The sequence below is a fragment of the Phodopus roborovskii genome, unplaced genomic scaffold, assembly GCF_943737965.1.
Source record: "Phodopus roborovskii unplaced genomic scaffold, PHOROB, whole genome shotgun sequence".
Lineage (NCBI taxonomy): Eukaryota > Metazoa > Chordata > Mammalia > Rodentia > Cricetidae > Phodopus > Phodopus roborovskii.
The window spans coordinates 26,891,545-27,001,905 of NW_026126416.1; the positions used below are offsets into that span (position 1 = coordinate 26,891,545).

Here is a 110,361-nt window from a genome sequence, read left to right on the forward strand (position 1 = left end):
CAAGGCCAGCCTGGTCTATAGAACAAGTGTGTGTGTGTGTGTGTGTGTGTGTGTGTGTGTGTGTGTGTGTGTTGTCTCTTACACAGCAGGTTCACACACACACATACACAAAGCAAGAACATGAGTGTATGTCCTCTCAGTGTGTCATACCTTGATAAAAACTATTTAACAAAGCAACCCTTAGCCATTTCAGAACGTAACAGAGTGTTTCTGTGTGTGTGAACATGAAAAGATAAAATGGCTGGGTGGGTCTGCTTACTCAGGCCTGTCGAAGGAGGGTAGTGATTTAGGATATAAGAGAAATCCTTAAGTAGATTTGCTTACTGCTTCATGATTGGAGTATATGGAAAAGATTGAGTGACGCCTACTCTATTTTGGCTGTGACTACATATGGCCTGCGTGAGTCCTCCGTGCTTGTGTGTTGGAAGCTTGGTTTTTGCAGCGTTGAGAGGTGGTGTGGATGATTTGGGAGGCGGGAGCTAATGAGAACACGAGTCACACAGCGGATTGATGTCTGACTCACAGGACTCTAGTTCTTGAGAGACCATTGTTATCAAAGCGAGTGAGCCACACTGCTGACTCTTTTCTTTACTTGTTAAATTGTCACAATACCCTCCTTTCTGCTGTTAGGGGTCAGGTGAGTCCCCTTTGATGTGGAGTTTTCCTACAGCCTTCTGATGGCTGATAGACTTAAACCTCAAGGACGAAATAGCAGCAGGGACTGAGCGGCTGATAGCTGGTAAAGCGTCTACTGCAGAAGAAACAACTACAAAACCCCAGCAGAGTAAACTGTCCCGGGAGCAGGGAAGGAACAAGCGGCCTGCAAAGGCAGCTGTAGTCCAAAACAAAAAGAAAAGCCTTTACAGGTTTCCTCCCTCCACAGAGAAAGACTTGACTATGAACATTTAGTAACTTTTCATGGGCTCAGGGTTCTCCTCTACCAGTCTGACAGCTCTTCCCTGAGTGAGCCTAGTTTTTCCACTTTGCTTGCATAGATACATTCACCCCACCAGGGACCACTAAGCGTAACAGCCCCCCTATAAAGTTGGACCTAAGAGTGCAAAGTGTGGCAGACCTACTACAGCAGACAGGGGAAGAGGAGCAGGAAGACTTCTGAATCCATCTCCTGACTCTGCCTGCCTCATGAGCCCGGATACTCTTGCTGTCTTCAGGGAAGATGCCACTGGCTCATGCATGCACTGACAAGGAGGATACCTTCAAAACTCCCTGGAGAAAGACTCGCACAGTACCTGCACCTGGGGCTTCACGGGGTTTTACAATTCCTGCCTCAGCCTCTGAGACTGCAGCGGGTACCTGCAGCTGGGAATTCATTCCCGCAGTTAACCTGAGTTCTCTTCAGGAGAAGCAAGTGCTCTTAACTGCTGAAGCATCTCTCCAGCCCCCTGTCACCTCTTATGCCACCTCTCCAGCCCGTAAGCTCTTACCTTAATTTCCAGCATGCTGGCTTCTTCTATGTGATTTGAACTTGCCAGCTCTAGTAATTGCATAACCCAATTAAAAAAAAAATCTCTTCCCCTCCCAAATAGAAGTTTGTATATATTATGCCTTTTATATTTACTATATATTATATATAATTTGATATGTATTTTGTGTATAAATGAAATTTATATTTAACATACCAAGAGTTGAATGTTATATATTTATGTGGTTGTACCGCTGAGTAATCAAATCCAGGTCCTTGTGCATGACAGGGAAGGAATCTACCATTGAACTACATGTATCTCTGACAGAGGTTTTCTCTCTCTCTCTCTCTCTCTCACACACACACACACACACACACACACACACACACACACACACACCCTCTCTTTTGGTCTGCTTCTCATTTAATGCCTGTCAGGCATGCACCTGACATGTCCAGTTTCCTTAGCCTATCCACAAAGATCTCCATGATCTGGCTGTCTCTTGACAACTTTTCCTGTCACTCTTCACAGCAAGCTTGTCACTCTATTGTATTTCTGTACCTTTGCATTGTCTGCCATCTAGAAAATCTTTTTGTCCTTAAGACTTCAGCTTGAGCTTTACTTCCACACTTTGAAGGAGGCAGACACAGCTAGCAGCTTCTTATGCATTCCTATCATAACCTGAACATAGATGCTTCCTTATATACCGATCAAAAGTATGGACTCCCCCCATTTCTTATCCTTGTTGTCGTCTCTATGTCCCCAGAGTATTGGGCACTTAATTGTTTATTCACTACAGTGTAAATCAATCTACTTCCCCCTCCTGTCCCGCAGCTCTGTGTAGTCCCATTTCTGCCAGTGCATTCTGAGTGTTTGAATGGAATTGGGGGACACAGTGTCCGCAAGAATGGAAGGAGGAATCACATTGGAAAGTTCTGCTGAAAACAAATCAATTTGCCCAACTACAGCCTCCCGGGCCACTCTACAGAGGAGAGGTTTGGCTTAAGAAGTGCTCAGCAAATGTTATTTCCCAACAGTGCTAATTATCTCACAGTGATCCAGCAATGTTTTGTAACTCTTGGGATTGTGAAATCATTCTGTGCTGCAGTCCAAGAAACAACAGATGGAAAGATTTTTAGATCCTGAGATGTTTAAGTAGGGTGTGGTGGCACATGCCTTCCATACATAAGCTTGGAAGCAGAAGCAGGTAGATCTCTGTGCATTTGAAACCAGCCTGGTTTACATAATGCGTTTCATGCCATCCAGGGTTATTACGTAGGGAGACCCTATCTCAAAAAAAAAATCTTGAGTTGTCTTTAAGAAATTTGTGATTTCAGCTGGGTGTTGGTGGTGCACGCCTTTGATCCTAGCACTCAGGAGGCAGAGGCAGGTGGATCTCTGTGAGTTCAAGACCAGCCTAGTCAACAGAGCAAGTTCCAAAGCAATACAGAGAAACCTTGCCTTGAAAAACCAAAAAGAAAAGAAAGGAAGGAAGGAAGAAAGGAAGGAAGAAAAGAAAGAAGAAAGAAAGGAAAGGAAACTTGTGATTCCAATGTTGAGCTTGGGGGTAATGAAGGAACTAAGACTGTCCCCTTTTAATTGTGTGTCATTTCTGCAGATCCTACCTTTTAATCTTGTTTTCATATCATCCCCCTGTTACTCATAGCCCCCAATGAGGGCACCAATTCCTACTTTCTAGATTGTGATATTTCCTCTTCAAAGACCTTTATAAATTAATACTGTCTATCAGAATAATTTCTGTGTTTCCTCCTATTACCAGATGACCTGACCAATACCAGAAGGCTATTTTTTTTTCCATTTGATTCATTTATTCTTTAATCACTCTCAATAATTTCTGTAGATTTTTCCAAGGTGATTATTTGAGATGATTCCTTATTATTTTGTTTTTTTTATGCATATAGAGTATTTTTTATTTAATTTTATATAACAAAGTCCAATTAAATGAAAACAAACATTTATACACAATATTTGGGAATTTGGGCGTCGTTCTTTCCAAACTACTTCCTGCTGGTAAGGGGCGCTGTCTTGGGGGATTCGAAGAAGATTCAGATATCCTAGCTGTAGTCTGTAGGGCTGTTTTGTCCAGCTGTTTGGAATGTAGGATCAGCTTGTACTCTGTTTCAGGCGGTCTGGTGTGATCAAACCACATTAGTCTGGAAGGAATCCACATCTTTTCATTTTCTGTGGAAACAAAAATAGAAATACTTTTCCCCAGTAACTTGTTCTTCAACTTAGATTTTGGAGTCAAAGCGTTTTTTTTTTTTTTTTTTTTTTTTAATTATTATTATTTTACATGTCGATCCCAGTTCCCTCTCCCTCCCTCCCTCCCTCCCCCCAAGCCCTCCCTCCCTCCTTCCCTCCCTTTTGCCCTCTCTACCCTCTCCCATGCACTCTAAACACCCTCCCCTCCCAACCCCCCACCACAATACAATATGTAGGGGAATGCCATCCAGTTGGGGTCATGTAGATCTGACAGGTCCTGTGAAGTAGGGACTAGGGCCAGAAGGCTATTTTTGCTGACAATTTATGAATGGCCTTCCAAGAATCTTCATAAACTTCGGCAGTGAACCTGGGCCAGCCAGATGACTTCGCTGGGGTTGGTTCCTGGGAACCACATGGTAGAAGTAGAGAAATGACTTCTACAGATTATTTTCTGACCTCCACATATATGCTGTGTCATGCATGTGCTTCCCCGTGGCCTAAAATAAAAAATGCAAAATGAAAACCATTGTCTTTCATCAGACTCTTCTGTTACCAGTTTGCCTCTGTTGCTGGGACACAGACATGATGGGGATGATCAGTTGAAGTCCCACATGGACTGAACATGTCTTCACAGTTTTACATATACTGCCAATGACCTCATACACTTGGTGCCTCTTGCATTGTCTGGTTTTTCTAAAACTTTTAAAACATTTCTTTATTTGCTTTGTTTTACGTATATGAGTGCTTTGCCTCACATATGTAAATGCACCGTGTGTGATGCACCTGCAGAGGTCAGGAGGAAGTGCTGGACTCTGGAAGTAGAGCCACCATGTGGATACTTGGAATCAAACCCTGGGTCCTCTGTAAGAGCAATGAGTGCTCTTAACCTCTGAGACCTCTGAGCCATCTCTTCATCCCTTGTTTTGCCTGATTGAAAGGCTTGTCAGGAGACAGCTTTCCTGTGGCAATGATGTCCGAGGTGAAGAGGTTAAACCTTTGACCAATTATGAGAAAACACAGCCTCAAACTAACATCAGAATTTGGTGCATACAGTCCTAGAATCCTTTTAACTTCACTTTTTCTTTTTTCTGTTTCTTCTGTCTTACAAATATCTTTTGAGTTTGTATCGCAGATGAAAGGGTGAGGCAGCAGAGTCTAATTTTTTTTTTTTGAGACAGGGTTTTTCTGTCTAGCTTTGGAGCCTGTCCTGGAATTCACTTTGTAGACCAGGCTGGCTTCAAACTCACAGTGATCTGCCTGTCTCTGCCTCCTGATTGCTTTGATCAAAGGAGTGCACCACCACTGCCTGCCAGCAGAGTGTAATATTGAAGAGCACAAATGCAGGGTTTTTTTTTTTTTACCCTATGTACATTGTGTGTGTGTGTGTGTGTGTGTGTGTGTGTGTGTGTGTGTGTGTGCGTGCGTGCATGCATGGGTCCAAGGTTGATTGGGAATCTTCTTCAATCACTCTCCATCTTACTTTTTGAGATATGGTATTGGTATTTCATCTAACCCATAGTTTAGGGTTTTGAATAAGATAGCTAGCAAGTGAATTCAAGGGGTCCTCTGGTGATTGGAGCTGAATGTATGTCTGTATACTTTCTAACGGATTTTCGGTGGGATTGCCTCAGATCCTTATGCTTATGCTGCAAACATTTACCAACTGTCCCATCTCTGCAGACATGGTTGGGTATTTGGAGCCTGGTTTGATGGTTAAGGGCCATGTGACCTAACCAAATGTTGTTGTGCCTCAGTTTTGTCAAGTAGAGATGATAAGACTATTTCATAGGGTGGTGTAAGGGTTAAAATACTTAGCATATAAGACATTATTGGCATATAATTGATCCTTTAAAGTATTAGCTAGAGTTTGCTGCTTAGTTTTTGATGTCCAATGGGAATACAGTGGATTGTGGGAAGAAAGAACTTTCTAGATAAAGGAATATTTTATTTGAAGTTCCCAAGGCAAGAAAAAAGGACATTAAGAGAGGCAGATAGAAACTGACAAATAGGTAGGACCAAGTTATTCTGGGCCTTATAGATCATAAACTGTATAGGGTTTTTATTTTAATCATGAACACTAGGAAAATAATTAGAAGAGTTTTAAACAAAAACCTAATTCTCTTTTCTAAAGATAACCTCTGTTGCTATGGGAGAGAACAGCTTGCAGGTAGACAAAGAAAGTCTGGTTGAGCCAGTGAACCAGTAGGTATAATTGACAGGGGGTAATTTACAGTCTTGGATCAGGTTGTCAAAAGAAGAAAGTGAAATATTCAAGGCCAAAGGCTTTGAGAGCTTGTGGGGAGGGAGTGTATGAAATATAAGTGGAGGGAAAAGTGCCTGGTGGCATTAGTCCTACGCTAGCCTTGGGTTACTGATGGGACCATTCATTAGGAAGAATACCAGAAGAGGAAGATGTGAGTGAGAAGAGGAGAGGACTCAGTGCTGGGCTGTTTAGATGTGGGCTGTGGAGGCAGCTCTCAATAGATCTCAGTATGGAGGAAGCTGGATACCCAAACCTGGAGTTTAAGGTAAAATCTGTCTGTCTGTTCTTCAGTGCACAGAGTGAAGATGGAAAGGGAAGTCCCCCTCCAGTTAAACAAGGCAAACTTAGCAGGCGGTGGAAAAGGAATCAATACATGTCTACATTCCCCATCTTCCTCTTAGATTTTAGAGGTAAGCAATGGCTCCTTCAGGCCATTCCTGTACTATTTTGAGTTAAGAATACATAGTGTACAGTCAGCTGGGGATAAAGAGTCAGCTGTGATGACCAAGGGATCAGCACCATTGAAGTGACCCTTGCTTTATTGGGACAAATGATGCTTGTTAGCTAAGGCTGAAAAATCAGCTGTGGTTAAGAGACCAGCACCACTGAAGCGTTCCCTCCGGATCAGCACAAAGAAGCTGTGGCCCAGAGGACCACCAAAGCTGCATCTCAAGATGGAAATCAAACTTGGAAATGCATGAGAGCCTTCCACATGGTACCAGTTTGAAAGGTAAGAAGGGCTCATAGAGAGTGGATGAGGCTTGGAGCTCTGTGACAGGGTTTGAGTCCCTGAAAAGAGTACAGGAGAGGACATTGGCAAGGGTGCATCCTCGGTCGCAGTGGAGACCCTAGCAATGCCAGGACTGTGGGATGACAATCAAGAACAAGGTGTGTGGTAGTGCCAGCCTGAGCTTATAAAATGAGCTGTGTGTGTCCTTCAAACCTCAGACTCACAGAGGTGGGGCTGCTCAAACCCTTTGGCTCCCAGAAGATCGTGGTTAAATCCAGATGCTGACCACTGAGCTACTTACACTGGTGGGGTTTGGTTTTTGCTTTGCTTTGATTGTGACTGTGCCAGTAAGCAGTGTTCCTCCATGTTCTCTGCTTCTGTTTCTGCCTGGAATTCTTGCCCTAACTTCCTTACAACTGTAGTTGTAAGATAAAATTAACCTTTTCCTCCCCAAGCTGCTTTCGGTCATGTTCTTAGTCACAGGAAACAAAGTAGGATATAAGCTTCAAGAGTAGAACCAGTGGCTTCTGGAATAGAACCATTGGTGTGTATAAGAATGGATTTCAGAGTAATTGGCTATCAGAGAAAGCATAGTCACACAATGGCAGTCTGCTGGCCAGAGAACCTGTCAGAACAAGTAGCTCCTCAGTCCAAGAAACTAGATGCCTCAAAACAACAGGGATGGATTATGAAGTCCCAGATCAAGCCTGAAGCTCTGGCAAGTATGAGCCTGCATTCAAAGGTTAAAGAATGTGACATCTAACTAACCTCCATGAGCAATGACAGTAACAATGAACTTGCCTAAGTGGCATCAAGCATGACTACAGCTGTCATTCTCTCCTATCCATCCTATGCAGGTCTCAGCCTGCCAGGCATGCTGTTCACTTTGAGGATGACTTTCTTACTCACTTCACAGACCCACATGCCAAACATTTATGGAAGAAGTATCCTCAGGGGTACAGCTAGAAATATACTTCCACCAGTCTCTCAACTCAGCTGACAATCAAGTTCAGGCATCACATTTGGTGTGGAGCATCTTTTTGCATGTTTATTTGCTGGTTGTGTGTCTTCCTTAGAGGGTGCCCTAACTTACTTCCTATTGCTATGCTAACACACTGACCAAAACCAGCTGGGGAGGATAGGCTTACATGTCCCAATCACAGTCTGTCACAGAGGGAAGACGGGGCAGAAACTCAAGCAAGGGCCATCGGCTGGATCTCCACGACTTGCTCAGTTTGTTTCTTATAAGACCCATCACCACCTGCCCAGGGCTGGCACTGCCCACAGTGAACTGGGCTCCTCCACATCAATCATTAATCAAGAAAATGCCCCACAGACTAGCCTAGAGACCAACCAGATAGAGGCATTTCCACAACTGAGGCTCCTTCTTTTCAGATGACTTTAGTTTGTGTCAAGTTGACAAAACTCTAATTAGCACAATAAGGTATCTGTTAAGGCCTTTGGTTAATTATCTTTAATTTATTCTATTTTCAGTACTGAGGGTTGAAGCCAGGGCCTTGTGCATGCAAGGCCAGTCCTATTCTACTAAGCTATATCCCTAGTCTTCTTATGTTTTATCAGAGACACTGACATTGCTGAGCTCATTCTGTAGCTCTGGCAGGCAGGCAGGCCTTGAACTTGTGACCTTCCTGCCTGGGCTTCCTGAGTAGCTGGGACTATAGGGCTGTGTCAACCAGGCCTAGCTAACTTTTAACATCAGATTTTGAAAATTGCAAAGTACTTTATATGTTTTGGATAATGTCCTGTAATACATATTCCTATAACAAATATTTTCTCCTAGTCTGTGACTGGTTCCCTTCTATTGTATACTCAGTTTTTAAGAGTACAAGAGTCTTAAGTTGAAAAGTTCAAGCACCTTTGCTTTGAGTCATTTGAAGTGAGTTTCTTTTTTCTTTTTCTTTTTTTTCTTTTTTTCTTTTTTTTCTTTTTTGTTTCAAGACAGAGGAAGAGATGTGGAGGCAGAAGTACTTCCTGGGAACTGAATGCACTTAATTATGGGAGTGGTTGTTTAAGTTTTCACAAGGTCCCAAGTGTCAGAAGCACTTTTGTGTTAAGAATGTCCCTCACGAGGCATGTTGATGCCTCAGCACTTGAGAGGGTGAGGCAGAAAAACTGTGAGTTCAAGGCCATCCTAGGCTACATAGTGAGACACTTTTATCTACCTCCAGTATTTTAAGGTCAAGGAGGCACATGCTATATGGCCTAAGCTGCCTGGAACTCACTATGTAGCTCAAGCAGGCTTCAAACTCAGTTTTCCTAGTGTTAGGATTATATGCTGAGTGATCACATGTTTGAAAGGGGTATGAGTGTGTGTGTGTGTGTGTGTGCATGCATGTATGTTCCTATGTATGTATGGGAGTATGCATGCTATAACCCAGGACCCTCTACAGAATAATATCCTTGTGAAACCTTCTTTCCTAGCCATTATGACAATACTATAGAAGGCCAAAGGAAATGTGAAAATTAGCTGGTTAATCATACATATTGGGATTTTTCACTCTAGTCAGAAAAGAGTAAAACACAATCTTGTGATTCTTATTTTTTCTTTGCCCTAATTAAAACAAAATAATTTACTTGAGGTGGCAGGAATTGCAAGAGTTTGTTCTTGGGTTGTACTGGGAAATGTATACTGGAATTGTACTGGGAAATCCACACCTGAATTGTACTAGGAAATGCATACTTGAAAAAGGAAAATGATCCATTTTCTTCCTATTCAGGCTCCTTTGGGAAGCGGAGTCCCAGGAATGCCTATAAATAATAACCAAGCCTAAAGGGAGAATCATCAAAACTTTATATAGGATCTATGAATGAGAGGGTGGCAGAGATGACTCAGTAGAAAAGAGCACTGGCTGCTCTTGCAGAGGATCCAGGTTCAATTCCCAGCACCCATATGCCAGCTGATGACTGCACACACATAGTGCACATGCATACATACATATACTCAGGAACACACATATACAAATAAATGAATAAATGTTTTTATTTAAAAAATAGGAACAGGTGGAAAAGTGTTGTTTGGAATGTCACTTCTCTACGAATCCCACTTTCAGGGAAAAGGAATGCCCATCAAACTGTACATTCTTGGAGACAATAATGTATTATTTTTAGAATCAAGAATTTATAATACCTAGATATACTGATTGCTTCTATTCCCAACAGCTGGATTCCTGAGATGAAAAGACCACAAGCTCAAGGCCAGCCTGGGCTAATTAATAAAATATTGTCTCAAAACAGATCAGACAAAGAACAACAAAATGAATCTTTGATATGAAGCAAATTTTTCCGTTTTAAAAGTTAGCTTATCGGGGCTTTCCCTATATATCACTGAAATGTCTGTATTAAAGTTGATGTTTTTTTGGGGGGTGTTGGATTATTTTTGTTTCTTGGTGTAACTATTCCTTCCAAATGGTGAGTGATTTATGAGTAAAGAGTTTATGCCTACCCTCCCCAAAACACATAATTCTTTTTAAAAAAAAATACTTGCTTGCGTATGTATCATGCAGTACCTGTGGGGGCCAGAAGGGAGCATTGGAGGCTTTGGAGCTGGAGCTACTGAGGATTGTAAATGGTCATATGGGTACTGGGAAGTGAACCCAGGTCCTCTGGAAGAGCAGCCAGTGCTCTTAACCACTAAGCCACCTCTCCAGCTCACTAACATACATAATTCTTGATCTTCACCCTTCTCCGTTCCATCATTATTTTCTCTTAAGTTTCATGAAATATCCACACAGCCTCCAGGAGACCAGGAAAGGGTCTCTTTATGTAACCTAGGCCAGTCGCTAACTCTTTCTTCCTGGCTAAACTCTCCAGTGCTGGGATTGTAGAGATAAGACAGATTGCCTAACCAAGCTTCTTTTACTTAATAACTTGTAGAAATTCTTATTCTGGGCATGAGCCTTTTAAAATTTATATATTAACCATCCCTCTTTCATCCCGTGGCTTGCTTCTTAATGTTCTTATTGGTGTTTATTGTAGTTTAAACGGGAAACATCCCCTCAAGGCTCTGGCATTTGAACACTTGGCCCTCAGATCATGGCTCTATCTGGGGAGGTTATGGAACTTAAGGAAGTGAAAGCTTCCTGGAGGAAGTATGCCGGTGAATGAGGGCTTTACAGCTGGGGCCGATTTCTTGTTCTCTCTGCTTCCTGTGTGGGTGAAATAAATGCACTCCCAGCTTCTTGACTGCCAGGCCTGTCTCCTGCTCCTGCTGTTATGGCTCCCTCATCGTGATGGAGGCTAATCCCTCCAGAACTGTGAGCCACAAACCAAAACCAAAACGAAACACCACTTTTCTTCCCCAAGTTGCCTCTTCGGGGCATTTTATCATAGCAACAGAAGTGTAACTAATACAGTGTCTCTAGGTGAATTGAAAAAAAATATGAACACAAATTTATTTAATACTTTCAATTGTCACATATCTTTTTTCCCCCTTTATGTTGTGTGTGTGTGTGTGTCTTCTATTTAAGAAATCTTTGCCTATTTCAAGTCATGAAGAACTACATTCACACTTATTTCTCTAAAGACTTTGGTGATATACTTATGACTTTTTAATTGCCTGAGTTAGAAGTTGTAAAAGTCAATTTCTATCCAGATTAGAAGTTTATATTTATTTATTTGGAGACAGGATCTTTCTGTGTGGTCTGGGCTGTCCTGTAGCTTGCTCTGTAGACCAGGCTGGCTTTGACCTCACCAAGATCTACCTGCCTCTGCCTCCCTTCCCTGACTTAGTTTTTTAAGAAGGGGGATACTGTAGTCTGTGACATAAGTCTCAAAGAAACCAACAAGTGGCTTTCCACATCAGGAACCCCAGGGCAAATGATCACACAACTCTACTGCAGTGAAGTGGTACCCACTAGAAAGGGCATGAAGCAAGCTGTCCCGAAACCAACGTTTGGTTCAATAACTAAGAGACCATAAAAAAAAATAGTCAAATTCAGGGCTCAGGATGTAGTGCCTGCCCAGCACTCACATAGACCTGGGTTCATCCTCAGCACTGCATAAAACAGGTGTGCTTCACATCTGTGATCCTAGCTCTTGGGAGGTTCATAGTGAGGTGGGGAGCAGGCTAGAATGCATGTGACTGTAATTAAACAGCTTGCAGGAAAACACTGAGTCAATATCAACTAGAATGCGGGATTCTTTATCTCCTGTCACAGGAACACATAGTCTTTCTGAGGCTAATCTCTTGTGGTTTAGATGTGCAATGTTGCCTATAGGCCCATGGGTTTGAACTGATCCTCAGCTGATGACAGTGGTTTACTACCCTGTGGAACCTTTAGGAGGTGGGGGGGACTTGCTGGAGGAAGTGGGTCACTTGGGGAGGGCAGGCTGTGGGGTATTATAGTTGTCCCCACTTCCTGTCTACTCTGCTTCCTGACTGAGATCTTGATGTGACCATCCACCCCAGGCTACTGCATCTATCATCATAATGAATCCAGGCTATAAGTGGAAACAAATCTTGGCTCTCTCAATTTGCTTCTTGTTGGGCACTTGTTCACATCAGCAGTGGAAGTCCCTAGTAACACTCCTACCTCAATACCTCTGATCCTATGAGCTCTCACTGTTGTTTATCTCCTCCCCTTCTCACACAGTTCTTGAATGTATTCTACAGCTTGCTTTCCCACCTATGAGCAAATCTCCCCAATTCATTTTTCGGTGGAAGGCCTCAGCCACTATCCTCAAACATGCACTCCTCCTTCGCTGCCAAAGTCCATAGAGTTTGATCACATCTGGTGCCTTTGCTCTGTCATTTCTACTTAACTAACTGGCCTGTTGTTAGTTGTACATTTGCTCTTAGAAAACTGGCTAAAAAGCCAACACATATCTTGTCTCCTGTCTCTACCAGTGTGTAAAAACTATGCTTTTAATGCTCCCCAGAACCAGCATGTCCAAGCTGTTTTCCCCCATTCCTCCCAAGCCTTTTCTCTCATTCCTTATTTCTGTTGAGATACTCAGGTTGTCAATAATGATGTGCTCATGCCTACAACACCTGTTCATTGTGGTCTTTCTCTTTTTTATTCTTTTCCTCTTTTATTCTTTTTTCCCAGTGGTGGTGGTGGTCCTGGGGGTGGAATCCAGGGCTAGGCAAGTGCTCTGTTAATCATTACTTCCAAAACACACTAAACATACCATAACCCAATTGTTACCAGTAATAAACAAACATACTTCCTGAACTCTCTTTCCTATTAAATTTTTAGTCTCAAAAACAAGTATAAAATAACTTAAATCCTTGCAACTCTAGCTGAGTTATCTACAATCTATCGAGTGAGTGCAGGTAACTCAGGCTAGCTCCCAAACCACTGTGACGCAGAGAATGACCTGAATTCTTTGATTCTTCTGCCCTCACCTCCCAAATGCTGGGATTACTGCCGTGCACCAACATGCCCAGTTTCTATTCTTACTTGTTAGTGTATCCATCCATTTTATATCAAAAACAAAACATCTGAAGTTGAGTAGTTTATAAAGAAAATATTTTTATTTATTTTACAGTTTTGGAGCCTGAAAGCCCCAAACCAGGAACTCTATGTTTGATCTCCAGTGGGCACCTTCTTGTGCTTCAACATGGCAGAGCAAGGGCAAGGCAAACAGCTGCACACAGGAAGGAGCACACGTGAGGGCAGCCTCAATCTAGAATTACCTTCTCTCTCGGGAGCTACTCTGGGTCCTGGAAGAACTACATTATTTCCTTCTGAGGGCAGTGCTCCTTACCTCACCACCTTCTAATGGGCCCTACCCCTTCAGAGAACCTCTCAGTATTGCCACACAGGGTTCCAAGGTCCAGCATGGAACTCTGGGAAGACACACTCAAATCATACCAGAGGGAAACCATTGAAAAGTACAGATAGGGGCTGGAGAGATGGCTCAGTGATAAGACCACTGGCTGTTCTTCCAGCCCCGGTTCAATTCCCAGCACCCACATGGCAGCTCATAACTGTCTGTAACTCCATCCAGTTCCAGAGGATCTGACACCTTTGATTAAAAAAAAAAGAAAAGAAAAGCTAGAGATAAAACCTTGTGTAGGCTAACAAAAAGGCCCTTCCACAGGCTCCCTAAATCATTGGTACACTAGACTTGGCTTTTCATTGGGCCAAACTGCCATACCTCAAGAGCACAATGTTCCAAAACTAGAGTGCTAGAGACAAGCCCAAGAAAATCCCTAAAGTATTTGCTTTGCTACTGTCTTTAGAAACTGGTAATTTAGGTTTCTGTTAATAAGTACTGCTGCTTGGGAAAGCTGTTCACTTACTTCTTCATTGGTTTGTAAATTCTTTGTAGAAAAGGAGGATGCTAGTTATTCAGTAGCATGGGTGGAGCTGTAACAGAACCAAGACTGAAAAGCAGTCTGCACAAATCTCAGGCACAAGTTCTTTCCACTTCATCTTTAACACACTCACGTTTCTGCACAAACAGCTGGAGAACATCTTGTGCATCATGGGGAGCTTAACCCTCCAGGACCAAGCATCAAATTCACATCAAATATGTCTTGAGGAGATCCTTGGGAAACTTCAGGAAAAGAAAATCCTTGATTTATAGTAAGAGCCCTGGAGACTCACAGCAGAGAAGAAAGTGAGGCAGGCCTCAGCCTAGAATGGCAGGCACACCGATGTAGCCAGCCAGTATGCCTGGCTACCAGAGGACAGTTTCTAAACCCTAGAGCAAGTCCCTTCCTCTTTTTCCCTGCTTGCTGAGTAATCAGTAGGGAATGACCTTACATGTTATCTAGGTCTTACTGTTCCCTTTATTGCTATACTTGTCCTTTTCTCAACAAAAACTGGGAGTCATCTCTGCATTTTATACTGTTTATCTTAAAGCTTATCACGTACATGATCTTGTCACGATTCTGGCAGAAGGTTTTGCACCATTTTACTTAGGGTTTCTAGTGATATGATGGAACACCAAGTTGGGGAGGAGGAAGAGGTTTATTTCACTCACACTTCAATATAATAAACAGCTCCTCATTGAAAGCAGTCATGGCAGGAACTCCAGGAACCAAGAAAGCAGCCATGGCAGGCACCTGGGAGCAGGAGCTGATGCAAAGGCCAAGGAGGATGCTGCTTACGGTCTCTCTGTGTCTTGACCAATCAGCTTTCTTGTAAAACCCAAGACTACCAGCCAGGGGTAACACCACCCACAGTGGGCTAGGCCTCTTCCCATCAATCATTAATTAAGAAAATTACCTACAGGCTTGCCTACAGCTGGATTTTATGGAGGCTTTTTTTCCTGATAACTGGCTTTTGTCAAGTTCACATAAAACTAGCCAGCACCCCCAACCTCAATTAAAAATGTCAAAGAAATACTCTTACAGACTTAATCTAACATATGTTTTAGCTGATTCCAATGCAGCTGATACCCAAGATTAACCATCACGGTGACTTCATGATTAAAGTGCTTACTATTTTGAAAATCCTAGGAGTGGTGGTTTGAATGAGGATAGTCCCCCATAGTGCCAGTTGATGGCACTATTTGGGTAGGTTTAGGAGGTGTGGCCTTGCTGGAGGAAGTATATCATTGGGATTGTCTTACATTTCAAGCTAAGTGACATTCCCAGTTCGAGCTCTCTGCTTCCTGCTTGTGGTTTAAGCTCTAGATTGGCTGCTCCAGCCATCATGCTTACCTACTGCTATGCTTCCCCACTGTGATATGGACCTTTATTCCTCTGGAACCTCAGCCTAAATAAACATTTCTTTAAGTTGCCTTCCTCACAAGAAAGTAACTAATACAGTGAGCCTTGGAGAGATTTACTTGCTGTGTTTTATAAATGAAACAATAAAGTGTAGATAATAGCACATTGTTTATAACATAGTTTACTAAAAAGTTTAAGCTGATTGTTGGGACTACTCAAAAAGATTTACTTTAAAATACCAGTGCTGAGAACATAGTTGGGGTACTGCCACCCGCCAAGAAAACCCCTCCCACAAAACAAAACAAACATAGATCTTGCCTCAAATAAGAAAATTTATTCAGGAACCACAAATCCATGTTTCAAAACGGTATTAGTTTCATTAAGTTTTTATAGGAATAGAACAAAGACAGCCATAAATCAAAGCCCCACATCTTTTTTCCTAGACAGGTCTCATGGTATGTTCTGACTGGATCATAACTTATAGAGATCCGTCTCTTCTGTCTCCCAAATGCTGAGATTAAAGGCTTGAGTCAGTATTCATGTTTTTCCAAAGCAATCTTAAACTGGGCATGGTGGTGCACGCCTTTAATCCCAGCACATATCAGGCAGAGACAGGAAGACCTATGTGAGTTTGAGGTCAGTTCGGGCTACATTAGTGAGACCTTGAGTGAAATACACATAGTATAGTAGTCTTTTTTTTTTTTTTTTTTTTTTTTTTTTTGGTTTTTCAAGACAGGGTTTTCTGTGTTGCCCTGAATGTTCTGGAACTCACTCTGTAGACCAGGCTGGGATCCACCTGACTCTACCTCCTAAGTGCAGTGATCAAAGGTGTGTACCACCATGCCCAGCTTACACACAGCCTTTTTTTTTCCCCCCCTTACTTATGTATACAGTGTTTTGCCTGCATGTATGTCTCCAAGCCAGAAGAGGGCACCAGATCTCATAGATGGTTGTAAACCACTACATGGTTGCTGGAGATTAAGCTCAGGACCTCTGGAAGAGCAGCCAGTGCTCTTAACCTCTCTGAACCATCTCTTCAGCCCCCACAGTAGTCTTTAAGACCTTTTATTTTGTGTATGTTTTCCTAAGTGCATGTATGTGTACCCACAGAAGTCACATCTCTAAGGAAATGGATTTACAGATAGTTATGACCTATCCAATATGGACTGAGAACCAAACCCAGGTCCACTATAAGAGAAGCAAGTGGTAATAACTGCTGAACCATCTCTCTTGGTACTTTTAAAATACACTGGCAAAAACATCTGCTTGTTGGACATTGATGATGAATGTCTTGAATCTTAGCATTCAGGAGGCAGAGGTTGGAGGCCAGCCTGGTCTACAGAGTGAGTTTCAGGACAGCCAGAACTACCCAGAAAAACCCTGACTGGAAAAATGAAACAAATCAAACCATCTGCTTGACAGATTACAGGAGATCAGTAGAGTCTGCTACAGGTCTCAGACGTTACCTGTACACTCCCAGCTTCTGTAGCAGTAGAAGCCAAGGATCTTTTGTACAAACTCAAAAGGATTTATATTAGGTTACACATAGAGGTAGGTTGTTTAGGGAGCTAAGATAGCAAGGAAATTTGCACAGGGCCTTTTTATTTCTATTTTCCACAGTTGAAGTTTTAATCAATCCATTTTATAGAATGTTTAACACAGGTGTGGCTCTTTTTCTGGGGACTTCAGTTAACACTGAACAAGATCTCCAATGGAGATAAGTAATCAGATATTGCTTTTGCTGACCCAGTATTCATTCTGTAGGACTGGAACACTGAGCAATTTACATTTTTAAGTATTAGTATTTTATTGGGCCTTGTGGCACACACTTTTAATCCCAGCACTTTGGAGGTAAGAGGCAGGTAAATCTCTGTGAATTTGAGACCAGCTTTCTTTTCTTTCTTTCTTTTTTTGGAGACATGGTTTCTGTGTAGTTTTGGAACCTGTCCTGGAACTTGCTCTGCAGACCAGGCTGAACTCACAGAGACCAGCTTGCCTCTGCTTCCCGAGTACTGGGCTCAGAGGTATGCACCACCAATGCCCGGTGAGGCCAGCTTTCTATGAGTTCAAGTACCACACAAGAAACCCTGTCTTGAAGCTCCCTAACTCCTACCCCAAGTTTTATAAGTATTATTTCTATATGACTTCAGCTGGTATGGTAATTCCTTTTGAGTGGTATACACAAAGTAACTGAAAACCTTCTGGAAGGAATTCACCACTCTAGAAGACATTAGGAAATTTTGGGATTCTTGGGAGGAACTAAAAATATTACTATGGGGAATTTGGAAGAAGTCAACTCCAATCTTCACGTGTCAGTTTGAAGGTTTGGAAACTTCCATGTAGTTAGTAACTGCTGATGTGGTCAAGTAGCAGAAGAGCTGGCAGTGGAGTCTGGGGATTGGATTTCTACTAATAGATCAGCAAAGAAAGTGGTTTCTTTATTGCCTCTTCCCCCCCTCCCCACCATAGGCTCATAGAGTTGCACTATTAGGAGGTGTGGCTTTGTTGCAGTAGGTATGGCCTTGTCAAAGGAAGTGTGTCACTAGAGTGGGCTTTGAGGTTTCCTTTGCTCAAGCTCTACACAGTGTGGCACATAGTTTACTTCCTGTTGTATGGGACAAGATGTAGGATGCTCAGCTTCTTCTCCAGAACCATGTGTGCCTGCACACCACCATGTTGCACTATGAAGATAATGGACTAAACCTCTGAGAATGTAAGCCCACCCCAATTGAATGTTTTTCCTTTATAAGAGTTGCCATGGCCACGGTGTCTTTTCACAGCAACAGAAACCCTAAGACACACACAATCATGAAGGTGGTTTTCCCAGGGCAAGATTTATCCATGGCAATCTGGATGTGTTGACCCCCCACGATCTCCCCCAGTGTGGGAAATTCAACTGCATATGCTGTGACAGTGAGGACTGCATTATACTGTCCCTTACAAAAAATAAGACTTTAGAAATTACACTTAAGTATTCTTTTTTTTTTTGGGGGGGGGGACATGAACATGCTACGGTACACATGTGGCAGCTTGAGGACAACTCACAGGAATCCATTCTTTTCTACCATGTGAGACATGGGGGTCAAACTCAGGTCATTCGGCTTTTTGGCAAGTGCCTTAACCAGCTGAACCATCTCACCATCTGTTTAGCAGTTTCATCCATCAAATGGGGCAACTCATTCAGACACAGGTTGTTTACAGGGATTTGAAACAATAAGATGTAAGCAGAGGCAAAACATTCCTCCCTGCAGGGAAGTTTATTAATCACAGGAAGGAAACAACTCATAGCTTCAGGAAATCCCTGAAACCAGTAAGATTCACTAGGCTCCTCCCTCCCCAACTGTGTGGATAAGCCAAATTACCTAGAACAACCTGTGGGCTGAGACCATCTGAGACACTACTCAGTTATGAAGTAGCAACACAAATAAATGTATGGTTGAGGGTTCCTAAGACCATTGGGAATATGTATATCCTGATGGTTGCAATCCACAGGTTGAAACCTCTGGCCTAGAAGGATCTCAGAGAAGGTACATTGCTTAGAAGCAGCAGAGATTTGCCAATCTGCCTGGAAGACATTTTGTAAACAACTACCTGGAAAGGACACTCTCCAAGCTATTGAACTGCCTATAGGCTCTGCGGCTCAGGTTTCCAGTTTTTGTGAACTGTCTTCCATGCTGGGGTGGGATTTTGGTAATATAGCTGTCTTTGAGTCATTTCTGCTCCTGTAAATGACCCTAATAAAGTTCTGTTGTTCACCAACTTGGACTTTGGTGGTGCCCTTACTTGGTTTGACTTGTTCCCCATGTGGTGAGTAGACATTTGTTCATGTCTCTCCCTAGGAATAGAGTCCCACAACATCCCAGAAAGTAGTTTCTTAAACGGATTCTGTTTCTGGTGAAGATGCTACAAATACCATCAAAATGATGACAAAGGATCTAGAATATTAAACTTGTTGCCATTGCTTTTCTTGGTCATTGTGATCAAATACATGACAAGAGGCAACTTAATGGAGGTGAGGTTTATTTTGGCTACACCTTAGCAGGGAAGGCAAGACAGTGGGAGCCACTCTTGGCTACAGCAGGAATGTGAGGCTACTGGCTCATTTCTAAGCAGATCAGGAAGCAGACAGGACAGGAAACTACCCTAGGCTATAAATATGAAATCTTGCTCCACCTACTTAACCGGCACTTCCTCTAGCTGAACTCTGCCTTCAAAACGTTCCACAGCATCTCAAAACAGCATACTAGCCAGGGACCAACTGTTCAAACATTTGAACTTGTGGGAGCATTTTACGTCTAAATTTTAATACTTACTAAAGCACAGCAAGGTTCTACTGCTAGCAAAATGACAGCAGAGAGCATCCCATGCTACTGGGATGGGGAGGTGGTGGCTCAGTGCTTGCTGTGAAACTATGAGGACCTGGGTTTGGATACCCACATATAAAGCTAAGTCCAACCCAGAATTCCAGATTATGACTTCCTGACCCATTTTGCCTACTCACCTGCCTATCAGCCACTCCAACCACTGTGCTGACCAGGTACTAGAGTTTGACACAGATCTCATGGGCACCCCCAGCAGATCCACTCCACCATTCTGCCTGCCCAGCAGCCACCCCACCCACCATGATGCCCCAGTACTGCATGGAAGATAACCTGGAACTCTAGATGTAGACCCCCAGAGCCAGTTTGTTACCATACCTACATCAAGATACCTCAGGACCATGTGACATGCTGTGTGCCTGACTCAAGATAAGGACTCCAGTGTGGTCTCCACTTAACCTACCTCCAATGGAGGAAGTTGTGGCATCCTGTGCTCCATACCCACAGAGCACTGCCCACTCCAAATGTGACCCCATCTCCTGCCACCCAAGATTCACCTGCAAAGCCAGCAAGCCCTCTAGAGACTAGATGAGCAGCAGCAAGAACCTTATAAGCCTACAGGCAGATCTCTGAATTTGAGGCCAGCCTGGTGTATGGATCAAATTCCAGGACAGCCAGGGCTACAGTTAAACTGTCTCAAAAACAAACAAACAAAATGAAAACCCCCAAAAGACCAAATCTATGAATAATAGTTATGGAAGAAGGAGAAATGCAGGTCAAAGATATAGGACCCAGTCACATAATGGAAACACAATGTACAGAACATAGGATACCATAAGTAACAACAGAGACCAAGTACATATAAAGACAGGCATACCAGATCTGCCGGACTTCAACTGAAGCTTTTAAAGCCAAAGGATTTAGTTCTACAAATTCTAAGTGACCACAGATGCCAGCCAAGACTACTACACAAGCAAAATTTTCAGTTATAATCAAAGGAAAAAGAAAAAGCTTTATGATAAAAACAGATTTAAGGAATTCCCGTCTACTAAGCCAGCTGTACAGGATACTGAAAGAACTACATCAGTCTGAGGAGACAAACATACAGGAGGAGGCACATACATAATCCCAGAACAGTAAATCAACACAAGCTTAAGAAAACAATACAGCCACACAAAATAACAGGAATTAATAAAACACCATTCAACAAGTCTTAGTATTAATAGTTTTAATCCTCCAATAAAAAGATAGATTAATAGACTGTATTAGAAAACAGGATCCAGATGGGCATTGGTGGTGGATGCCTTTGATCCCAGCACTTGGGAGGCAGAGGCAGGCAGATCTCTGTGAGTTCAAGGCCAGTCTGCTCTACTGTTCCGGGACAGGCTCCAAAGCTACAGAGAAACTGTCTCAGGGAGAATAAAAACAAAAACAACAACAACAACAATAACAACAAAAAAACCCAAACAGGATCGATTGTTTTGCTGCCACCCAGAAACACACCTCCTTAGAGTAAAAGGACAGAAAAGGCATTCCCAATGAACAAACAGACCCAAGAAGCAAGTCTAATTTTGAGAGGCAACACAATTTCATTCTCTCTATTGTACTGTGTCTTTGTGCCAGGGAGTTCAATAGATGCTTGTTCAGGATTAGAGGCCTGTTTAGAATCCCACCTCTAACACTTCCGTTCTTGGTGCTTTGAGGCAAATTATTCAGCACAATTCATCATTGAAAAAGATAGGTATTGTTAGCCTTAATAATACCTGTTTCACATAATTATTTGAATGAGACATTGTATTAATAGGATATACATTTAATAAACAGCCAGTATGGACCTGGAGAGACTGCTCAGCATGTAAGAGCACTGGCTGTTCTTCCAGTGGACCCAGGTTCAAGTTCCAGTGCCCACACAGTAGTTCACAACCATCTGTAACTCCAGTTCCGGGAGATCTGATACCCTCTTCTGTTCTCCACAGGCACCAGGCATGCACAGAAACAAACACGCAGGCAAAACACACACACACACACACACACACTAAACTTTAAAAAAATGGCAGCTATATTTATTTTTGTGTAGTTTTCTGGGTCCCTATGGAAGGACATGGGGTATTCTTTTACTAATAACAGTTCTCAATATAAAGTACAAAAGAATAAAATAAGATTTAGTGTCTTCTGAAAACCTGATCCTTCTCTCTTCATGACTTATAAAATGATCTGAGAGGCTGGGATGCAATGTGGTTAACAGTCCCAGTCTGGCATGCACTAGGTCCTGGAATTGATCCCCAGCACCCCCATATGTGGGGCATGCCTGTTATCTGCTTGGGAGGTGGGAACTAGAAGATCAGGAATTGAAGGCCATTCTTGGCTACAGGATACCCTTCCTTAAACAAACAAACAAACAAACAAACAAATGCTGGGCAGTGGTGGCACACGCCTTTAATTCCATCACTTGGGAGGAAGAGGCAGGCAGATCTCTGTGAGTCTCGGGCTAGCCTGGTCTACAAAGTGAGTTCCAGGAAAGCCAGGACTGTTACACAGAAAAACCCTGACTCAAAACACAAAAACCAAACCAAACCAAATACCCAAATAAATAAAAAGAGATATGTTTATAAAACAAAAATTAGTAGAAAAGGGGAATTAAAAAAAAAACATGCAATAGGCAGGCATGGTTGTACACACCTTTAATCCCAGCACTTAGGAGGAAGAGGCAGGTGGATCTCTTTAAGTTTGTGACCAATCTGGTCTACAGAGCAAGTTCCAGGACAGCCAAAGTAACAGCCTCAAAACAAACAAACAAAAAACCAAACAAAAAATGCAACAATATAGCTGTGGATGGTACATTTATAGATATTAATCTGTGATCCATGCTTCTAAATTCTTTCTTAAATGTCTTGGCAGGTAACAAAGAGAAAGGTCTGCAGATTACAGACTGGCACTAACTAATGGATTAAATTTTTGGTGGCATTGTTCTAGAATAACTAAAGGTAAAACTGAATCTCATAAAATTAAAACAATGAAATGAAACATCAGTCTTAGTCAGAAGTCACAAGATACCCACTTAGTGGCCTGTCTAGCATTAAACATGGCAGCTTAAAAATCACACATAGTGCCAGTGTTTCCTGGGCCAACTTCACAATTCTTTAGTTTAGCATTCCAAGCTTTTGGCCTAGTCTTAACCTTTTTTTTTTTGTTTTGTTTTGTTTTTTGGTAGTGCTATGGATATTCAGGGCTTTGCTACTGATAGCCTGACACTCTATTCCTAAGCTATATTCTCAACCTTCAGAACAATTTTTTCTTCTTTTTTTTTTTTTTTTTTTTTTTTTTTTTTTGAGACTGGGCCTATCTACATAGCTGTGGCTGTCCTGGAATTCACTATGTAGACTAGACTGGCCTTGAACTTAAAGAGATCCGCCTGCCTATCAAGTGCTAGGTTTATCCAACTGAAATCTGCTTCATCTAGCAATTTATTTTTAAAACTTTAATTTTGGCTTACAGTTAAAATAAGCATGGCTTAATGTCTGGAACCAAGTGGATAGGTAAGTCAACCTTTCAACAGTAAATTTTATGAAATCAGGTACTGAGATATGCTTTAAACATAATCCATACACTAGATTTTAAATAATAGTGAGAATGTAAAACATTACACTATATTTTATATCACATATACTATTGGCATATATTTAGATAAGACATTAATTTCACATTTTAATGTAACTACTACAAAAATTACATGTAGCTTATATTCTACCAGATGGTGGTAGCTTAGGCAATCAACTCAAAGCTTGGATACCACTATTGATTCTTCTTTTCCTTACTCCACACTTAGTGAACAATACAGAACATGTCTAATAACAACTGTTTTGGGGATCCATAGGCTTTCTCCATCTCTACTGCTATGCCCATGCTCCTCCATTCCTGAAGTCTTTCAATGTCTTCGCCTTACCAAAGCTGCAGACTTTTATTTCTTACCGTCCCTTCTTTGCTCCCCTCAAAGTCAGCCACCCTGACCTCCTTGTGGTTCCCTCTGACTTCACAAACTGCACTGGCATCTTCCCAGTCAGAGCCCAGCTCAGACAAAACCTCAGGTGAGACCACCTCTGACCAAGGGTCAACACTTTGCTTTCGCACTTGGAGACCTACTTTATCTAGTTACCCTTTTGTTGTCTTTGTGAAACTATTATGGGACATTATCTCTCTTCTTTGTTTTAGTCTTTCTTCGCTTCACCAGAAATAGGAGCAGAAGCCATGTTTGTTGTTGCCACTTCTATCTTTTCTAGCATACAACAGTATCTGGCAAAATGGGTGATTCAACAACTGCTGAATACAATGTAATTGCTGATTAGATGGGCTCACTGCTTTACACGGCCAACAGATGCTTCACCAAGCCCTAGCACTAGCACGTACTGCTCTTTCCGTGAACACATTACCATCCTTCAGGGATTCCTGACACATCTGACAGTCACCTTTGACCTCTCTTTCAGACATTCTCTCATCCAGTCAAGCCAATTCTCCAAATTCTCAATAAGCAGTTATAATTTTCTTCATTTCTATTTGTGACCACCTCAACCCAAGTCATTATGGCCTTCCACATTTCAGTATTTCTCATACCTTGGACCCCTTTTTCCCCTTTGGCCGAATACTTAAGTTACCAGTCAAAAACATCAATTCATTCACATGAATTTGTGGCTGTCACTAAACCTCTACAGGTACATCTCTGGGAATGCGGACAATGATGGCTTTTTTACTCATCTCCCCACTGCTTGCCTCTTTAACCTTTGCATTATCATTCCTTTGGCTGGAGGACCTTCACCAATTCTCTTACTAAAGCGATTGCTGTGGAGCCATGATTCCTCCTTTCCCAGGTTAGTGTGTGTGTGTGGCGGGTGGAGGTGTCTCCCTCTGAAATCACACCAAGTTCAGCAGCTTTTCTGCCATCACAATTACTGATTATGCATACTTGTTTATATATATGCAGCAATCATTAAATATTTACTCAAAAATTTAAGAGAAGGTGTAACAATTTAAAAACCATAATTGCGGACAAACTGGTATACATCTTTAATCCCAGCAACAAAGAGGCTGAGAGGCAGGTGGATCTGTTTGAACTGGCATGGTCTACATTTGAGTTCCAGGACAGCCAGAGCTTCACATAGTGAGACTGTCTCAAACAACAAACAAAAACCAAACCCACTAAGTCCCCCTGCCCCACACTATTTACTTTGCTATGTTTTAGTTAAGTCACACTGAGTTACAAACTTTCACCCTATTAGTGAAAAGGGCAAGTGGAGACACAATGGTTACATATTTGAGGACACAAACACACACGAATAAAATGGATCACATTTTAGCCTTTTTTGCGTTTAGGGTAAACTGCCGGAGGTGTCTCAGATATTCCCATTCCTAGATACCGGATGCCAAAAGTTCTGTGGGTAGTGAGTGCACTTCCCTGTTAAACATACCAAAGTGTAACATTGGAAATCTCGTGTAAGTTAAAATTTATAGGCTTTTTCTTCACAAATTGCCATTTCCCAATAAACTCTTGTTACATTAAAAATGAAACTCAACGCCCAGCTTAGTAAGGCAGGCCTCTGATCTGAGCAATCCAGGAAGCAGAGGCAGGAGGATCTCTTGTGAGTTCGAGGCCATCCTGGCCTACAAATTGAGTTCCAGGACAGCCAGGGCTACACTGAGAAACCCTGTCTCTGGGGGGAAAAAATCTTGACACCGCAGACACAGAGTGTCACTACTACAACATTAAAAAAAAAAAGGCCCAGAAACACCCTCATCACACACGCCGTTTACGCCAGGTGACGAGGACACATCTTTTGTTCCTGCACTGACACCTCATCCGGCGATTCCGGGTCCACCTTCCAGGACCACTTTAAGGTAAATCCTAGGTTCCTAGCTGCCCTTCCGCCTGCGGGAATCTGCTAGAACACAGCACGAGCAAGTGTAAGCTCCAAGCGTCCCGCGATCCCTGCCTTTCTCGTGTCATGCCGGGGAGAAGAAAGGACGCTTAGCACACACACCCCAGTTCTACACATCCCGCCCCACCGCAGGGCGCGAACACCCGGCCGCGCACATGGCCACCGCAGCGCTCACCCCGCTGCCGCGCAGGCGCCGGGAGAGCCGGGACTTGCGGTCGCCCAGTGGATCATTCCGCCGCAGCCTTTGTGTGGCCGAACGCTAGAAATGGCTTATTTCCTTTCTCTCTGTCTAAAGTCAAAACCAGACCCTTTCGTCCCTTTCTCCCGCCGGGCCGGGGCCGGGGGAGGGTGGCGGCACGCCTGCTCCCGGGGGCAGTGGGGCGGAAACCGGCGCGGGCTGGCGAGGCCGCCGCAGGCATGCTGGGAGCTCGCCCGCCGTGTCCCTCCGCGCCGACGGGGACTTTTCGGTGGGGATTTTGGGCGCCGACCAGACGCGGCATTTTCGGAAAATAGCGCCCTGTGCAGAGAAGCGCTCTGTGTGTGGCGGGGCCGCGTCAGCCCTGCCGGCTCCGAGGCGCCGCGGTCCCCGCACCTCCTCCCGCTGCTCCCCCGCCGCCGCTCCCGAAGCTTTTCCAGGTCAGTGCGGGTCTGTGTAGGGCCCTGTTACCACCGGATGTGGAAGTTGATCTCTTCGCTGGTAAAAAATAATTCCACTTCCCCCGGAACCCAGATCATCCCCGCGATTTCCTGTTTATTGCATTAAGGCGCCGGGTTTCCGGGGCTCCCGGCCCCGCTCGTTTGGCGGGGGTCGGCGGGGTCGGCCTGGGTGTCCGCGCCGCCGCCGCCGCGCTTTGTCCGCCCGGCGCTTGGCCTCTGGGAGGGGCGGCAGACATGGAGGCGGCCGCCGCCCCCTCCTCGGCCGGGCGCCGCGGCCTCCCGCGCTCCCCACGGGCCGGGGCTGCGGTGGGGTCGCCATGGCCGTGGGGGTCCGGGCCCACGGGGAGGGCGGCTGGAGAGGCGGCGCGGCGCCCTCCCGCTCCTTTGTCTTAGCGGCCTGGACGCGGAGCCGGGCCGGGCCGGGCCAGGCCGACGACAAGCAGGAAGGCCGGGCCGCGCCGCGCCGCCGCGCTGGGGCCCACGGGGCCGGGGGCGCTCGGGTCTCGGCGGGAGCCGCCGGCCCGGGACAGGGTAGACGAGCGAGCCCTGATGGACGGAGCCTGCCAGTCTCAGTGGTCGAGACATTTGCCCCAGAGACTTCGCCGCCGGAACCCACGCGGGCGCGGGTGCGGGTGCGGGAAGAAGCCGCGAGTTTCGTCGGGCCAGCTCTTGTCCGGGCACAGATCGGGGTTGAGTGTGCTCTTGTGAACCTCTCCCACCGTGGTGAAGCCGCCCGTCTCGTTTGAAGTGTGCATCTCCAAAATAAAAGCAAAGGGATGGCACGGGCCTAATTGCTGTGTTTCCCTTGAAGCTTTTGCTTTCAGCCGGTTTGGACTGTGTCTAGCAGACATGTCTGTTTTAAGCAGGGGCGAGACCACAGAACTTCCGAAAGGGAGCTTCATAACGTGGAAATAATTTTAAGTTTTTTTCTCCAGACACTGTCTGGAAAATGCTGTCTATTCAGGCAAGTTACTTTCTGAAGTGTAAATTTTTATCTGGACAAAAACGTTGGTGTGCTTTTCCTTGTGAAGAAATAGTTACAATCCCAGAAGTTAAAACACACCAAATTTACTATGCGGAAGATAGTTTATCTCAAAGATTAACCCAGGTTAGTTTAAATCTGACAAGATTTTGACTCGGGCCTTCAGACGCTATGACTTTGAATTTTAAAGAAACTGATAGATATTATCCCTGTATCCATTTTCCTTATTTTGTGAAGTCAAAAGTTTTATATGTTAATTCGTGATTTAGGCAAGAGTCACATTGTTTTGCATTTTTTCGAATCTTTTTAGTTTCTAAACAGAAAAGAGATTCTTGAAATCTATTTTTGCATGCTGTTTTGTGATAATCACACCAAACAACCACTGGAAAAAACTGCTTTTTTTCTTTTTAAAAAATATGACATCCTATCCAGTTTTCACCATGTAAGTAAAATCAGGATATTGTACAAGACACACTTTTAAAAAAAATGTATGTATGAGAATAATGATCCCTGTGTTTTGGGAGAGAGGGCTCTAACTTTAACAGATGGAAGGTCACATACCTAAGCATTACAAATACCATTTACCGATAGTCTTCAAGTCTCAGGAACGTTTGGAAATAGTCAAAGTGAAAAGACATTTTAAAGTTCCAATTTGTGCTTAATGATGTACACAGATAATAAATCGGATTTACCAGCACAGTAGATATGCTTGTAAAGACCTGTGTAAATGTCTTTCTCAAGAGGACCTTTTAAGGCACCAGAGAACTTCAGACTTTAGTTGAAAGTGAGACCTTTGCTGAAGCAAAGCATAAGTAATATGCACATGTAAACCCTTAGCTTCTCTTCTGAGTCAGTCTGGGTTTCCTAGGTGTGGGTAATAATGTGTAAAATTTCAAGTTTGGGCCTCTTGGTGTTGGAAGGAAGCGGAGTTTGCAGTGGTTTCTTGTGACCTCTAGTCTGAATTTGTTGGTTGGCTTTTCTCTGCTGTTCCATCAACAGGAAGCATCTGGCCATTCTTCATGTAATTGTCAGAAAGTGCCAGGTACATTTTTAATGTGTACTATTCATATTAAAAAAAAAAAGAAAAGATTGGCTGGGTGTTGGTGGTGCATGCATTTAATCCTAGCACTCAGAAGGCAGAGGCAGGTGGGTCTCTGTGAGTTTGAGGCCAGCCTAGCCCTACAAAGCTAGTTCCAGGACTGTGAGGACTCTTAAACAGAGAAATCCTGTCTCAAGGGGTGGGGTGAGGGGGTGGGTATCCTAGATAATTTTACTTGATTTTGATTCGCCCCCCCCCCCCCCGTCATTTTAAAAAACTTGATCCTTCTCTCTTCATGACTTATAAAATGATCTGAGAGGCTGGGTTAACTGTCCCAGTCTGGCATGCACTAGGTTTTGGGATTGATCTCCAGCACCTCCATATGTGGTGGCCATGCCTGTTATCTGCTTGGGAGGTGGGAACTAGAAGATCAGGAATTGAAGTGTCTCTTCACAGGTAATAGGTAAGGCAAACATTACAAACTGAAAATAATGTCACATGAAATTTTAAGCAGAAATGAAATTCATTTTTGAGGGAGTTAGAGCTTCTTTCAAGTTGCTTAGGGTCAGTAAGTGCACTAATGAAGTACAATATTAGTTCACTTGGAGATACTAAAGACTCAGCATGTTCTTGGACACCTAGGAACTTGTTTATAGATCAACAAATAGGATAATTTGACATCTGTATACAATGTGTAGCATTTCTGTCTCCTAAACTTTTGTGTGTGTGTATGGGTGAGACCCTTTCAATTCCTCTGCCTTGAAGTTAGGTAGCTTTTCCATGACCCCATGGCTTTATAGCTAATAATTATTTCTGTTGCACTAATGTCTCAACTTTGGGTCAATGATAATTAGGATTTTACTTTCTTGAAGATGTTTGTTCCTTTATCCTGGTAAAAGATACATTTAGTGTCAGGAGAAATTAGAATTAGGGCCTATTTGTTTCTTCAGAACATTAGCACTGTAGTGTTGTCTAGAAAGGTTAGTGCATCTTTATTTGGGCTGCTTATGTTTATGACATTGGAGTAAAGACTTAGGCTGGAAGTAATTTCTCCAAAGATAATCTTGATTTACCTTGATGTAGTAAAAATGTGAGTACCAGTTGAAACATTGTTGATAACAAGAGCTGTTCCTGACTTCCAATGTGCCTTAATTGTCTTCTTTGTACAGTAGGGATCATTCTGGTACCTGTCATGGTGGTCGGGATCATTAAATGAATTAGTACATATATAAAGTGCAGTATCTTTTTGTAGAAGACTCTTGAGTGTCTACTAGAGTTAAGTGTTTCAATCTCATTACACTAGAGAGGTAGGCTACTGCTAATCTGGTAGTATAGTAATGATTCTTTAAAAAAAAAAAAAAAAAAGTAACGGGGGGAGAGGAGAGGTTGTACCATGATACTGCTTTCTATCATAGCTATCTTCCATTTGGTAGATGTAGAGAAGTCGGTTTTTTAAGGCCATAAAATTTCAATATTGGGCACTGGACTTAACGCTAGTCTCTTTCATGATGGAAAAACTACTTGCTGGGTTTGGTGACATACTCTTAATCCAAAGCACTGAGGAGACAGATCTCTTGAGTTCAAGAACAGCCTGGTCTACAAAGTGAGTTCTAGGACAGCCAGGGCTACACAGAGGAATGTTATCTCAGTGCCTCCCTACCCAAAACAATCTATTGGGTGTTAGCTGCCTTGCTGTCTCCGTAGTGTCAGTAGCATTTATACCCAAATAGGAAACATTGGTGTATAAATGATTTAAAAGTTTTCCTTTATATTCAAAATGGTTTATGTGAAATCTTTGCCCTTTCTTTACCCATGTAGCTTTTTTTTTTTTTTTTTTTAAATTATTGGCTAGCTCTGTCTTAATTATTAACCCATTTTTGTTGATCTATGTATTTTTTTTTTTACTGGGGAGCCGGCGGCATACTGTTTTTTCCATACTCTCCGTCTTCACTCCTCCTTTCTACTTCCTATTTTTTCCTTGTCTCCTAGTCCCTCCTATCTTCCTTTCCTATTGGCCAACAGTGCTTTATTATTAACCAGTATGAGAAACATATACAGAATGACTTCTCCCATCAGTAGCTGATTATTCTCTCTTCTTTTATCCTGTCCATTCATAGGGACCCCCACTTTCTTTCCCGTAATAGTGTGGTCCACATGTGTCCTGGAATTCATGGTGAACTCTTCAAGACCATGGTTTGGGGAGATTAGATGATGAATGTAAAGCCCTTATGCATGAGATAAGTGCCCTTAGAAAGAAACTATAGATAGCTGGTTTGCCCTTTCTAAGAGTGGTGTGTGCTTTAAATCCTTTTGCACCCAGGAGGCAGAGGCAGGTGGATCTGTTAGTCTGAGGCCAGCTGGGGCTACACAGAGACACCCTGTCTAGAAAAACAAAAAAAAAGAGTGCTGTTTATACTTGACCTAGACCTCTGTGATCTTTGCCCTCTAGGACTTTGAGAGATACATTTCTCTTATTTGCAGGCCACCCAGTTGAGAGCAGTTTGTTTGTGTAGCTCAGTCTGAGACAATTTTGTCCCGTGCATTTTTTTTTTTTTTTTTTCTTTTTGGAGACAGGGTTTCCTGTGTAGTCATGTTGTCCTGGAACTCTGTTTACCAGGCTAGCCTCAAACTCGAGATCCACCTGCCTCTGCCTCCCAAATGCTGAGATTAAAGGTGTGCACCACCACCACCCAGCTTTGTCCAATGCATTTTGTCATTAGTCACTTTAATACTTACTGTGCTCCCTTTATCAGACCTTCTCACTACTGATTGCTTCAGTTCGACCATACAAGCACTTGTGAAGCCTAATAGTTAGGATTTCTTGGCCACTTTAAATTGATGGTGGACAGTTTCAATAGTCTCATGCTATTTGGGAATACTTTTGTTAATCTTGTGTTAGTTTTTATTATTATTATTATTTCTTTATTTCTCTAACTCGATACAGTTTACTTCTTACTGGAAAAATACAGTATAAGCTTGTACATTGTTTACTATCACTGGTGAATTTCAGTTCTGCCATTTTGTAGACCAAATGAAAGAGAAATTCTTGTCTTTTCAGGAATCTAGCTGCCATATTTAACTTTTTTTTTTTTTTTTCTGGTTACTCCATTATCTGTAAAGGTTTGTTCCCCTTTCAAATGTACAGTCATAAACGAGAGAAGAAAATAAACTTAAGAATTTCTTCCAGTGTCTGCCTCATTCCTTTATTTCATTACTGTTAGGAGTCCAGGTATAGTTTTTGTCCTAGGTTCTTTTATTACTTCCCTAACTTACTGTAATACTGGGTATCATATTCAGACCGCTTAAGAGAACTTCTCTTTGTCAGTGTAATGGACTTTATCTTGACTATATGGAGCTAATTGTTTGACATTGTTTAGGAAAGTTTTAGATTTGTATTATGTGAATGAATGTTTTGTCTGCATGTGTGCATATGCATCACTGGTTCCTGAAGAGATCAGAAGAGGGCATCAGATCCTGGAACAGGAGTTATGGATGATGTGTCTTTTACAGGAGCAAGTGCTCTTGACTGCTAAGCCACTATTTCAGCCTCCTGTTGCTTGATTTCATAAAGACTTAAGTTTACTTCTATTCTTAACTCCTATTGATTATTGTCTGTTTTGTGATTCTGTTACCAGTGTCATTCCTGCCAATGATAAGATTCATCTGCTCCCCCACTTTTTTCCCCCTAAGATGGCTGTTTTATATGTTGCTGGAGCCTAAGAGTGTAATGGCTCATGGATCAGTGGAAAGCTAAAAAGTTTCCATCACCTGTAGATTTATTACTTGCGAGCCTCCTATCAATTCCAGTTTTTCTTGTCTTTCTCCTGTCTTGAAGTTGTGATACATGCTTTCCTTTATTATATCCAACAACCACTAGTTTTGTTTTTTGTTTTGTTTTTTTGGATTCTCCCTTGAATCCATCCTGTGTATAGCTGGCAGAATAAATTTCCCGACACTTCCAAATCCCATGCTTCTAATCTAAAAGCCTAGGGTTGGGGCTGGAGAGATGGCTCAGCAATTAAGAATACCAGCTGCTTTTCCAGAGGTCTTGAGTTCAGTTCCCAGCAACCACATGGTGGCCTACAGTCATCTCTAGTGGAATCTGGTACCCTCTTCTAATATATATTAGATATTCTAATATGTATATTAGAATATCTTATATATATATATATTCCTTAAAAGCCAGCTCAAGGACAGAACTTTGCTTTGCCCTTTGTACTCCACTGGGCTGTTGACCTTTGCATTCACCACTGTGCCAAGCAGCATGAATTGAACCTGTGCTGAAATGTTTGAGCAGATCTTCCCTTTGAATAGTGCCCAATAGTACTCTGCTGAATGAGGTCAACTTTCTGATGCTCAGACTTTCATACTATATACTGCTTCTTTGTCCTTAATAATGATTTTCCCCTTCCCTTTTAAAACTTAGATGCTTGTCCCATGCCAGGCTCTCTTCAGCTCTCATAGTAATTAGTAAAACAAAACTAGCAGCTGCCGTTTGAATGAAGGATGTAGTAGTAGTTTTTAGTGTTGGGTGGTAATGAGTAAAATAAAAAGAAATAAAACTTGGCAAAGGGAGAGATAGTGTGGTATGGCTTACAGTCAGAGAACCCAATACCTGGGTTGTCAGTGAGGGAACATGTTCTGGATTGTGCAAACTCAAGGAGCATGTTTGGCTTGTTAGACGATTCACTGAGATCCATCTTTGAATTTATAACAACTACAAAGTAGTTTTCAACTTTTAAACATTTTTTTTTTTTTTTTGCTGAGCCTCAAATGTGCCATTGAGCTACATTTCCATTCCCTAAATATAGTAGCCCACAGTAGGAAGTATATAACACACAGTGGTCATGCATACTTGTTACTGTGTTTTTGTGCAAATGTGTACATGTAATACAGGTATACCCAATATTTAAAAGGATAGTGGTTCTAACTCATAGAATGATGTGTCATGGATCATTATCTTGAAAATCATTGGAATCTGGTATGTACCTGTTTGTCTTAGTTATGGTTTCTATTGCTGTGAAGAAATACCATGACCACAGCAATTCTTGTAATGGAACACGTTTAATGGGGGCTGGCTTACAGAGGTTTAGTCCATTATTGTCATTGTGGGAAGCATGGCAGCATGCTGGAGAGGTAGCTGATAGCTCTACATCTGGATCTACAGGCAGCAGGAAGAAACAGTGAACCACTGGGCCTAGCTTGAGCTTCTGAAACCTCAAAGTCCCCAGTGACACATTTCCTCCAAAAGGCCACACCAACAAGGTGGCATGTTCTGATCCTTTCAAATAATGCCCCCCCCCCCCATGAGCCTATGAAGACCACTTTCTTTTAAACTACCACAGTCTGAACTGCAATTTTTTTTTTGTCTGAATACATATATTCTTTTCATTGCTAGCAGCACATTTTTAAGATAACAAAACTGCACATACTTAAGGAGTACAAAGAGGTGATGATTAGATCACTACATTGACATGTTGCTGCACATGACAATCTCATTACTTTTCATGGTGAAATATTACATTTATAGACTGAGTGCATGCCAATTTGATTTTTAGGATGTACATTTGGTAGTTAGATTGATTTATCACATGATGATTCTCTTTTTAGTTTTTGAAGAATCTCCCAATATTGCTATTAATTTACATAGCAGAGAGTATTTCTCTTTATCTCTTTAGTCTTGGTAGAACGTGTGTGTGTGTGTGTGTGTGTGTGTGTGTGTGTATGTGTGTACACGTATGTATTGAGAATAGCTTTTCTAGGTTGAAATGGTCTTTCCTTATGGATCTGGTCTTTGTTTTATTTTGAGATAAGGTCTCATTGTTTATCTCTGACTAGTCTGGAACTTGCTTCTTGGAATAGCCTGGCCTTGAACTTAGAGATCCACCTGCCTCTGTCTTCTGAGTACTGAAATTAAAGGTGTGTACCACCATGCCGAGCCTTCATTGTGGTTTTGATTAGCAATTTCTTTAAAGGTTAGTGGTACTGAATGGTTTTTCTTTCTGTATAATTTTTGGTCTCCCTTTCTTCCTTTCTTCCTTTCTTTCTTCCTTCCTTCCTTCCTTCCTTCCTTCCTTCCTTCCTTCCTTCAGCAAAGTCATGCTAAATTTTATTTTATAACATAGATGTGTACATTGGCAAGGTGGGTTCGACTGTGTGAATGCTTTTCTAAACGGTGCTTTACTTAGTCTTGTACCAATGCCTGACCTTTTCTGCTAGCATAGCCATAAAATATTACTACATTTTAATTTATAATCTCTAGTTAACTTTTTGATTTAAAAGTTCAATTAGAAATATACAAGTAGCCTTGGGGGGGGGGCATCTGTTAGGATGAAAATTTTTCTTCCTGTCTTGAAAATCCAGAAGAAAAAGAAGTGGTAAAATAAGGTTGTGGTGGTGGCACATGCCTTTTTTTACTCCAGGTACTCATAGGCAATGAAACCCTGTCTCAAAAGAAAAAAAAAATTGGTAAAATATATAATGATTTTAAAGTAGGAAGGGATTTGTTCTAGCTCTTATATTAATGGCAGAGTTAAGGCTGGATTCAAATATAGGGTATTTCAAATTATTAAAACTCTAAATTATAGGAAATCTAAAGTCATTTTTAGGTTAGTTGCAGTTTTGCTTCTAATAGAAAAATGTCAGTTTTCTTTCTTGATTTTTTTTTTCCCCCTCTTAAGAATCATTATGCCTGTCTATCATTATAATTTGTTATTAAACTCTTAATAAATTTTTAGGTACATGATAGTGATTAAGTTTAATTTTTAGTTTCTAAATTTTCAAAGCATTTTAAAAACCATGCAAAAAGGAATAAAAGATTTTATTCTCTTTCTCTCTCTCTCTCTTTCTCTCTCTCTCTCTCTCTCTCTCTCTGTGCGTGTGTGACCGAGTGTATGTATTTGCACCACGTGCCTGTAGGTGTTAGTGGATTCCAGAAGAGGGCATCATATCCCCTAGAACCAGAGTTAACATGTGGTTTGTGAGCTGTGCAGTGTGAGTGCTATGAACTGAACCTAGGAACTCTGCAATGCAGCAAGTGCTTGTAACTCCATCCCAATCCCATTGTATATCCTTTTTTGGTTGTTATTTTTTTTAAAAAAGATTTTTATTTTGAAATTTGTGTGTGAGTATGAGATGTTTAAGATATTGGATCCCTTGGAGCTGGTGTAAAAAGCACTTGTAGCCCAGAATGGGTGCCAGCAACCACATTTGGGTCCATTGGAAGAGCAATAAGTACTCTTAACTGCAGAGTTATCTCTAGCCCCCACACTTCTGTTTCTGACAAATGTCTGTTAGCATCATCTGCCAATTTTTCTATGAGATAATGAATACAGTCTTCCATGTAAAGGCATTGTGGCTAAGATTGTGACTTCAGTATTTTTGTGTGAATTTTGTAGTATTTTTCCTTTGATTGTATATAGAGATCCACCTTCTGCCTCCTAAGTGCTGGGATTATAATGCTAGTGCCTCCTGCACTTGGCTCGAAAACATTTCTATTTTATGTGTTTTCCTACAGTACGTGCACCTTGTGTATGCCTGGTGCTGGAGGGCTGCAGAAGAGGGCATCAGGTTCCTTGGCATTGGCATTACAGATGGTTGTAAGCTGCCAAGTTAATGCTTAGTACTGAGCCAGGGACCTGTGCAAGAACAAGTGCTCTTAACCTCTGAACTATCCAGCCCCTAAGGAAATGATCTTCAGTATTTAAAACTGAAGTTTACAGATATTTATAGTTTCATAAAGGTCTTTATGTAGAAAAATTTGGGTGTACCTGTATATGAAACAAAGAAGTATAACTTAATAGAGAGACTCACAGCATGATGGAAGCCTGCCTAAAACAAGGTGTTTGCCTATAAAATTTGAGCTTTAAATTTTCTTTAAAGGAGTTAGATTTCAGGTTTTTTTTGTTGTTGTTGTTGTTGCTGTTTTTTTGCCCCTTTTGTTCTGTGGAGTGAGCCTATGGTCTCATACTTGTTAGGTGAGCAGTCTGCTCTTTAGTTAACTCCTCAGCCCTCAGATTTTGATTTTGATGCACTTGTATATTGCCTTTGTTGAAGTTTTATTTGGCCATAGTGTAGAACAGCTCCTCCTTAACAGTGATAATTGGTGCATGCCTTTAATCCCAGCACCCAGGAGGATCTATGTGAATCTGAGGCCAGCTTGGTCTACAGAGCCAGTTCTAGGACAGCCAAGGCTACACAAACCTTGTCTCAAAATGCACACACACACACGTACACATACACAGAAGGGCAAAATAATAGTGCCAATCTTAACAATTGTAGCCTCTCTTCCAGTACATGCTTTGGTTGTATAACATTAAACTCTGTAATACAAAAAAAAAAAAAAAAAAAAAAAAAAAAACCAGAGCCATATATTGGGGTTCAAATTTCAAGCTGAATACCAGAAAAGCAAAACAGATGGCCACTAGTTTATTACCTCTACTTCAGGCTGAAAGGGCTGATCCTGTCTCCACAAGCTCTCACCAAGCCTCAGACTATAACCTCTCCTCACTGTGGCTGGAAAATGAAGGCCTCCTACCATATACTGAAGACCCTGCTTCTATATTTTATAGCCCTCTGGTTACTCTTTTAGACTGATTCAATCTCATGTATCCCTGCATGGCCTTGAACTCAAGAGAGATGCATTTGCCTCTTAATCCTAGGTCCAAGGATTAAAGGTGTGTCCCACCACCTCCTAGCTTCTAGCTGCTAGGATAAAAAGTGTGTGCCGGGCTTCTAGGCTGTGGCTGACTTTTCTTTCTGAATCCTCAGGCAAGCTTTAGCAAATCATTAATATCTCACTATACTTCTCCTTTTCTTTTCAAAATACACAGTCTGTATTCTGTTTCACTTGTTCCTTTTCGCTGTAGACCTGCATCACTGTTAACATCATCCATGGCACAGACTCAGCTGTAAATGGAGGCAGAGCTTCTTTCTCTTTTGTCCCGACCGCCCAGTCCCAAATCAACACACAAAAGCTCATGTTAACTACAGAATGTTTGGCCTATAGTTCAGGCTTATTAGTAACTAGCACTTACAACTTAAATTAGTCCACTTTTATTAATCTACAATTTGCCAGGTGACTTCATGGCTTTACCTGTTCCCTAGCACATTTGTTCCTCTGATGACTGGTTTGCACCTGTCCCTGACTCTGCCCTTCTCTCTGTATTTTTAGTTTGGCTTTCCTGCCTAGCCTTATTCTGCCTTGCTAAAGGTCAAAGCAGCTTCTTTATTAACTAATATGGGCAAAACATATTCACAGCGTACAGAAGGATTATCCCACAGCATAACATTTTCTAGTCTTGATGTAGACCTACATCACTGTTGTCAATATCCATGGCACAGACTCCATCCACATTTTGCACTCTTGATGTTTTCTCTGCCAAAAATTAGTTCATTTCTTTTTGTTTTTAGATTTTTTTTTTATGTATACAGTGTTCTGCCTGTATGTATGCCTGCAAACCAGAACAAGGCACTAGATCTCATTACAGATAGTTGTGAACCATCATGTGGTTGCTAGGAATTGAACTCAGGACTTCTGGAAGAGCAGCCAGTGCTCTTAATCACTGAGCCTTCTCTCCAGCCCAGTTCATTACTTTTTAACTTAGCCTCAGACAGCATCTTAGGACATGAGAAAAAAAAAAAAAAAAAAAAAAAAACAGCCATTTTTTTTTTTCTTTTGCCGTAAATATCTCACAAATGTCCTCTGGCAAAGTTGTTGATACTGTTTTCCTTCGAAACCTCTTGAATTGGGCCTGCACAGCCTGCACTGCTCTCAGAACTACTGTCTTCCAGGCTTTTGTGAGAATGGCCCTTTAAACTTTGATTACAACATTCAACTGCTTTCCTAGTCCAAAGTTCCAAAGTCTTCCACATTCCTCGTGTTCCATCTCACCTCATCTGCCCCCCCCCCCTTCCCCGGAACGTACACGCAAGCATATCCAAACATCCTTATTTACTGTCAGTATCATTTTTATCACATACTTCTCAGCCCCTCCTTCCTCTTTGCATTGGGCTCACCTAAGTAATCATCTATAAAAATCTTTATTGTAAATCAACACAAGTTCTGTGTGTAGACTTTGGGGACTATTATTCAGCCTATATTCTGTAATATATGTATATATACAGTATGACTGGAAACTTAACTATTTTTGCTTTTTTCTGAGAAATGGCCTTGTTTAATATTTTATTTTACTTAGCCTTCTTATAGCCATCATCATGCTTCCCAGATTCATTAGAAGTTTCAGTCCCTTCTTAGGAGGCTTACTGGCCTATGTTGGAGGCCTCCTTCCTGGAACCCCTGTCTTATTGCTCCATCCTAGATTGGCTTTCCGTGTCTGGCACAGCTGTTTCCTTGAGGTCATCAACACTTTAAATCCTTTTCCATTGCGTTTATTTTGGGTTCTTTTTCCCCAAGCCATCTATTCTTTCTGGGTTACTCTGCTGTGGTTAGAAAACATATTCTAATGATTTTTATGAAAAAGGAAAGCATTGGCTTTGCTTTTTTATTTATTTATTTATTTTGGGACAAGGTCTTTCTGTGTAGTTCTGAATGACTTCAAGTGTCTAAGACTTTGAACTCCTAGTGATTCCCCACCCCTACCCTGGTTCCTCAGCTTACTACTGTGCCTACCTCAAAATGGCTAACTGGGGTTGGGGTTGGGGGGACAAGAACGAGATTGCACCCAGGACCTCTATCCCTGAGATCTAGCTCCCGCTCTCACTTTATTTTTAAGATAAATGTGTATTGTATACTAGATGTGGTTGCACATATCTGTATTCCCAGCATTGAGAAGGCTAAAGGAGAAGGGTCTGGATATGAGGCCAGCCTTGGCTACATGGAAAGCTTTCTCAAAAGAGAAAAGGGAGTATGGTGATCATTTTTCCCTTCCAGAAAAAGAATTACACAGGGAGGAGAGACCACATCCAAATCCTTAGGTGACACACTGCCTTCTACTTCAGAAGCTTCACTGTGTTCTCTTAAGATAGAAGACAAAAAATTAAAAATCTAGAAGTTCAGTTCAAAATGAGTGTACTTGACAAATCTTTTTATTTTTGCTTTCTTTGTATGATGGAGACAACAGTGAGATGTGACAAGTTTCTATGGATTGTGTTATTAGTGCAATTCCTTTTTATTTGTTTTTATGTTATGTGTAAGAGTGTGTCTGCCTGTGTCTGCACCAAGTGTGTACATTGAGGCCAGCAGAAGACGCTAGGTCCCTCGGAATTGGAGTTACAGGTTGTTATGGCTTCTTTGTGGGTACTGGGTACTGAACCCAAGACCTCTGCAATAGCAACAAGTGCTTTTAACTGTTGAGCCAGCTCTTCAGCTCCTGAGTTTCTTTCTCATGAGAGTGTTGGCAATTTCATACTGATTGCTAAGAATATTTCATTCATAGAGCTATATACATAGTAATCTTGTATCTTTTTACCATTTAGAAAAGCTTTTCAACATCTAACTTTTTATATTAAAGGTTTTTAAGCTTTTCTGTAACATAGTTTTGATGTAAAGATTTTTAATAAATGTTTTTAATTGCATGAGCAATTATATGTTCATTGTACAAAACAATAATTCAGAAATTGTATAATTTCTATTGTCCTGCCTTATTGTTTTTAGTTCTTTTTTTTGTGCAGTTTTTACACAGTTCAGTATGTTGTATATAAAGTTTAGGATCATGATTCTTAAAGCCATTACATACTATTTGTAAATATTTTTAAGTAAAAGTATTAAAGTTATTTATGTATGCTTGTGTAAGCTGTTCTTGCAACCACTAGATGGCATTCAGCATGTATAATTCTTAAGAGTCAAAGTAGCTCTCAATCAGATGTTGAAGTTTCTAGGTGGATCTGAAATGTTTTAATTTAAGTAAAACAATGATTTATGTTAGACTGTCATAAGCATTTCATAAACAAATAAATTGAAGTTGGAACATGCTGTCATGGGTATTTCTATATTTTCAAGGAGAAAGGGAGTGTAAACTAAGTGTAACATGCCATAAACAGTAGATTCTGGGTATATTAGCAGTCATCAAAATTTATTGAAATTTTCTTTTGGTTGGAGATAATCAAATGATGAGCCATATATTTTAATTGATAATGCTTAATTTTCTTTTTAATATTAAGATTTTTTTCTGAGGATTTAACATATACTTAGTCTGAATGAACTGAAGACTTCCCAGCATGTGTGTGTGTGAGTGGTATACAGATGTGTATGTGTATTTACATGTACTTGGGGTGTGTGTGTGTGTGTATGCGTGTGTGCGCACATGCACAAGTGCATTCGTGTATGTGCAGGCCACAGGTTGAAACTGAGTGTCTTCAGTTGTTCTCTGTCTCTCACTGAATTCAGGGCACTCTGAGTTTGACTGGCTTTATCTGCAAAGTGCTAGGTGCTGGGCCACCACATCTGCCTGGTGGTCATGTGGTTCTGGGAATCTGAACTCTAGCTCCCATGCTTCACAACAGCCCTCACCCCCCCCCCCCAGCCTCTTGATCATTTTCATTTCCTGGATGCAACTGAGTTTCTTTACAAGTCAGAATTATTACATTGTGTTTTCAGGTTAGCATAAAAAAACGTTTAGTACATTTTGGTATTTTTCATTTTTTAAAAGTTTTATCTTTTTAATTGGAAAATGAGATCATCTTTGATTTTGGTGTTGATTGATCGCATGTATTTTGTTCCCATTAAATCCATTTCTGCCTTTAAAAATAATAATTCCTATTGTTAAGTTGAAATGAAAATTATAGTTTTGGAGCTAGAGAGATGGCTCAGTGGTTAAGAATATATACAAGTCCAGCAAAGGACCCAGAACATGTGGCAAGAATACTTCTAGTATTCTTCTTGCCAGGACCATGAAGTGCTAGAGCCTTCCCCGCCTTTAATCTCAAATGCTTCCCCTACATATACAAAGGGCCTCTAGGGGACAGTGTTGCTACTTTTGAGACTACTGATTTCTTAGTCTAGTGACATGAATCTTTTACATTGTGTATTGTTTTTTAAAAAAACCATAGTAGTTTCAGTACCCAGGATCATAAATATGAGAGGATCTAAATAACTGAAACATGGAGCAGTTATGGGAGGATATTTATTCAGATGTTCAACTGTAGTGTAGTTCATCAAGTCTGTTCTTCTGTATCCTTCATTTCCTTCCACTCCTGTTTAGTAAGGCAGGCATATCACACTTTCTTCAGTGTGATAGTACTTAGTGAACAGTTGCACAATGTATTTCCTTTATAACTTTTGTTTTTAAATTAGGTAGGCAGAATAGTAACTATAGAAACTGTAAAATGGGAAATTTCCCCATAATCATCTATTGGTTTACTTGCTAATATTTTAGGATTAATATATACATATATGTACATATATACTATATATTATATATAGTACTAAACATATCAACAAGTGGTCCAATAATATGATACATGATTATCCCAAGTAGGCTGTAGCCCAGCTGGCCATGAATTTATGATCCTTTTATATACTTCAGTCTCACAGTTGCTGCGATGATATCCATGTGTAACCACATCTTATTATATTTTGTTCTTTATGCACATGTTTTGATATTCAAACTATGTCTATTGGCTTAGCACCTCATAAGTATGTGTTTTATATATATATATAGCTTCGAACTAGTTAAACAATTACATCCTATAGTTCATTTCTCTAATTGAACTACTTTTCTGCCTTTAGATTGTTTCAAATATAACTTACATTATTTTCCCTTTAGAATAGGTTCATAGAGCTAGTAATTTAATAAGTGGGTTTTGACATTCTTTAATTTTTAAAATAAATTTGCTAAATTAAATTAAAGCTGTTGACATACATGATAGAGCAAGCAGTATGTAGAAGTGTAAGTTTCAATCACCCTTGACTACAGTAGGAATTACTTTAAAATTTTACATCTGTCAGTGATAATCAGCAGTGCTTTCTTTTTGCAGAACACATGGTCATCATGTTTTTTTACTACTTTGTTGGATTCTTGTTTATGCTTCCTCCCCCATCTTTATTTTCAGTCAGGCTGTGTGTGTGTGTGTGTGTGTGTGTGTGTGTGTGTGTGTGTGTGTGTAAGAGTGACTGAGAGAGAGAGAGAGAGAGAGAGAGAGAAAGAGAGAGAGAGAGAGAGAGAAAGAGGGCCTTTATTAGCAAATAAAATAGAAGGTATCTGTTGTACAACATGGGTAGTAATTATCTGTAACTGATAACTGGAGGTTCCTTTTTTTTGAGGACTGGTGTTTGTGGTTCTGTAACCAGCCCATCAGCCCCTGGGTCCAGTCCTGGGTCAGGGCATGTGGATGAGGGAAAGGCTTATAGATGATAAAAGAAAGAGACATAGGATGGTGTCAGGAGGGTATATTCAGTCCATACTGAATGCACTGTTTATTCATACTCCAACTTAAGTAATCAACCAAAGGTGGGGACAATGGCAGAAGACTTCTATTATCATGTATAAAGGGCAAATAGCAATTACTTTCCTTAGTCCTAAAGACACTCCATAGCTGCACATATCACCTAGCCTTCAGGGTGAGTGTAAAACTGTCTGGGCCCAAGTCTACTGTTATTTTGATAGAAGCCATTCACCATCCAAGGCACTGGCATCCTGTAGCTGTTAAGCTAATGTCTTAGAGACTAGGAGTGATTTGAGCTCTCTGAACTCATGGCAAGATGGAATGGATTCCCAATATATGGGTCCAGACAATCCCCCCTTCTTAGATTCATAAAATAATACCTATGCTTCTGCAACAGAACAGACGACTGTGTCTGTCTTAGGTTGCCTTCTTCAACCTACCAGTGCTTACCTGTCCTCGGATCACACATCCCATCATGTCTTAGGTTGCCTGGGGGCATGAAGATCTTATCCTACTCCTTCATCAGCCTCTGTAACAAAGAATGTTGGGGTGGTGTATCTTATATTCTAATATAAATTATTTATAAATGCAATTTCTTTTATTAAAAAGATTCTGCTCTTTTTTGTCTGTGTACAATTTGCAAAAAAAAAAACTATTCTGAAAGTGGAATATATGCAGGCTACACATTTCAGATATGCTAAATGCTTTACAAGTTACTTTCAAACACCATGTGCCAATGGGGCCTTTACATTGTCATCTTTTTAAAATAAGAATATTTTGATTCCAGCCTTCCATTCATTGCTTTATACTAATAAAGCATTTAAAGTTTTTTGGGTTTTGTTTTGTTTTGTTTTTTTCTGAGACAGGGTTTCTCTGTGTAGCTCTGGCTGTCCTGGAACTTGCTCTGTAGATCAGGCTGGCCTTGAACTCAGAAATCCATCTGCCTCTGCCTCCTGAGTGCTAGGATTGAAAGTGTGTGCCACCACTGCTGGCTCTAAAGTATTTTTAAAAATGAATTGAAATTAAGGAGGACTATACTTAGTAGAAAAGAAGAGAATTCCATTACTCTGAGGTTTCAGAATCTCTCCACCCCAGAACCAACATCTTGGCAAAGGCCAGGCTGGACCTTGGATAGAGTTTGAGTCTGCAGGTGACATCCCTGAGGATCTTAGCTTCAGTGGACAATGATTGTTCCAGCGGCATAATTCACTGAACTACTTGCCAGCTTCTACCCTGGCTTGTTGAATCAGACTTCTTAAATAATTAAAAGGTTAGCTTTTGATAGTCATTTTTGGTGCTAAGTGTACATCTTCTGCCCTTGATTTTATTTTGTTTTTGCTTGTGTGTTTTTGCTTGTTGAGACAAGGTCTTGCTATGTAGTACCAGTATGAACATATTATAAACGTATTAGTAAATATCTTCAAACTCAACGTTCTCCTGCCTCCCCTTCATTGAGTGCAGGGACATAGACAGGGATATGTCACCAAGACTGGCTTTTATTTTGAATATGTAGAAGTTTCACATTTTTGTAATAAAACTTAAGTTACTTATGCATAGAAGAGATAGTATGTGATCAAAGTCAAGAAATCAGTATTTGAAAAGGAGTTACTGATAACTTTGTATTTGATAAAGGACCTACTATTCAGAATGTATACAAATCAAGATATAAAAAACAGACAGACTAATTTCAGAATGAGAAAACTCTAGGCTGGCACATTGTAGGTACATTCCAGATGTTTCTCTTATCTGGAACTGTGTATGCCTAGTGGATTCACCTGGCTGTATAAACACTGTAAAGTGTTTACATTGTAAACAGCATTTTAAAATGTTTATTTGAAAGATAAGTTTCATTTTAGAGACAGATTATAGTGAAGTTTAGCACATCTACAGTATACATACTGTGTTCAGTAGTTCAAATTTTCTATACTTCTATAGGAAAGTGATTAACTTTTCCTTCCTTTTTTAAAGATTATGTTGTCTTTAATAGGAATTACTACCTTTGAGTGTGATGATGGTGTTTACTGTTAAGCTTCGGCATGGTCTCTAGGAAAGACCTTTATCAGAGGTCCAAAGTTCATTGTGTGTACCAGGATTGAAGACCTTGGGTTACTGAGAAAAAATGGGAGGTGGGAAAGGGAAAGAAAACTAGAAGTTCAAAGGTAAAGGAAAGGTTGCAAATGCCACATGATAACAAGCAAGAACATAGGAAGAAAACCCATAAAAACTCTATAGCTGCATAAGTTAGTTTTCTTATTCTAAACCACAGGGCCTATTAGAAATACTTTTATTGTTGCACATAGAATAACACTTAAGAAATCTCATCTGTGCACACCACAGATGTGTACATGGCTATCTGCGGTTATTCCTGTGTTTGGCATAGATGATCTCATATTACAGAATCTACTAAAACATCAGATAATTTCACATAGTTCTTTCCAGAAGTTAGGTTTTCTTGTAGTGATCTCTGTTGTAGCTCCTAACATGTCTTCCAAATATATAGCAATTTTTTTAATCCCTTCCTGGAAAAAATGACCTTTCTGAGCCCTGCCATTTTTTCACCTGCTCTTCTTGAGTGACAGCTTTTCACACAAGTCACTCCTAACCTATGGGTCATTTCTCCTTTATGACGTTTTACTTTGTGAGTGTATTCTTTTTTAGACAAAATTAAATCCCAGCTGCATCTTTTATTAAATCTCAAAAGATTCCTCCAGAGAACTACAGTTTTCCCTGTTCTCTTTCCATAGCATATTCTACAATATCATAGGCTAAGCTCTGGATTGGAAACAGTCTCACTCCTCAGAATGAGCATCCTTGGAATATGATCTCTGACCAGTTCAAGTCTATGTTCACCAATGGATTCCTGTTTTGGTCTTTCTGACACATACATCTGTCAGCTTCCTCCATATTCCTTCTTCCTCCCTTGACTGGGACATTAGTCTTTAGTGCATGATAAGTCTTTTGGTAGATTCTTTTTTGTTGTTGATGGCTTTGTTTTTGTTTTGTTCTTTTTTTTTTTTTTTTTTTTTTTTTTTTTTTTGAGACAGGGCTTCACCATGCAGCCTTGGCTGTCCTGGCACTTGCTCTGTAGACCAGGCTGGCCTTGAACTCACAGAGATCTGCCTGCCTCCGCCTCCTGAGTGCTGGGATTAAAGGCAAGCAGCACTACTGTCTGACTTCTTTGTAGAGTATTAGTGAGACATATGTCCAGCTCATTAGACCATTCAACCCCCTTTTTAGTACTTGCATCAAGTGTGAACTGTGCTCCGTTCTGGAAGACTTAGGTGTATACTATTTGCACCAGTTTAGAAGACATTTGTTTTAGCACACTCAGTGTTTTGGAAAAGGTTGGGTAGATTAGCTTACATCAGTAACAGGACAATATTTGTACTTTACTTTAATAAAAATAGATGCCACTTTTAATTCTTAGGCTCACTGTACCTGCTGCTTTGCATCGTCTATCATTTACTGGCCATATATGAAGAATTTAAACCAGTTTTACTCAGGTAAAAACTGTGAGAAAAGAAGTATATTTCAAGAATCAAAATATAAACTGCTTCGTGTGATCATTAGTTTTAGATTAACCGTAGCACTTTTGAAGGGATACCTGAAAATGGACTTAGGAATGAGGGGGAAGTAATTTCACAGTGTATAATGGAGATTCTGATGTCCCTTCATGTGTTTCATTTAGATGTCCCTGGTAGATTTGGGGAAGAAGCTTTTAGAAGCGGCACGAGCAGGTCAAGATGATGAAGTTCGTATTTTGATGGCAAATGGAGCTCCTTTTACTACAGACTGGGTAAAGAGTGATTTTTATGTTGTGGAGTTGCTTTATTTCTTCCTCCTCTTCTGCTCTCCTCCCTTCTTCCCAGATAAAAATTTAGCCAGTATTTATGCTTATAGTGATAAAATATACACATACTCACTTTTGGGGTGGTATTTGTTCAAATTTTATAATTAAAGCTATCTTTCAAAAAGATTTATTTGTATAATTTTTAATTTGTTTATGTAAGCACAGATGGCCGTGAAGTGAGAGGTGTTGGGTCCCCTGGAGCTGAGTAGTTACAAGCAGTTGTTAGTTACCAGACATGTGTGCTACAAACTGAACTTGGGACCTCTGCAAGAGGGATACAGAAGTACATGCTCTTAATGGCTGAGCCTCTTCTCCAGCCCCTGATTGTCTTTTAAATGAGTGTATTGCTCATATTATTTTCTTAATGATAGACAGTCTTATCCAATCAGTATCTGTGAGTAAAGGTGTTTGTTTTAAAGACTTTGGACTATACTAGTTTTGTGACTACATATATAGTTGCTTGGATTCAATTCAAGATATTATAACTAATAGGGAAAGAATTGATAATTCACAGAGTAATGAGAAGGGGAGTTATAACTGCTCCTGGAAAAAAAAAAAGTTTGACTTTTATCTGCTGCTTGTCAAATTGTAAAAAATGTGACCAGGGGGGCAGAGGCATGCAAATCTGCATAGTGAATTTCAAGGATAGGAAAAGCTTCCTATCTATAAAAAAAGGAAGGAAGGAAAGATATGACCAAATAGGAAGAAAGGAAAGGAAGTAGTTTCTTGCAGTATATAGGGCATTGTGGAGAAGGCACATACCTGTTCATTTCTGAGGGAAAGGCAAAAGGGAAGGTCTTAGGAGCATAGAGAAGCATAGAAGGTTAGGAATCTGCACTAACTCTGTTGCTGACAACAACAGAAAATTCTGAGTTTTAATTTTTTGTCTTATTCCTTGTTCTTTGTAAAAATTTTCACGTAAAATAAATTCTTTTGTTTTAGAGTTTCATACAAATATCAACTCTTGCATACCTTTCATTTAACTTCAAAAGCCACCAAATTGTATCTTGTCCCCCATGAACTACTAACTTTCTTTGTATTATTTTAAAGCAAATCCCAGAAATTGATCTATAAGTAGTTCAGCATTTGTCTGTATCAGTTAAGGCTCTTTCACTAAACATTTTCAAGGAAATCTTGAGTACTTTGCTAAGAACAAAGAGTGAATCCAAAAACTTTGAATGTAAGCTGGAACCCAGAGAATTCATTCTTTGAGAACCAGTTCCTGAATTGATATTACTCTGTTGGTTTCTCCATCTCACCAGCATGGGATACTGAAGACAAAGGTCTGGAAGGGCTAACTGGGGGGGACAATTCCAAGAACTGCATTTGCAGCATTCAGGCTATCTGAGAATACCCCATCTCTCCCTGCCTTCTCCCCACTCTTGTGTGGTACACTGCAAATAAGTGACCCAGTGTTAGCTGGCATTGAAGGAGAGTGGGCATAGTTTATTGAAGAGAATTTTGAATCATAAGCCATGTCTTGTGGTGATATTTTATTTGTAATCTAACAAGTAAAGCTTGCCTGAAGATCAGAGGGCAGAGCTAGCCATACTAGTTAGCCCTAGACACCAGGCAGTGGTGGTGCACACCTTTAATCCAGGCATTTAGGAGACAGGAAGGCGAGATTGATTCAGTCTAAAAGAGAAACAGAGCTAGGCGGTAGTGGCTCATACCTTTAATCCTAGCCCTAAGGATGTGGAGGAGACAGGACTGATAAGGCTAGGTGGAGAGACTAATATAAGGTGGAAGGAGACAGAAGCTTCTGGTATTTTAAGTCTGAGGTTTCATAGAGACAGCATTCAGTATGAGGATTCTCAGGGACAGAATCGCCCCTTTGGTCTGAGGATTCAGTAGAGGTAAGAGGTCTCTCTTGTGGCTGGCACCTTTATTTCTCTGATCTTTCAGCATTTACCTCAATATCAGACTCTGGGTTTTTATTATTAAGACCAATTAGAATTCGAGATATAATGTCTTGAACATTTGAAGCCTGAATTCCCAAAAACCTGTGTATCTGAGAAACTATAGGCTGAGCAATGTATGTAAAGCTCCTTTGCACCACCAGGCTAGGGTCCTTTCACTTATGTCCCTGGCAGAAGCAATTGCACATCTTCTAGAAAAAAAAAACTACTTTTTAAAATCCTAGCTTTATATCTACTAAGGAAGTTGCGAGGAAAGTGACCAGTCAAGTGTTAGCACTCAGACACAAAGCAGTTTGAATGTCTTACTGAGAGGACCCAATAGCAGGAGCAGCCCTGTGGGGGCTGTCAATGAAGAGTTCAGTTAACAATGTAGAGACAACTGCAGACAACTTAGAACTGAAGGTAGGAAACCCAAGGTGCGATGTAAATGCACGGTAGAAAATGGGATATCATGAGTTGTGAGAGATAACCATGACTTACAAAATGAGTGTGGGTGAACGCTATCCACAGTAACAAATTTATAGCGACTCAACTTGTTGAAAATGTATGCTTTTGAGGCTGGAGAACTGTCTCTGGTTAAAAACACTCATTGCCCCTGAGGAGAACCTGGGGTCATTGCTCATCACTTCCATAGCTGCACATGACAGCCTGAAACTCCAGTTCCGGAGGATTCTTCTGAACTCCACAGCCATTGCATTCCTATGGTGTACAGACATACACGCAGACACTCATACACACAGGATAAACAATTTCTTTTTAAAGAAAATGCATACTAGATATGTCATCATGATGCTGTAGTATATCAAGGCAGAAGGATTATAAACAAGGATTAGTGTCCAAAGGATGTATATAAGTCCCTGTGGGTCAGAGACAGACAGACTGACAGAGAGACAGACAGACATATGCTCAGTAGTTCTTCACCAAGATAAAGTTAGAATGTCCAGTAAACATGAAACGATGTGCAAATTTGCCAGTAAATGAAAAGTAAAGCCAGAAGCTATTTGACACATCTACTAGGTTAGCAAAGTAATGTCTGGAGTGCTAGCCTTGGTGAGGAAATGGTACAACGGTGAATTGATGTAGCCATTTTGGAGGACAATTTGACAGTGCTTAGTAAATTTTAATATGTATATGCCATTTGTATCAGTCGAGCTTCTAGGATGTAGATTAAAATCTTTTTTTTTTTAATAGACTTAATTCACTTTATTTTTCTTGTATAAAATCCCTTATGTGGTGGCCACTGCTGGAGCCTGGGTCCTCTGAACAGAGACTCTGGTATGGGCTTTCACAAGATGGTCAGTGAATTCCTGACAAGGAGACTTGGTGAACACAGTCTCCTTCCAGAGGTCAGGGGTCAGGTAGCTGTAGGTCTTAGAGATGGCATCAAAGGTGGCCTTGGCAAAGTTGCCCAGGGTGGCAGTGCAGCCCCTGGCTGATGTGTAGTAGTCATCAATACCGGCCATCATCTGTAGCTTCTTAGGTACAGGAGCAGAGACGATGCCAGTGCCTCTGGGGGCAGGGATGAGATGCACCAATACAGAGCCACAGCGGCCTGTCACTTTGCATGGAACAGTGTGGGGCTTGCCAATCTTGTTCCCCCAGTAGTAGCCTCTCCACACAGGGACAATGGAAAGCTTGGTCAAGATGATGGCCCCTCGGATAGCAGTGGCTACCTCCTTGGAGCACTTAACACCAAGACCAACATGACCGTTGTAGTCCCCAATAGCGACAAAAGCCTTGAACCCGGTCCACTGGCCAGCCCTTGTCTTTAGAATCTCATCCTTTAGAGATGCCCCCAGGAAAAAGTCAATTCCTTAATGGGCAGAGAGAAAAGGTAGATCTCCTCCAGGGATTTGATCTTCATGTCCTTAAACAGGCGGCCCAGCTTGGTGACAGGGACCCACTCCTTGTCTTCGGCTTTACCTCCACGAGCCCCATGGCCTCGACTGCGGCCCCTGAGACCGCTGCTGAAGCCTCCGCAGAAGCCGCAGCGGCCTCCTAATCCTGGGCCCCTGGGGCCCTCCCGCTGCACCGGTGTCATCCGCCTTTTGGTGTTTTCCCGAAGTAGAAGCGTAGATTAAAATCTTATTAGTTTGCTTGAGATACTAGAAGCCTCTCTGTAGCAGAATTGTTTATAATAAAGCTGGAAACAAAATAGCGTTCATCATTTGATTAGTTGGATTAGTTCCAGCATTTTCATGGAGTAGAATATTGTAGAGAAAGTTAGTGTACTTCATTTATGCCCATTTACATGAATGCATCTTGTAAACATAATATTGGCAATAAACAAATCAGAAGTGTACGTGGTAGGATTCTAATAAAGTTCAAAACAGGAAAAACCAAAATACCATTTAAGGATTTGTAATTGATAGAAATTAAAGCATTGTTTGTTAAGAGAGTCTGAGTAGGGGCTTGGGAGATGGCTTAGTGGGTAAAATGCTTGCCATGCAAGCATGAGATCTTGGTTGGGCTCTCCAGAACTCACACTGCACACACACATGAATACCATTTACCTGAGGGGTTTGTGATCAGGGAACAGCATGTAGGAGGATTTTAAATTACTAGAAAGGTTTTCCTTCCAGATTCTGGTGTTGAGTTTATAGACATTTAACTATTCTTGAAACTACATGTAAGTTATATTTTTTTCTTTCGTGTGAACCAAAAAGGAAAAGTCTCAAGGATATACAGAGTAGACCTCAGTACCTCACTGAGTAATTCTGTTAAAGGCTTTCATTAAATACAGGATTTGAGGGCATAAAAAAAGGCCAGTTACATGAAAATACAGCAAAGCATCGGCAATCTCACCTTTGATTTTGAGGGTCTGTTAAAACTTCTATAAAATAAATTGTTTTGTTGTTGTTGTAATCTATAACCTCAGTTCTAGGGGTTATGTCTGTCATATGCCATGCATGCATTTAGGGAAAACATTCATACACATAAGGTAAAATTAATAAATCTAATACAAACTTAAAAAAATAAGCAGTTGCTCTCTACCAGTGGTAGCCTAACAAATTTTATGTTCTAGTGACATATCTCTTTTAACATCATTGACTGGCAGTCAGTTAGTTGGCTTTTCTGTGCATGTGTAATGTAATGTATAATGCATGTATATTGTAGCTTAAACTTCACCTACTTAGAGACATGCCTCTGATACAAGGCTTTTCTTCATCTCAGGTCATAATTACCTCTCATTTTTAACAAAATTAATTAAAGTTGTTTTTCTGTTAGTAACAAAGAGCTAGGCATGGTATAATCCCATTATTTAGGATGGGATGTCAAGTTTGAGGCCTTGTCTAAAAATAGAGAAAGGGAGAGGAGGAGCAAGAAGAAGCGAATTTTAATTAAAGGAGCCATTGACTTTTCCACACTAATACATGTATGGGACCTCTTGCAGGGTTCTATGAAGATAAGCCTGAGTTGAGTAATTTCTTTTGATGCTTGTATTACTACATCCACAATGAAATATGAGTCACTGCTTAAAAATATATTTTTATAGTAAAAGTATGTTAAAAGCAACTGAAAGCTTGAATCCCCCCCCCCCCCCCCCCCCCCCGTGCATGTGTATGCATGTGTTTCTGTGTTATAGCTGGGAACTTCTCCACTTCATCTGGCCGCACAGTATGGGCATTACTCTACCACAGAGGTACTCCTCCGAGCCGGTGTAAGTAGGGATGCCAGGACCAAAGTGGACCGGACACCACTGCATATGGCAGCTTCTGAAGGCCATGCCAGCATAGTAGAGGTTTTGCTTAAGGTATGTCTTTCTCTTTGAACTTAGATTTTGAATCCAAATCTATACAAACTTGATAAGATGAGAAAGGGGAAGAGTTTTATTAAGTGCTTACTTTTTGTTTTATCTTTGGTAGGGCATTTATTAGAGATGTATATAAGTCTGTCAAATGAATATTGCCTTACGTTTTCTTTGGGGGGGAAAACCTTCCTATAGGTATATTCTCAGTTAATTGTCAATCTTTGAAAGTCAGTCCTTTGGGTAAAGAACTTCCTTCATGCTTCAGAGTCCTATGCAGGGAAGATTAGTCTTGAATGGTTAGCAAGCAGATTAACAATTAAATTATCTTCAGTTATCTCAATATCAAAGGGTCACACAGAAGATCCTGAGGCAGAGTGACAGCCTTCATTCTTGACCTTTTTTGTCCTAGCCTGCAAATGAACCCATCTGAAAGAAATGTATGGAAGTCTAGAGTACAAATTACATGTAATCCTAGGTATTTTTAAAGTCACATTAAAAAGTAAAAACTCATTTTAATATTTAATTAACTTGGTGCATTTAAAACATCATTTTAACATGACAGCAGAATAGAGATCATTGCTGAGATGTTTCATAGTCTATTTGTTACTGAACTCCAGTGCTTATTTATACAGAACACACCTGTACCCTGTCTAGCGAAGTATGCTTAATAGCCAGCCACACCTTGCCTGGCTTATCAGATGTTGCCTTAGACAGCTTCCTTCTGATTTCTTAGGTCATGCTTGTTTTGAAAGCAAAGGGTATATTTAATTATGAGGGATGAGAGGATCACCCACAATTAACAAGTTCTGTAGAAAAACTCAGTGCTGCCCTTCACCTGTAAGGCTCTCCATCCCTTTGTGCCCCTAACTGAGTAACTGAATACATAATTGTCTTATTTCAAGAAATTGGAACTAGAGTAGCTGGGAAAACCAGCATGGTGGAAAAATGATTGAATCACAGATAATTGATGAGTACTAACAAATATTTATCTCCCCCCACCCCCAATTAATGGTGCCTTTTCTTGATTAGAAGCATTGTGGCTGCTGGTATTTTCATATCAGGGATTCTTTATATTTCCTATCTTGAAGTATTACTGATTTTGAAATATTTTTTAGCATGGTGCTGACGTCAATGCAAAGGATATGTTAAAGATGACAGCTCTGCATTGGGCAACAGAACATAACCATCAAGAGGTGGTGGAGCTTTTAATCAAATATGGTGCTGATGTACACACGCAGAGTAAATTCTGTAAAACTGCATTTGATATTTCAATAGACAATGGAAATGAAGATTTAGCAGAGATATTACAGGTAACTTGGCTTTGAGTTTAAGAAAACATGAAAGGCAGCTTGCAGACGGATGCTCTTTGTCTTGTAGCTTCTCCTGTTGGATTCAGTTCTTTTGAATGGCTTTGTTCTCTCCACTTCCGCTCTGTTCATTATTGTCCGTATTCTGGAAGGTTAGATGAGGCGCTAACCTTCTATGCTTTCAGTTTCTAAATTCCCTTTCTAGTCATTTATATTATTTTGCTGCACTTTTGAATATCATTTTATCAAAACAATTGTAAATTACTTCATTAAGATTTGATAACTAATATCCCTTGGATGAGTGATACAGTCTTTTTTTTTTTAAATCTCATTTTGTTTGTTTAAAAAATTAAAATTTATTGTGTGTGCATGATGTGTGGGGCGGGTATGTGGGGTTAGAGAATAGATATGGAGCCACTTCCATTTTCACGTGGGTTCTGGGGACTGAACAAAGGTTTTCAAGCTTTTAAGGCAAGCCCCTTTAAGCCACTGAACAATCCTGACCCCCCTTTTTATTTTAAATCTACTTTGTCTAACATTAATATATTCACACTTTCTAAAATCTAAGTTGGGATCTAGCAAGATGGTATGTTTCTCTATCGGGGTTTTCACTTGTTTGGGCTTAGATGCCCCGGAATGAGAATGTAAAGGTTCACTTTAGTTTATGGACTGAGCTGATTGACATTTTGGTTTTGATTCCTGTGAAGATGACCCTTTTCCCTTTCATCTCCTTTCTAATGGTGCAGCCTTTGGGAATTTCCCCAGGCAACCCTCTCCTCCTGAACCTGTCTCTTCCCTCAGCATCTCAAATATGGCTGAAGCTTTCAGTGGCAAAAACAGTAGATACAAGGTAGATACATCTGACTGAAAGTGACAGAACTTTGCCAAGGTTTTGTGATATAGTCTATTCTGGTTTCCTTCTCTCTCTTTTTCACCCCTCGTAAAAACAAACCAATATTTGTAAATGTAGTTATGTTGGCTTTTCTAGTGATCGGGGTCACTTCTTGTCTTCTTGTTCTGTTCTCAGTAGAACTCTCTAGATTACCTGACTTCATTGAATTTCTACAACTTACTTATAAAATATGCTGTATGCCTGGAGATAATGTTTCATATCTAGGAATACAATTTTAGGGTTGAGATTTAAAGACTGAGAACAATTAAGTGGGAAGGCTATCCTTTAATATATCATGTTATATATTGCCTAATGTGGTAGAAATAAGTTCAATAATTCTACAGAACAATGGACTTCCTTTAACTGCATACTTGCTCTGAGTTCTGTAAGAACCTTTTGTCCTCCAGTGAGGTTTGCTGTCACTCAACAGAAGGCCTTAGGATACAAGTTCATACCTATACCTGGAAATGCACTCTCGGTGCATCATTAACACGTCTTCCCGTTGTATTGTGTGGCTCTTCTGAGAGACTGTTTCTTCATTTGTGTATGTATATACTACATTGGGAACCTGTTCCATATGTGCTACCTGTAATTCTGAAAATATTGTGATAATTTGTTCCCTAGATTGCTATGCAGAACCAAATTAATACCAACCCGGAGAGTCCTGACACTGTGACAATACACACTGCCACACCACAGTTCATCATTGGACCTGGAGGGGTGGTGAACCTAACAGGTCTGGTATCTTCAGAAAATTCATCCAAGGCAACAGGTATTGAAATGCATGTGGGGCAGCTGTTAGGATGCTAAACATTGATAGGTATCCTTCAGTTTAAGGAAGGACTGTTGGAGAATGAGGGTAAGAATAATATTCACTCTCCTGGTCTCCTTGTTATTAAAAAAAACCAAAACAAAACAAAATTAAAAAAAAAAAAACAAAAAACCATTTTTTTCTGACATAAATGAATCTAAAGAAAGGCAGTCTTACACATGCATGACAATACTACCTTTCCAAAACCGATGCTACCCAGTGTCAGTTAAGACTTGGGGAAGAAGTAGAAGATTAACAGGATGCCCTGGGTGAAGCATCCTAAAATTTCAATTGTTTTTTTTTTTTTTTCCTTCTCCTAGATGAAACGGGAGTATCTGCTGTTCAGTTTGGGAACTCCTCTACATCAGTATTAGCTACATTAGCTGCTTTAGCTGAAGCGTCTGCCCCGTTGTCCAATTCTTCAGAAACTCCAGGTTAGAGAACAAGTCAGATCTATACACTGAGCATTTCAAGTTCAGCTCGACCTTTCCATAGTTCACTTTGTCACGGTTTCCTCTGTGCTTAGTACTGTTTGAACCCTGTTCAGAAACCTCTCTGTGGTTTATTAGAATATTTTGTTTTCTTCAAGAGTCTTTACTTAAAATTTGTGTTTACCTTTGCAGTTTGTTCAGAATTGGTTAGCTGCATTTCTTTCTACTTGTTTATTTCTTATTAGTTTTGATTTTTATTTTTATGTCAGTCACCAGTGTGACTCAATATCCTGATCCCATCTTTGTTAAAAATAAATAAGGGAAGGTGCATGTCTGAGTGCTTGCAGAGGCCAGGAAGGTAACAGAGGACTAAGTGGGATACAGGTGTACTCAGCTAATGGGAAGCAGAATGGGGCATTCACTGCTTGGCTCTCTGGAAATGTAGCCTTGCGTCCCATCTCGCCAGATCTTGTGTTTACGTGGGAACCTGGAGTGGTGGGGAGTTTTTGTTTTTTAAAGAATATTAAACCAGGCATGGTTTGTACTCCTATAATTCTAGCACCCCAGGCTAAGGCAGGGGAAATCACAAGTTGTGTTTCAGCCTGGGCTGCACAGTAAGATACTGTCTCAAAGGAACAAAAGACAAAAAGTAAGAGAATAAATGCATAAAAAAATACTAATTTTAGTAAAAAAACAAATGTGTGGATCACATAAAAAAAAAAAAAACATGTGCTTGCCCAATTTGGCTCTTGTTTTTTGTTGTTGTTATTTGTTTGTTTGTGGGGTTTATAAAAAATCATTTGTGACTTTTGTTTAAGTAGAGTAGATAAATGTGAATTTGTATTTTTATAAATTCAGCTTTGTCAGTCTTACATAAAAATATTAGAAAAATCTTAATGACTGAAACAGTGTATAAAAACACTGTTAAAAGAGTTAGCTGTGCCCTATGTGCTGGACATGGTGGCACCTAGCTTTAATCCCAGCACTTAGAAGGCAGAGGCAGATGAATCTCTCTGAGTTTCAGCCAGGCAATCTAGGACTACATAGTGAGATCCTGGCTCAAAGGGGGTGGAGTGGGGTGGGCTGATTTAGCTGTGTTAAATGATGACATGAAGTATTGACAGATAGTTGGTTCCAGCATGATTTGATTTTATACTCTCCTCAAATTGCCTTTTACAATTGTTATTGTGTAAGTAAGTTATTTTTCTTTAATTTGGAAATTTTAGGAAAGTCTTGAAGTAGTCAGGTACCGTAGTGCCTGCCAATAATCGAGCCTCTCAAGAGCTGAGACAGAATGGCTACTTCAAAGCCAGCCTGGATGATTCTGTGCCTCATTTAAAAAAAAAAAAAAAAAAAGAGAGAGAGACATGCACCTTAAGAAATGCTTTTTGTAACTGTAATTTAAATGATCATATTTGCTTTGCTTGTAAGAGTAAAGAATAACCTTTAATTCATTTTCTCCAGATTTTAATTAATAATAATAGATTACTGTTTGCATATTCTGTGGGTGAGATGCTGTGATGTTTTTACTTAGGGTGTCATTGAGTCTTTACCAGAAAGATTTAAAGTAGACATAAATGAATTTTCACGAAAGAGAAAAATCTTACCCTTTCCCCCTTTTCTTTGGCTAGTTAGTAGTGATGAGCATATATGTGTTCTCTTGCTTCCTGGCCGGTCTTTTCTGAATTACTTCTGGCCATTAGCACCTGCAGACATCACCATTTTGACATGCTGCATTTTTAGCTTGTACTTAGGTTTGCAGAAGTCATCAAAGACAGCTGGTTTCAGAGCTCTCTTAGTGGGAGAACATGTGTTCATTGTGCTTGAGGCACTGGGTTTTCATCACCAGTGAAAAGAAGGGGAGGAAAAAAACTAGAAAACTTTATTTCACTAGTGATTTAAATTTAGGTACGTTGTTTCAGTGCTCTAATCATAATGAAGAATTTGGGAGAGTTGAGGGAGGGGAGACATTAAGAGTGTGGTTGAAGCAAAAGTTCAGGTGGTTGTGTCACTGAGACGCATACCAATTATTGAAATGCAGTTATGATTCAGTTGGCACATGCTCAGTTTTCTGAGGTAGAGGGTTAACGTGAAAATAGTTTGAGTAAGAACGCTTGCTGTGCAAACATGAGGACCTGAGCTTGAAGCCTCAGCACCAGATGAAAGCCAGGTATGGCTGCATGCATCCATAATCCCAGCAGTGGGGGAGCAGAGATATGTAGATCCCAAGAGTTGGCACGCCAGCTAAACCAGCCAAAAGGGTGAACTTCTGTTCAATGGGACATCCTGTTTTACACCAATAAGGTGGGTAGCTATAGAGGAAGTCATCTGACAACCTGCCTTGGACTCTTCCTTGGCTTGCCTACACATACACACTCACCACACACATCCCTCCCCCGATAACTTTTCATAAAGATTTTATTTTTGAGCTCTAGCCTGTAGCCCTGCAACTTTTCTTTGCTTAGTTGTATTTTTTCCCATGGCCCAATTGCATAATACTTTGATTAAACGTAAATCTATGATTTCCTTCCTTTTTGTATTTAAAATTTGTAATTGCTAGATGTATTTCAAAGATATAAAATGCCTAGTGATGATTGAAAATTCTCTTTCTCAAAGTGAATTTTGTACCAGGAAACTTTTATACATTATGTTTTTAGATTGTTCCAAAATAGGGTAATGAAATTTACTTAGTCTTAGGAGATAAGTTACTGGGTCATGTGAGTCTCTTTGGTTTTACTTTTTTTCTTTGTTCTTAATTTCAGGTTACGTTATAGAATTCTACCTTCAAAATGTTACATTTTTCTGTAATGTAATTTCTGTCTCATGTAAATATTTCTACATAAAAGTGTTCAGTCTTGGTAGTTTTCAAGGAATGTTTTCTTATAGACCTTATTTCAACCTATGGCATGGTAATTCAACCTCAAAGGCATAGTCATTGTTTGGCTCTCCTCATTATAGCCCGACTTTTATATTAGATCAATGAATATTTATGATATTAAAGTTACTTTTTATTAAACCAATTTGTACACACATGCACACACTTTATATTTACAACCTTCTAAAGTTTTAAGTTTTTTTCCTTACATGTTCAAACATTTGGCTATTAGATTGTTCTCTAGGTTTGGGATGTGTACTTTGTCTTCTATAACTGTTTTCCTTTTAATTTTTTCATAAGTACTCTACCATAACACAACTTAAAAGAACTTTTTAGATGAAAGGAACTATTATTTTAATGACAGTCATTGCTAACAGTACAAAGATAAAAGTTCTTGAGTTGAGCTTTGGTTGTGTATGATCTCAGAAGTTTCTTACATTTGCTGAAGCTTTTAAATAGTACTACTTGTAGTTAGTATTCAACTGGTGAGCCTTTCTTTTTCATATGGATATTTAAAAAAATCAAAGCAATAGTTAGTGCATTGAAAACTTTAATAGTTACTCTATTGACTATATTGCCGTTGTGTGCTCTCTATTTTGTTTTGTGACTGTTTTCCTGAAATTGTCTTACATGCTTGGTAACAAAGCATAATTATTGCTTAGGGCAAACAAAATAATGAGAACACTCAAAGCAAAAGTTCATTTGTATTTTGAGATACTCTGGGCTTGTTCTGTGACCCTTTGGCCAAATAACACTGTTAGCAGCTTAAAGCCAGACCTTTTGTCAGATATGCTGTGAAAACAAGCTGTTGATAGGTACATCTCTCGCTTCATGCAAGTAATCTTTGATGTGATACTTTGGGAACATTTCAATATCCTGATCACCAAAGCATTTCACCAGTGTGATTGGCATTGACTAGTTAGTGACACTTGCTTGAGTGTCTAAGTCTTCTAAGATTTCTAAGTCTTTTTTCTGTGTTTGTTAGTTGTCATTTCTTCTGTCAAAAACTTTCCCTTTTTCACTCCAGTGAAATCACTGTTCAGTTCACAAGAGGAAGGCAGATAGATAGATAGTACCTGTGTTTTTCATTGCTTACAAATGTTTTTGTTACTTTCATCCATGCTTTACACATAGTTTTTAGAGACTTTATGGTGTTCCCATTATATAATGATCACAGTTTATTTATTGCCAATGAGTATTTGGTTATTTCTAGTTTTACCTTATAGTTATCTCTCTAAAGCTGTTAGGAATGCCAATGAGCATGTGGGAAGGGATTTTTGGCAAAAACTTGTTTGTTTTTTAACTTAGGCAAGGCCAAAGACAGTTTTTAACTGTCAGAGATCTCTGTGCACCTCTTAGATATTATTGAGAGCATGTTTGTGGGCTTGGTCATACAAAAGTTGAATTACACATTGCCATCTAGTGCCAACTCTGTTTCTTCAAGTGACCTTGCTCACTTTGTCCAAAAGGGACTCCTGTTTGTTCTACATATCCCTTGATATATAAATGTGTCTAGAGTTTCATCATAAAGGTCTCATTTGAATTGTGTAATTTTATTAAGTAGCTATAACTTTTGTTAATACTGTCAGTGATCTTATATTGTACTTCGGGTAAAGAAGATACAGAGAAGTGAAAAGATTATTAAAATATAGTCATAAAAAGTGGTTGGAACTCAATTATAAGTTGTGGGGCTTATAGTCATGTGCACATAGATGTTTATATCGCCATTGGTGATAACATTTAGAAAAACCATGTAAAACTTGTCCTATCTGAAAGACACTGACAAAGAAAAGAATTTATGTTCATATTCAATGATTTTTACTTTCTTTTCTCCCCCTAGTAGTGGCCACAGAGGAGGTGGTTACTGCAGAATCTGTGGATGGTGCAATTCAGCAAGTAGTTAGCTCAGGAGGTCAGCAAGTCATCACGATAGTTACAGATGGAATCCAGCTGGGAAACTTGCATTCCATTCCAACCAGTGGAATGGGCCAGCCCATCATTGTGACCATGCCTGATGGACAGCAAGGTTAGTACTAGATGTCTGTGTGAAGTCTGTTTGCATTTAGTATTCAGGATACTGTGTTTACAAAACAATTTTATGCACTGAATTTTACTCTCATAACCTTTTACAATGGTTATAATTGCCTGATTTTTTTTTAGGCTGGTATCAAAATTATCTTACTTTGAGCACTTGAGTAGGTAGAATTAACCTCAAAATATTATTTGAAAATGAACTTTAAATATTGCCACAAACAATACACAGATAATCCATAAGCAGCATTAGACAAGTTTTTAGACCATTTTATGCAATTCAGATATCACAAGAACTTAAAAAAAATATACCATTTAAGAAAAGCCTACTAAAAGAACAAATTGAGGGTGTGGCCCAGATTACTAGTAGGTGTAGAGCTTGAGAAGTGTGGGCAGCTGGGAAGCAGAGCTCTGGAAGTGTGGAGACAGAAACGCAAGAAGATGTTCCTGTTATAAAGACGGCAGTGGTCTTGTGTATAAGACCAGAGGCCTTTACTACACCCATGTCCAAGCCACAAAATGTTGTTGCGTAGAACTGAAGAGAATTGTGTTCTGTGTGCACTTGTGAGCCATATTCTCTTTCCAGTGATACTTATGGTTAACCATATTCCTAGAAACAGCCAAAAGATGGAACTGTTATTTTAAAAAATGTTTGGGTGCACAAATGAATATCTTTGCCCAAGATGCTCACATAGTGAAACAGCCAAGATATAGTTGGTCAGTAAACTTGCTTTTGATTTAAGTGAATTTCAAAAAACAAAACAAAAAAACAGGAAAGAAGTGTTGATCGTATTCCTAATTTGAGTTTGGAAAAGAGACCACATTAAAAATGAGCCTGAGAAATGAGACAGGTAGGCATTTGTATTCTTGGAATACACAGATCTGCTGATAACAAGGGTGACTGTGGGGCTCTATTCTCTTGGTATAGCAGTACGGTGTACAGCTATGGAAACCATGACCTGGTGTGTCTTCTATTCACCAGCACAGAAGCCCAGGAAGAATGCTTCAAAGCCAGAGGCATTTCTTGGAGAACACCAAAGCATTAAGTACATGCTTCATGAAAGAGTTAGTATGAACATCAAAAGAGCTTGGTACAAATTGTCTCATTATACACATGAAATGAATATCAGAGGAGGTTACAGGAGGGCAGATGAGACTCAAGCATCCTGTTCCTATGTGTGTGCATGCTGTTCCTGGATGGACGGACACACACACACACACACACACACACACACACACACAGAGAGAGAGAGAGAGAGAGAGAGAGAGAGAGAGAGAGAGAGAGAGAGAGAGAGAGAGCTCCTAAAGGGGATTCCTGCCTTGCTGGTTCTAGGACAACTTCCCAGAGAGGTCTTCTACCTTCTTCTCATTCTAGGCTAGGGCAGGCTGAGAATCTGCCATTGCATGTGAATCCTAGGGATGTTCTGAAGACATACAGTATTGGCATCTTATGAATTTCCTTGGGGCCAGTAATGGACTGATGGGGAGAATCCTTGAAGGTTTGAATTGGGTGCTGTGGTCCCACTTAATAAGGTCATGAGGAAGTCTAAAATCAGAAGAGTGACAGCACACTTTCACTGCCCATCCCCTCAGTCTCAAGGCGATGTGTCAGTACAGGCTGTTAACAGAAGGGTAAGAAGAGACATGTGGGCACCAGCTGTTTGATATGGTGGATGAACAGACACCACCTTGAAGTGTTCAGGAACCAGGGGCAATCTCATTTTAAGTGTGGCAAACTTATCACTTGCCACTTTGGCTTCTGTGGGAAGTTCTCCACCAAATTAGATGACTTGGCAATGATAGGGGAAAAAAGTCAAGTTATATTTCCTGTTAATAGCAAGAAGACTTCAAAGCTGTGGAACCACTTTTCTGTTTGCCTGCAAAGTCTGCTAGCATGGTGTGGCTCGCATTGTGGTCAGACTGTCTGTGTGGACAAGAGGGTCATATGCTTGGGCACAGCTACTTCCTGAGATTTCCTTAGTTCCTCAGCCACACACTGAAGACCAGCATCTTAGAGAACATGCTGCACTTTGGAGTACATGTCATCGGGAGTTTCTTCCCTTGGGGACCCCACTCAAGATTTTTATAGCCTTTACCCGATTGTAAAAACCAAACAAAGCAACTCACAGCCTTATAGTGGAACCCATTGCCCTTGCCTTTCAGTTCATACCCCTTGTAGGCAGTGTTAGCTATAATAGGTTCCCTGAAGTCTTGATTCCTTCTTCTGGCATGGCTATTCCAGGTATGAGCTATGTATGGCAGTGTGGAACCAATAATTATAAAAGGAACTGACCTTTGGTACCTGGCCCACTGGATTACCTTTATATCCATGGTCTAACTTCATTGCATGCACTGTCAGAGTTAAGTACTTTTAGACGTTTTGTAGATTGACTCTAACAGTGACAGTATTCAGAGGAAATTAGACTGTTGGAAAGCCTAGGAGACCTCCATTAGTGTCCCAGTGCTTTAAAACCCATGGCTATTTGTTACTCGGTGGCATGTGTGCAGCAATCTGCTGATGAGTGTCCATGTCTCTGACTTAGCTTCTCTGTAGAGTAGACTGCAGAAGCTGGGCACTGACACTGCCTGCCTCTCTTGATCAAATTCCGGCTAAGGCGGTTTTAAAGGAGAATGGATTAATGTTCTTGTTGTTTGTGTGGGTTTTTCTTGTGAGGCAGAGTCTTATATGGCTGAGTCTGCTCTCAAACTTAGTATGTAGCTGAGGTTGGCCTTGAATTCTTGAACCTCCAGTATCCATGTATCTGAGTGCAGTTTTATACTAGGACTCCAACACCCAGCTGCACACTTCCCCCGCCCCCATAGAAATGATTGAGCCAATGTGGCAATTTTAGAGATACCCAAAGACATCATCATGAAAAAACAGTAGCCAGATTTCTTTTGCTTTCATTTATAAAAAATGATGTTCATTTTTTCACTTCAATTAAGTATTCTGGGTAGGATAGATCTTTCATTTATCTATAGAAAAGTTACTGCTTTGGTAAAGTATGCTCAGTCTAAGTTTCTAGGGACTATGCGTTGGTATGTTTATAAATTTATAGTAAGCATTAACCTTAAAATATGTGTCTTTAATATTATTTTGGCCTTTCAGCTGTATGGATGAGTATATTATGTATAAGATTGCCATCAGTAGCCACTTCAGTGAGTGGGCTTCAGTGAGAATGTGAAGGTGACCGATAGGGACCTCTTCATACAAGAGCAGTGTTTGAAAATGACTGAGATGCTTGCTGCAGGCAAGTAGCACTAGCAGTATCAAAACTGTATCTCTTAGCTGTCTGGGCTGACATGACGTGTACATCTTTTTCATTTTAGTATTGACCGTACCAGCAACAGACATTGCTGAAGAAACTGTCATCAGTGAAGAGCCACCAGCTAAGAGGCAATGTATGGAAATAATTGAGAACCGGGTGGAATCTGCAGAAATTGAAGTAAGGAGCCTTTTACCCGGTGTGTTTTGCTGCAGTCATCCAAAATGAATAGTTTCTATCATTATCATTATTATTATTTGTCGTTTATATTTATTACTGGCCATGTTTTGATAAAGAGAGAAAGTGAATAGTGTCATCATTTTGTTTTAAGTTTTTGGCCTCATGCATATGGCAAACCCTCAATAAATAAATATTGAATGAATGATTGAGCAAAGAATTTGTAACAAAGTTTTGTTATGCTGGTAACGCTTGGATTGTCTTTGGTTCTTGTTAAATGTATGCCTACCATTTTTCAAGTCACTAAAGGAAAATATTCCTTTAGACTGAAAATTCTTTCCTTTCAAAAATGTTTCTCCCTGATTGGCCTGGAAATTCCCTTACTGAAAGTTAATGTTTGCTAAACAGATTATGTTTGTTAAGTATGAAAGATAACTGATTATTTTACTAATACATCCTTTGAGGAAATTGAGTTAATTTAGAATACTGATAACATCTAGCCTTTTTTCCTCTCCCAAACTCATTTGTTGGTGTGACATCATAATTTCTTAAGTTTTTCATATGTGACTGTAAATAAAATTCCATCTACCAAATTTATAATGTCTCACACAAAACATGATTCTTACATAACTTTGAAGAGCAAATACAATTTGAATTGGAAACGGCTCAAGTTCTTGACCTATATCAGCTTTGAGTCTTGGAATTTATTTTCTCCTGAATTAGAATGTTGATGAATATTACTTCATTTTAGGGTTTTTAATGAGAATGGGTAAAAATGGGTAAAGTCAGCACCTTCTTTACCTTCATGCATCTGATGTGTATAAAGCTGATGACTGTGTTTAGCTGTTCTTGTCAAAGGCTCTGGTTATCACAGAGAAGGGGTTTGTTTCTTTTGGTAAATGAATGGCAACACAATCTTATTAAAGACAGCTAGAGTATATTCTCATGTATTTAAATAGCAGACAGGTACATTGTGGGCATAATCACAAGTATTGAAGTGAACAGAGTGTAGTTATGAATAAAGCCTGTCTTAAAAGCACACACACAGACATAACACACAAAAGAGTCTGGCTAATGGTTTAACCAGGATGTCTAGTAAAATTTTAAGTTTTAACTATTGAGTATGGTGTTTTATTTCTCAAAATTTAAAGTGACACCTATAGGATAGTTCTGATTTACAAACTAAAAACTTACTTCACTAAGCAGTATCTTATTCCTTTTCTCACTTTTGTGTTTTTGTGGTATTAGTGTGCATGCATGTGGAGGCCAGAGGTTGATTTTGGGTGTCTCAGTCACTCTCTTCCTTGCTTTTATATTTTATTTTATGTGCATGAATATTTTGCTTGTATGTATGTATGTATGTATGTGTACCATATATGTTCCTGGTGTCTGCAGAGACTAGGATCATTGGATACTCTGAAACTAGAGCTGAACGTGGTTGTGAGCCTTCATGTGGGTGCTGGGAACAGAACCCAAGTCTTCTGCAAGAGCAGCAAATGTTCTTAACCTATGACTCATCTCCCCAGCCTTCCACCTTGTGTTTTTGAGACAGGGTTCCTCACTGAGCCTGGAGCTCACCAGTTCAGCTAGACTGGGATATGGGTTGAGGGGAGCAGCAAGCCTCATGGGTCCTCCTTTCTCGGCCTCCTTGACACTTGTGATTATAAGTGTGTACCAAGCCCAGCTTTTTCCATGGGTCCTTGAGATCCAAACTTAGGTTCTCATGGTTGCACAGCAAACACATTACTGACTGAGCATTTCCTCACTCCTAAGGTTCTCTTTACTATCCTTTTCTGATTGTTAGGTGGTCTCTTTGGAGCATAGAAAGTTGAAAAAAAATTAATAATTTGTTTCCATTATATACTAAAACATGTCAATTATTTGAATGTCATTAAATGTAAGTATAACAATTTATGTATTTGGTTTTTTGAGACAGGATTTCTCTGTGTAGCCCTAGCTATCCTGGAACTCACTCTATACACCAGGTTAGCCTTGATCTCACAGATACACCTGCCTCTGCTTCTCATTAAAGGTGTGCACCACCACCACCAGCTAACAGTTTGTTAAACAATAGTGGTTTTAGCCTATCCCTTTATTCATTAATGACTAGTGGTCCTGTTTCCTTCCAAGTCCAGCCTGGATCCTTTTCTAGTCTTCCAGAGATAAGAGGATGTAGTTCCAGGTAAACAAGAGAGTAGGACTTAAGGTACACTAATAAGTGGAACCAAGAAATAAGCTTTAGGGAGATTGGGTTTAATTTGATATAAAGAACAGTGGATTTTTGTTTGTTTTGTTTTCAATAGGACTTTCTGGTATTGGAAATCTTTCTTTCCATCACAGGAAATGCTTAAGCCAAGGCCATGTAACCCCTTAGAGTTGTATAGACTTTGATGCATAGAATAAGATGTGGGTAGAGGCTGTGATACCCTGACAGCATTAAGAATTTATGTCATTCAAGCATATTAATAATGCTTAGATTAAAAAAAAAGATAAACTTTCATGTTTAATTCATGCACAATTTTCACAGGGCTTTTTCTGTATTGTGCTCACAGCTGACAGAGTGACTGTCTATAAGAATTTTCTTTTCTTTTAGGGGGTTGGTTATCAAGACAGGGTTTTTCTGTAGCTTTGTAGATCAAGTTGGCCTCAAACTCACAGAGATCTGCCTGCCTTTGCCTCCCAAGTACAGGGTTTAAAGGCGTGCACCACCACCACCGCCTGGTTAAGAACTACGTTTATAAAAATTAGGTCATTTATCTCATTTGGACAGTTGATTTTTATGTGCAAGCAAATAGCTCAGATAAATACCTGGCCTAGCTTTTCTCCATAAAAACATTGGGATTTGAGGCTGAAGGGACAGCTCAGCAGTGAAGAGCACTGGCTGCTCTTGCAGAGGTCCTGAGTTCAATTCCCAACCCCTGTAAACAGTTCACAACTGTTCCAGGGGTTCTGACACCTAGTCTTCATAGGCACCTGTGCTCTCAAGTACATATACCCCCCCACATATATACAAAAATATAAATAATTAAAAAATAAATTCTAATACCTCCAAGGGAGATATCATAATCATGAAGCTGTTTTTCCCAAGGCAAGGCTCATCCATTATGTTGTGGCTGTGATTTCTCAAACTTGGCATAATTTGTGGTAGTGGGGGAGTGCATTTATATGCTCAAACTACCTGCAACTCCAGATCCAGGGGACCTAAGAGCTTCTGGCCATACAGGTACTTGCACTCACATGCATACGGCCCTACACAGATACATAAATACCACATAATTAAAAATAAAACTGTGTTGTGTGTTGGGCTGACCAGATGTCTCAGCAAGTAATGATTGCCATGCAAGCCTGTTGAATGAGTTCGATCCTTGAAACCGATGTAAAGGTAAAAGGAGAAAATCAGCTCTACAAAGTAGTCCTTTGACCTCCACACATTGACACATGCCCACATACACATTGTACACACTCGATAATAAATAGTAATAATAATAAGTTAAAATTTAAAAATACACCTAATAGTTAGGGATACAGGCTTAGACTTAACTGTAGGTTTGAATTTTCTGATATTTTGAATGTGTGACCTTGGCCCTCTTGCCATTTCAAATCATAGCCTCTGCATCAAGAAGACAGAAAGTGAATAGCATCAGCAAGTGATTGAATATTAAGTGAAAGCAAAGCCTGGTGTGGTGATGATGCCTTCAATCCCCTCTTGTGAGTTTGAGGCTAGCCTGGTCTACATAGTAAATTCTAGGCCAACCAGAGCTACATAGTGAGACTCTGTCTCAAAGAAAAGAAAAAGATGAATTGGGGACAAATACAGGATAAGTATAATGGTGAACATATAGTAAATGCTCAATAAGTAACATTTATTAACAAGATTATGCTAAAATGTGTGTTGAGGTAGAAGATAAACTATTATAATTGTGTCTTTCAGTTTATAATAGCTAGAACAAATACATAAATTTGAGTATTAGAAATTTATTATAAACATGGTCAAATTATCCCACACCATTGCTTTTAAGGCAGAATTAGAGAATCACCTTGGAAAATAAAGAGAGCTGAAATCTCCTATTACCTTATGGTTGTTACCTAATATACTAATTCAGGGTTATGGTGTATCTTGTTAGTGTTAGTCTTGATTATTGCTAGGGTTTAGTTTTCTTAGAGGTCTGTGATGTTAGACTTCTTTTCCTGCAGTACTGGGATTTGAACCCAGAGCTTCCTGCATGCTGTGCAGCTACAACCCATCCCTGAAACAGTACCTTAGGATCACATATCAACTGATTAAGTTATTGTTTCATGAAAATATCAGAATTGGAGTCTGGAGAGATGGCTCAGCAGTTAAGAGCTCTGGCTCTATTTTCAGAGGATCCAAGTTCAATTCCCTGCACTAATATGGCTGCTCTCAATAATCTGTAACTCCAGTTCTAGGAGATCTGATGCCCTCTTCTGGCCTCCTTAGGCACTGCGCTTACAGTGCACAGGCACACATTCAGGCAAAACACCTGTACCATTTACATAGAATAACACAGTAATATATCAAAACTGGGCCAACAAGAGGCTCAACAGGTAGAGGTACTCACTGTGCAAGCCTGGCACCTTGGGTTTGATCCCAAGTCTGTGTAAGGGTAGACGGAAAAAAACTGACCCCAGATAGTTTCCTCTGATCACATATGTGCCATAACACATGAGCACACACAAGCTCACAATAAATTTTAAAAGTATAAAAATCAGTGTGGCTTTAAAATATTAGATCTATAGGAGTAACATTTATATTTAAATGAAAATGTCAGCTGTTATCCTGTTGTACTACTATTGTGTGAAACACTACTGTGTAAAGAAACTGTCTTTTATGAAATATGTTTAGTAACTATGACATCAGAAACAAAGATCTCTGGTAAAATAAATAACATTTCCCATTTCTCAGACTATTATTTGCTTTAAAAACTGAGATGGCAAACAAGTTCTCACTCCATATTTCTGCATTTCTGAGAAGTCAAAGGCACAACCCTAGAAGTCTGTGTTTTATTCATGTATTCAGCACATTCAACAAGTACTAAGGGTCTTTGACTTTACATTTTACAGATTTAGACAAAAACAATGCAGCCAAAGTGAGTCTCTTATTTGGCCTAGTAGTTGAAAGGTAGTTATTACTATATTTGTATTAAAATGTATTTTACTTACTGCTCAGTGGTTGAATACTAGGCTGAATACACCTAGAATGTGTGAGGTCCTGGGTTTGATCCCCAGCTCTGTGTTTTGTGTGTGTGTGTGTGTGTGTGTGTGTGTGTGTGTCTGTCTGTCTGTCTGTCTGTCTGTCTGTCTGTGATTGAACTGAGACAGGAAGATAGGATTAAGCCATTTCACTTTTACACTGTTTGTGTGTAAAGAGTGTAAAAAGCACACTCCTTTGCTTTTGTCTTTTGCAGTGGTAGTAAATTTGCAAATGCCAGGTGTTAATAAATAGCTAATACTAGATGATCCCTTACAATCAGTTTGTTCTAATACTTGGTATGTAATTAGAAATTTTATATATATTCAAAACATTGATTGTTAAAAGACCTTATTTCTTAATCCATGGAAACTTTAAAAACATTTTATTTTTATTTATTTATTTATTTATTTATTTATTTATTTATTTATTTGTATGTGTGTAGCCATAGTGCTGGTCCCTGGTGAGCTCAGAGGCATCAGATCTTCCTGGAGCTGGGGGGAAATTATGGAATGTTCTTGAGTTTGTATGTTGTCCTTGTATGAGGGCCATGCTAATCTCTTTATTATTCCAATTTTAGTGTGTTGCCAAAGCAAGCTAAGCCTGCTCCTCCCAGAAGTAGGTCTTGATCCTAGGGAAACACAACCAAGCCCCTACCCTTTACCTCTGTCCCTGATCATTGGCAAGCTCAAAAGTCCTACATAGGTCACAGCCAGGTCCAGTGTTGATTGCTTCCCTGAGACTTGATTCTTAAGTGTTTCCAACTTTCATCTTTTGGGTATCATCTTTTCTAGCATTATGGTCTAAGAGAAGGGAAGCAGCACTGTAATGTATTAGGGTAGGGCTGGGTATTGCCGAAACTGGAAATAAAGGGCATTCCTTTAACGAACTTCTCAGTCACTCCCATATCTGTTGGACCCATAGGAATCTGAAAAATATTAAATCTAACTCATTCTTAGTACAGGACAGTGGGTGGGATCATAGGGCGAGAATGGATGGGGGGAGGGAAGGAGGAGCTGCTTGATCCTCCTGGTAGGAGCAGCTGAGCAGTAAAGCAGAGGCAGTGTCTATGTAGGAGGCAGTGGCTATGTAGGAGACCCTACAACTGTCCTCAAGGAGCTCCCTCACCTTCTGCTCCCTCTGGGCATGTGTGCTGCTTGGTATAAACCTGGCCTTTTCTCATAGTTCTGGCCCCTCCCTCACTAGCAGATCATAGCACTTTGTGATGAGGTTACTTCATTCCTAAGACAGGAAACTTCATTCCTAAGACAGGCCTGTGTGTGTTGGGTTTTCTTCATGTGCTTACAGGTTTACATAAAGGTTCTTTGAAATGTTGGTCTCTTTTTCCTTGATAGTAGAGGTGCAGTGAAGAGAAGAAATAAGTATACTTATTTTCATTAGACTGGATTTGTATATACTGGCTCTTAATAACTGAGCCTGTTTAACAGTAGAAGGTTATTAGAGAGAGTAGCCTTTTATGGGCTGACCACTGTATGACTTTCCAAGTCTAGACCAGCACCCATTGTGATGGAATTGAGCTATTTTGTTTGGTAGTATAGAGGAGCGTGGGTTGTTTTGGAATTAGTAACATTTGAAACCCATAAACCCAGTTCTTATGGTGTTCTTGGGAAGGCTACATCATTTCTGAGCATTACTGTTCTCATTCATACCCTGACACATGAGAAAGCAAGTCATAGAATTGCCTTTGCTCAGCAGTGTGGTAGGTGCCCAACTGTGTGATTATCTGAGTAGAGATGAGGGATGTGCTTATACAGTTTCCTTTTAAGTTGTCTAGTACTTTCTTCAGTACACACAGAAGTACAGGTGCACATTTTTATGTTCATCCCATTCTTATAAACTAGAAATGATGTTCTTGAAATTAGAGAATAATCTCCATTTCATAATATAGAGAACAAAACTGGGGGTTTACTTGTGAATTGGTTGAAAAGGTAAAACAAAGTCTTGGAGGTACCAGTAGGCAGCTGCTATGGCCACTACACGGTGCCTTGTCTACCTGTCTTGTCTTTTTTTGTTTTTGAAGGATACATGATAATGTTAATGTATTTGTGCAAAAATTGAAAATGACTTTCTTTTCTAAATTAGGAGAGAGAAGCTCTTCAGAAACAGCTGGATGAGGCAAACCGTGAGGCACAGAAATACCGACAACAGTTACTCAAGAAGGAGCAGGAGGCAGAAGCCTACAGGCAGAAACTGGAGGCCATGACACGCCTCCAGACCAACAAAGAAGCTGTCTAGCCACCGAGAACAGGAGTTTGACTTTACCTTTTGTCCAGAATGAATGCAGTCTTGAACTGTACACAATAAGGACACAGCCATGGAATACCGAATAATAGAAAATACTACAGATTGATAATGGGACTTAAGCCATGAGCTCTGAATTCTTGTAATATAAAAAAAAAAACTTTAGAACTTGTGATATGTATTTAAAACTGAATTCTGTAAATAGTTTTTTGGTTGTTTCTTTTTTTACAGTTACAAATGAGTTGATAAAAGATTGTTGAGATCCAAAAAAAAAAAAAAAAAAAAAAAAAAGAAAGAAAGAAAGAAAAAAAAAAACCACAGTAAAGCACTGTTACAGGCAACTCTTCTTGATTTGGGTACAGACTTCATTTCTCAGAAACAGAAGTGTTAAGGGTGGTTGTTGTCGGTTAGACCAAATGTGTAATAATTATGGTGGACTGATACTGGAAATAACTCTGCAAAGAGATTTCTCCCAGGAACTTTTGTACAGCTTTTAAGTTGTCTCAGGTTCTCTGAAAACATTTTTTAGGAAGCAGAAATTTTATATTTGTTCAATTTCAGCTACACGCAAGTAGATTTACATGTATATGAAGCAAATATTTTTAAAATTTTGTTTGTACATATTCTGCATGTTTCATGATTTTAAAACACATCACTTGCTTAGATATGTTTCCCACAAAGACGATGAAAGTTACCGAGAAATATAAAAGGCACCACTGTTGTGTTGGTCACCGAAAGTTAGTAAGCTAGCAATGGTTTTACTGGCAACCATGACAATGTTCTTGGAAGGAGCAGCTTGCAAGAGAACTTGAATCTGGAAAAAATCTATGCTGTTTGGAAAATCCCATTGTGGGGACGTGAGACTGTACTCTGTGCCTTCCATCATGATTCCCACATACGCACTTTGAGGCGCTGGATTTTAAGATAATGTTTTTGGCAAACTCAGTGCTTTGGGTTTCTAAAATATTTCATGGACTTACCCCCCCCCCCCAAGAAATTATTCTTATGAAAAATTGCTTTTGTATGTAGAACAGAAACTTTTTGTACTCAGTGATGCTATAGATACGTTTAATGTCACTTTCGCTGTTCCCTGTGAAAGCTCCAGGCCTTGTTGCAACTCAGTCTCATCACACTGTGTTGTCCGTTCCACCGTGTGTGGACATTTGACAGAGTATTCCATTCTTTTTTGTAAAGTGTAACTTCAAGCTCTTTATTTTTTGTTTTGTTTTTATTGCTTTATGAAAATGTTTAACCCCAAAACTACTCTAGATTATCTGTATAAAGAACCAATTACCTTCAAGACTGTACTCTGGCCTCCTTTTCTATTTTACAATTAAATAACTTTCCACATATGCTCAGTGCAGACTTGTGTTTTGACTGTATATTCTTCACACATTAAAATGTGGGCGATAGAGCTCCGTGGAGGAGCAGACCCTTGTTGGTGCTTTCGGACTGACTCAAATCCCAACACACATATAATCTGAGCTACCTTCTGCCACATAAAAACAAGTAGATGCTTCATGCCGTAAAAACCCCCAGAGTGACTCCTTGGGAATGTGATGGTTCTCTCATCCCAGTTATCCTTACAGAAGGTAATGTAATACAAGGCTCTGGAGCCTCAGCCTGATGTTGTTGCTTTTCTGGAGAGCACAGCTTGAAGCCCCTTGACAAATATGAAAAGACTGTAAGGAAGAGAGTTCCTTTCACTGTTTCACTAAATTTGACATTAAGTTTATTCACTTTGAAATGTAGCCTCACTTCCAGTCTAGTCTCCAAGTCATGAATTCTGGTGACCTTCCCACCTCAGCCTCCTTAGTTCTGGGGGCCTAAGCACATGCCACTACACTCGTGTTGGTGTAGTTTTCCAGTCCTGACTGCTCTCAAACACTGGCAGCCTCTTCCCAAATAATCAGGGACTTAATATAAATTATAAGTGCTTGGCCCATAGCTCAGGCTTCAGCTGGCTGGCTAGCATCTCATCCTCAATTTGTTTGCCCCACTTATATTTCTTGCCTGGCCATCAGCCAATCAGTGTTTCATTAAACCAATTCAAGTGACAGATCTTTACAGGGTACAAAGAATTATTCCACATGCTCGGCTATGACAAGCAGAGAGGGAGAGAGAGAGAGAGAGAGAGAGAGAGAGAGAGAGAGAGAGAGAGAGAGAGAGAGAGAGAGAGAGAGAGATCTGTGTTGACCTAGCCAGTCTTGAAGTTTTAAATTCAGGTGATCTTCTACCAGGTACCTGAGATGACAGGGGTAACCCTCCATCATCTTTACGTAAATGTTAAATGATCTAACACTAGATCTTAGGTCCAGGGCCTGTAGCTCAGGGGTGGAATGCTTACCTAATATACCCGAGGCCCCTAACTCAGTCTCCAGCATGACAAGCAAAATGCAAAATGCTGAGTTTAAGAAACTGAAAGCCACATTTCATCATCATGAAGCTGCTTGCTCTTTAGTCATAGGGCACTGGAGAATGTGTGGTTTGGTTTGTGTAGTAATTAATGTTAGGCAGAAATCTGCTGCACATTTAATTCTTTGGCAGGCAGGATTGGGACAGAGGGGCTGCTGTATTCAGGGAGTGGCCAGTGCAATTTTGGTCCCAGATTAGATTTGCTCTGAAAAGCCTCATCTGATCCACCGTGCTGAGAAAGCAATACTGAGATGAGAGTCTGTAATGGAAAAGAGGTGCCTCCATACCCCTCTTTTTTCTTCTACTTTTAACAGTTTTCAGGTAGGCTGGGAAAGCCTCAGTGTTGTTCTGACAAAACATGAAATAAAAAAGTTTAAAAAATCTACAGTTGTTTCCAGTTCACAATGATGATGTTGCAATTAACTGTTGTCTGGTTGTCATGCACTGGCTCTTCCCACTTGTGTAAACAAGCCCCTGGGAGCAGCCTTTCTTTGCAGGAGTCTATGCAGGAATGAAGCCATTGAGTAGGGTCTAATGTGTTGTCTTTCATTTTCACCTTTTGCTGTACACCCAGAATGGGGTTTGTGGGGTTTTTTTTTTTCCTTTTTATTCTCTAGATAGTGACCTCAAAGGACTTCTCTAGCATGTATGTGTGTGTGTGTGTGTATAGAGGTGTGTGTGTAGGTGTGTGTGTGTGTGTGTGTAGGTGTGTGTGTGTGTAGGTGTGTGTGTGTATGTATAGAGGTGTGTGTGTAGGGGTGTGTGTATGTATAGAGTGTGTGTAGGTGTGTGTATATGTGTGTAGGGTGTGTGTATGTAGGTGTGTAGGGGTGTGTGTATGTAGGGGTGTGTGTGTGGTGTGTGTGTGTAAGAGGGAGGCCAAGTGACCATGCAGCCTGAGCCTTCCACATGTATCACCATGCTTGGCTTCACAGCGTGTCTGGTGGCTGGACCTTTAGGGTTAGTCTGTGCTTTCAGAAAGCCTCGTTTGAGGGATGTCACCTGCAGGGACTGTGCTTCTCAGCTGATTTTCATGTGTTGCTTTCTATTAACATCTTACATTTGCCGAAGACCTATGGTGCTGGTTGTCTGGCCTTTGGCTTCATTTATATCAGTCTCTCACTATATAATGGCAGGTGCGTCAAGCTCTTTTCTTACTCTCTGCTGGCTTGCTCTGTGTGTGTGCGCACGCATGTTCATGCAGGCATGTTTGCACATGTGTGGAGACCAGAGGGCATTAAACCTCTCTTCCTGTGTGTGTGGACACAAACCTACATGTTCATGCTCATGCATGGCACTGTATGTGTGCTGAAGCTGATTCCCTTCCACCATGTGGAATCTAACTAGACCATCAGGTTTGGTAGCAAGTGCCCTAACTCTGAGCTATCTTGAAGGGCCACACTTGGCTTTTTCCTTTTAAATGATTTTAAGTTTATTTTTATTTTATTGTGCTTGGGTGTTTTGCCTCTTTGTATGTAAGTTCATGCAGTGCCCACAGAGGTCAGCAAGGGACATTGGATCACCTGGGAACTGGAACTACAGGCCATTGTGAGTCACTATGTGGGAGCTGGGAACTGAACCCAGGTCCTCTGGAAAAGTAGCAGATGTTCATAACCGCTGAGCCATCTCTCCAGCCCACACACTTGGTTTTGTAAATGTGTGTTCTGGATCACACTCAGGTTGCTCTGTTTCTTGATGGTGGTAGGAGGTGAGAGAGCTTTTTCTTTTTTTTAATTTTATTTAATTTTTTTATTATTTTATTTAATTTTATATAACAAAGTCCAATTAAATGAAAACAAACATTTATACACAATATTTGGGAATTTGGGCATTGTTCTTTCCAAACTACTTCTTGCTGGTAAGGGGCACTGTCATGGGGGATTCGAAGAAGATTCAGATATCCTGGCTGTAGTCTGTAGGGCTGTTTTGTCCAGCTGTTTTGAATGTAGGATCACCTTGTACTATGTTTCAGGCGGTCTGGCGTGATCAAACCACATTAGTCTGGAAGGAATCCACATCTTTTCATTTTCTGTGGAAACAAAAATAGAAATCCTTTTCCCCAGTAACTTGTCCTTCAACTTAAATTTTGGAGTCAAAGCATTTTTTTTTTTAATTTATTATTTTACATGTCGATCCCAGTTCCCTCTCCCTCCCTCTCCCCTCCCTCCCCCATTCCTCCCTCCCTCCTTCCCTCCCTTTTACCCTCTCTGCCCTCTCACATGCACTCTAAACACCCTCCCCTCCCATCCCCCCACCCCAATTCCATGTGTAGGGGAATGCCATCCAGTAGGGGTCATGTAGATCTGACAGGTCCTGTGAAGTAGGGACTAGGGCTTCTCTCCTGTCTCTAGATTAAGGCAGTTATCCCTCCATGGGGGATGTGCTCGCAAAGTCCTTTTGTGCACCAGGGATACATCCTGGCTCCACTGTCTGAGGTCTCTTAGACTGCTCAGTCCTTCTGGCTGAGACCCATATTCAGGGGGGCCTGAGTCAGTCCCATGCTGGCTTCCCAGCTATCAGTCTAGTGGCCATTAGCTCCTCCTTGTTCAGGTAAGCTGTCTCTATGTGTTTCTGCCTCATGGTCTTGTCCGTGAGAGAACAAAGTTCCTGGGAAGGGACTGCAGAGGAAATGCGGGAACAAATTCCACTCTGCAATGAAAAGATCTACATGCAAACATTTGTTTAAAAGCTGGGCTTCAAGGGAAGGCTATGCCTGGATATGTTCACTATCATCACTTATGGTGATATTTGTTGATGACCGGAAGTAATCCTTGGTTATAACAGATACTGATGCAGAGACAGAAAGAGATACGGGTGCTTTTCTGAGGAGACTTTTCTCTCTCTGTGTTATTCACAGTTTGAATTATGTTGTGATTTTTAATACCTGGAAGACCTTAACACTTGACTCAAAATAAAAATACAACAAGAAGGAAAACATTTTCAGATAAAACCACAAAGCAGTTCTAGGAGCCCTTGTGTCATATGGACAGACTCCCAAAGCGTTAGTATTTGGGCTTCTCTAGCAAATAGGAAAAAAAAAAATTTTTTTATTCACCTGGTTCCTACTGAATAAATAACCCCTTTGTCTTGTCAAATCGACTCAGGAATGGATTCACTAACAGACTTGTCAGCTCATTAAGTAATATTTACTGTACTGGGATGTCATTATAGATAACTAATCTGGTGTTTTAAGCCATGCGTGCTATTTGGTTTTTCCCATGTTAAATGGGAACACCTGATGCACACAGATTTACTTTGACGTAAGCACTCCTGGTTCATTCTCACACTGCTCTCTAGACTACCATGAAAAGCACGGTATTATCACTAGAGGTGTGCTAGATCCAAATTAAAACTTGAATACCAATATTTTGTGACTTCTTAAAAAAATTTCTCATAGGCACAGATAATAGAAGTGGTCTTGTGTCTTCTCATGTGATACTTTAAATGTCTTTGAAAATACTTCACTAAATGAAGCTGATAACAAAATATGGAATGTAATGTAGATACAGTTCCTAGGGACTTTCATTTTTTGTAGATAAATATCACTTTGGAAAACAAACAAAACCCCTTTTGCTTTCCTGGAAAAAAGAGAGAGAGTGATATATATATATATATATATATATATATATATATATATATATATATATAGAGAGAGAGAGAGAGAGAGAGAGAGTTTTGTTGTGTTGACTTCTGGAGGGAGACAGGAACAAACATCTATAGGACAGCACCAGCAGACCAAAGAGATGGTCCCACCAAAGACTTACTTAGTGAACCAATGAGTTTATTGGAGTTACTAACAGGTGTGTGGGTGACAAAAAGATTACTCCATCTCCAAAAAACCCACCCAGCATGAAGGATGACTTTCCAAAGCTGCATGCATAGAGCTGTGGGAACAACTTGAAGGCAGCTGCCCCTGCCTTCCTGAACCCAATGCCCCCTAGATCATGATTGTCTGTTCTTCTATAACCCTGTGTGATGGGGTGGGGCTTGAGATTCTTGTAACTTAATGAGAGCTTCCTAGGCCTGTGGTTGCCTTAGTTGTCTTGGCTCAGTGGGTGGGGCATGTTTCAAACAGGAGGAGATAGTCACACAATAACCTGCTTTTCAAAGGTGCTCTCTACCATATTTTGTTATTTGCTCACTTGGTTTTTTTTTTTTTTCAGGTGTTTGTCCATTTTTTTTTTTTTTTTTTTTGTATATATGGATCCCAGTTCCCTCTCCCTCTCTTCCTCCTTTTCTCTCTCCCCCTCCTCACATGCACCCGGACCACCCTCCCTTACCATCCCCCCCATATGCAGGGTAATGCCATCCAGGGGGAGTCATCTAAATCTGTCAAGTCATTTGAAGTAGGGACTAGGACTTCTCTCCTGTCTCTAGGTTAAGGGAGTACCCCTCCATGGGGGTTGTGTTCGAAAGGTCCTTTTGTGCATCAGGGATATATCCTGGTTCCACTGTCTGAGGTCCCTTAGGCTGCTCAGCCCTTCTGGCTGAGACCCATATTCAGGGGGGCCTGAGTCAGTCCCATGCTGGCTTCAGCTATCAGTCTGGGGGCCGTTAGCTCCTCCTTGTTCAGGTAAGCTGTCTCTATGTGTTTTTGCAACCTGGTCTTGTCCTCTGTCTCTGCATCTGGATTCTAGTTTGACTCAGTGTTTAGTTGTGGGTGTTTGCTTCTGTTTCCAACAGGTACTAAATGAGGGCTCCATGATGGTGGATAAGTTAATTGTAGATCTCATTATCAGGGGAGGGCATTTATGGTAGCCTTTCCACTGTTGCTCAAATTGTTAGTTGGCGGCAGTCTTGTAGGTCTCTGGACGTTTCTTTAGGTTCAGTTTTCTCTTCAAACCTATAATGGCTCCCTCTTTTATGCTCTCTCTCTCTTTCCCTCCCTCCCTCCCTCCCTCCCTCCCTCCCTCCCTCCCTCCCTCCCTCCCTCCCTCCCTCCCCCCCTCTCTCTCTCTCTCTCTCTCTCTCTCTCTCTCTCTCTCTCTCTCTCTCTGTTTTACTGTCTTCTATCCCTACCTGGACTCAATCTTCCTAGTCCCACGTGCTTTCCTCTCTTCCCCTTCTCTTTCTCCTAGTTCCCTCTCCCCTCACTGCCCTCCCAGTTCCTCTGTGCTCTGAGGAACTTGTCCCTTCCCCCTTCTGTGGGGGACCTTATATGAATCTCTTAGAATACACCTTGTATCCTAGTTCCTCTGGTGGTATGAATTATAGGCCAGTGATCCTTTGCTCTAGGTCTAAAATCCATATATGAGCAAGTACATACCATATTTCTCTTTTTGTGACTGGGTTACCTCATTCAGGATGGTTTCTTCAAGTTCCATCCTCTTGCCTGCGAAATTTCAAGATTCCATTGTTTTTTTCCACAGCATAGTATTCCACTGTGTAGATGTGCCACATCTTGTTTATCCATTCTTCAATTAAGGGGCATCTAGGTTGCTTCCAGATTCTTGCTATTACAAATAATGCTGCTATGAATATAGTTGAGTACATATCTTTGTTGCATGGATGTGGATCATTTCTGTATATGCCTAAGAGGAGGATTGCTGGGTCCTGTGGTAAACTAATTCCCATTTTCCTGAGGAACCGCCATACTGATCTCCAAAATGGCTGTACGAGTTTGCATTCCCACCAGCAGTAGAGGAGTGTTCCCCTTTCTCCACATCCTTTCCAGCATAAGTTGTCATTGGTGTTTCTAATTTTAGCCATTCTGGCAGGAGTAAGATAGTATCTCAAAGCTGTTTTGATTTGCATTTCCCTGATAGCTAAGGATGTTGAGCACTTTCTTAAGTGTCTTTCAGCCTTTTTGATTTCCTCTTGAGAATTCTCTCTTCAGTTCTGTATCCCATTTTTTAATAGGTTTATTTAGTTGACTAGTTTCTTGAGTTCTTTGTATATTTTGGAGACCTGCCCTCTGTCAGATGTAGGATTGGTGAAGATCTTTTCCCAGTCTGTGGGCTACCGTTTGGTCTTGTCAACTGTGTCCTTTGCCTTACAGAAGCTCCTAAGTTTGAGGAGGTCCCATTTATTAATTGTCGATGTCAGTGTCTGTGCTACTGGAGTTATGTTCTGGAAGCGGTCTCCTATACCAGTTTGTTCAAGGGTACCTCCTACTTTCTCTTCTAAGAGGCTCAGTGTGGCTGGATCCATTTGGACTTGAGTTTTGTGAGTGGCGATAGACATGGGTCTTCTACACACCATCATCCAATTGTGGCAGCACCATTTGTTGAAGATGTTTTCCTCCCCCCCCCCATTGTATACTTTTAGCTGTTTTCTCAAAAATCAGGTGTTCGTAGGTGTGTGGGTTAATATCAGGATTTTCGATTTGATTCCATTGTGCCAATATCAGGCTGTTTTCAGGACTATAGCTCTGTAGTAGAGCTTAAAGTCAGGGATGGTGATGCCTCCTGAAGTTCTTTTATTGTACAGGGTTGTTTTGGCTATCCTGGGTCTTTTGTTTTTCCATATAAAGTTGATTGTTATCCTTTCAAAGTCTGTGAAGAAATGTGGTGGGATTTTAATGGGGATTGCATTGAATCTGTAGATTGCTTTTGACAAGATTGCCATTTTTACTATGTTAATCCTACCTAACCAAGAGCATGGGAGATCTTTCCATTTTCTGGTATCTTCTTTAATTTCTTTCCTTAGAGTCACAAAGTTCTTATTATATAGGTATTTTACTTGTTTGGTAAGCGTTACACCAAGATACTTTATGTTGCTTGTGGCTATTGTAAAGGGGATGTTTCTCTGATTTCTTCCTCAGCGCCTTTGTCATCTGAAAAAAGTAGGGCTACTGATTTTTTTGAGTTTATCTTGTATCCTGCTAGTTTGCTGAAGGTGTTTATCAGCTGTAGGAGTTCCCTGGTAGAGTTTTTTGGGTCACTTATGTAAACTATCATATCATCTGCAAATAGAGACAGTTTGACTTCTTCCTTTCCAATTTGGATCCCCTTGATCTCCTTTTGTTGTCTTATAGAGTTAGCTAGAACTTCTAGTACGATATTGAAGAGATATGGACAGAGAGGGCAGCCTTGTCTTGTTCTTGATTTTAGAGGAATCGCCTTAAGCTTCTCTCCATTCAGTTTGATGTTGGCTGTTGGATTACTGTATATTGCTCTTATTATGTTTAGGTATGTTCCTGTTATCCCTGATCTCTCCAAGACCTTTATCATGAAATGGTGTTGAATTTTGTTGAAGGCTTTTTCAACATCTAGGGGATGATCATATGGTTTTTCTTTTTCTGTTTGTTTATATGGTGGATCATGTTGATACATTTTCATATATTCAACCATCCCTGCAACCCAGGGATGAAGCCTACTTGGTCATGGTGGATGATTTCTCTGATGTATTCTTGGATTCGGTTTGCCAGTAGTTTATTGAATATTTTTGCATCGATGTTCATCAGGGATATTGGTCTATAGTTTTCTTTCTTAGTTGTGTCTTTGTGCGGCTTGAGTACCAAGGTGTGATTTTTATCTGAATAGTTTTGATCTCTTACCGAGCGGTTAATATATGATCTATTTTATCCCTTTAAAACAAGCACTATTATGTAACATAGCCCCATTCTTACCATTGTTTATGTGGATTACCATTTTGAATGTTGTGGATTATTTAAATACCCTGACTGCTCTGTGAGAATGATTTTCTTATACACTTTAGCACACCAGTTAAAGCATTGTTTTTCTATTGCTATTTTTTTAGGTTTGCTCTAGCCTTCCTATTTCAACCATAACACCAAAGAATTAAATGTAAACTACAAATCTCCATAGGAAAATGCTTTCTTTTTTGCATTTTTTATTAATTTAATTTTTACATTCAAATCCCAGTTCCCCCTCCCTCCTCTCCTCCTCCTCCCATTCTTCCCTTCTCCCATCTGCTCCATGGAGAGGATAAGTCTTCCCCTAGAAAGTCTATTAAGTCTGTCCCATCATCTCCTTGAGGCAGTACCAAGGCACCTTTCCACCCCCCACACCCCTGTGTCTAGGCTGAGCAAGGTATCTCTCCATATAGAATGAGCTCCACTAAGTCAGTTTGTGCATTAGTGTTAGGTCTTGGACCCACTGCCAGTGACCTCATATATTGTCCCAGTCACACCACTGTCACCTACATTAAGGGAGTCTAGTTGGGTCTTATGCAGGTTCCCCACTTGTCAGACCTGAGTCAGTGATCTCTTACTAGCTTGACTCAGCTGATTCTGTGGGTTTCCCCATCATGGTCTTGACTCCTTTGTTCATATTATTGCTCCTCCCTCACTTCCGATCATGCTCCCGGACCTTGGCCCAATGGTTAGTTGTAGATTTCTGCACTTGCTTCCATCTGTTTCTGGAAGAGGGTTGACATTTCTCTGGGGTTGTAGATTGTAGGTTGGTTATCTTTCGCTTTATGTCTGGTGTCCACTTATGAGTGAGTACATACTGTATTTGTCTTTCTGGTTTTGGGTTATCTCACTTAGGATGTTTTTTCTAGTTCTGTCCATTTGCCTGTGAATTTTAGGATGCCATTATTTCTTACCACTGAGTAGTACTCCATTTTGTAAGAAAATACTCTCTTTTAAGAAAGCCACACTCGAGTGAAACTATAGTCTCATTAAAAAGAAAAAAAAAATCCTTAGTCTTCCTGTGAACTGCCTTTATTTCCAAACATTTTTACCCAGTGTTTCAGTGTTAGAGTAATAGGAGGCAGTTGATTCCTAGCCAGGAGTGGACTCTGCTTCTAGGTGGAGATAAACCACATGCCATGAGTCCAGCTCAGAAAACCATAGCTTTTACTTTTTCTCCTTTTCTGCCTTTTTCTTTTGCTTTCTTTCCTTTTGCTTTTTGAGGCAGGGTTTCTTTATGTAGCCCTGGCTGTCCTGGAACTCACTATGTAGACCAGGCTGTCCTCTAACTCACAGATAATCTTTCTGCTTCTGCCTCCTGAGTCTTGGGATGAAAGGCATGTGCTACCACTGCCAGCCTTCTGGCTTCTCTGATGGTGGCCAGAGTCTAAGTATGCTTCTGTCGTACTTTGGGCTTTCTCTCTCTAAAGCTCCTCAATGTTAGGTTACAAAGCAGACCCCTAAGATGGCGGCACAGCTGCCAACACCCTGGAACCATTTCTTAAAATGGGGTAGGTGGCCACAAAGAAATTAACAAACATCACACGGACACGGTATGCACTATGTTTATTACCTTTCTAGGAATAAACTTAACATCAATTTCCTGTTTTGCTTTGTTGAAAACTTCAAACCACACAGAAGAAACTAAACCAAAGGTCTTACCCAAATCTGATGAATCTTAGATTTTCCCTGTCTGTTTCCATTCCTTTAAGAAGTGGATTCTACTGATGTGGCTGTTATCTCTTTGTCCTCTCCCTATTCCCATTTCCTCCCAGTCTCCTAAGAGGCAACCACTGTCAACCATTAGCCTGAGGTTGAGGTGTTTCAGTCTCTCAGGTATGTACTGATTTATTTATGCTGTGGTGTGTTGCTCGGCAAGTACCTTACCATGAGCTATGCTATATTCTCTGTTTACAACTTTGCATTATTGGTTTTCAGAAATAAAGAGTAATTTTGTATGGTTCTTAACTTTGTTAATTCGATCATTTGGTCTGCTCCAACTTCAGACACAGGTTGCCAGTAAGGAGTTTGCTACTTCTATGTGTGACCTACATTTTATGAGCATGTTTTCCCACCGGCATGGTCCCACAGCTGCACCATCCCCAAATAACACATATAGACACTGTATTAGATATAAAGCCAGTTACTAGTTACTGTTGGCCAGTTACTAGTGCTTCTTATTGGCTAGCTCTGTCTTAAATATTAACCCACTTCTATTAATATAAGTATTTCCACGTGGTCTTGGAGTTTGCTCTCTCGGTCCTATATGTTGAATCTTCTACTGCCTATCCCCAAATCTTCCTTGTCTCCTAGTCCTGCCTATCTTGCTTTCCTAATGGCCAACAGTGTTTTATTCATTAACCAATAACAGAAACATATTTACAGAATGACATCTTCCATCACCTACATACTATAGACAGGATTCCCATGTCCTTCTTGGGTTTCACTAATTTGCTGGAATGGTCCATAGAACTCTAGCAAACATACTTCCCATTGGTCATGAGGGTATGACGCAGGGTACAGTCAACAGCTGAATGAAGAGTGACAATCGGGTGTGGAACTGCCTTCCCTGGGTGTTATTCCCATGTGCTCAGTGACTCCAAATTCTTCAAATCTCTTGTTTCAAGAGGTACTCTTTATTTGTTTGTTTTTTGAGACAGGGTTTCTCTCTATTGCTTTGGAGCCTGTCCTGGAACTTGTTCTGTTGACTAGGCTGGCCTTGAACTCACAGAGATCTGCCTGCCCCTGCCTCCCAAGTGCTGGGATTAAATGCCTGGCTTTTTTTTTTTTAAAGGGGAAGTGGGAACTGGGGATCAAACTCAGGGTCTTGTGCATGCTAGATAAATGATCTGCCACTTGGGGTGCAACTCAGTGGCACCCCTAGTTTAAGCTCCAGCTCTTTCTGCTCTTCTCTCTGAAAACCCTGTGAATTCTGTTGTTATAGCTACAGATGATGTTTTAGACAGAGACTCACTGTTTTGCTCAAGTTGGGCTTAAACTCTTGGGTTCAAACATCTTTAGGCCAGAGCCTCTGAGGAACAAAAGGTCCTCAATATGAGGAACAAAAAATTCCTGGTATTTGGGAAGCTCCAAGGATTTTTGATGCTTTGTGTCAGTTTTGGGGTTCAGCACAAACACACCACCCAGAAAGTGATTTCAGGAGAAGAGAATTTGCTGACCCTAATAGGCTTCCTTTGTGCTATTCTGAGAAGCCAGGGGCATAGGAGTATATTTTAAAAGATGCCCTGTCATAGAAGACATTCAGGAAGAAACCTCTGTCAGGAAAATGCTTGCCTCAGGAAGAGGAGAGCTCCAGATAACCGTCATCACCAGAAAGGTTTTCATCTGACACAGGACTTCCCTTAGTCCTAAAGACACTCCATAGCTGCACGTGTACACACTTCACCCTCAGGCACTCCATAGGCACTCCATAGCTGCATGTATCACCTAGCCTTCAGGGTGAGTGTAAAACTGTCTGGGCCCAAGTCTACTGTTATTTTGATAGAAACCATTCACCATCGAAGGCCTGGCATCCTGTAGCTGTTAAGCTAATGTCTTAGAGACATTAGGAGCGATTTGAGCTCTCTGAACTCATGACAAGATGGAATGGATTCCCAATATACGGGTCCAGACAATTCCCCCTTCTTAAATTCATAAAATAATACCTGTGCCTCTGCAACAGGACAGATGATTGTACCTGTCTGAGGTCGCCTCCTTTAATCTGCCAGTATTTATGTTCTCAGACCACACTTTCCATCATGTGTAACCTGTCTTAGGTTGCCTAGAGGCATAAAGATCTTACCTGTCATCAACCTCTATAACAAATTATGTAAGGGGAGTGGTGCACAGCTCAATGCCATGTACCTCTGAGCCAACTCAACTATCTGAGCTGAAGCTGGAGCTGTCTGTATTACATATTCTTCACCATCAATAACATAAGCTGTTCTCCCATTAGAAGAAACACCAGTTAAAACCAAAATAGCATTTTTTTTTTTACAGGATTAGTTCTTACAATTTTAGGGAATATAAAAAGATGCATTGGTGCAACTTGCAATAGTCTATGAGCTGGAAACTGATTACCAATTGTTCCCCAAAACTGAGCAAAAGCAATTGCCCAGGAATCACTGTTTTGAAATAACCAGTCAACTTGCTGTTTGGTATAAGCAACATGTATTATGCTTGGTTCCCTGCCAAAATATGTCCTAAACTCCATATGGCATTTCTGTACCATATAAGCTACTGCTTCAAAATAAGGTTAACACTTTGGCTGGGGAAACAGGAAAGTGCAACCATAACAATGGTCCTCCTTGCTATAAGACAGAAGTTGGACTATGCTGTGTGGGAAGCACATAATCCTCTCATGGTTTTGAATATTAAATATATCATATCTGCTGATGCTAGATTGCACTCTCCGATTGTAAGAGAACTTGTCTACCCTCTTTAGTTAGCTGTCTAGCTGTCTTTTCAGAATATTGCTTAAAGGTTTCAAATCCTTTTTAAAAAGGACATAATTATTGAATATTTCCCAATAACGTCTGAACATCATTTAACAATCACAAGCTATGTTTTTTAATTTCTAATTTTTGAGGCTTAATTTCTTAGGATATAACATATGTCCCAAATACTGGGAAAAGGCGGTTGTCTGCACTTTCTCAGGGGCAATGCTAATCCTGCTCTGGTAAGGTTCTGCTGCAGCTGTCCATATGATGCAAGCAAAACCTCTTTACTCTTATGAGCAAGCAAAATATCATCCATATAATGAACAATATAGACCTGTGAAAGTTCATCCCTAATAACTTGTATAGCTTGAGCCACAAACTTCTGGCACAACATTGCTCTATTAGCTATGTCCCGCTAACCCGCTCTGGGGGCCAGCCGAGGGAGACGCAGATCACCAACCCTTCCAGTTAGGACACTGACATGATTGATGTCCTTTTTGACTATATCCCAAGCAATTCAAGTAGGTCCTTTTGTTAGGATCCACACATTCACAATCACACTTCACACACGTGTGTGGCCATACCATACATACAGAACATACGGATACATACATACATACATACATACATACATACATCTTTCAGCCTCCTTTTCCCTAGGCAATTTGTTGAAATAAAACATCCTTAATTGAAATCTCTTGTAATACAGCAACTATAGCTAACCCTTGAAATATGCACATCCAAAATCTGAACAAATCCAAATCTATCTATGCTATCTTTTTTCATATAAGGTCTTCAAACAGTTTCTGACAGGCTGTATTAATTTTTCCACACACCTGACTGGTCATCACCCATGGTAGAAGCTCTCAAGGCTGTCTGCTTCTAGGCTAGGCCTGGATTTATCTTGCCTTTGGCTCATCTGTGACTACAGCTGCTTGAAAAGTCAACAACCACTCTGAGCTCTTGGCACCCACAGGTCTTGCTGACCTTGTGAGTATGCGGGGCTGCACCTTCTCTTCCCCAACCCCAGGTGTAGCTCTGAGATAGCTGTGGCAGCAGTGACTTCTGCAAGGGGGAAGGATCCTTACCCTCAAGGTTAACTCACTCACTTCTTTATCTAATCTGGTTAACAGTTCTCTGTTTCACATTTACAGTTATATGCACTTTTACTCGGAGGTTAACTCACTCACTTCTTTATCATCTGACTAATACTTTTCTGCTTCATATCTACAATCAAGGAGTGGGAAAAGAGAGGCTGAAATTAAGCCTGCAGGAAGGGACTTTATGGGGCGGGGCTAAGGTAGGGGAATGGAGAGCTCTTTAAATAAGAGGTGTGCAGGCTGCCAGGGAGTGCACAGCACAGAGGAGTAGGAAATAAGCCACTCTGAGAGCTGCCTTCCACAGTCTCCTCAGTCTGTCTGCTGGGAGGAGCAAGCCAAGGGAGATAGATGATGGAGCCCCATGAATACCGAGCTAGAGGTGAGTGAGGGGTGCCCTGTGGGTCTTCCCTGGTGGTGAGGCCGCAGAACTGCTGCTGGGGACAGGGGGATGTTGGATTTGCCTTGGGAGGGCTGGCTGCAGCACTGCTTCTCCTGAATGGGATGAGGACCAGAGTTTCAAGTGGTTCCCTCACTCTGTCTCTCATGTACCCACTTTCACATACGCTGCCTGTGTCTTACATTTCGTTTCCTTTCAACCTCTCCATAAAACAGACTATTTGCGCTTGTGATCCACTCAAGTATCTTATGAAAGAGAAAAAAAAGCCCCAAATATTTAATAGCACAAACTCTCCTAATGTTCATTTCTCTGTATGAAGTAGTTTATTCTTCTTTTTGTGTTCACTCCCTAAGTATTCTCCAAGTGCCCACCTGTGTACAGGCTTTCTTGAAAAAGCAAAACCAGACAGTTACCCTGTTTTCAGGCCCGGCTGTCCGCAGAGGGGAAGTGGGTAATTGCTTAAAGTGAATTTTTAGGATGATACCTTCAGCAAATCCACTTGTGCCTATGATGACTTTGGTCCTGTTTCTTCCATTTAGTGCACATCAACTTAAAGTTTCTCTAAAAAGTCTATGTGATGAAAGAGAATTTTGAGTATCTATAATTTTGTAATATTCTCTTCTCCACTACTGGGGCAGATTGCCTAAAATTTCTTGACTGTAAGGCGATAGATATCCTGTTTTAAATCTAACCATTCCTCTCTTCTCCCCTAGCCACAAGTGGCTATCTACCTCTGCAGGCAGTGCATTAGTCTCACACTGCCTTTCAACAGTGCACTTAACTGACAGTGAGCGAGCCAGGCGCCTTACCCTGCTGTGGAGCACACATTCCTTTGGGGCTATCCACGGATGATGACAGCTCTATGTCTGCTTCCCAAGGCTGCAGAGGGCTGAAGGAGTCAAGGCCCCCGACTCCTCAGTTTTGTCTAGGCCAGGTTCTGTGTGTGGGAACTTCACATGAGCTGACATAGGGAGACTAGTCAGGCTCCTTTTTGTCTCTGCTCCTTTTCTCCTTTGTGGGAAGGAGAGGAGGGGAGCTTAGGGAGGGTTTCTGGTTGTTCACAGTAGAAGCACAGCACAAGGTGGGGGGGAAGCGAGTATGTGAGAGCATGCCTCAGAAGACTGAGGCCCCTTAAGAAATGAAGGAAGAAAGAGTAACTTCCCTTAAATCTAGTCTTCAATCATTCAGGGCATTTATTTGATCATGAAAGGCATGCTAAGAGCCCCGAGGAACAGCGTCAGGGAGCTGTGGGCCACACATCTCTGGGGGCTAGGTTGGCCCCTGGTGTGCTCTCGGTATGTTTCATGTACCTCAGAAACTGTATATGACGTGTGTGTGTGTGTGTGTGTGAATGTATAACCAGATTGGGGTTCTAAAACCTACCAAGTCTCTGTGTGATTCTTTAAGGTAATGAATCAAAGCTTTCTGTTTCTGGGAAGAAAACAATGGGAGAGTAGACCCTACCAGCAAAGACGGGAAAAGAAAAGAAATGTTTCACTTTGGTACTAAAGTTTTATGCTTTGCAGATTTCCCTCCTTGTTCATCTGTTTTCTCACAGTTCCTTGTCCTGTTGGGGATCAGGTCTATCTAGCTCAAGAACCTCTCCTTTCATCAAATCTTTTGACTGGGGCAAGAGGGACAGGCATGAATAGGCCAAGGAAATGTGACCTGGTCCCTCTGCTTCCATCCAGGGAAAGAGATGGTGGATTATATCTGCCAGTACCTGAGCACTGTGCGGGAGAGGCAGGTGACTCCAGATGTGCAGCCTGGGTACCTGCGAGCCCAGCTACCTGTGAGTGCTCCAGAGGAACCCGAGAGCTGGGACAGCATCTTTGGGGACATTGAGCGGATCATCATGCCTGGGGTGAGATATAGTAACTACTTGCAGGGATGGTTCCAGACCTCAGGGTACACAGGGATGAATGGTATCCTAAGAAATCCTCACTTGAGTCAGTGTGGCAGGACAACACATCCCTCATGTACTTGTCACCCAACATCACAGCCCATCTTCTAAGAATGCCTGGAAGTATGTTTCTCATGTCAGTGCTGGCCTATAGTGATGGTGTGTGCGTGCGTGCGTGTGTGCGTGCGTGCGCGCGCGCGCGCGCGCGTGTGTGTGTGTGTGTGTGTGTGTGTGTAGGGGGGAGAAGTGTGGCTAGCTAATGAGATGGATGGGGACATGAAGACTGGTTTGAAGAAAAGGGACAAGGGTGGAGCAAGGAAGGGAAGTAGAGGCCAGGGATGGTGCCTGTATCCCAGTAGACAGGGCCAAGGACGCGCCTATGCAAGTTTCTGAAATCTTACCAAATGGGTGGAATGCACCGAGAATACCAGACCCCAGGGAACAGCCAGCCTAGCAGGCAGGTGGGAAGGCAGCTGCGAGCCCCATCAGCTGCTCCTTCCTTTGTGTCATCCTCACCGGGGAGGTCTGGCGCTTGACGTGCTTCTTAGGGACGGGAAAGAGCTGTCTGGAATTACTAATATGCCCCATGATGGAGGAGGGAGCAGCCTTCAGTGATGGTGGCTTGGGCAGGTACCAGATGGCATCTGGCTGATGCATGAGACGAGCTGGAACTCACTGCCTAGTCACCAGGAATGAGTACTTCTGCTGAGGTGCCCCTGCTAATATTATCCCAGGTCCCTTCCCTGTCCTACACTGGTGATACACTAGCCTGTGATGAGTTGTTTCATTTAATCCTCCTAATGACCCATTTGACAGACAAGGGAACTGGGGTTCAGGGAAGTTTAGTATTTTGCTTCAGGTCCTGTGCTGCAGATCCAGGATTTCAGCGTGAGTCATCTAACCCTTTGTTTTCTCCCCATACTCTATGGCAAATGACAGGGTCCCTCAAATTTGGCCTGGCCCCTGCAACACTCATTCCACAAACCTACTCTACCCAGAGTCTCTGTGCTTGGAGCATTCAGTGCTGATCCGTGTGTGTCTAAAAGCTCCTCCCATTGTTGACTTGAGGTTTGCTCCCATCGGTCTCCCAAAAGCTTTGGAGAAAAGTCTGTTCTGAGGGGGTCTTTGGAAAATGTCAGTGTGAGTGCAGCTTTCCCGAAAGGCCTAGTCCCACGATAAGATTATCTCACCCGTTTCTTTCTGTGATGCTGTCACCCCAGGGACTAACTGTCACTAGGAGTGAGACTGTTAGCTGATGAGTGGAGGCAAACAGTTTCCGGGGGGTGTGGCCAAGGAGGCTTATTTCTGGAGGTCTGTCTGCTTTGATAAGGGCTTTTCTGGCTTATCTCATCTGATTACTTTATAAGAACCTGATAACTGCATCTTGATAGCGTCAGGGGGTGAACTCTTCCCTATTTCCAAGTCTCGTCTCTAAGCACAGTTAGAACAAGCGGTGCTAGCCGGCTAAGAGCCGGTCGGAAGCACCTGGCCCTTTGCATTCTTATTGAAAACTGTATGGTTGTTCCTTCCTGTCTTTTCCTAGACACTGAGAGGAAAAGGTTTCATTTTGTTTTCATTCTAATCTTGACAAGAAAGTGAGAGTGAAAGAGAAAGCAAGCAAGCATTCAGTGCTGATCTGTGTGTGTCTTAGTGGGGAAAGGACCTTGCTGACAAGCCTGAGCACCTTCAATCTCTGGGACCCACATGGTGGAAAAAAAGAACTAACTCCCTCAGACCTCCATAGTCACACACACACACACACACACACACACACACACACACACACACAGAGACACACACACAGAGAGACACACACACACAGAGACATACACACACACAAATACACACTACACACGCACACACACACCACCCACACAGATACACACCACACATGCACATACACACAACACAGATACACATGCACACATACACACCACACTCACACACTCACAGATACACACCACACATGCACACACACACACACACACACACACACACACACAGAGAGACATACACAGACAGATAAAGAGAGAAAAACATACAAACACAATTTAAAAATTAAAAAGGAAGAATTAAAGCGACTGACAGAAACCCAGTGAGGGAAGGCAGGGTGCCACTCTGCTTGTGTGTTTGGGTGGATTCTGCAGCAGGCAGCCTTCTGCCAGCTCCATTTCACATTAATAAATCAGGGATGAGGCTTGAACCTCATGGGGATGATGTGAGAATTACATACAATAAATAAGATAAAGCATGGAAGGTGGAGGATATTGGAACTGCCTACTAGTCTCCCGCTTGTGGAGAATTGAAGGGAAAGATTTGCTGACTGAGAGTCAAGTTAGGGTTCATGGTGTGTCTGTTACCTAGTGGTTAGTTCCTTGTAAATGGTATCACCTTAAAACTGACTAGTTTCTTGTTCATGTTCATCTAAATGTCCTGGGATTTATTTTATGATGGGGAGGTACAGGAGAGGCTCCTGGTTTTATTAGGGTCCAAGGTGTATAGGTATTTTGAGACCACCTTTAAGAAAAATTAAAACTAGATCTCAAAGTTGACTGAGGAAAACATGGGGCTTTGGAGCTTAGGTTCCCAGACCTCACAGTGCATCAGCAAGGAGCTGGATGGGGGCAAGATGGATCCCATGCCCCTGGACTTCACTCTAACTCTCCCGTGTCCATGGTGTGTATCAGTGTGCGCACTACAAAGGGTGCAAGAATTTGTTCACACGGTAGTTTTCTAAGAATCAGTGGGTTTTGGAGGACTCTGTCTTCATGAGAAGGCAGGGGAGACAGCCCCACTCAGAGACAAACGTGGGTGGGAGCAGGAGAGAAGTGTGCATAGTCACTGAGTGTGAGCAACCGAGTGTGTGGTCCCCTATAGGCTGGGCCCTCCCCAGCTGTTCAGCTCCTGCTATCTCTGACTGTGGGCACACGGTTAGCCTAGAGTTTACCTCCCATACTCCTGGGCTAGCTTCTCTTCTCTGGCTTACCTCTCCTGTATCCACCCCCACAGGGAAGCCAAGGGCTGCTTAGAACAAATCTGACTAACTCCCAGCAACAATAGAAGTTTTGGCAAGAACTGAGAGGAAATAGCTGTCAGCTCTTCCGTTGTACGGTTTCTGCTTGCTTTTATTTTCGTGGGGCAGGCAGTGCGTGTGAGTCCCACATCCATGTCACCCTAACAGTCTTCAGTTCCTTTCTGAGAAAGTCCTCGAATGCTGAGCTAGCTCAGTCCAGATATGTGGAGAGAGAGAGAACAGCGATGAACACTGATTCTTATGGACTGTGTTACTTATCTCTCTGAAAAGCATCTCCCCATTTTTAGATTTGTTTCTTCTTACCAGAGAGCTTCTCCAGAGGAAGAGTGAGCTTTCTGTACATGTCATTTGGTGCCAGCTGTGAACATGGTGTGTGTGTGTTCTCTGTCTCTAGGTAGTACACTGGCAGAGCCCCCACATGCACGCCTACTATCCGGCGCTTACCTCTTGGCCATCCCTGCTAGGAGATATGCTGGCTGATGCTATTAACTGCTTAGGATTCACATGGGTGAGTAGAAATGGCTGTAACTGCTGCTATTTGGGGATACAGCTGGGAGTACCATCTCGGGACAGATGCATTCTGCTCTTTATCTCTGAAAGGGGTGAGTGTATCTAAGGAAATATTAATAATGGGGTATTAGTTGAAAATAAAGCATTAGATATTACAATGATTGCATTATTTAAATTTAGCCTTTATATAAATTATCTCATCTAATCCTATAGAATCACGAGTACTGGCCCCATTTTGTAGTTGAGGAAATTGAGGTTTTAGTAAGTTATCTTGCTAAATTCACAGAGCTTATTCAGACTCAGATGAGATTTGAACTGAGATCTGGTTACTTCTACAGTTTGTGACCTTAACAGGGCACTTGGATTCCTGTTGGGTCACAATTTCCCCTGTGCTCTTAGTTAGAGATATGCTGTGGGACCGCCCTTTAGTTCTATTCAGCTCTGAGAGGTGCCAGAACAGAAGCCTTCTGGACCATCCTTATCTCTTACGCTTGAACTTTTGTAGCATACCGGAAGTTGGGGAGAGCCCAACTAGGGCTGTTATCTTGGGAGAGAACACAGTAAGTTTCTAAGTAAAAACTTTCCCTTGGGTTTTAGAATATCAGCAGGGTGTTTTAGAGACTTGGAGAGCCAGATTTAAGCCAGTCATTCCCCCTCATTGAGGGCAGCATGGATCCAAAACTTCCATTCCTTCCCTTTTTGACAAAGGAGGATAGGATGGGTAGAGGGATGTGTGTATACCACATATCCTGGCCTTGACCCTTCCTCAGTTCCCATAGATACTGAGGCTGAGACTCTGGCTGGCATTTCTGGGGCTGGTGGGGGCACATTGGTGCCCTGGGTCAGTGAACATGAAACTCCTTTCCTTCTTCCAGGCTTCCAGTCCAGCATGCACGGAGCTGGAGATGAGCGTCATGGATTGGCTGGCGAAGATGCTGGGGCTCCCTGAGCATTTCTTACACCACCATCCCAGCAGCCAGGGGGGAGGCATCTTGCAGGTACCTGTGATGATAACATTCTCTCACCCTGGGGCAGAGCACAAAAGGCAAAGGGGAATCCTTCTCCCATCCTGCTCCCCCTGGAGTGTGTCTCAAGCCACCACGTCAGAACTGTCATCACCATCATAGCCTGCACTGTCAGTGCAGCTTGCACCTCTACCATGGTCACTGCACATCTTAATCACCCATTCCCTCATTTGAAACTGATGAGTTCAGCATCCAATCATTACCGGATCCCCCACAATCATGTCTGGAGAATAATATCAGCCAGCCTCCTCTGTCTTAAGGGGCAATCTCTTTAATGTGGATGCTCTTCATTTTGTAGATAGAAATGAGTTTTCCAGAGGGACAATGTTAGCCCAATGTTAGCCAAGTTGACAAGAACCATTGAAAACAAAACAGGACCCAAATCACCAGCGCTTTCTCCATCCTTGTGGAATCAAGCTCCATTTCCATTCTGGAAAGAATGGAGCTCTTCCCTCCTCTATTTTCTTGTCTTCTCTCTCCCCATTTTTTTTCTTTTTGTGTCATTCTATTTGTCCTGGAGATCAAACATAGGGCAAAGTGTAGGCTAAACATGGCCTCTACTACGGAGATGTACTTCTGGCCCAAGTTAGTTTTTCTTACTTTTCATTTATTTTACACGGTAAACCAACCTACCCATAAGAAATGGGCCATTCTCTTGCTTGTTTCTGGAACGATATTTTCCTTGTTTCTGTGGTCACTCTGAAAGATAATGGTACTTGGTGCAAATTTACTTTCAGAATGTAGAATGGCCATGTAAGTCATGGAGGAAGGAGGCCTTTTGAGAAGGGGCATCCCACTGGTTTTGTTTGTTTGTTTGTTTGGTTTGGTTTGGTTTCACTGAGGCTTTGGAAGCTGGAAGCTGTCCTGGAACTAGCTCTTGTAGACCAGGCTGGCTTCGAACTCACAGAAATCCGCCTGCCTCTGCTTCCTGAGTGCTGAGATTAAAGGCATGCACCACCACTGCCAGGTCAACACTTCTTTACTAATAAAGAACACACACACACACACACACACACACACACACACACACACACACACACACCCTACATGGGACCAAACCTGGGGAACTGGACATAGAGAGGCTGACACAATTGCTAATCTCTCTCCACTACAGAGCACTGTCAGTGAATCCACCTTGATTGCCCTGCTGGCTGCAAGGAAGAACAAAATCCTAGAAATGAAACTGTCAGAGCCCGACGCTGATGAGTCCTCTCTGAATGCTCGTCTCGTTGCCTATGCCTCTGACCAGGTATGCCTAGTACCTGTGTAGTTTTCATCTATACCTGTGAATTCTGGGCTCCAGGGAAGTTCAAGCCTGGGGGTTGAGTTCAGAAACCATAAAGAATGCTGATTTCAAACATGGACATTCAATTCTTTCAGTCCTCGTCTTCTGCCATTCCTAGTCATGCTAATCTCATGCCCTTTTGTGGACTGTTTTCCACAACCCACATAGGCTCACTCCTCAGTGGAGAAGGCTGGCTTGATTTCCCTCGTGAAGATGAAATTTCTGCCTGTGGATGACAACTTCTCACTCCGAGGAGAAGCTCTTCAGAGAGCCATTGAGGAAGACAAGAAGCAGGGTTTGGTGCCTGTCTTTGTAAGTCAGAGTGTATCTTTAAGATCAGTATGGTAGAATGTGGATGTCAGTAAGTAAGGGATTTTGACAGAATCCTGGAAAGTAATGTGCTGCAAAAAGAAGCAGAGAACCCCTTAAATTTAGTGTTTTATAAATTAGGAGATGTTCTTCCTTCCTTCCTTCCTTCCTTCCTTCCTTCCTTCCTTCCTTCCTTCCTTCCTTCCTTTTTTGAGACAGAGTTTCTTTGTGTAGCTCTGGCTATCCCAGAACTCACTTGTAGACTAGGCTGGCCCCTGTCTCCCAAGTGCTGGGACTAAAGGCATGTACCATCATACCTGGCTTGAGGTGTTATTTAATGTTGTGTTATGAAATAAAATTTATGGTTTGTAGCCAGTGCTAAAAAGAAATGGAAAATATCCAATTGCAATGCACCTAGAGTATATATTGTTTAGTGAAACTTTCGAGGCAGGATCTTACTATTTAGACCAGGCTCGCTTTGAACTCATAGAGACATATCTGCCTCTGCCTCTGCCTCTTGAGTGCTGGGATTAAAGGTGTGTCCCAACACACCTGGTGAAACTTTCATTTTAAATGTGCACGATGTGGACTAGGTTGCTGTGTAAAGTGTGAACTATACAGGTTGTAGGTGGGAGCATGCAGATGGCAGCTGATGCCAGGGAGAAAGTCTTTGTTCGGGCTCAGTGTGTCATGAGACCCTTTTCTCTCTCTCCAGGTCTGTGCAACTTTAGGGACCACTGGGGTCTGTGCATTTGACAGGCTGTCAGAGCTGGGCCCCATCTGTAAGTATCCGCCCTTATTGGCTAGAAAGATAAGGGGTAATAGTTGAAATATTTGCTACAACAAGAACCTGAAACCAGCTCCACCGAGTTATTCTCATTGGTCAATTTGGTGATGAAGGAGGGAGGGAAATCATCAAAGGTCATGAGAGTTATTCCCCAGCAAGTCAAAGTCGCTGGGTTTTTCCTAGTGCTGAGATAAAAGCTAGAAATGCTATATTTTGCATTATGTCCTAGGAAGCATCAGTCAGATCTCCATTGCTGTAATAAATAATGAAATGATATTTAATTGTTATATTATATAAAATTATAACTTTATACAAAATGATACATAATAAAAATAAAATAATAAATAAAAATAAAATAATAAAATAAAACAATAAAAATAAAATTATAAATATATAATGAAATTTGAGATAATGAAATTATAAAGAGAAAGGGTTTATTTTGGCCCACAGTTTTGGTCCACAGTCAGTTGGCCCTGTCACTATTGGCCCAGAGTGAGGCACCAAATGTGGATGTATGTTGGAGCACAACCAGTCACACATCAGGGAAGGAGAGAGGGGAGAGATCAGCATCCCACCCACTGCCTCTTCAAACTATACCCAGTGACCTCCCAATTGACTCCACCTGTTAAAGGTCCTCCCCCTCCCCAGTCACCCATGAAACAAGCTTTTAACACATGAGCCTTTAGGGGACATGGGACATCTAAACTGGGGAAGAATCTTACACTGTGGAAGAGTCTCACGTTCGCTCACCTGTAATGTTGAAATCTATTCAAAGCAAGCTCTGTTTAAAGGACAAAATCTATATAAAAATAAGGAGGCAGCAATGCCTCCTTCAGCTCCACCTCCTTACACCGATGCTCAGTCACCTCATCTCCACCACCTTTGCTGACCCCTTTAGCAGGGTACATCATCCCTTTCCGGGTCTTCTCTTGGCAGCCTGCCATGGCGTTGGTTAGGTGAGCAATGCCTTTTGGTTGGCTGGTAGTAGCTCTTTCTTGCCTCTCCTCTAGCAGATGTCACTTGCTTTCTCAGGTGCCAGTGAGGGTCTATGGCTCCATGTCGATGCTGCTTATGCTGGGACAGCCTTTCTGTGCCCTGAGCTCCGGGGATTCCTGGAGGGTATTGAGTATGCCGACTCGTTCACCTTTAATCCTTCCAAGTGGATGATGGTACACTTTGACTGTACTGGGTTCTGGTGAGTTGCACTCTGAGCACGCGGAAATGCCTTGCTTCCTTAGAGAGACCTCAGCCACCACTAATGCCTATTTGGAAACCCACAGGGTCAAGGACAAGTACAAGCTGCAGCAGACCTTCAGTGTGAACCCCGTCTACCTCAGACACGCCAACTCTGGAGTGGCCACAGACTTCATGGTGAGTTTCCAGGGATGGACAGGCTGTGGCTTCTAAGATGGGGAGTATTGACTGACCCCTGAGGTTTTGCATGGCTGCTCCCTTCAGAGGCAGCAAGCTATGAGTTCATCACATAGTTTGCCACTGAATACCTTTGATTTCAAGTTGTACACAAGCACACCGAATGAAATACAGAAAATGAAACAAAGCAAAACGAAAACAAAACCCAAGAAAAATCACAATTCTTGAATGTTTTGGGCTTGTTTTCCTTCTGTAAGTGTTCTCTTTGCTACAGGTAAATCAGCTCCTGTTGATCAAAGTTTCTGTCCCATCAGCCAACTCCCAAATAACCACACAGAGTCTTATTATTAATTATACATGCTTGGCTGATATCTTAGGCTTGTTACTAACTAGCTCCTACAACTTAAATTAACCCGTATTTAATAATTTACATGCTGCCACTTGGCCTATGGCTTGTTACCTCAACTTCTGCATGTCCTCCTTTCTCTGCATCTGACTTGCTACCCTGCCCTTCTTCTTCCCAGTGTTCTTCTCTCAGTCTGGCTCTCCTACCTAACCTCTTCCTGCCTAGCTATTGGTCAGTTAGCTCTTTATTAAACCAGTGAGAGCAACACATCTTCACAGTGTATAGTAGGGCTATTCCACAGCCTTTTTTGTTTGTTTGGTTGTTTGGTTGGTTTTGCTTACTGTGTGGGAGAGTGTGGGCCATTTTCTCAGGTGGGAAAGAGGCTCCTTGTTAAGTTGCTTTCATGTTGCTGTCCTTGACATTGACCATGCGTCTCCTGCCTTCCAGGCTGCCTGCATCTCACCTCTCCCAGGCTCAGGCTCTCAGCCCATACCATACTCTTCAGTTTGAAGATGAGCCCCTTGTTTTAGGTGGGACTGGGATGTAAAAAAAAAAAAATATTCCGCATGTCACATGGCTAGTGAAAGGTCTGGAAGGAGAACAGAGTGTGCTTGGCTTAGCAGTCTGTGTATCAGTAGCAATTTGGGACACTACTGGATGTCTTTGAGCCTTGGGAACATGGCACTGACTTCACAGTGTCTGAGTGGCAATAATTAGTATGCATACAATTCCAGAATGGTCTCTTCATAAGTTGCAGGACTTTGCTATTGCAACATGGCCAAACATAGGAGCACTAAGGTTAGATTGCCTGTGCTTGAAGCATGCTTCTCCTCTGACTGGCTTGAGTGGCCCTGGGCAAATGGCTTGTACTCCATCTAGGTTTCTGTCTATATGAATGGAGACAGGAGCAGTTCTGCCTTCTAAGCTCAGTGTGAGAATTCAATGAATTGATACAGTGACACACTGGCAGCGAGGCCTGGCGACCTTGGTGAAGAGCTGGTTTGTTTTTCTCCTTAGACAGCCCAAGTGCCTTTCCCTTTATTGAGTTCTATAGTAGAGGCACCATTATCCCTTGACCACACTGGAGATTCTTCTGTGAAGTCAGTTCCTTCAGAACAGAAGGGTTAGGAAGGCTTTGGGGTTGCAGGTAGTAAGCTTACAGTGTGTGTGTGTGTGTGTGTGTGTGTGTGTGTGTGTGTGTTAGACCTTCTTCTACAGGAGAATAAAGATAGGTGTCCTCTCTTGCCCTTTCTGATGGGACTTACAAAAATATAAGTTAAAAAAATAATTAAATGCTATAGCTGCCAGTCAATCCTGCCAGTGAAATGATGTCTATGATTCTAGGTGTTTAGTTGGACTTGGGAGTTCTGATCCTGACTCCACTTCCCAAGTGCTGGGGTATGCCATCATGTCCAGTTTATGCAGTGCTGGGATCAAATCAGGACCTCACGCATACTAAGCAGGCACTCTACCCACTGGGCCCCTGCCAGGTTCTTGGAGGTCTGCTGTAATTTTTGTGATTCTAGCAGTCTGAGTGTATGTTAAAGTACACAGGGAGACCCATGAAGCTTTGAGGACACACAGAGGATGCTGGGAGGCATCTCCAGTTAAGAAAGTTTCATGTCAGTCTTCATGAGCCCAAACTTCCCAACCCAGTAGAAACTGGCTAGGATAGTCTCTGCGTCCATATGGTTTGGTTTTAGCAGAATGGTAAGAACAGGAATGGACATTGTGAGGAGACCACACTGAAACGTTCCCTACCTCTCCCTAGTAATTTTCCAGTCAAACAAGGTGGTTAGGTTACCATAATTTAGAAACTGGCATGTTTTAGAGGGAGGATACAGCACCCACACATTATCCTGCTGGGTATCTCTAGGATGAGGGTAGGGCCAGCTGCAGCAAGGATTTTGTCCTTTCTTAAGGTTTTGATGCCCTCTGCTGGCTGACAAAATCCTTGAGTTGGCCTTCCACTGGAAAGTTGTTCTTGGAAATCAAAGCTTTCTTTCTTCCTTCCTTCCTCCCTCCCTCCCTCCCTCCCTCCCTCCCTCCCTCCCTCCCTCCCTCCCTCTCTCTCTCTCTTTCTTTCTTTCTTCCTTTCTTTTCTGACCCCCTCTCTCTTTCTTTTGAAAGGGTCTCTCTGTGTCTCTGTGTAGCCCCGACTGCCTGGAACTTGATATGTAGACCAGTCTGGCCTCAAACTCACAATCATCTGCCTGCCTCTGCCTCTCCTGTGCTGGGATTAAAGGTGTGTGTCACTATGCCTGGGAATTTAGTACTTTCTTGAAGGGCATATATCACCCTTGATATGGGGGTGATATCCCAGCTGTGTCTGGCCTGGAAAACTAGAGTGAACCATAAAGATGATGAGTACATCAGTGAAGACTTGGCAAAACTCCATGGGGACAGGCAGATGAATGTTCAACAGGGTGGCTCTTTTTAGGGAGCAGAAGTTGCGGTGGAGGCTCTCTGACGTTTGAGGAGAGCTTAGGATAAGCCACATTGCTCATTAGAATGACTGCAAATGTCTCCCGAACCATTTGCTTTGTTTTCTGATCTGCGATATTGGATGGAAAATTGTCAGATCTCTGGTAACTGCTACTTTGAACTTTAAACTCTGTTGAGTTTGGTACCAGAGAAACAGCAGTTTCAGCCTGAGGCAGAGGTTCATATGCTCATCTGGAGCTACCAGAATCTCACAGGCAAGCGCCAGAAGAAGCGGAGGCTAAGTGAGGACCATCTAGATGCCAGACCAGATGGATGCAGATTTGTAACTCACATGTTCCCCATCTAAACAGCCTACACAGACTGTACAATTTTCTCAGAGTTTTTGCCTCCATTGTTGCCGAACCATTTCCTGGAAGCGCCTTTTGTTCTATGCCGTTGGTTTGCCAGTGAGATAGCCAGTCAGCAGTGTAAGCAGCAGGCAGAGCTAGAGAGTAGCCCAGGTCTCTGGGGCCCCAGCGCCTGAGCTCTTAATTACTTTAAGCCACTTACTATCCATATTGAGAAGAACAGACATAGAACTTTAATTTCTGCTAGTCAGGGAACTTGCCTTGAGTCTCTAGGCTGGAACGAAACACCTAAAGCAGCAGTTCAAGAGAGATGGCACACTCGGTTCCAGGTCAAAGGCTTATTGATTTCCATTTGTCCCGCTCTATCTTTGGAGTACTACCGGGATAACTTGTTTTGGTTTGCTCCTTAGCGACAGATTTGGGAGTCATGGTGACACCTTGGGTCCCAGGAGGACTGGGCAGGCAACACATAATGCTAAAAGTACCCAAGGGACTGGGAACCTTGCTTCTAACCATGAGCTCTGTGTTACTTGTTTCTAGCACTGGCAGATCCCCCTGAGTCGGCGCTTTCGCTCCATTAAGCTCTGGTTCGTGATTCGGTCCTTCGGGGTGAAGAATCTTCAAGCACATGTCAGACACGTATGTTGTGTGAGGGCCATGGGACTAAGCTCATGCTGTTTTGCGTTTTCATGGGAAGGAAGACTTGTTCTGGTTTTACAAATCTGCCCAGGGGATCCTTGGTGTCTGGCTCAGGTGGTAGGGCCTGTAGAGGGGCTTCTGGGATTTGATTGTTGGCTATCTAGAGGAGCGCTGAGCTGCGCGTAATCCCAGTCTGATTTGTAGCTCGAGTTGTTTATCTTCTGAACAGTCAACACCAAGCACAGCTTCCTTTGAGTTTTTTGCATCCCTGGCTCTGTCACTTCCTTGAGTGTCTCACCTTTTCTGTTGCTGTCTGTGAGAATTGAGGACACAGGCTCAAAGGAAGGCCTGGTTTGCAGAAAGAGAAAGCGAAAGCAGTGGATAGGCTCCAAGTAGGGCCATATCTTTTCCTGGGGAGACAACCCGATTGTCACAGCTGGTTGAAAATTATGGTCACTATTACAGCGATGTCTGAAACTTAGCTTTCCCTAGTCGCAGAGAGTCCTTATGACCCCACCCAGCAGTAGGTATTTACTGCTGGCCTAGTGGAACATTTTTTCCAGTTCAATTTAATTACTACACAATTATTGTGTAGTAAAGAGACTCAGAATTAAGTGACTTGGGCACTCCAGTGCTTCAGCTGAGAACTCAGGCCACCAGTATTTCTCAACAGCAGAGGAAACTCAAAGACGATTTTTCTTCCAATCCCTGGGTCTATCTTTGCCATTTCACCTTTTTTTCCTAGGGAAATCCCTTATTTCCCCAATAAACAAGAACAAAATGAAATGGTGAAGGCAGTCCCCTGACTGCCAACGAGCAGTTGCTACCTAGCATCCTCCTGCCCCTTCCTCTGCCTTCAGACTCATGCTTGGAGGGTAGTAGTGGGATTGGAGGCAACAGGAGTTTCTTTTGCCTGAAGTTTGGGATTGGGTATGCAGCTGGGCAACCTTCCCTAAAACTGCCTTTGGCTCACCCTTGGATTCCCGTCACTCCCCTACTATTTTACCACACCAGCCCACACCCTGGGTCTGCTTTATTCTCATTATCAGCCCGCACCTTAGCTTGAGCATTTCCCAGGTATCCAAACTCCCACCCCAGCCTACAGCTGTGCCCCACCCCTGCCCTTTTTTCCAAATGGTGTCAAGTTCTCCTTCTCCAGAAGTGTCTCTGAGCACTCCCCTTCTGCCTCCCCAGCTTCACCCAGTCAAACACATTTGAAGGACCTGGAGCAAAGCCCTGGGGTGGTGAGCACTGAGTTAAAATGCAGCTTTTGGCAGGAGCTATTGAAGTGACTTGGGATTAAATCATCACTTGCATAGCACTTTAAAGAGCCTCTCCCTCTATTAGAGGTGGTTTCCCAGATCACATGACAGTAATTCCCTCACTCAAGAGTGAAAGTCCTAGGACTTCATTGCACCTTTTCTGGTCATAGGCCCCCTTTATTTGTAGTTCTTGCTGTCCTTAACTGTGCTGAACTCTTGAAGCCAATTCACATGAAGCCAAGTTTTGCATCTCTGTGATCTAGACTAGTGCTTTAGAGATCTGAATTTTAGTTATACTCTTTGTTGGCCCTGGACAGATTAATCTTTCTGTTTTTGCCTTCTTGGACCTGCAAAATGTAGCCCAGGCTGGCCTCAAACTTGTGATCCTCGTTAGTACTTGCCCAATGGATTTCACAATGATTGGGTGACTGCACACTTTTGTAAACAGCCAGAATTTTTTCTTTTCTTTTCTTTTTTGTGGTTCTTACCATTTCTGCTGTAGCTACTGACTACTATGTTCACACTATGTGAACACAGGGCATCTGGATGTTCCTCATAAAACATCATTTCAAAAAGGAGGGTTCCACCCTATGGCTGCCATGGCTCCCTGGGGAGTGATGTGCCCACACAGGTTGGCAGTGTTGTTCTCATCGTATTCAGGTGGCATCTGCAGTTAACACTGTTGCATGGGATTCTAACTGGGGTCCGCTATCGGGGGTGAAAGCTGAAGGATCAGGGAAGCAGAGCGGCCAGACACTAGAGTTCTTACCTCTACCAAAGCTCAGACCAAAGGGGTGATCCTGTCCCTACAAATCCTTAGACTGCTCTCAGACTGACTCCCCAGACTGCCCTGAGCTCCCACCTTCTATTCCTCTCTCCACCCAGCCAAAGTCAGTCCTGTCTCCACCTCCCTAGTGCTGGAATTAAAAGCATGCGATCCCACGTGCTGGAATCACCTTTGTGTGAGCTTTATTTCTCTTTCAGACAGATTCAATCTCATGTAGCCCAGGGTGGCCTTGAACTCACCTAGATCCATCTGCCCCCATCTCCCGAGTCCTGGGATTAAAGGTGTACGCTATCATTGCTTGCCCTTTATGGCTAACTAACGGCTTAGCTCTGCACTCCAATCTTCAGGCAAGCTTTATTTGTTATAGCATTGTAACACAAAAATAAAAACCCAGAGATAGATATTGGGGTTCAAGCTGATGGTCAGATAAGCAAAGCAGCCAAGCCAGTAGCTCTCACCTCTATTCAGGCTGAAGCAATCCTGCTCTCAGTGTGGCTGGAGACTAATTGCCCAAACATGGCTGGAGACCAAAATGCCCCAGATTGAATATCTGTTCTTATCTTCTATACCTCAAGTGTTGGGATTAAAGGCTTGTGATCCCAAGTGCTGAGATCTCTTTTAGACTGGGTCAATTTCATATAGCTCGGTGTGCCCTTGAACTAACTCTGCCTCCCGAGTGCTGGGATTAAAGGGGTGGGCCACCACACCTGGCCCTGTTGAGCCTCTTGAGGCAGGGCTATGGCTCAGCCTACGGTCTGCTGTACTTTCCTTTGGGTGCTGAGGTGGGCCTTTGCTGGCTCCCATGGCCAGAGGAGAAGTTGAGAAACTGGAACAGGAGGCTGATTACTGAGTTATAAAGCACACAGCTTTTGATTTCTGGGAAGAAGTCGGAAAAGGACTTTGTGACACAAGGTCTCTGGGTGGGTGTGACATGACAGAAAATGAAACAGTAGAGATTTTCCATCTTGAATATGGGTGAGATCACATGGAGAAAACAGGCAGGCAGAGGCCACACAGGTCACTGGTCTAAGTTGTTGAACAGTAAGTACCAAAGTAGAAGCAGTCTGGTTTTGGCCTATTAACCAAATTCCTTATGTTTGCAATTCCAGGGTACAGAAATGGCTAAATACTTTGAATCTCTGGTCAGAAATGACCCTTTCTTTGAAATCCCTGCTAAGAGGCACCTTGGTTTGGTGGTTTTCCGTCTGAAGGTAAGGTCCTCTTCCATGGCTCCCTGAGAAGGGCACTTCCATTTCAGAGTTGAGTGGGAATTGAGTCTCTTAGACCAGTAAATGCTGGGCTTCTGTGGCATGATGTAGACTCCCATTCTCTTTGTTCTTCACATAGGGTCCCAATTGTCTCACAGAAAGTGTGTTAAAGGAAATAGCCAAAGATGGCCAGCTCTTCCTTATCCCAGCCACTATCCATGACAAGCTGATCATCCGTTTCACGGTGACATCCCAGTTTACCACCAAGGAGGATATCCTGAGAGATTGGCACCTCATCCGAGATGCTGCCACCCTCGTTCTGAGCCAGCACTGCACTTCCCAGCCCAGCCCTAGGGCCAAGAACCTCATCCTGCCCACCAGAGGCTCCAGGGACCTGCCCAGTGGGCTATCCCCGGATTCTGTCAACAAGGGAGGAGATGACCCGGCTCAGGCCCGGAAGATCATCAAACAGCCCCAGCCGCTGGGGGCCAGTCTGGTGAGTAGGGAAGGTGCCTGTGATCTTGAGACCCTGCTGGATCCACTTGATGACTGCTTCTCCGAAGAGGCCCCAGATTCTACGAAGCACAAGCTGTCATCTTTTCTGTTCAGTTACTTGTCGGTACGGAACAAGAAGAAGAAAGTGCGATCCCTCAGCTGCAACAGTGTGCCGGTGAGCGCTCAGAAGTCACTCCCTGGGGATGGATCAGTGAAGAGTGGGGGCTCCTTCCGGGCCAGACTCTTTTCTAGGTTTCCAGAAGAAATGATGATGATGAAGAAAAGCGCCTTCAAAAAGCTGATCAAATTCTACAGCGTCCCCAGCTTCCCTGACTGCAGCTCTCAGTGCGCCCTGCAGCTGCCCTGCTGCCCTCTGCAGGCCATGGTGTAGAGTCTTCAGTCAGAGCGCAAGGCTGTGTGTGCTTCCCGGAATTCCTGAACCCCTCAAAACTGTGTGCAGTTTGTGTGCTTATGTGTGCGTATGCATCTTGAGGGGCGCAAGTCCATATTTTGATCATAGCCTCATGGGGGTTCATGACTCACAATGTACTGTAACTGGGGAGTTTCAGCCCGAATGCTCCAGAGTATTGCAGCGGCCTGTCAGACAGAAGGGGCTGAGAGGGTGGTGTCCTAACTGTTAAGCTTGTAACATGAAATGTAACCAGAAATAAATTGTGCTTATATCTGAAATAAAGCAGAGTCCGATTTAATTGGCACCCCAAACACTGATAACTAAACAAGCAGTATTCTGGAGGTGCGGCACCTGTGCCCCACCCTCTTCAGAAAGCGGAAGATTTTAATTTCATTATGAGAAAATAGAATTGGAGGATCGCTTGGTATCAAGCAAGGAAGGCGGCTTGTTATTTGAGATAGGGGCTTAGCTCCGGCTGTCCTGGAATTCATTACCTAGACCAGGCTGGCCTCAAACTCACAAAGATCTGCTGTCTCTGCCTCCCAGGTGCTGGAATTAAAGGTGTGCACCTCCATGCCGGCACCATAAGTTTGTATTTTTAAAGCATCAATTCTTGGTTAACATCATGACTTCCACTTTGTTCATGTAAAGATGTGTGTCCTCATTTATAAACAATTACCTATGGAGGAGTCTTCAGAACAAAACAACGACAAAGACCACGGATTCTTGGGGCTGGATACACATTTCAATGGTTGACCGCATGGACTGGTCTTGTAGAAGACCCAAGTTCAGGTCTAAGTAACCATGTCAGGAGGTTTACAATTGCCTGTAATGCTAGCTTCAGGGGGTTGGACACCCCTGGTTTCCTCAGGCACATGCACTCACACACACAGACAGAAAGACAGGCAGACAGAGGCATTTAAAATGAAATATGTTGAAAGAAGATTGATTCCTAGAAATACTGGGCTAGTTGCTCTGGAGTGGCCCTGGGCTTTGGGGTGTGTTAGACATTCCAGGCGATGCTAATGTGCAGCAACCCAGTAGGAGGAAAAGGGTGCCAAGCATAGGCAAAAGGGTCAGAGATATCCCTTCTCAGAACACCAAACTACACAACCATAACATATACGCAGAGACCTTCGTATAGACCCACGCAGGCTCCATGATTGCTGGGTCAGTCTCTGTGGGCCCCTACCATCCCTGGTTAGTTTAAGTTAAAAACACCCACTTGTTTTTTCAAATGAAGGCAGTACCATTATTTGTACGGACATTTTTTTTTAAAAAAAAAATCCTTCTTGTTAGCATATGTAAATTACATATAACAATGGGTTTCATTATGCCATTTTACACATATGTATATGTTGATCATGTTCATCTCATTATCCCTCAGTCTCCCTCTCATTCTGGCTGATACCTTTCTTCTTCAAAACTAGTGCCTTCTTACCCCCCACCCCTGAGTGTGTGTGTGTGCGCGCATGTGAGAGAGAGAGAGGGAGAAAGAGAGAGAGAGATAGAAAGAGAGAGAACGAGAATGTCAGAGAAAGTCACTGAGTTTAAATAGGCTTGCTTACAGGAGCCTGGGTGAGGTGTTTCTTTACAGAAGCATGAACGTTTGACTGATAGCTACACCAGTGAAGAAAATGACTCTTTCTCTCCAGCAATCACCAACTGCCCAGAAACATTCAGAGAGGGATGGGCTTTTGCGAGCCCTCCCCACAACAGAATCTTGACAGGCTCCATCTTGTGAGGTCTTTGAGGCAACAATTACTGTGTGTTCATTTCACGGGTGCAGTAGCCATGTCATGACTGGGCAATGGCTGTTCCACCACGTTCCATCCCTTCCTGCAGCTCAAACATTCTTTCTGCTCCTTCTTCCACCATGTTCCCCAAGCCCTGAAGAGGGTGAGGTAGATGTTGTGGGTGTTGGAGGGACAGTGGTTCTTATGCTCACAGATAACCACCAGGGAAACCAGGAATGTCAACCATGCAGGGTTGTCTCTTCAAAGGGAGAGCTACATAATCTGTTTCCCACCCAGAAGGTTGGCAGCAGAGGTGGTTAATAGCCTGGTGACCCTTATGTTATCTGTATGACTGAGAACACACCAGATCTTTAAGATGTTACATGTAATCAATCTATAGAAGCCATCTCTCCAGCAGTAGAACCCATCTTTATGGAAGATGTCACATTTACAAAGAGTTTTGATGTAGTAATGACTTATACATTATTGTGTACATGGGACTGTGTATATCAAGACACCCTACCCCCCCCAAGATTGTGCTGTACTTAAATATACCTCAAACAAACTGCTCCGTGTCAGACTCTTGAAGTTTGAACTAACACTGGCTACTGAATCGTGTAGAACTGAACTTCCTTCTTGTCTCTCACAGATCAGCACCCTGGGGCCATGGTGATTGAAGAGACCACCACATAAAGGCATGGCTCTGACCTTGTAAAAGAACAAAGACCGGTCTTTAAAACTGGTTCTCTCATAGGTGATGGCTTACTCAAGCAAACCCAGAGACTGGGGTCATTGCCTGGTACTTCTGCCCACACAGTAGAGCTGTAGTTCTTGGCCTGAGTGGGGGATTATGGGAGAAGTGGGAGGCTGGAGAGGCTCAGCTAGCAAGCGTCTGAGGACATCAGCTCCTACTTTCTCACTGGGTAATCTAAATCTAAAACATGGGTCCGGGGAGGTCAGAGCCCAACAGGCTGCAGTTGCAGGAGTTCTCATGTCCTGTCTAATAGTATATGTGGTATCTTATTGCCTGAAAAGATGCCCCTGATGACAGAGTGCATCATCACTTTAACTTGCCTTTGCTGATAATCTGGTTTACTTTGACAGGATTCCATAGCACAAAACTCTAAAAAATAGTGTTGGCTTAAAATTCTCACTGGTGGATCAATCAAGCAAGGGCAGGGTTTTGTAAAAATTTCCAGGTGCTGACAAACAGCAGGAATCATTCCAAATTATTGGGGAAATGCATACAGATGTAATATATTCATTCTAACTGGCGGTCCTGGAGTTCTTTATGCATATTAACTGCTCAGGTAGTGTGTATTGCTAGATATGATAGGTAGTGATTTGAGTCAAAAGACTTCTTTGGAAGTCACCTGTAAGAGTGGAAAGAGGGGCTGAAGAGATGGCTCAGAAATTCAGAATAATTTTTGCTCTTGCTGAGGACCTGGGTTCAGTTCCCAGCACCCACATGGTGGCTCACAACCATCATAACTCCAGTTCCAAAGGATAAGACCCCCTCTTCTGGCCTCCTCGAGCATCAGGCACACACATGGTATACATACATACAAGCAGATAAAATACCCATACAAATAAAATAAATAAATCTAAAAATAAGAGTGGAGAGAGTACTAGAGAAGTTCCTAGCAATATGTTTTAGTATGTACTGGGGTAAGAGTGGCCACTCTTTGTCACTCAGGATTCCTGGGTACAGTTCCTGGTCATTTGGAGATGATTCAGACTTCCAGAGAGGAATAAAAATAAAAATTATGATTAGGTCATTAAAAGAAACAATACAACTACATTAAAAACCAAAAGGTAGCTCAGATAATACTAGTCCCTTATGTACAGCTCCCCAATTCGATATTAAAATAGACTAGAGGGAATGAAGTGTTTGGCTCTACAGAAATAGTAGCTTGGATTCAGGAAATTACTAGATTAAGACCCTTAAATTGTAAAGATAGAAAGAAAAAATATTGAAGGATTATTAGACACAGGAGTAGACAGGTCTTGCATTGCAGGAAAGGACTGGCCTGGGACATGACCTATATAGTTCATAACTACTTTTAATCTGTTGGGATTGGGGTTAGCTTCCAATATAGCTCCAAGTTCAAAAATCCTGACATAGAAATATGAAGACAAAGTAGGTACTTTTCAATCTTACATTATTTCCTTATGCCATCTCCTTATGTGGAAGAGATATCTTGGGGGAGATAAAAGTAAAATTAACCATGGTTAAAAACTAGAATTATCAGGTAACCCAGTCTCAAAAAAAGGAACATGAGCCCTCATCTAGTAGCTGATGGAAGCAGAAGCAGACACCCACAGCTAAACACTGAGCCAAACTCCTGGAATCCAGTTGCAGAGAGGGAGGAATGATAAGAAAAGGGATCAAGACCAAACTACAGAAACCCACAGAGGCAGCTGACCTGAACAAGGGGGATCTCATGGACCCCCAGACTGATAGCTGGGAAACCAGCTTTGTACTGAACTCAGACCCCTGAATAAGAGTCTCAGTTAGAAGGCCTGGGCAGTCAAAGGGAGCTCTGACAGTGGAACCAGGATGTATCCCTGGTGCACAAAAGGATTTTGTGAACACATTCCCCATGGAGGGATACTCCCTTAACCTAGAGATGGGAGGGCCTAGACAAACAAATCCAAGAACACATCAAAGACATTATCCACCATGATCAAGTAAGCTTCATTCCAGTGATGCAGGGGTGGTTCAACATATAAAAAAACCATCAATGTAATCCACCATATAAACAAACTGAAAAAGAAAAACCACTCAAGATGCTGACAAATCTCTAGCTATAGCAATAAGGAACAAAAGGAGATCAAGGGGATACAAATTGGAAAGGAAGAAGTAAGCCTTTCACAATTTGCTGATGATATGATAGTTTACATAAGTGACCCTAAAACCAGGGAATTCCTACAGCTGATAAACACCTTCAGCAAAGTGGCAGGATAAAAGATTAACTAAAAAAAAAAAAAAAAAAAAAAAAAAAAAAAAAAAAAAAATCAGTAGCCCTACTATATAGACAATAAAGGGGCTGAGAAAGAAATCAGAGAAACATCACCTTTACAATAGCCACAAACATAAAATATCTTGGGGTAACATGTAGTGAGATAGTCTTTCTGTGGCACTGACCACGCCCATTGGGGGGTGGAGCCATGGGCAGA

General features: G+C 41.7%; 2 protein-coding genes and 1 pseudogene across 12 annotated transcripts; 2 read left to right on the forward strand and 1 right to left on the reverse strand.

Annotated features, from left to right (window-relative positions):
* Positions 1–26,020: 26,020 nt before the first annotated feature.
* On the forward strand, positions 26,021–72,684 carry Gabpb1 (GA binding protein transcription factor subunit beta 1). Of its 11 annotated transcripts, none has more exons than XM_051183476.1 (9): positions 26,021–26,166; positions 46,240–46,347; positions 51,907–52,074; positions 53,187–53,381; positions 54,895–55,042; positions 55,402–55,515; positions 60,228–60,413; positions 63,749–63,864; positions 71,174–72,684. In XM_051183476.1, the coding sequence occupies exons 2-9, from the start codon at positions 46,240–46,242 to the stop codon at positions 71,324–71,326; spliced, it is 1,188 nt and encodes a 395-aa protein (XP_051039433.1). In that variant the 5' UTR covers positions 26,021–26,166; the 3' UTR covers positions 71,327–72,684. The 11 variants fall into 11 exon arrangements, with proteins under 11 accessions (XP_051039433.1, XP_051039436.1, XP_051039431.1 ...); XM_051183479.1 differs by lacking the exon at positions 26,021–26,166 and adding an exon at positions 26,179–26,227 and having other exon boundaries at positions 63,749–63,883; XM_051183474.1 differs by lacking the exon at positions 26,021–26,166 and adding an exon at positions 26,179–26,227.
* Positions 69,571–69,665, reverse strand: LOC127221673 (uncharacterized; annotated as a pseudogene).
* A 14,472-nt stretch (positions 72,685–87,156) lies between the features above and the next one.
* Hdc (histidine decarboxylase) lies at positions 87,157–105,727 on the forward strand. The gene is made up of 12 exons (XM_051183486.1): positions 87,157–87,262; positions 88,972–89,144; positions 92,612–92,725; positions 93,603–93,725; positions 94,867–95,001; positions 95,206–95,349; positions 96,062–96,128; positions 97,166–97,328; positions 97,414–97,504; positions 101,183–101,281; positions 104,440–104,541; positions 104,678–105,727. The coding sequence occupies exons 1-12, from the start codon at positions 87,232–87,234 to the stop codon at positions 105,422–105,424; spliced, it is 1,989 nt and encodes a 662-aa protein (XP_051039443.1). The 5' UTR covers positions 87,157–87,231; the 3' UTR covers positions 105,425–105,727.
* The last annotated feature ends 4,634 nt before the right edge of the window (positions 105,728–110,361 follow it).

Excerpts from the sequence above, each read along its gene's own strand:
- Hdc (XM_051183486.1), top strand. The coding sequence starts at position 87,232 with ATGATGGAGCCCCATGAATACCGAGCTAGAG. Across the intron at positions 89,145-92,611 it reads AGCGGATCATCATGCCTGGG|GTAGTACACTGGCAGAGCCC; the intron begins GTGAGATATAGT and ends CTCTGTCTCTAG. Across the intron at positions 95,002-95,205 it reads TTGCCTATGCCTCTGACCAG|GCTCACTCCTCAGTGGAGAA; the intron begins GTATGCCTAGTA and ends CAACCCACATAG.
- Gabpb1 (XM_051183474.1), top strand. The coding sequence starts at position 26,204 with ATGTGGAAGTTGATCTCTTCGCTG. Across the intron at positions 55,516-60,227 it reads CAATTCTTCAGAAACTCCAG|TAGTGGCCACAGAGGAGGTG; the intron begins GTTAGAGAACAA and ends TTCTCCCCCTAG. Across the intron at positions 60,414-63,748 it reads CATGCCTGATGGACAGCAAG|TATTGACCGTACCAGCAACA; the intron begins GTTAGTACTAGA and ends TTTTCATTTTAG.